This window comes from Arvicola amphibius, chromosome X (assembly GCF_903992535.2).
Source record: "Arvicola amphibius chromosome X, mArvAmp1.2, whole genome shotgun sequence".
Taxonomy (NCBI): Eukaryota; Metazoa; Chordata; class Mammalia; order Rodentia; family Cricetidae; genus Arvicola; species Arvicola amphibius.
The window spans coordinates 51,341,051-51,485,229 of NC_052065.1; the positions used below are offsets into that span (position 1 = coordinate 51,341,051).

The 144,179-nt window shown below is 41.5% G+C and overlaps 1 protein-coding gene across 1 annotated transcript; it reads right to left on the reverse strand.

Moving 5' to 3' along the window:
• Positions 1 to 15,172: 15,172 nt before the first annotated feature.
• Positions 15,173 to 87,088, reverse strand: Pdk3 (pyruvate dehydrogenase kinase 3). Its single transcript, XM_038317214.1, has 12 exons — positions 86,794 to 87,088; positions 57,879 to 58,020; positions 52,176 to 52,247; positions 45,846 to 46,030; positions 44,175 to 44,264; positions 32,736 to 32,813; positions 30,065 to 30,141; positions 28,562 to 28,663; positions 27,897 to 28,007; positions 23,568 to 23,681; positions 21,202 to 21,341; positions 15,173 to 15,847 (listed from the first exon to the last, which is right to left on the reverse strand). The coding sequence occupies exons 1-12, from the start codon at positions 86,897 to 86,899 to the stop codon at positions 15,817 to 15,819; spliced, it is 1,248 nt and encodes a 415-aa protein (XP_038173142.1). The 5' UTR covers positions 86,900 to 87,088; the 3' UTR covers positions 15,173 to 15,816.
• Positions 87,089 to 144,179: the final 57,091 nt, after the last annotated feature.

Genomic DNA, 144,179 nt, shown 5'->3' on the forward strand with positions numbered 1-144,179 from the left:
AATTGGAAGCACACAGATGGAGGCAGATACACTAAATCATGATTCCAAGTGTCAACACTGAAGAGAGATGTGGCTGTTCTAAGAGTTTTCTGCCATTGCCCCAACCGGTTCAGGAGCTTTGATTAAGTCCATTTGGAGCCGGGCAGCTCTGTGAAGTGAGTGCAGTCAACACTAGCGTATGCTCTCAAATAAGTAAAGCCACACAGGCAGCGAGGGAAGGAATTTAAAAATAGGCCATATTACTTGATTTACAACACAGATCAGGCACGTACTTATTTTTTTTTAAATCTGTCTTAGAAATATACAGATATAGATTTTTAAAAAGATTTATTTATTTATTATGTATATACAGTGTTCTGCCTGTATGCCAGAAGATGGCACCGGATTCCATTATAGACGGTTGTGAGCCACCACGATGTTGCTGGGAATCAAACTCAGGACCTCTGGAAGAGCAGCCAGTGCTCTTAACCTCTCCAGCCCCAATCAGATACACTCTTGACAGGCAGTATTTAAGTAAGTTCTTGGTTTCTACAATATGTCAGGTAAGTTCTTAAGGGAGAAACAATACATTCTATCCTATCATAAAACTCATGTACACCATCAAAACTATTTATGTACTATTTATATACACACACCTTTTGCACTGGAGTCCTCATTGGCTATTTAAGTTGAATGTTTAAGAGGCAACTCCAAGTATTTAGACAGTCATAGTGACACGGGCTTTTTTTGAAAGGAACTTATTTTTTCAATGTGTCTTTCACACAATGCATCTTGATCCCATTCCTTTCCTGTCTCTTTGTATCTGCCCTCTGCCTCCGCAACCCTCACCTCAAATAAAATAAAATGTAAGAGAAAAGAAAAAAGAAAAGAAAAATCTCATCGTGGAGACTGTATTGTGACACAGTGAGTCACACAAGTGTTCATTGCAAAGAGTCATTGATGTGGTTTGAGGCCTCTGGTTTCTGCTACACTATTGGTGCTGGGCCCTCACTGGGACTCCTCTTGGATATCCTGTTGTGCCCTGTGTCATGGAGGTCCTGCAGCTTTGGATCTGCAAGATCTGTTTCTTCACATACCCCAGCAGATAATAGATGTGGGTAGATGTTGGTCTGGGCCAACCCATAGCCCTGGTTCTGGGCCTGGTTGGTTGCTGTATTGGTCAGCCCTCCAACTATCCCCCATCCTCATCACCAAGGTGGGCTCTCCAGCATTGGCCTGGCTGGTTCACCCCATGAAGCAAGGAGCAAGGAGCGGGGTAGGTTCTCCTGCTCTCATGGCCCCAGGGTCATCTCACACACAGCTCTACTGTGCTGCTCAGGGGAGGTGCAGGACCTGCTCTCCTGAGTGCTACAGCTAATGAGGGGCTGGGCCAGCCCCCCACTTGCTGCAGGTGGCGAGGGGTGGGGGGAAGGGCATCTTTTCCTCACCCTTGCCACCCCATGGCAGACGAGGGGAGCGGGAGCATCTTGCCCATGCCCCCTGGAACAGGGTCAACTCCTTTGTGCTGCCCAGGCATGGTCCCTAATGCTGCAGCCAAGGAAGGGGTGGGACCAACTCTGTGCAGCCCTATCCTCTAGGTCTTCAGTGGTAAAAGGAGCCACAGACAATGACACAGACCATGGCTGCATCAGGACCATGGACCCAGAGAGCAGCCCAGGCCTGGGCATCACCATGGCCCTGGGTGGTGAGCAGACCACCAACCTCAGCCCACTCCTCACCACCTTCACCTCTTCAGATCTGCCTCTCTCCACAGGACAGAAACCCTTTCTCCTCTCTCCTCCCTACTCCCCTCTTGTCCCCCATACCCCACCATATATTTGCTCATTATAATAGTGTCCGACCACCCACCCGGCACCACAAGGTACCAGGAGAACCTGTGTTTTCTCCCAGGTAGGTCACCTGGGGCAGGCCTGTGGGTCTCCTTCTGCTCAATCATAATGGCGCTGGATAGGGTTGTGTGTTATCCTTGACACCTGGAGCAGGCCCTCTTTCTTTCTTTTCTCTTCTCTTCTCTTCTCTTCTCTCTCTCTCTCTCTCTCTCTCTCTCTCTCTCTCTCTCTCTTCTTTTTTTTTTGTTTTTTGAGACAGGATTTCTCTGTGTAGTCCTGGCTGTCCTGGAACTCACTCTGTAAACCAGGCTGACCTCAAACTCAAATATCTGCCTACCTCTGTTTCCCAAGTGCTGGGATAAAGGCATTCGATGCCACCACTCAGTGACACCTTTAAAACTATCTGACAATTCACATACATCAAAGTCTACCCAGGGAACAAATTCATTAAGAAACAACCAAATGTCCAGAAGTGGTGGCCTTGAACTTGCAATCTTCCCACGGCTGTCAGGAGTTGGTATTACAAACATACATCACTATGCCTGCTAACTCCTAAATCTTTTTGTTCTGGTTAGAAGCAATAAGCAGAGATTTTGAACACTCTTTGAATTTAACAGCTACCAGTGATGACCTCGCTTAAGTGTTTCTTGAATCTTGATGTCCACAGAGAAGATTGAAAGGGACAGGCACAATGGGAGCTGTCTTAGCCAAGGAAGAAGTTGTCAGTAAACATTTGAGGGGGTCACTAGGTGCTGGGGACACAAAAGTGCAAAGGCATATAATCTTCGCTTGTGGTTTGTCCACTTAAGTTCTGTCTCTCCTATCCGTCCTTACCTTTAATTCTTAATGAGCTCTTAAGGAAAAGTCCATGTTTGGAGTCACACAAGCTTCTGACTGATGCACTCCTGTAATCCCAACACTTAAGGGGCTGGCCGAAGGAGTGCCACAATCTGAGGCCGGGCTGGGCTCTAAAGCAAGTACCAGGCCCGCCTGAGCTGCCTGGCCAGAACCTGTCCGAAAACAAACATGAAGAGCTAATCTGATCCTATTGAGTAAAATTTTAGAATTACCTTACAAACTCACCAATTCTCCTAATCTCTTTGGGATAGAGTACTCTAAATGTAGAATGCGAAGATTTCCAATTCTCAACCAGAGTGGAGGAAAATAGAAAAACTAAAATCTGAAAACCCTTTCTATTGGAAATCATTCTCTGAGTGTGATGAAGAGACTGGCAACATCATCTCCCATCTAGACCATAAATAGCAGAGAGGATACAGAGATAAGCAGAAAGGCAGAGATGAGCTCCCGAAGTTACTGTTGACAAGTCTTTTTTGAGGGCCTTGGCAAGTAAGCCCAGGCACCTCCAAGAATAGACCAAAGTCTCTTCTTGGATAAAATGCCCGCCCTAGGTCTCACTCAATTTTTTTTTTAAAATCACAGACTGTCTGAAAGAATCCCTCAAGTGAAGAACAGGGCATTCATTTACCTTTACAATGATTGCATTACCAGTTTTAGGAAGAACAGTTTTCATATAGGAAGCTCCATTCCAATTACTGTGCTAAGGTAGCAATAATCAGAAAACTTTAGGAAACATGACACTAGCTTATCAAGCCATTAAAAGAATCGTTGAGGAGCTGGAGAGAGGGCTCACTACTTCGCTGCACTTGGTGCTCGTCCAAAGGACTGAAGCTTGGTTCCCAGCAATCGCATTAAGCGCTCACAGCTGCTTTAACTGCAGCTGAAGGGGATCCGATGCCCTCTTCTGGTCTCCATCGGAGCCTGCATATGTGTGGCATACGTTCATCGAGACACATAGTTTAAAAAGCAAATCTTAAAAACACACCGAAAGCTTTAACATCGAGTACAGTTGTTGAAATCACAAGTTTATTTTTCTTGAGGACCAACAGATTCTGCTTGGGCAAGATGCCAGGAAACAGGAAGTGAGTAATGCTAGCCTACCTTAGGGCTGTACACACAGAAGAAAGCAGCGAGGCCTGTAGTCCCAAACCCAACCTAACAAGGCCTTTTCTCCTTCTTAGTTGTCAATCACTTGTTAAACAGAGTACCAGTAACGCTGCTGTGCCAGAGAGGCGGGTGTCACCAACACTGTAGCCACACTGAAAGGCCACTCTCTGCCAGGCACTGCCAGCACTCTGTGACACTCGTCACCTAAGGGCCCCTGCAGTGAGTCTGGAGTGAAGGCCAGGCCTCAGGTCAAGAGCCCCTGGGCTGTAGGGGAAGCATGTGTGCCTGGGAGGGGCTAGTTTGCAGAGGTGCCTGATTTGTGGGTAGCAAAGATGAGGCTTGTTCTTGCTGCAGGGTGGCAGCAGGAAAAATTGACATATCATTTTGTTATTTTCTTATTCAAAAAGAGACTGTTATGCTGGTGGTGTCATCAGTGCTCAGGGAGGCCAAGGACAGAGCAACATTTGGAAATGATACCTGCCATCAAGTGCCTAGGCCGGTGAGTGGCGAAAATAGGGTGCTTAATGTTGCTTCTGAAAAATCCAACAGGGGAAATGGCAGTAGATGGATATTTATTACCACCAGCCACAGGTGGCTACATCTCCAAAATAATTCAAAGTCATTTTAAAATGCTTGCCACATTTTAACTGTTGAGGTGGCCAGTGTCAGCCGTCGCCGACAGCAGACACAGAACGAGAACATCAAGGCAGAATTTGAGTGGTAGAGGGTAGTCTCCAGGAACGGCTCCCGGAGGGCAATCTCTTCTACACAAAGCCTGATGATTTATTCATGTGATCAAAGTGTTAATCTCTGTGTTGTTGTGAAGTGAGCACTGGAAAACATCAGCAGATAATCACTTGCGAGCATGCATTATGAAGTCATTTGGGAAGGATTTGGAAGCGAAGGACAAGGAAATAAAAACACAACACACGGCAGCATAAATCTCTGCAGCAACTTCATGGAAGGACACGGTCTCGAGGGGAAGACTCTCTCGGTCAGTCTAAACTATGTGAATTCAAAACCAAGACAGGAGCAGTTGCCACAAGAATGTGGTTCCCAAGTCGTGAGCGACGCCTAGTATAATGGCTGACTATTGGTAAAACACAGATGTAAAAATTCTCAAACCAAAACTCACTTCTGCATTCTTAAGGCAAAATGGTAATCATGAAAGTAGCTGATTTTTATTTGGTGTTTTGAGATAGGATCCCACATAGATCAGGCTGCCCTTGAATTCACTATGTAGCTGAGGATGACCTTGAACTTTTGATCCTTTTGCCTTTACCCACCAAGTGTTGGGGTTACAGATGCGTGCTGCTATGTCTGGCCTAAGTAGCTGATTACTAATCACTTGGGGTTTTCTTTAAAGTACCCTAAAACATCAAACTTGGATAAGGGTCTAAGAAACCACGTAGTCCAACTTGGTAATTTTATAGAGGAAACAAAAGCTCATGTAATAGAACTAACTAGTAACAGATCATAACTTCCTGACATTAACCCCCTTAATAATCAATTGTAATTGATTTCTACTGATTAGTACATAATAGAGCAGCTGTGGCTTCCATATTAAATTTGAAACAACACCTCTTCACTACTGAGTCCTTAGCATGAATGACACACTGCTAAATATATGAAGAATCCATCTTTTTTTCTAGGAAGCACGTAATTGCACCTAAATATATTCGGGGGCAGTGGTATTGCTGCTGCCCCTTTCCCGAAAGACAGCACGAAAGAAATGGTCCTTTAACTGAAATCCTCATGATATCTTCAGAACGCTATTGCAGAAACTCCCAGATTTGCACTTCTAAAATCATTCTCCTGAAGCATTTATTAATATTTCTGAGTCACAACCCCAGAGAATCTGAGTTGCAAGAGTAAAGAGAAAATCTAGGCCTTCGCATTTAGTCATTTCAGATAATTCTGGTGTGGGTGGTTTGCTCAGAGCAAGCCAGTTTATACCTGTTTACAGTCTACAGCATAGTGTCCTCTCACGTAAGTGTACTGACTGGACATCACATGGTCCCCTCTCCCCCCACATGTGAACCATATTTAGGAAGACGCCACAGGGACATTTACCGCTTCACATTTCCTGTGTTTTATGCATAAGGTGGGTATCCCGTAAAAATGTGATTTCAGTGTCCTTTGCTGCAGAGAACACAAATGATTGATTTTTCACTCTGATCAATCAAAAGAACTTGTCAGTGTCCTTGTGCATCCCAGGCAACTTGCAAAGGAGCCTGCTGCTGCTTAGGTGTTACATTTCAGAAACAGAAGGCAAAGTTTATCTGCGCGAGAGTGATGGGAACACAGACCACAGAGAGCTCAGAAAACACACACTAATGAGCTGTGAAAAACAACTGCCATTTTATTGTTCTGGTTACCAGGGTACGGAATTGCCCGCGTGAGGCAGGACAGGTTTGGTTATGACAAACAACAGATTGCTCAGCAACTCACGAGGAGCACGGCCCAAGCCACACAGGTCTCTGGTTGTGTTTTTCCAGCAGTCACAACACACTTCTCTCTGTGTACCACAGAGTGACAAATGACCCCATCTAGTCATTCCTCATTCATGACAGCATAACTTATGGGGCTGAGCTTCATTCTACAAACCACAAGGTTGCTCGGGAACTGTGGACATGTGTGTACATTCATCACTAAGTCAACAGAGGCACAGAGTGAATCAGGGCAGACTTGAACTTATGGGTACAGACTGCAATGGACATTTATTACATGTGTAAGTTAATATTTGTCTCTTATCAAACCCACAATTACTCCATTTAGACAACACTAATAAGTCAAGGAGTTACAAAGAGAACCTGGCAAAGCACTGAACTTTCCCCTTACACCTCTTTTGCCTAGTTCCAGCATCTCCTAGGCATTCCAAAGTTGTGTTCTAAGGAAACAGATTCATTTCAAGCACTTGGGTGGGGACTTGGAACAGCAAATGCTCTGTTTATAAAACTTAAGCAGCAATTATGATTTCAAATAACATCAAAGCACGAACTCAGCAGAGAGTAGGGCTAGCTACCTCTTTCTTAAAGTGTCACTGTCCACGACTGCTCAAGTACAACGTGCGCTCCAGTCCTGAGCACAGTGCTTAGAGAGAAGCGTCTGGAGCGACTAACAAAAGGGAAACTGTGGGGACAACAGGACACAATTCCTGCAACATGCAGCATGATTCCTAGTAATTTGTTTCCTGTTTTCAAGGCTACGGGTGGAAGCCAGGCCTCCACACATGCCGTCGCTGCACTACACCCCCAGCCCAGCTCCTTTCAAATTTGAAATCACTTAAAGCTTCATACACTGTAGGTAAACTTGGCTTTTGCTGTCCACCTGAGTCAATATATTTAGTAGTCTCAAAAACATTTATTGGTCTACATCACGTGTCAGCTGTTAGATGTGGAAAGAAACCAAATGACGCTGCAAGGTTCCCCCGGGAAGTTACATAAACACTCAACAAGAAAGGGAGCAGATACAGGGCCTTCTACGCTGTACCTGCCATTTTCCTTTCCATGCTGGTTAAACAGCTGGGAAAATTCTCCCTCCTGAAAGGACTTGCCAAGTGAGGCCGCAAGATCCGGTACGGTCCCTCTTTAGTGGCAGGCAGTCTCACGTCTCCTCAGATCCCTACAGCTACCGGCTTCAGTTGTCAATAAACTCACATATCCTAAACGAACATGTGGGACCGTAAGTTCAGCATTGAAGTTAAAGGCATAAGCCAGTTCTTCCTAAAAATATTCAATGATTTTTAATTAAAAAATAAAGATTGAGGTTTTTAAAAATAGCTTCAATGACAAAAAGGAAATGGGAATGACGTGAAAGGGATGTCACGATGTAAACAGTATCACATTTGATGCTAGCCCTGAGTTCACAAGCTCTCCTGGACGGGACATTCGGCATGGTTGAATGACTGCCACTGACTTACTGCAGTTACCTTTCAGTTTGAGACTAGCCCGCATCAATATCCAAAACACAGTCCTAACTGAACATTAATTTTGTATTTTTTCTCTTCCAAGCATCTGAAGGGAAGATCATTTTAGACATGAAGCAGTTCTGTTCTGAGCATGCATTCTGTTGCAACTGTGCTATTTTCCATCAATTCGTGATGTCAGGTTGAGCTGCGGAGCAGTTAGACCAGTACCACCTGCCAGACTTTGGTATCTTTTTACTGAGCAAACTACAGGGCCAGCATTGCATAGTTACCACATATATGAGATCTCTGATGTTTGCAAAAGTTATCCAGAGCATTTAAATTAATAGGCCACTTTTAAAGGAAGTCAGAAATACTTAATGGGACTCTCTTTGAAGTGTAAGCTTATTATCTGCAAAAGAGCCAGTTCCAAAGGAAGATGGCACCTTCACAGAAAGCCGCTGAACAAATGGCCAAACAGAACCAACTGCAGGGGGTTTCTATGAAGATCTCAAAGGGTGTTAGACCCAGCTCTGTCCTACACAAAGGAAATCTGGGTGTCACTTCTTGTGAAAAGGACAACTTCAGGTTTCCTGGGTAAGCTCATATTGCTGAGCTGACAATACTTCTGAACCTCACTATGAAATTTAGACAAGTATCAAATGTGAACAGATCTTATCAGAGCCTGTTCCCTGACACAGGCAAGATGAGAGAAAAGCCTTTACTCAAAAAAGAAAGCATCTAAAACCAATCTGAGCCAGGTTTTATCGTTTAAGTGAGCACTTGCCATAAAGGCACGCCTGGGTTGAATGCTTTCATACACTCTCCCCTGATACTTCAGTTAAAGCCACCATTTGGTAAAGAAATAAAAACAGTTCTCATCATTTACACAAACGAGATGGAATCCTAAGAGAATTTGCTGGAAGGAAACTGTTATTCTTCATTTTTGCAAACTTTAATAGGAAAAAGAGCAAGACTAATGGAAGCCTGGAGTGATTAGAACTTTTAAAGAATGCCAAGTATAATTTGGTACTTTTGAAAAATAGACTGTGAAAAACAAATCCAAAATACCTCTCTATGTAAATTAAAGCTCAAGCCATGGTATTCAAAATTAAGATGATTTACATAATCTACTATCCTCTGTGTTTTTTAGTAATTAACCTTCCTGAGGCTGATTTTGTTCTCCTTACTGTTTGCTTAACTAAAATGCTTAATAAAATTTCTACAGAATATATTACCCTCTCCATAGATGAATATTATTTTGAACTACAATCTGACAAAAACCTAACTACATTTAATTATGCTTGATTAATCTAAATGTCACAGAGATTTCTAGAAGAGAGACATTTTTCAGGTTGAGTTCATACTCCTTTCCAGTGCAGACGTCCCGGGAACTCTTTCCACCTCAACTCTAGTGTTTCTAATGTCTCCCTCCGGAAAAATTCAATAGTCCTCACTTGGCCATGAGACTCCACACATCAAGCTTTATTTTTTTTTTTTTCATTTCCAAGGGACTTGGAAATCGAAGGCTGATGTCATCACTTTGAACTGATGGGTACTGAGCCTGTAGTCACCTACACTTAAGGAGCAAGCATGCTGATAACTAAGGTCAGCTCTGAAGTTTGGGTAAAGCTCTGCACAGCAGAGTGTGCATATGGGATATCTGGACTTAGTTAAACACTCAAACGCTACTGTGAGGTGAGGTGTGCTTTCCTTAAGACAGGTCCAGAGCTACCAAATGTTCGGAGACTTTCGGTCCTGATGCTCCAAGGTGATTCTGTCGATGGAAAATCAGGCAGTTTAAAGGGTGAGAAACTGGATCTACCAATGGACACTATTAAACACAACTCCATCGCCTTCTCCAATAGTTAAAGCTCTCACTGCCGGGTCACTCAGATCTGTCCCAAGGAGTCAGAAGGGTGGGCACGGAGAACAAATCCCCACGGTGGCTCTAGCAGTCCCTCTGAGGGAAAGGGAATTTTCTGCCAGGAGGCTGTGGTGCACACCAACTGACAGCCCATGTGCCGGCCACTTTAAACTCTACCACAGAGATAAGTAGACTTGTGTCCCTACTTCAGAGACAGAAATAAGCAAGTAGAGGCTTCTCCAGATTTCTGTGCCCGGAATACTGCCTTGATTTTGGCAAGTGGACACAGCTGATATCACCTGGTAGACTTCAGAGGGAAGCCTTCTTAGCCACCCTTCCTCCCACTCTGAGATGAGGTGAAGTGCTAAACAGAGTCCCCTCCTGACCAGCAGCAATTTTACCTCTAGCCTCATTATCCAGATACTTCTCAACTTTTGACTACAACATCACTACACTGGTTTAGTGGGTGGGCCTGCATGTGCCACCAGCACATGTGCAGAGGTCAGGGGACAACTTGCAGCAGCTGGCTCTTCCCTTCTACCACGTGGGACCTGGAGCTTGAACTCAGGTTGTCCGTTGCGATGACAAGCGCCTTTACTAGCTCAGCCATCTCACTGGTCCTTAAGTGATCATTTGTGAAACCCTAAAGAGAGCTAGCCATCCAAACCCATGGTGAGTTGTTGCTACAGAGAATCAAACGGCAGCCCTTCTTACTCCATGAGAACTGATTGTGAGAGCTGACCAGGGAGACAATGGCTGCAATGGGTGCAATCCCCTGCAATCTACTGAAGCTGTACTACACGGACCTCAGCAGGGACCCCGCAGGGGAGAGTGAAGAAGACCCAAGCATGGGAGACAGACTCACACTTCAGACTGATAGATTAAAAGGAGAAACTCACTTGGGAAATCAGGAATACTTCTTTCTCTGAAGAATACACCTGTCCTTTATGAAATTGAAGTCTTTCATCTTCCCCACGGTACTTGTATCCCAAGTGAACCAGGAAATTACTCTATCTTGTCCTTACTGGAACAGGAGTTCACTCTGCTTTGATCACTGGCACAGGCCCAGCACTGATAGTTTCTAGCATGTGATAGACACAATATATCACTGAAATCAATGACTAAACCTTCTCGCCCTCCCCATGCCTCCTGTCTGCTCCCTTCACTTCAGTCTCCCTTAGCTGAGGACACCTATGTTCAATCATCTGTTCCCCAGCAGCACGGCCCGAGGCCGACTGTCCTCAGGGGAATGTCTTGCCTCATGCACAGCTCGGTGGATACTGCGAGGCTATCATTTGTGGACCTTCACTGTTGCACGGGAGCTCTGAAGGAGATAAAGTTTGCTGTTGGCTGTCTACTACAATGTCTGGCTACTAAGGCAAGGAAGTTTCCGTCTTACAAGCATTCCAAACAAGCCCCATGATCTACCTGCAAATACACTTTCAAAACATTATCCCGTGTTCTTCAACAGTAAGCCCTAAACCTACAAACCATTTGAGTGTGTATTCACAAAGAACAAGAAGAAGCCATAACAAAGCCTTCATGCCTTTCCTTACACCTCCCCCCCTTTTCCTTCCTTGCCTCTTCTCTCCCACAGGTTCTCACGATGCAGCCAGGCTGGCCTTATACTTGTTCCTGCCTTCATCTCCTCCATGCTGGGATTCCAGGGGTACATCCGCAGGACCAACAGAGTTTCCTATTTCTAAAGGATCTACTTTTTAAGATGGCTGACTGGAAAGACAGAAAACATGTCATAGTGAAGCTCTTAGAATGGCCAACACCCTCAGTGAGGCTAATAGAACAAGTTTATACTTCTCTGGATAGCTCTGATTATGCCCTAGTTTGAAGTATTCAACCATATTTAATTAACAAATTAATCACTGTTGATGGCTGATAACATCTCAAGTTCATTAAAATTTCATATGTCCCCTCTATTTTCAAACCAGAAGGCACTGCTATCTCTAACCAGTGTGACAGGAACTGGAGTTAAAAGTTAGCTTTTCACCCAGAACAGCAAACAAAAATCCTTTATTGATTAAATCATTAATGGTGCTCTCCTGCTGGCCATATTGGTTCCTTCTGTTTCCTAACATATAGATTATGAAGGACATTATCTGTAAAGTCAATGTTTAAGCATCTGGACCACTGACAAAGACGACAGAATCAATACATGTTTGTGTAAGTGTCCTATCCCCCCTGGCCAGCACACACGTCCAAAAACTGAGCAAAAAATGATCTATGATGAAATTAATAAAGCCACAATCCCACAGCATGGTCTCCAGGAGACTGCCTGAGAGACTAAGCAAAAGATACACAAATACATTCTGGAAAAAGAATGATTTCAGAAATCCTGAAAAATTTAGACCAAAAGGTTTCATGCTCAAAGAAATAAGGCATGAAAGAGGAATAAAATAATGAGTTAAGAGAAGCAAATTAAAAAAAAAACATATGAGAATGATATACGTGAAAGCAAGTCACGAGGCTTACAGAAACAGTAGAGAAAACCGTGAAATGGAGGATAGGATTCAAGGGTGGAAAATCACACATGAAGAAAGACAAGAGATAAAAGCCATACAAAAGATATTTGTGAAAGATGGGTAACACAAAGCTGACAGAGAAACAAAGTTCTGAAGAACAGAACAGTACAAAATGATACAAAATATAATAAGGCCCAATATGTGACCTAGGTCACTGTGTAGCAGGCAAAGTCACCAGACAACTACCAACCCTGAGCTACACTGAAATGAAAGAACAAAATATCAAGGGCAAACATGCAACCATGCCAAACAAGCAGGCTGCCTACAAACCTGCGAGAAAAATCTATCTGGACTCACGAATCAGCGCACCAGCAGATAGAGACAATGAAGTAAGTCTCTAAAGAATGTGTTCCAAGGTTCTGATAGCCAGTCGAGCTATTACTCTAAGTACCGGTAATAGAAAGACTGGGCAAGAGCATCTAATTGAAGCTGTAATTGAGTCTATTAAAACACAAAACCATCAACTTCCAAATGTAAAATCTTTGTACAAAAAGGCTGGCAGCAAACGCTGCTCTCATTCAAACAGAAACTCTAGTCATGACCTATATTAGTCTAAAGTTGTCTGTTTTACAAGGCAAAAGCTGCCTAATCCACTTGTCTCCTCTAACTGTGCCAGAATGGAAACACACCAAAGAAACCTTTTCCTGAGTGGAGCTGCCTTGCATTACAGAAAACTGTTGACTTCCAAATCATCCTCAAGGATTAATATGCCTAGGGACAGGAACCCCCAAGCACTGACTTTGGTTCTGCTTCTCATTTTTCATGTCTCCTTGGCAAGCCACTTCACTGCTTTGGAATTCACACTAAAACTAAAAGCTACTTAGTCTACCTCCTGGCATTCTAAGGATCACTTGGGGTGCTGAATGTTAAATTCTTTGGAATCTCTAAGAAAGACTATAAAACCATGTCGCTAGACAGAAAGAAGCCCTTGTGCTATGAATCCACAACCAAATATTCAGAGACAAAGAATCAGATGGCTCACGTAGATCCATTTTTTAATCCCTGTCACTTCTCCGCATTTTCAAGCCATCTCTTAGCACTATAAAACGCCATTCAGCACAATGTCACAGTTCTTGACCTGAAATCATTACCAATTTGAAGTTAGATCTGAAGAACTTAGGAAGATGTTTCTACAGCCACCACCGCAAATGTCTATCAGTTTTCCTCTTTTGCTCAACAAAATAGACATTAAGTACCTACTGTGTGCCAGGTACAGTTTCAAACAGGATACATGGCTCCCAAATACTTAAAATAAGAATGTAAATTGGAGGGTATTACAGAGAAATGGGGAAGAATTCAGCTGCAAATGGGTCAATATCAATCTGTACTATATAAATTCATAGAGCCAGAGAGGCATGCTTAAGCTCAGAGGGTCAAGCACTAGCAGCAGAAAGGATACATCAATGCTCCAGAAACTCTTCTTCCGGCCGGCACAGAGCTGAGGGGAACTCACTGATGACACAGGACAGGAGCAGCTGGAGCGCACTAGGCTTAGATGGACAAGCGGGGAGTCTAAGAGTGTTAGGGGAGGACTGTGCATTAAATCCTCAAGACATTTCAACAAAACTGGAATTGCAGAAAAGAGTTTAAGAGAAAATGATACAGTTCTTCTATGCCATAACCAAGCCTGATGTGTTATTTGGTGTGGGAGTATGGCAAACAATGGGCAGCCTCCAACAATGAAAACAGTGCTGAAGCAAGGCAATCAATGCCACAATGACACTGTCACCTCCATTCGCCGACAGTCAAACTCGCAAGTATAAAGGAAGATGGCTGGAAACCGAGACTCAGTAAGATAGAGACATAGAGCTGGTGTTTCTAAGGCAGCCAGGATCTTGAAATATAAAAGACCATTATTTTCAGTCTTTCCTCACAAGAAAACAGTCATTTTGCTCAACCCCTCCCCAAGATACTGACTTAGCTCTGTGTGCAATAAGTCTCTCTCACCCGTCTCTTTGATATTTACCAACATTCTTTTTGCTTGACTATGTCAGCTCTGTAATGAGGTCTTTATAAAGACAAAAAGGAACTCACCAGAAACTCAGATAATACAAGGAATCGAAAGAAACAGATGCTGTGTGCCTCAAAGTTACAACTGAGCCAACTTCATCTAAGTCAGAGCAAATCTCTGAGGCAAAAGCCTTCAGTGTGGTAGCAGTGGGCACAACTACACTGCTACATCAGTAATGATACAGCAGGAGTCATACAAGTCAAAACTTTGAGAGGGACTCTTGGCACATAGCCCAGGCTATGATCATGATGCTCCTGCCTCGACATCTGGAGTACTGAGGTTTCAGGTATGGACCACCAAGCCTGGTTACAAACTAAAACTTCTACATCTGGATTCAGTACTGAGAAACTGGAAACATTTATATATACAGTAAATGAAAGCAGCAGTCATAGTGGATGACATACACATGAAAAAATATAATGAACAGAGAAACACCTAACAGGGACCTGTATAAGCTAGGTACCGGTTTGAGTCCAGACTCTCAAATAGCCTTATTACTAAGAACAAATATCACATCACTTGTCTTTCCTTACCACAGGTCCTCTGCTAATTCCTACTTCTAACTTTTAGCAAAAGGGATTACAAAATCAGATTGAAGACCAGGCGGTAGTGGCACAAGCCTTTTAGTCCCAGCACTCGGGAGGCAGGGACAGGCAGATCTCTGTGAGTCTGAGGCCAGTGTGGTCTACAGAGTGAGTTCCAGGACAGCCAGAGCTGTTACACAGGGAAACAAAAGTCAGATTGAGTGCAGTTCTAAAACTGGTAAAAAGTAATGACAATGAAATGATCCACTCTATAACATTTCTCAAAATAAGCTACTATACTCGCCTCTGACAATCTGTGTTATGGTGAGGCGAGTGCATCCTGAAGGCGCTTCTAGTTCCTAAGAGGACTACGAGAAGAATTTCATACGGCAAAGAAACAGGAATAGGGCAGGGCAGCTTTCAGAGAAACACACAACTGCACTTCCTACTCTTTACAGTCTGATGTTGGCTAGATGGTAGGTTTTCATTTAAGATCTTTCAAACCAAGGTGTTAAGTGAGAAATTCCAAAAACAACTTTTAGAGTACTTTAATCAATGGAAGAGAAGTATGCAAACGAACTTTAAAGTAAAAATAATACAGATGAGTAGGTTTTAATCCGAAAGTACCACACCTCACGATGAGAATACAGTCAGATGGAAGTCGGCACAACACTGATTCAGAGAGTGAAGGCGGTGCATATATGGAACAGGAAGAACCGTGGGGTTGAATTTGCAAGATGTACTCTACTGACACCTTCCCCTTCCAGACTCCCCAGGCCCTAGCTGGAGGTCACGAAGTCAACAGTAGGATCTGCTGTACCTGGAAAGAGGAAGGTGCTCAGAATCTTGGGAAGACTTAGATGCTAAATCCATGATAAGATACAGAGTACAGGGTACAAGAGTGCTAAGGAGGCTCCGTGCTCTACTGTGACGGAGGCAAGTGATGCCACAGAAAAACACCATGACAAACTGTTCAGGTTACAACTTTAGTGGAAGGTACGAGTGGATTCACTAGAGGAAGCGCTCTATGGGAAACACTGAGTCAATATAAAGGAAGCAACATAATAAAGCATTCAGAATAACAATAGTGCCATGATTAAGAGTTGGTAGAATAAGGTGTCTGGTTAACTTGCAGAAGATAATCCATCTTCAGAGATGACCACAGCACTCGGTTTTCTACAATGTTCTATTAGTCTTGATCTTGTCCCTTTAAAGAAAAGAATCCATAGAGAGCTCATGAGTACAACCTCCTCTATTTTAACAAAAACTTACTCAGAACATTTATAGTGATAATTCCAAAACCTTTGCCCTAACTCAGAATTATTTTCTATAGTTACTATAGAAAAAGTGGCATTTCATTACTTACATAAACTTTGCAACAGTTCTTTACTCACGACTGAAAGTCTGATCAGAAGCTGGACATGGAGGCACTGCCTTTAATCCCAGCAATCAGAAGGCAGAGGCAGGTAGATCTCTGTGAGTAGGAGGGGCAGCCTGGTCCAAATAGTGAGCTCTAGAACAGTCAGGGTTCTATAGAGAGACCCTGTCCCAGAAAACAAAACAAACAAAAACAAAATAAAACAACAAACAATTTGATTAGAACTATAAAATGACTGCTGCTAATGCATGTGAGGTTTCTTTTTGGCCTGAGGAAGCCTGAATTTAGAACAGTGGTGAAGGCTGTCAATTTTGAATCTACCCCAAACAACTCAACTGTACATGTCAAAAGAGCAAACTGTACGGTATGCAAATTATATCTCAATAAAACTGCTAGGGTTCGGGTTAGGGCTAGAGTTCTCAGGGTTAGGGTTAGAGTTGGGGTTACTCAGGGTTAGAATACAGTTTTAGACCTCTTTCTGTATAAGAACTGACTTTCCATTACCACTCCTCTCCTGAGAGCCTTCCCCATGCTTAACCATTATTCTATTTGTAGTACTTAACGATGTTTTGTTTTGTTTTGTTTTGTTTTTGAGACAGGGTTTCCCTGTAGCTTTGGAGCCTGTCCTGGAACTAGCTCTTGTAGATCAGGCTAGCCTTGAACTCACAGAGATCTACCTGCCTCTGCCTCCCTAGTGCCGGGATTAAAGGCGTGAGCCACCACCACCCGGCGAATTTAATTTTAAATTGCCAAGTTAACTACTTTAGTATTTCACTTTTGCTAAAATTTGTTTGAAAACAACATGTTGGAAATTAGGTCTGATCCTTAATTAGCATATAATGTTATTTACTGTGGGTCTCTATATGTAACTCTACTTGGCCTGGAATTTGCTCTGTAGACCAAGCTGGCCTCAAAGTCACAGAGATCCATCTGCCTCTGCCTCTCACATGCTGGGATTAAAGGCGTGCGCCACCACGCCCCGCTAAAGTATGGCCTCGAAAACAGCTTTCAGTCAAAACCACCAGTCCTCACTGCAAATGACTCTTATGAAAGATGGCTCTGGTACTACCCAAATTGCTCCATGTTGCTAAGTGCTAGTTTGAATTACCTGGCCACACTGATGCCCAACAAGGTTTCCATAGACTGAAAATGGGATGGATGGCACTAAACTGATCTGATAGACAAAGAGACACAGTCACAATGTAGCTGGTCAGGGCACAGCTCTTCCCTGGGAAAAAACACCCACTGTGGGGGCAGCAGGGATAACTTTCTGCTACTATCATATGATGGATGATGAATGACTTAATCCTTTTTAAATTTCCTGTTTTGAGATGAGCTGCATGGAGACCCACCACACATTTCTGCAGGAAAGATTGAAGAGCAGCACAGATGTGTTTCAGCCTTTACACTACTCATTAGAAAACACCAGCATAGCTCTTCACAGTTGATGGTTTCTGGTGGGGTTGGAGGATGAAAAAAACTCATCTTTAATGGGCTGGCCACTGGGAGTTTGGCCATGCTCCAATGACTATAGAGGCAACACAAACTGGACTTGATGTATTTTTTTTCTTTTAGGGGGTGGCCTCAAGGGTGGAGGGTAAACCTGGGAGGAATGGGATGTGAATGTGATCAAGGTACACAGTGTGAAATGCACAAATAATCAATAGGATATTTAGTATGTTGGGGAAAAGTAAAGAAAAAAGAAAATACCAGAATTTACTACATGGTACAATAGTGCAAAGCTATATAAATTATATTTGCCCACAAATGTTTCTGTTCTATTATGTTAAAGATGTTAAGAATCAAGGTTTGTATGGTAAGAAGTATATATAAGAAAAACACATTAGGGAGAAATAATGTTAAAAGAGATGAAACTATCAATAAGAACTTACGTGTGTGTGTGTGTCTGTGTGTGTGTTGAGAACCTCTGTCCAGAAAAAGAGCTTAGAAGAGGTATAATGAGCACCCTATCCTTCAAGATTAGACTCCAATATCTGTTAAAAAGAACTATAAAATGGTTGATTCCAGAAGAGGGGCATAGAGGGTAAAAGTTGAGATTTTAGGATATCACATTAGACAAGGAAGTAGGACAATGTTCAAAAATTAATGCTCTTTAGTCAACAGAAGACAAAAAAAATCAAGCTCAGAATAACTGCCATTATTCAAAAGTGTGCCAAGTGAAGCAGCAGAAATGACAATGACTGCGACATGCAATATCATGAATAGATTTCACAGGAAGCAAAGATGACAAGGGTGTATGCTTACATGTTTTTGTTTTATGTTTTAAAAATCCACCCTCAGTGATGGTCAGAAAGCATCTTCTATGGTAAAGAGAGAATAGTCTGGCTAGAAAGGAGTCTTACAGGGTGTTGAAAAGGGAGATGTAAATGTGTCAAGCCACAGACTTCACATTTGTAGACTTTTTTACTATATGTTATATGTCAATAAAAATAAGTGTTGGGTATAAAACAATAAAACACTATTAATCTACAATGCTAAAAAAGACAAGGCAAAAGCTGGGCAGTAGTGGCACACACCTTTAATCCCATTATTCACAAGGCAGAGGCAGGAGGATCTTCGAGTTCAAGGCCAGCCTGGTCTACAGGGTAAGTTCCAGCCAGGGCTGAATAGAGAAATACTGTCTTTTTTTTAAAGACAAAAAAAAAAGCCCAAAACAAAAAGACAGGCCAAAAAACTCATCATGTCGCAACCTTCAAGGCAGTGGTTCTCAACCTGTGGGTTGCAATTCATGGGTGGCAAACCAGCCTTTCATAGGAGTCACATAGCAGATAGTCTGCATATGAGATATTTGCATCACAATTCACAACATTAGCAAAATTAGTTACGAAGTAGCAATGAAAACAATTGTATGGCTGGGGTCACACACCATGAGGAACTGTATTAAAGGGTCCCAGCATTAGGACGGCTGAGAAGCACTGCTTTAGGATGACTTAATTCAACTGCTTACCTTAAAAAGAGGTAAGAGAGAATTGAATTTCCCTTTAAGTATAAAGGAAAAAGTTCAACACATACTAGAAGAACTGTATTTCATGGTATGGCCTTTGTTATTGAGAATGAGCTGTACTTTACAGAGGAACATCAGTCAATCGTTACCAAAGAATGATTTTTTTAAGACTATATCATTTTACAAAGACTAATAAAATATTGACTTAGGAACAATTCAACTTCTTTCCTTCCTTTCCAATTTGGGGGTCTTTTATTTATTTCCTTGCCTAAATGCTCTGGGTAGGACTTGCTATACTGTAAGAGTGGGTGTTCTTATCAGGCCCAAATGGTTAACTAGGATAAAAACCATTAGATAAATGGCTGATGGGTAAGTATACTTTTGTAACGTACTTCCTTCCAAAAACAAACAGCACCACAACAAAAAGACTCCATATGGATTACGTTCTAGTGGGAAAAAAGCTGAATTATATTACAGGGCAGTGGTTCTCAACCTATGGATTGCGACCCCTTTGAAAAACTTCTACCTTCAAAAAAAATCAACATTAGGACTCATAACAGTAGCAAAATTACTGCTATAGAATAGCAACAAAAATAATTTTATGGTTGGGGGTCACCACAATGTGAAAAGCCATATTAAAGGGTCACAGCATTAGGAAGGTTGAGAACCAACCACTGCCATAGATAGATCCGATAGCCATCACCTAAATTATGGTGTACCCTTAGCATCACCGATAATGGATCAACTGGAAATCATGCGTGTAAACATATAATTCTGTAGCAGTACTGATGGAGTATTCCAGCAGGAAAAAAATGAAAAAAGAACCTTTATAACACCTTTGATTTCCATCAAATATGGGAATAAGGAACAAATTAAATGATACCGCAGAGAAGAACTAAACACATCAAGGTAGGGATGTTTTGCTAACCTGGTCTTTCATCAACAGTACTTTCTAGATTAAAAACAACTGGAGACTATCCAGATATGCCATGTAGTTCTGGAATGGATCCCAGTTTGGAAAATTCAGGAAATGACTAATGAGATGAAAGCTACTGACATGGAAAAGTAGACATAGTTAAATGAAACAAATGCATATTGCCCAACGGTATGAAAAATGATCTCACTTGGAGAAAATACATACACATACAAATAGCAGATTATCTAAAATAATATACACAAAATTGTACCCATAGCAATGTCTGAGTTGTGGAAATACAATGATTTTCTTTCCTTTTTTCACTTAATATTGCCTAGATTTTTTTGTTGTTTTGTTTTTTATAACACACAATTTAATAAAAGAGTATTTTAAATTGAAAAATTGGAAGCCAAAGACTAGACTGTTTTATATACATAAACTAGCAACAGTTTATTAACATAAAGCAATGACAGCTGTTCTATGAGCAACAACTTTTCAGTTTTGATCATTTACAGTGATAAACTACACATAATATAGAACGAGCTGCCAGCTACTTTTAAGTGAACAGCTAGTTGCTTGGGCATATTCACACCACTGCACAACCATCACTACTCCCTACGCCGAGTGTTGTTCACCATCACACACAGAAAATCTGTACTCAGTAACAATTCCTCATTCCACTTCCCCGAAGTCGTGGCGTCCACACTTCTACCTTCAGACTCTCTGAAATGACTGCTCTAGGCATCTCATAAAAGTGGAATAGTACTATTTATGCTTTTGAGTATAGCCTGTTGCACAGCAAATAATGACTTTAAAATTCATCTATGTTGAAGCATGTATCAGAATTCCCGTCTTTTCAAGGACTAAAATAATGCTTCACTGTCTGGATAGAGTCCATTTTGATTCATTTCAGCTTCATTTTTTTTTTTCAGTTAAACCCACAACAATTCTGTAAACATCTTTCTGTCAATCTATAAGACTCACAACAAACTGAAAAGTTAATTGTTTGAAAACAACATCCACAGTAGAATAAGCCCCTGCTCACTGTCAATACCTCCAAAGTGCAAGGATTCCCAGGCTGGTGGGAATTTTCATTTAAATGATGACTCTAGCTACCCAATTCTTGTTTGTTCTCCTCAGCATAAAAGTTTTTCTCCAATCTTTTTTCTCTAAGGATCGCTTTGCTTTTCCAGTGATAAAACCACACAGAATGTACGGCATAAAATATTGTTCAACTGTCTGCTTGGTACTTTCTGAAGACAAATCAGTTACTTTCTAATGGGAATCAAAGTGGTTTCTTACAGTTTAGCCTTGTATTTTGATGCGTCCCTTGGTTCGCTGCTGGGATTGCTCCAGTCATCAGCTTCAGGAGTAGTCTTGTAATGGCGCCACGCGGACTTATTGAAAACTGGTAGTCTCTCAAAGGACTCACTTGAAAGGGCCTATTAGAAAAAGGACATACACCAAAGGTCTAGGATACTATTTTTCTCCCATGAAATTCACAGATTTTACTCTTTTTTTTACAACAAGTTTTTTTTTTAAATAAGAAATGGGCAAAGCCAGCTTTCTTTTCAGAATCAAAATGCAGAACAAATGGAAAATTTTATGGTATTTAATCTTCACAAGTTTGAGCCAGATTTTACTCTTTCAAACACAAGTAACCATTCTTGTTTTAGAAATATTAAAATTTATTTTACAGATGTACTTAGACTGGCTAGGAGGAAGATCCTGAGCCCTCTCTAAATCATTTGCTCACTCACTCGCTAAAAATCAGTACTGAAACACATATGACAGGAACAAAGTACATTGTAATTCAGTCAATACTGCTTTGCGAAACTCAATAGTACTGACAGTACAGCTTAGATCAAGCATTTTTATTTAATAGGCAACTGCTTCCCTAAAACGGCCCCAGAAGAAATAAAGTCTCATAAACATTTGCCAACAAGCGATATTAAACATCACATCATTTAGGGGCTGGGAATGTAGCTTAGCAATAGAAAGCATGGAGTGGCATGGTAGGAGGCTCTGGGCTCCATTCCTAGCATCAGAGCAAGCAGACAAAGCCCATGTTGAGATCCACTGACATCCAAATAATGAGTGAGACTGTGATAACTTGTCCAGTAATATACTAGGGCATGGCTAAAAAGAATGAGTCAGTTCTGCACAAACATGTGCAAAGTTCTGCAAGATACATTCCAAAGTTATGAGATAACACCAAGCTGCTGAAATGTCTTTAAGATTCATTTCTTAAATCTATTTCTAAATGCAGAACCAAGTCTATTATAGCTTCTTGATGTTGCTATTTTTTGAGCCAGGGTCTCACTGTGTACCCCTGGTTGGCCTGGAAGTTTTTACATAGACCAGGCTAGCCTGTCTCTGCCTTCCACATGCTGGGCTTAAAGTTGTGTGCTACCACACCCAGCTCCTCTATCAGATTTTTGTTTTACTTCTGTGATAATGGAATGAAACCCAGAGCCTTGTACATTCTAGGAAGGATCTACACCACTGAGCTACATCCCCCATCCCTAAAAATCCAAAAATCAACTCTAGGAGGATCCGTAAGAAACAAAAACACAGTACCTCTTGAGGACAAGTAGTGTGGCTTGTGCCAGCAGTGACACATTTCATTGCCCTCTTTGAAGCTTTTAAATGTTACTATATGCCTCTACCGCCTATTGAAATAATATACCAAAATTCTAGAATTCAGAAATAGAAGTCTAACGCCACCAATAAATGAGAAAAACTGTCTTATAGAGAACTTAGTTCATAGATAAACATTTTAAATGACCATTATTATGATTTTGTTAATTTAAAACACAATGTACAATGTAAAAGTTCCATTAGGGAATTTCTGTATGTAATTTGTTTTTGCTGAGTCTCTTGCCATCTCCCTTCTCTCTTCCAGCTCTAGTAATTTTCTGCTTTCATGTGCTGTTCTACTATCTTCCCAGCCATCCTCAAAATCTCTTTTCTCTCGTGGACCTCTTATAGTTTTGTGACCATACTGATGCTCATTTCCACAAATGTACAGATATACACATATACACAAAATAAAAGCTAAGACCTGCATGATAGCATACATTCACTATTTGTGTTTCTGAGTTACTTCGCTTGATATAAAGATCTACAGATCTTTTTATATAAACATATTATCATTACTGAATTCTTTTAGTTTGCTTTTGTGAAACAGGGCTCCACTATATAGTCCTGGCCGTCCTGGAACTTGTTCTGCAGACAAGGACGGCCTTGAACTCAGGAGATCTGTCTGCTTTATCTCTGATTCCCACGTTAGGATTAAAGGCATGCACCACTACCACCCGGCTTCATTATTGAATTCTTACAACTTGAGAAATTAAAGCAAAAGACTAGAAGACTTCAGATTACTGGAAATTAGTTTTCTTTTAAACTAGGTTTTTCAATGAACATATACTTTTGAAAAATTCTAATTTAGATCCATGGTTGTAAAAAAATCAAAAAAATTAAGGTTTATACCTCTACGATTCTCATTTTGTTGTATTTGGGCATAATATCAGCATGAGGCATAGCATGGTTTCATAAATCTGATCTCAAGGTAAGATATGATACAGTGCTCTTCTCAACTAGTTACTGGTACTTGCACCTTTAAAAAGTCAAGAGGCCTTTACACTAACAGAAACAAAACACAGTACCTTCAGATAAATGACAGCATCAGTACCCACTCCTTCCATGGAATACAGTTTTAGATCGCCCTGGAAATATCTGGCATACAGACGAGAGATTGGCAAGCCATAACCAAATCCAGCCTATTAAGAAAAGAAAATTAATAGAATGAGACTGTTACAAATGTTTCATAGGGGACCATTTACAGAAGATTAAAACGAATCCCTGATCTGAAGCCAAATCAAATGAATTAGTAACTCCATCTTTATAAATAACACTGTGTCTATAATCTGTGACCAAAAAATTCCCCATTTTATTAAAAAAATTGTCAAGTTTGGGTAACAGAAAAAAATTCATTTTTGATTGTTTTTTAAAAGCATTTTAAAGTAAATTTTAACCTATGTCTGAGCATAAGGTCAAGGTAACTTTTTCTGAAATAGGGCTTCACATATCCTAGGCTGGCCTTAAACTCGTTATGTATCTGAGGCTGACCCTGAGCTCATGTTCCTCTTACCTCTAACTCCTATGTACTAGGATTTTAGGCCCTGAACCACCATGCCTGGTTTCTGCAGTGCTGGGGATGGAAGCCAGAGCTCCATGCATGCTAGGCAAGGACTCTACCAACTGAACAACCCTGAGCTCCAAGGGTTACTTTTAAAAAGTGTACACTTACATCCACAGATTAGTGTAGCTCTCACCTCTCAACAAAGGAGCTTCTGTTTGCAGGAGACAGACACCATTATGGAAAGCTACAACTGGTAAAAATGCTGAGAGCTACTGACCATAGGGTGCTTGTCCAACATGACAAACCTATAACACAATTCCTATACTTAGGGCTCAGAGAGCATCTTGGAAAGGTGGCCAGAGGATTGTTATGATGACCAGGATATCTGCTGCACAATAATGCCTTCTTTAAAAAAAAAAGGTACAGGTGTGAAGTGGAGGGAGTAGGGATAGAAGGTAGACGTCGGCGGAGGGGTGCGAAGTGAATGTGATAAAAATACAAAATTCTTAAATAAAAAGTGAATGCCCAATCAAGTAGAATTTGTTCTGATGATAACACAAAACCACATTTACTTCCAAGTTTCTTTATCAGATTTCTCTGCTGTCTGAGAAGAGAACTAATAACACAAGAGTTGAATTTTTTTTCTCTCCTTTTTTGTGGTTTTTTAAGACAGACTCTCCTTTATAGCCCTGGCTGTCCTAGAACTCGCTCTGTACCCTAGGCTGGTTTCAAACTCAGAAATCCTCCTGCCTCTGCCACCCAGAGTGCTGGGATTAAAGGCATTCACTTCCAATGCCTGACAAGAGTTGAAATTTGCTAATAACAAGACTAAGCCACTGAAAAAATTCCTTAGAGGTTCCTTCTTAAGGATCTGGAAAAGCTACAGCATGTTAACACAGTGAATGTGTTTTTTAGAAATAAAAAAATTAGTGCCTTCCTATATTTTAAAGTCATCAAACTGACAGTCAATATATTTTTTAAACTAAAGGTCACAGATGTTGGCAAGAATAAAAACAATACTAAAGTCAGTGACTTTGTAGTGGGCCACAGGTGGGTATGGGGAGATGCTATTATGTAAGCTTTAACTCTGGAGTAAATCTGGATCAGGAACAGCACCTTAAGGAAATAGGGCTAGGGTCACACATGCTTCTGACTCTGACAGATCTAAGCTGAAATCTCTGTTTCTGTGTGACTGAGCAGTTCGTTCAACTTCTTTAAGACTTTTTTCACCTGAGATGAAAAGCTTGCCTCCGAGCGTGTAAAGATTCCATGGCATAATAAAGGCTACCTCTCTGTAGTATCTATCACACAGTAAAACTCAGTTTTGCTGACAAACCTGAGGACCTGAGTTCAACACCTGGGATCCACATAAAGATAGAAGCAGTGAATTGACTCCACAGAGTTGTCCTCTGACCTCCCGGAGTATCAAAGAATTAACAGGCAGAGTAGATATTCCCCAAACAGGAAATTTTGGACATGTGGGGGATCACGCTGTGTCATGGTCTAAGTTGTTTCATGCTGTGCCAAACAGCTTTCAGGCTGTGCCTTGTCAGGGACAAATCTGCTTCCCAAAGTATCATTTGGCTCCATTGCATAAATAGAGGCAGGACGGTTCAATACTTACAGCATACATAGGCATCACCCGCCCAGCACTATCAACAGGACACAGACTAGTACCATTCTAGTAATAAAAAGGTACCATCTATAAATTTATCTAAATAAGCAGGGAACCTATGAATACATTGGTGTTATTAAAATCATTTCAGTCCTGGGGCTGGAGCTCAGTGGGTAGAGTGCCAGCCTAGCACACCAAAGGCCCTGGATTCAATTTCCCAGCACCTCCTAAATGAGGTGGCACACAGGTCTGTCCTCCAAGCAGGAAGATCAAGAACTCAGGGTCATCCTAGCTTCAGCTAGATCTCAGCCCACCTGGATGACATCAGACTCCGCCTCAAAGCCACCATCACATAAAAAGACAGCTCTGTGCTGGGAAGGTGCAGTGGGTCAAAGCTGTGCAAACCTGACAGCCTGAGTTCAAACCCTGGAGTCAGCAAATAGGTAAGGGGAGGGAATTCCACTCAAGTAAACTGTGCCTTCCACACACATACAATAAATCAAATTTGAAAAGTCTGTATTCAGGGCTCCAGGGATGGCTCAGCAGTGATGTGCACTTGCTGCTCTTGCAGAAGACCCTTCCCAGCACCCTCGTGGTTGATCACAAGCATCCATAACTTCAGTCAGAGGATCCGATGCTCTCTGGTACTAGGCATGCATGAGGTACACATACATACAAATATGCAGCAAACACTTATACATGAAAACAGTTTAAAATTTGTTCAATTAAAAAACAGTGTATGAAGGAAGATACAGATGGGTAAAACTAAGCCATCTGGAAAGGAAACTCTTTTCTAGTACGACACAGTCATGTACCCACTTCAAAGGTGAGGACAGTTTATTAACTGGGAGAGATGCTGATGGAAGCACCTCTTCAAGAGCAGCCACAACAGTATGCTAGAAGTCCACAGACAGCCAGTACCAGCTCTAGCATTAATTTGCTTTGATCCTTTCCCACATTTACGTAATGGGAAGGTGGATTGGATAAATAATGGTCTGAGAGTCCTCTGTTTCCCAGAACAAACAAACAACTGTGGCATAAAGCTATCTACAGGATGCTATTTTAAAAACTGGGATAATCCGTATTATTTTTAAACAACTGGCAAAAATGCAAAATTTGTACCAGACCCTGGTCAAGGTAATACTATTTCAAATTGATCTTTTATGAATTTTCTTGAATTCTGTATAAATGACTTCCTCAGTTTTCCACATGCTGAGTTAACAAACTCTGCCTCAAATAACAATGCATAGTGTTTGATTTTATTCATACAAATAAAATATAATCTTATGTGCTTATCACTCAGGTAGGACTTTAAAATGAAACTTAATTTATACCCTGAGCCATTTTGCAGACTGATAGATACATTGCTGTGTTTAATGACAAAGGGTTCAATTGTTGTTTGTCAATTAGAAACACTCAGCAGGGGAAGAGAGTATGGCCCTACCAGGAATAAATGCTACCATGGTAACCAGAGGCTTTTCTCACTGACTGAATAAGGCTGAAGGTTATTTCTAGAGTGCTACACAGAGACCTCTGAAAATACATACATCACCTATATGTTTTATGCTTAGATTATGAAACTTTAATGTTATATAAATATTTTAATTATATAAACAAATTTGACAGTGGTGACCCAAAGGCTCTGGGTGACTTGGGCCTGTAAGGTATGCAGCACTAAAGTATCTTCTACTAAACTGCTACACTCTACCCAGTCGTCTCTGCTCACCCATGGGTAATGGCCACCTCCCCGAGGGTGGTGCATGATGACAAGCTGCCCTCCTGCAGCAATCTTATCACAGGGAAAAGCTTTTACACACTGTATTTGGAAGTGAAACACTCAGCTTGGAGTGTTTCTTTTTTTAACATTTATTTATTGTATATATAGTATTCTGCCTGCATGCAAGCCTACAGGCCAGAAGGGAGCACCAGATCTCATTATGGATGGTTGTAAGCCACCATGTAGTTGCTGGGAATTGAACTCAGGACCTTTAGGAAAGCAAGCAGCGCTCTTAACCACTGAGCCATCTCTCCAGCCTGGAGTGTTTCTTAGACAAATTAGAAAAGCACTTTGTCCAAAGAACTTACAAACTAAACAGTAAGGCAAAAAGGTGCCTCTGTTCCCACCCATACCAGAAACAGCCTCTTTTAAGTAAGGCTAGTACAACCACCTAAGGAGATGGGAAAGTCTCTATCCCTGTGTTAAAGACCTTTCTTTCTGCAGCAGTTTGTCATGCTTACCAAGGGAGCAGCTCTTGTAGGCTCCAGGCTGGGTCGAGGGGCAGTTGAATACATGTAGTTGAAAAGACGGTCTATTTTCCGAAGAGGGACTCCACCACCTAGGTCACTTATCTGCAGTGCACAAAATGTTAAAAATAAAAGGGGAGTCAAATCTGTGCTTAAGGAGGTGAGGAGAGTTCATTAGATAAAGCACACGTTATAAGGTTCTAAAGTGAGAAAGGGTTGTGAGCTGCCATTGAAAAGTAGCTCCTTTGGGGACAGTGTAAACAAAGGAGACAGAATAACGCAGCAAATCTGATAGGCTCGGGACTGAGGTCCTGCTCATGTACAGTCAGCGAGGTAACCAAAGTCAAGAATCCAGCACTAAATAGTCACATTTCCATAAATGACAGGGACACATTGAGAAATGTGCCATTAGTCAATGCCATCAGGCAAATATCTTAGAAGGCTTATACAGAATTACTACAATGTCACTAAACAATAGCAACTTATGGGACTACCACTATGTATGTGTTCAGTTCATTGATAAGAAAGCACTGATACATGACTTTACTCACAAATAGCACACTCAAGAAATGTCAATTTTCCTTCCTTCACTCTCATAATATTAAATACATACTATTAAATCAACTGATGATTAAAGTAAAACGGAAACAAAAGCTTACCTTAATGGACAAGTCTTCTTTACCCAGAGTGACAAGAGTTTTAACAGGTGGGTAGCCCTCTTTTCTGTTTTCATGTAGTTCAACTGTTGCTCTCATGGAGTTCTGAAACAATAAGCTCTTCTTGAAAAACCATGCTTCTGACTCACGAAGTATAATTAAGTTAAATGTATTCATTATTTTTGGTGCTGAGTAGAACCCAGAGCCATGCACAGGCTAAGCATGTACTCTACCACTGAGCTAGCCCTAGTCATGAAAAACCACAACTTCAAAAAAGAAATAAGCACACGATTATTTGTATGTGATGATTATTTTGTGGAGCTATTATTAATAAGATTTACATGGATTTTTTTCTATCAGAAAATTTTCCTGATGTTCCATTTTGCATTTAATTGTTAAACGTTCTTCTTGCCTTCTGTTTGGCTCTACAGATTTTTTGGGGGGAGGGGAGCAGCTGAGACTGGATCTCACTATGTAGACTAGCCTGGCCTTGAATTCATAGAGATACACCTGTCTTTATCTGTCCAGTAATGGAAGTAAAGGGACATGCTTCCAAGCCTGGTGGCTTTAGGGTTTTAAAATTATTCAGCTCAACCACAAAGCATGTTTGTATGACTGACATGTACTGAGGCTGCACTTGAAACCCTACCTATCACTTAGAAAGTGAAGAGAGTCATACTTCCCACAAAAATTAACCATTGGATTGAAAAAAAGGATAAAATATCCATTAAAAAGAAATTCTGAAAGGTCACAAATGAAGAGAACGCTCACAATCGAATGAGTACATTAGTGACGCACCAGCAGCAGTCTGGCTCTTGGGAAGACAACAGCACAACTGATCCTTTAGGTGTGCAGTTTAGTGTTTTATACATTAAAGGGGATGAAATGTTAGCTCAAATATCCTGTACACATAACACTACTACCACAAATAGCACTGGATACTTTGTAACCAAAAGCAACAGCTTAGGCCATAGAGTCTAAAAAATAAAAAAGGTTTTCTTTCCTTTTTTAGCCCAGGCTCCACACTCTTCCTCTCCTGTCTCTATCAGGTCTTCTGAACTTATTCAAATTATAAAACAGTTACAGGATCTCTCAGAACTGAAACAACTATGTATTAACACGGTTAATGCTTCAGAATCATAGATATATAGAAATGTGTTTTTATCTGGGTATGGTAATAAACAATAAAACCTTTGCCAGACCTGAAAACCCAAAAAGCATCTCTAATCTTTTAACTGAAAGAAAAACAGTATGGATTTGATGTGAAGTTACCAAAGTGCAATTAAGCTTCAAAATCAATATGAACTAATATTCACAAAACCATACTGTACACAGCAATTTTTATCTCACAGTTTACAGAGTATAAAGCCCACAGGATATCAGAAATAGACTTTTAAAATGGTTATGCAAAATCTTTTTCTTATGCTAATCTAATGAATCCATTATGCCCAGAATCAAAGCCATTTAAAACGAAGACTTCTTCCCATGCTTTAAAATCCCACTTACCTTGAACAACTCAAATAGCATGTGAAACAGATGTGAGGGCACATAAACTACCTGAATAGGTTTGTTTGGTGCTTTGGCTGAAACAGAGACAAACCATCAATGAATAAGGACCCAAGGTGAGAGAAAATAAAAAATGATGCTTATATTCTATTTTTCAAGTTCATAAAACAAACCTTCATTAAAAAGACTAATAATACAGAGTTCCATATTTAGTGACATAACTGAGCAAAAACACAGTCAACTTCATTCACTGTGGCTTAGTGACCTTGGAGCAAATCAGTCAAATTCTTTCCAACTTTGTTCAGCAAAATGGGAATACTATCATTTGTGTCATGGTATTCTGAAAATTACACATGAACATACAAACATTACTTGAAATTTTTCAAATTGGGGGGAAAAATCCACCATCAATTCCAGGAGGCATTTCTAAGAATATGAAGCAACTGAGAAGGGGTGGTAAACTAGACTCAACAGCACTGCCATGCTTTTAATCTCAACTATTCACTCAGACTCAGAGAAAGGCTTGACTAGCTGCCAGGTGAGAGGCTTTAGGGAAGAGAATGGATTTATCAAGAAGGCTCTGACGCAATGAATGCTTAATCCACTGACAGGTTCGTAATTTGATGACAGTACTGGAAGATGGTGGGAAACAGGAGGTGGGAGCTAGCTGGAAGTAGGCTCCTGGGGCATGCCCTGATAACCCTGCCTCAGTTGAAGGTTTACCTAGACATAGAATTTGGGGTTTAAAATAATTCTTTCTCAGAATTTGGTAAAGAGGGACATATTCTGGCAGTAAAAGTACATCAGAGAAACTCAACACTAGTCTGACATACCATGACATACCATGGTTGTGATTTTGTTTAGTTAAACTGAATTCATCACTTGAGGTAGCTAGTGTTACTTTCCCTTTGGAGATTGTCCATAGCGAGAAGTCTGACTTGGAGTTTTTAAAACCTAATCAAGATTTCACTGGTTTTAGAATAAGCTGTTAGTAAGGTATCCTATGACCAGGGAGGCCTTCAAATGCTAAAATGAAGGCTTTACTTTGGAGCAATATTATTCACATAACCTGACCTGTAAGTTGTTCTTAAACAGCATCCACTCATTTTGCTGTTGGTAGCAGAGCCTAGACAGAGTAAGCTATTTCTGTCACCTCTCCAGACTTCTCTTAGACCAGCTTTCAGCTAACTACTCTCTAGCCTTCGGCTTCCTTTCTGTTCTAGTTGTTTGCATCACTCAGCTCTGCTCCCACAGTCCCTCTTTGGGGTAACTGGAAAAACTGGTTGCCATCTGGGCAGCAGTCTACTGCTCTCTGGTTGGTCCTGCCCTGTCCTATCAGCTGGATTCTCCCAGGAGTTAACACTATGGGTTTCCGGGACTCAGTGTCTCTATCTCTCTCCATTCACAAATGAAAACTTAGTTCCTAAAGTGATGGTACTTAGAGGTGGGCCCTTTGGGAGTGGAATATTCATGAGTGGAACCTCACGAATGAGATTAGTGTTCTTCCAAAAAAGACCCCAGGGAGCTCTTTGCCCCTTCCTACATGTAAAGACCCAGCAAGAAATCATCTGCAAGTCAGAAAATAGGCCTTTGCCATATACCAAATCTGTTTGCACCACAATCTTGTACTTCCCAGGTTCTAGACCCATGGGAAACAAATGTGTTATTTAATCCACCCAGTCTCTGATGGTTTTGTTTAGTAGTCTGAAGGGACTAATACAGAGGTCCACTTATAAGCCTCCTTGGCTTCTTTTGCTGTTTTTATGAGATCCTTTTATTGTGGCTATAATGGGGCCTGAGAAGCAAGCTGAGTGCTTAGTCTATCTTGTGGCAACTGCATCATTAGTTATATAAACAGCCTCAGAATTCAATTCAACCTTTTCAGTCCAAGTCTCAAGGAAATGAAAAACATTTTACAGTTTGTTTTCTTTTAAGTTTAAACAACATTCTCTAGGAGTCATCTAAAGGCTTGCTCAATTATGTGTACTTTTCTTTGGGATTATTACAGCTGACATTTCTTTTCTCCCTTTTAAAACCACGTTAAATGTTTTGGCTATGAGTCTTCCCTTATCCTGGGCCTAGTGGCTGTAGTGGATGGTAATAGAGGTCTGTCGGCTTTCTAAAATAAGATGAACGGAATATGAGTACTCCCTCTAATAGTACACTTTTAAAAGTCACAGAAAAATGTGGTCTGAGGTTTTTATGCTTGAGACTCAAGAAATAAAGTCTGTTTTGCAGTCGTTGCCTGAAACACCATTAGTTGAAGCAGCACTTAATAAATGTCAACAGAACTCTATATGGACATCAAGAATTTTCCTTTGAGATAGCTTTCCTATAATAATGAAAAGCGGGAACTGGAGGCTAAGCGGAAAAAATTGAATATAAAAGGAGAGGTGGCAGCACAAGATTAAGCCCCAAAGTGAACGGAAAAGGCTTCTGAACACAAGCCATGCTGCACATTCCTATCCAAAGTGACTTACAGTAATATCCCAGCTGACTGAAGGGACATGAAGATGGAAACACACACCATTTTAGGATCTCTTGGAAAAACAGCTTGTATAAGATCAGCATTTAAGTCACCTTCTTTGTACTTAACATTAAAATACTTTTCTTGTCTATGCCATACCATCCTGACCCCGTCCGATCTCATCTAAAATGTTTTGTCTTTTACCATTGAATTCTTCTACTTCCAGCTCTGGGGCAACCAGGTAATACTGTTCACAGAGCAGCTTTGCTGTTTCATATGCATCTGGAAGAAAGAGCAATTTAATTGTTGAATTACATAGATATAAGCATGTGGGTGTATATACAGAAATAAGGTCAATTTGTCTAAACTGACTTTAAATGGGTCAAATACCAACTTTTAAAGCAGTCTTTTGGCTTCAACACATTACTACGACTAAAACATTTATCTTTACTAAGATTTAACAACCACAGCCATATCAAAATCATAGATTAGTAATAATAAAGCTAGGTTTACGCTAAACACACAAGTATTTAACTTTTAAACAGACTGCTAAAAGATTTCTCATGAAAATTTATAAACCTAGGACTATTCTTCTGAACATCACAGAATCTGAGTAAGTTGTAGTAAAATAATACTTTCTGTAATTTAAAAAACTGGCAACGGTCAGACCTGGAGAGACCCGTGAGCTGCTGCTGACCTGGCTCCACAGTTTAGAGCACTTTCTGCTCTTATGGAGGGCCCCAGTTCACTTTCTACCCACATGGTTGCTCATAGCCATCCATAACTCAAGTGCCAGGGGATCTGATGCCCTCTAAGGCCTCTGTAGGCACCAGGTATGTGTATGATACACATACATACATAAATGGAGGCAAAACATTCATACATATAAAATAAATCTTAAAAAATGCCAACAGCCATGATTTTCCAGTTATTGGCAAATGAAACATCAATAAGAAGTTATTGAGTGAACAGATTTTCATGAAACACAGAATTTCAGTTATCAGAACCACCTGCTGTCTTTAAAATGTTCCTTAATTGGTTAAGGATAATAGCTTAGAGCTGATATAAACCCTAAGGTGCAAGAGTTTGCTTTCCAAGAGGGGCAAAAATAGCTAGAAGATGGGCTGTAGAAAGTTTAAAAGGTAAGGAATAAATTAAAAAAGTAAAAGTGCCTTATGACATATTTATTAACCTCTCTTGAACTGTAAACCATTTTAAAAAACAAAAACCAATCTGAGAAGAAGATTTGGGTCTTCACTTCTTTACACTGTTACACAAAACTTAATCTAGTGCCTGTTTAGATGATCAATTTCTTTTTCTTGGCTCGGTACCACATCCTTTTGTTAACTCCCTTTCCTTAACTGACACATAATTCTCATACAATTCACCCATTTATAGTGAACATGCAGTTCAGTGGTATTTAGGGCTTTTTGTGAGTTATTACAGTGTTTATTCATTGTGGGTATTGTATTTGGGTCAAAATACACATTTTATTTTCTCTATTAGTTATTTTAAATTATTCAGAACCTAGGGAATGACATATTTTTTTCTCATTTTTTTATTAAAAATTTCCATCTCCTCCCCTCCTCCTCCTCCTTCCCTCCCCCTCCCTTCCACCCATACCCCCACTCCGCCCCTCTCCAAGCCAAAGAGCCATCAGGGTTCCCTTCACTATGTTAAGTCCAAGGTCCTCCCAGCTCCCCCTAAGTCCAGGAATGTGAGCAACCAAACTGACAAGGCTCACAGTGAGCCCGTCCATGCTGTAGAGTTCATGCTCATCGCTTGGGCAGCTGAGGAGAGGGTGCCAGAAATGTCCAGATCCTATTGCCATACTCATGAATATCTTGCATATCACCACAGAACCTTCACCTGGCATTGGACGGAGAAAATGACAGAGCCCCACATAGAAGCACCGGATTGAGCTACCAAGGTCCTGATGAGGAGCAAAAGGAGGGAGATCATGAGCAAGGAAGTCAGGACCGTGAGGAGTGTGTTTACCCATTGAGACGGTGGGACAGATCTAACGGGAGACCACCAAGTCCAGTTGGAATGGGACTGATGGAACAGGGGACCAAACCGGACTCTCTGAATGTGGCTGACGGTGGAGGAGGACTGAGAAACCAAGTGGTATTTAGTTTTATCGGACAAGTTGAGCACTCCTTATCACAATTAACATTTTTATCACTGCAAAAGATGCCCCACGCTGTCAGCGGTCATTCCTCTCTGCCCAGCCCTTAGCAACCACCTTCCTACTTCATCTGATTTACCATTCTGGACAGATCAAGTAACTGAATCCTGTGATATGGGTCTTTGGTGACTGGTTTCTCTCAGCATAGTGTTTGTGATGTTAGTTCTGTAAACTTGACATAATCTAGGATCCCCTGGAAAAAAGAGTCTCAATGAGGGACACTGGTCTATAGGAATGGCTTGGGGGGATCATCTTGATTATATTAACTAAGGCAGGAAGACCTGCCCAATGTGAGTAGCCCCATAGCCTAGGAGTAGAGAAAACAAGCTAAACATTAGCATGCAAGCATTAGTTCATTGTTCTTTGATGCTGATTGTGGATGTAATGTGACTAAGTTCTACTAAGCTCCTTTCACTATGAATCCCTTGTCATGATGGAATGTAACCTGAAATTTAGAGCCAAATAAACCCTTTCTCCCTTAAGTTGCTCTTGTAGCAAAAAGAAAAAGAAACTAAGACAATGTATTCAAGGGTCATCTATGCTATAACATGAACCAGTAGCACATTCCATGTATTTAAACTTCACAGCATAAAAATATTTTCAGTAATAGGCATTGTACAAATAAATCACATTTTCTTCATCCATTTGTCAGCCGACAGACAATTGAGTTGTTTACACTGTTTTGCTATTATGAATAAATACTGCTAGGAATATTCATGTTTATGCTTTTGGTTCTCATGTGCCTAGGAACAGGAAAGTGATGAACTCTATGACAACTCATTATAAACACGTGGGAACTGTCTGTCAGGCTAGCAGAACAAGACTTTTAGTTTTCCTCTACAATTTCCAAAAGTCAGATTGGTGCATTTACAATGTTCTCAGCTACATACCAACTTCTTGGAGACAAACCAACATTGTGCATAGAGAATATACTTGCTTTAGATTCAAGAGGTAAGAGAAAAAAAGAAAGAAAAGGAAGGGAGAGAAATAGGCTCTAGAGAATTTCAATGTTAAAATTTGACATTACCATCTTAAAATGATACAAAGATAAGAACAGGGTATGTTCAGACTATAAGTTCATTTACCTTGTGTTGCTACCAAATTAGAATTTTGTATTCTAATTATCTAATTTTATTTGTAGCCACATTAAAAATTCATATCTCATTAAACTTTTAGAATTAAGCACCAAAGACAGAGACATCAGATCAATTATGACAATATACAATTAAACAGAAAACAAAAATAGCAATAAGAACAGAAAATTTTTTTAAGAGAATTTGAAGTGTGAAAATAGATATTCAAGTGGGGTTGAATTTTTACCCTGAAAAAGGTTAGAATTTTAAACTACACTAAATTTGCAATTTTTCCCTAGGACATAACAAACCTCATCAATTACATGTAAAACGTTTCTGTTTTAAAAGGGGGGAACAGAGAGGGAGAACGGGAGGGAGGGAGAGAAATCAAGAAGCAGCTCTTTTGCTTTGGCTAGTCTACTAAACAATGCTACATCTCCACCTAGTGACGTGATAGCACAAAAGCTGACCATGAACTTTTAAGACCTCAAATACAGAAATTTACAATGCTTCACTATCTACAAAATCAATTCACCTCAACTCCTCTGGGCATATAATAATTTTAATACTGAACGACCTTTCACTATAAAATAGTAACAGAACCCAAACCTACTAAATGTTCTAATTATCCATGGCATTAGCTTTGCCATTACTATGAATATGATAACATTGGAAACATGCTAGGCATATACAATGTCTGGAAGACAGTGGAATCCAAATAAAAACAGCCAACTTCAAACTCAGTATGGTTCCTAAAACCACATGTAAATAAAAATATTTTTAGTTTCATTATACATTGTAGTGGATCAATGATAAACAATTAAGAATTACTTCATTATTCTTGAAAAATCTCAAAACATTACAATGTAGATTTTCACACACCAGCCAGTCAATAGAATGCTGAGAGTATTATTAACAAAAATTTACACTAATATTCTCATAGGATAATAAAATTCTTTGGATAAAACATAATAAGCATCTGATTAAGGGTTGGGGGTGTAGCTCTGTAGTAAGTACTAGCCTAGTTTATGAAAGGTTGGGTTTAATCCCAAACACTATAAAAGCAGAAAATAAAGCATTTGCTAAATAACTATCCTTTGGCCAATGATAAAGTTTTCACTATTCAATTACACTAACAAGTGTTCCTTTTAGTTAGATTGGAGGTGAGAGTCCCAGAGTAGTAACAAAAAAGTAGCAAATTTAAAGAGCGCAGATTATTACTTACTAATTAGCCTTTGGGGTAAAGGCGAGTGTAAAGAGTTCAGATTAGGAAATGGAATTTCTGAGGCACTATCTCTGTTTTGAAGCCTAAGGACTGATATTTTTAAAACAAAATCAGCAAGTAGGCAGAAGCAGGTAGAAATCTGAATTTGAGGCCAGTTTAGTCTACATAGAGAGTTCCAGGCTAGCCAAGTAGTTCTGGAGAGAATCTAGATTAAGTGACCACTTGCTTGAAAAGTCAAGGCAATGTCACACATTTTTGCATTGTCTCTCCCATGACATAAATGGTCACATGGATACTGGGTGTTCAGCAGCACTAAAACAACTAAAACAGGACATTCTTTTTTTTTTTTTTTTTGGTTTTTTGAGACAGGGTTTCTCTGTAGTTTTGGAGCCTGTCCTGGAACTAGCTCTTGTAGACCAGGCTGGCCTTGAACTCACAGAGATCCGCCTGCCTCTGCCTCCCAAGTGCTGGGATTAAAGGCGTGCGCCACCACCGCCTGGCCAGGGTATTTTTTACTTAAGTAATTTAACATAAAAATTAAAACCATTTTAAAAAATCTCAAGAACTAAAATTCAGCTACTGGTATGGAATTTTCCTTTATACCTACAGTTTTTATAAACTATCCTTACAATAAATTCTCTAAATAAAAATTACTATTTTAAAATTAGAACTCGAATTTTTTGAGAAAATATTGCCAAACTATTTTTACCTGTACTATATTTCAGCCAGAATTTACTACTAATCTTGAAAAGGAAACATGGGAAATTTTTATTATTGTCAGTAAATGTAAGCACCAGTCATTGCACTAATAATGCTTGCAGTGGTAGTATTTCCAGCAGATCCATCTTTAGCCATAAATCATTTTCAGAAATATCACATGGGAAACTTTAACAGATTATGAAGCTTATTTGATCATAATTCTACTCCAAATCTACCACCTACTATATGACTCTTCCATCAACTATGATATCTTATACTTAATCCACTGGATCACTTGTTTATGACATAAGGAGTGAGACTTTGAGTACTGAAAATTTTTAAATAAACATGTCATAGACAATAATTTTAAATCTAACAGAATAAAGAAAAATCTTATAAACTCAAGTTTAAAATTCCTGTCAGAACAAAGCATACATAAATAGCCATAAAATATTTCAAAGACACAACATCATTTTTATTTATCTTGAGAGTGCAAGCACACGCATACCTCGGCACACAGGCAAGTGTAAGGACAAGGACAGTCCTTGCCTTCTAGCTTGTCTGAGACAGAAGCTTTATGTAGGTTCTGGGAACCTGTACTCATGTCTTAATACTTGCATGGAAAGCACTTTCATCCACTGAGCAATCTCTCCAGCTCTGAGAATTTATTTTTTATTCTATGTGAATGGTGTTTTGCATATATGTCTTGCATCCTGTGTGCATGCAGTTCCCCCACAGACCAGAAGGGGGCACCAGATCCTCCTAGAGTTGGTAGCCCATGTGAGTACTGGGAATTGAACTCAGGTCCTCTGGAAGAGCAGTCAGTGCTTTAAACTGCTGAGCCATCTCTCCAGTCTCAAAATTCTTATATTTTTTATTATTTTTAATAAAACAGCACCACACCATTATTTTCATGTGGTAATAACATAAGGCTAAGCAAAACAACATAAACAGGTGCTTTCAAACTACCTTGCCAAATCAAGACACCTAAAACCTCCAATTCTTGCCTTCTTTAAACGCTCTGTTTTATCAGTTGTTTCCAGCTGGATATACTTGGTAGCAGAGCAATATTATCTCCTGTTAGCATAATGCAAATAGCTGTTTCCTTAACTGTTTTAAAATTAATCTTGGACTGGTAAGATGGCTTAGCAGTAGGCACCCTGGCTGTTCCTCCAGAGGATCCAGGTTCAATTTCCAGCACCCACATAGCAGCTCATCACCAACAGTACTTCCAGTTCCAGGACAAATCCCTTTTCTGGACTCTGCAGGCACCAGAGCAGTGCACAAGAATATATACAGACAAACACCCATGCACATAAAATGAAATAATAGTAATGTTACAGATTCAAAATGAATTTGTTCTGCATCATTCCATTTGAGCCTAACAGTCAGAGCTGGGAGTGGTAGAACACACCTGGAGTACTTCAAAAACGAAGGGAATCCCGAGTTCAATATTATCCCTGGCTATACCACGTTTGTGGCCAGTCTGGGCCACATGAGGACCTGTCTTGACAAACCTAAATAAAGAACAAACAAGAACACCTCCCCCCACCCACTGCATATGTACTTGCTCACTAAGCCACACCTGAGTTGAGTAACTATTTTCCAAGTATCTGAGGACAAGACTGATGGGTTATCCATACCTTCACCTTCTGCACTTTTTTGACCCTAGACACTTAAGGTGAATGTTTAACAAAGATCACACTGACCCATGTGCTCCCTTAGAGAGAAATTTCCAGAACCAATATGCCACTTTTTAGAAACCCCTTTAAGTTACAAAGAAATATAATGCAATATATATTATTAGCCTCCCTACCCAAAATCCATCCCAAGTGGAATCCACCAGTTTTCCAACCTCATAAAACATAGCCAACTGGGGAAGTGCACACAAAACATCTAACATAAAAACGAAGAATCTCCAGGCTAGGCACAGCCAGACTATTAAAATTTATAGTCACAGGTAAAAAGAAAAAGGAAATGAAGTGATACAATCTACCTCTTAGAAACTCAAGATAGACATTCAAGATGACCATGAATCAAAAAGAGTGCTGAGGAGTACCATGATGTAGCAAGGCCTGCAGTGCTTGGCATTGTCTTAAATGGGCATCAGTCAAGTTAACCAGAGAATACCAAAAAAGAAAAAAAAGGCAAGTAGAGAGGCCGTTACTTGGCAATTCCAGTTGCAAGACACCCAGAACACAAGCTGGTATTTTTGTTTGCCAACTCCAGTATCCATAGCTCTGACTGTAAACTGTTTCATGACTTAGGACCTACACAGTTATTTTAATAAATCTATTTCTGGAGCTAGAGTGAGTCTGTTACTTGCAACTTGATGAGACCAAATTGAAAGCATAAGATATTATTTCTGAGCACTCAGGAGGCCATTTGTATGCTATCATGCTAAGCAATAATAACATAAAAATGGCATGGAGAAGTTAGCATGGCTGAGGAAGTCAACTTTTGTAACAAAGCAAAGATTTAAGTTTGTATCTTTGAAACACTCTCATCACAGAATTTTCCATTTGATTGTCTGACTCCTTTTACAAAGAAAGGAGTGAAAGGGTCACCATGGAAGGCTCCTCCCAAGGATAATAGGACTCACTCTACAACACTAATTCTAGCATTCACTCCGGAGTCTATAATTCACAGATGTATAAAGGTAAAAACTAATGTGCAGAATAAGCCACAAGGAGGTGTGCTTAAGAGAGTTCTATATTCAGTTACTGCTATGCTGGATACACCCTATTTGTACACCTTTATACAGCTATCTAGTCAAAAATAAAAACAGCACTCTTACCCTCTATGTAAGTTTTCTGTAGTCTGTCTCTAAAAGCCTAAATATGCAATCAGTTTTAGTTCATTAAAACTTGTGAGGGCTATAAAACACATGTGTGCACACACCAGCACAGGAAAGCACATTACATACATATATGGTCATCTGGAGTAGACACTTAATTATGCTTAAACCATGTAAGCTCTTCACAGCTAAGGAAACAAAAAAAAAGTAGTTCCGGAGGTGCAGAACTATAGTAGCAGTGCTCTGGGGGATCATGTATAAGGACAAGTTCAAGGCCTGCCTGGGCTACAGAGTTGAGTTCAGAGAAAGCATGGCAACTTAATAAAATCCTGTCTCAAAATAAAAAAGGGGGGGTCAAAATACACTTCAGTTGCGCAGTGTTTCCTCAGCACGTGAGAGACCCTAGGTTTGAACACCAGTGTTAAAAAGGAAAGCTTTATAAACATAGCTACTTGTAAAGCACCTGGACATGAGAGAAGGTCGCCACAAAGTGGATCATGAGGATGTGGCTTTACAGCAGTGCATATCTGAAAGCACCCTCCAATTCTCCTGAACTTAAGGAAAGAGGCTACTGAGAGATGGAAACTACGAAAAGATTCACAGAGGAACAGAGAGTGATCAGTTCTCCCTCCTCACCTCATCAGGATGCTGGCAGGATGTGGACGTGTGCGTGTGTGTGTGTGTGTGTGTGTGTGTGTGTGTGTGTTGGGAGAAGTCAAATGGAGTATGGGGAGTGACAGTCATTGCTTCATTGCTTAGAGCTTCACCAAGAATCTAGGCTTTAGTTGTGTTCCCCCAAAATCACACAATAGAATATAGTAAACTATTTGCAACACACTAGGCAGAAGATTAAAAATGGCAAAAGACTAAAGATAAATCTGTGAGTGGGCCATGTCTGGTGATATAGGCCTATAATCCTAGCTACTAAGGCCACGACAGAAGGATCACAAGTTCAAAGCCTACATGGGCTACATAAAGCGAATTCAAGACCGGCCTGATAGACATGGCAAAAGCCTGTTTCATGATGTAGGAGAGTCTTCTGTTTGTGTTGATTTCATTCGTTAATAAAGAAACTGCCTTGGCCCATTTAATAGGCCAGCCCTTAGGTGGGTGGAGTAGACAGAACAGGAAGAAGGAAGTGAGGTAGATGGCTCAAACAGTCGCCATGCCTCTCCTCTCTGAGATGGATGCAGGTTAAGATCTCTCCTGGTAAGCGACCACCTTGTGGTGCTACACGGATTACTAAATGTGGGTTAATTAGCCAATAAGAGGCTGAAACTAATGGGCCAGGCAGTGTTTAAAAGAATACAGTTTCCGTGTAATTATTTCGGGTGTAAAGCTAGCCGGGTGGTGGGACACAGCCCCGCTGTTCCATCTACAGTCTCAAAATAAAAAGAGAAGGCTAGGAATCAAGCCCAATGGTAAAGTGCTTGCCCACCATGTCTAAAGACCAAGGTTCTGTCCCAGCACAGCAACAATAAGCTGTGAGTATTGGAAGCATGAGGAGAAAGGACGAGACTGGAACTGTGAGTAAAATGAACAAAGAAACTGATGCTTTATGCTTTGTGCTTAAGTCCCTTAAAGGCCATGTGCTGAATGGCCTCCAGCTTGTGGTGTTACTGCAAGATGACAGAGCCTTGGGGGATGGGGTATAAGGGTGAGGAAGTCAGATCACTGATCTTGAAGGGGATTCTGGGACTCTGGCTCCTTTCTCTTTTTGTCATCAAATGAGTAGCTTTCTCTTTTTGTCGTCAAATGAGTAGCTTTGCTCTGGCACACACTCACTGCCACAATATTCTACATTGTCACAGGCCCACAATGATGGGCCAGTGACAGTGCACTGTACCAACATACATATTTTCTCATCTAAGTTGATTTCCTCAGGTATCCTGTCACAACAATAGAGAGCTGACTGACACTTTCTGGCTTATTTTCTTTCAAATATGTGTTGAACTATTCTAAATAATCTGCACTTAGCTTTTGGCATAAAATTCACCACAAAAACAATGCAAGTTTCTGGCAAACCTTGAAATTTTTATGCACAGGTTAGAGACCAACATAACAACAATATCAGTAGTTAATACAGACTAAATAACAGAATAATGCTGGCAGTACCTGTCATAAAACTTAAATTCTTTCAACCTTAAGAGCCAAGTCACTGGGGAATTCCTCCTTGAATTCAAAGGATGTACTGTAGCATTCCCTAACCTCTTTGTACTATAAAAGCTGTTAACTTTCATCAAATTCCACAGATTCTTAGCTATAACCTCCCTAAAAATTAGTCAGACTTGATTTTGTAAAGAAACAGTGAGCTAATAAAAATGAATGTTTTCCCAACTTTACCACAAAGAATTTCAAACATGTGCCAAAGTGTAAAGCACAGTATTATGAAACCCATGTACTCACCAAAGCCTCAACTATTCTGCACAGAGGCCTAGTCGTTTTTCATTCCCCATTATCTCTCTAATTTTGAAGCAAATCCCTTATTTCAAACCACGTACAGACATTTACTATCTCCTGAAGCTTTAGCTCTAAAGCTACGATTAAAAACATCCCCACCATATCAGCATCACACCTAAAAACTAGACTTTGGGACTAGTTAATTCCAGTGTGTGCTATTTATTTATTTGTAGTTTCTTAAAAATTGTTATTTTATGTGTATGAGTGTTTTGCAAGTATGTATGCTTATGTACCTGGTGCCCCCCGAGGTCAGAAGAGGATGCTGAAGCTGGAGTTACGGACAGCTGTGAGCCACACAGCTCTGGGACGCTGTGTGAGTGCTGGGAAGAGAATGTGGGACCTCTTCAAACAACTTAAGTCAGTGCTCTTAACAGCTGAGCCATCTTTCCAGAGCACATTTTTTAGTAATAAAATTTATTTAACAATTTTAAGTGCCTAAAATTTATCAAACCACAGAATATTTATAGAGCATCTATCTCTATAGGCACTCTAAGGTTCTCTATAACTTATCGAACAAGTACAGAAGCATTCCTTGGCCTTTCATCAAGTACAGTTCAAGAGAATAGGCAGAAGTGTCTTGTGCTGGCTGGAGCTAGTCAATTTAGAACTGAAATAATGTGAGCAAATGTCTTCTGACCCAAGAGTGACCTAGGTGACCCCAGGAAAACATACTGTACAGGGCGTCCTCAGCAGTGGCTGCTGAAGAGCATCCAGAGCCCTTGATGGAAACCAGGAAGAGGTGGAGTCATGTAAACTTATCAGCTGAATGTTCCCAGTGAGATGAGAAGCAGAACAGGAAATGCAATCTGGGGAAGGAGACGGGTTGGGAACATGAATCTGCCCAAAGTAAAAACTGGAACCTGGTGGGTTACAGCCAGTTGAGCTTTCCTGATAAAGCATTTATTTTAAATGAATAATGGGGAACCTGTTGCTCAAACTCAAAGTCCTCAGTTCATCGGGATTTATGAGTACCTGGCCTGTTCTACGCTGAGCAATAAAGTAGAAACTGGTATTTGAGCATTGGAAATTATTTGTCCTTTTCTGATCTAGAAATATTTCATGTTTGGACTAAGTGATTTAGATCTAACATGGCCTGATGAATCACAGACTTCACAGCAACATAACCCTACAACTGAGCTGCCTCAGATAAACCACAGTGCTATTTCTGCCGTGGCCAGTGACACTGGGTTGGTATCCTTACCTTTCACCACATCAGCGACATTACAGGTGGGATCAATACTTCCTATGTGTTTAGGATGAGCAGGATTAGTGTCACCACCAAACAGAAGTGCTAAATGAACACAAAAGAGAAGTAAGGGGATTGAAGCACAGCAAGCTGGGGTGCTCAGGCACAGAAAGAAATTCCAATTCTCTAAAAGGATCTTTAATTTTAAGAATCATTTTAGCATCCACAATGACTTAGAGCAATGCAAAACAGCTGATGGGTGAGCAAATACATCAGCCAAAAAGGGGGAAGGAAGTGCTTCAAGTCCCATCAGTCGCAGTCAGTAGACCGACCCTAAAGCAGCAGCACATGTCCGGTGCCTAGTCCTTTCTCCGTCAGCTGAGGGAAACTAGATCAAGACACTTCTATGCTCGGCAGGTAATCTCCCTGCTCAAGACTACTGCAGCCATTTATCCAAATCATTAAATATTCACAACATGCAGTCTGGGCCATTTGTGAAGAACCTTCACTGGCAACACTGCAAATGCCACCATCCTGGAGGTTCTTTTTCAATTCTGTGTACACAAACAACATTTTTAGAAAAATACTTTATTTTACTCTACACAATAGTTGCAAACTTTTATTCCTAAATAAAAACCTAAAGAACCTGAAAACAAAAAAAGGAACTCAAGCCAAATTTTTATAGGTATACTTTATATTAAATCATTCAACACTTGGAAAATTGCTACTGACTCAGTACATTAGCTGGCTAGTATTTAGGTTCCTTTTTTTCTATAAATTGTCATACAGTTTGTTTCTAAAAATGCATACATACTTAAGAGTTCCATTAAATTTGTCTATCTAAATAAATCAAATGAGTTTTAAAAACCAAAGAAAAAATGAGTAAAACAAACAAAACATGCTTTGTCCATGCTCTGATTCAGCGAGGATGCTTTTTCCTTAGAATTAAAAAAAAATGAACCAAGGTGACAACACTAGAAATCAGTCAACAATTTCTTTGTGTTGAGAAGAATTATAGATTATAGCCCTGTCTATTAGCATGGGGAACAGACTAAAGCTCTTAATGTGGCATCACGGACTGATAATCATGCTTCCTCGGATTTTTCCTACCACTGCAGAAAAAAAGGGAGTTGTTTATATAATCAACATGCCATTCAACAGTCACAGTTTTGATGGTTTTAAAACTAAAAAAAGAAAAGACATGTATGGATTAAGAAAAAATACTAACTTTGTTAATAATTTTTTAATAATCTTTGGTGTATGGTAAATATTCTTTAGTATTTATTCTAACTATTCAGTGCCTAGCAATAAAGAGCAACTTTAAAAATTCAAATAAAAGAAAAAATACTAGCAGGTACATCAAATTATGGAGAAATGAACATGGCTGTCATTAAAACCAGTCCTTTGCCTCCACAGCAAAGCAGCAGCAGAGCCCAAGAGAGAGGCAGTGCTCCTGCCTCTAATGTAAGCATCACAGATGTCTTCCAAGGACAGCTTTGAATTAAGAACATTGATTAACATATTTTTACAATAGGAAGGATTCACTTATGAAATACTGAACTAGAAATGAGATTTCTACAGTCAAAAGTCTAAGTCAGTAGATTAAAAGTGAAGCAAAACCCAGACTTTTCAGAAAAATCAATTTGGTTACCTTCGTAAAACTGGACCCAACATAACCCAACTTACTGTGTTGGTTAATAAGCATGCGGAAAGAAATGCGGTTGGTATAAAAACGATCCAGGAAATATTGGATGTTACTGCTAATAAATGGATCAAATCCAAACTTTTCCTTGTACTCAATCACGCCTTGAGCCATTGTAGGAACAACATCGTTGTGTCTGTTTCTGATGTTAATCAGAACATGGAGAAAGCTGTGTGGGAAGAAAACAAAATGTGATAAGTCTGGATTTCCCAGGCCGGAACACACTTCCCATCTCTGTCTAGTTACCTTCTGGTATTCCTTGTAACTATAAACATTACATTTACTATATAGTAAAGGAAGTTGTCAAAATATTAAAACCTAACCTAAGCTTTGGTTTGAAACTTACTACCAAAATTCCTTCAGAGCTACACAAAGTAGTCTAGTCAAGTTTTAAAATAAGTTGAAATAATTTCTTAGGAATGCACTTACATTTTAGAGTTCTATAAATATTTTTTGACTAAAGAATTACAGAACATATCAATGTTTCTTCTGACAACATAAGAATAATCCTGCCAAAGTCTCTAAGGACTTAGAAATGGAGTCTTAAAGCAAGAGTTTCTTCTCTGAATAAAGAATGCCAAACATTTTATGAGCAAAAATTTGAAATAATCTCCTTCCAGTAGTAAAACATGTTAAAATGTAGATATAAAAACTCAATGATAATAAACTTATTTGCTGGAAGCAGTAGCACATACCCCTCATTCCAGATACTCAGGAGGCGGAAGCAAGAGGGTTTAAAACTAGCCTGGACAACATAGGAAGACACCCATCTCAAAAATCAAATACACCAATCATTTTCAAGTATTCTGGCACATTATTGTCAAGATGTATAGGGAAGGGGCTGAAGAGATGGCTCGGTAGTCAAGAGCACTGGCTGCTTTTCCAGAGGAACTGGTTTACATATTGTGGTGGCTTGAATAAAAATGGCCCCCAAAGACTCATATTTCAATGCTTAGGGAGTAGCACTATTAGAAGATGTGGCCTTGCTGGAGAAGTATGTCACTGGGGGTTTTAGGGTTTCAGATGCTCATGTCAGGCCCAGTGTCTCTCTTTTCCTGCTGCTGCCTGTAGACCCAGATGAAGAACTTTCAGTTCCTTCTCCAGCACCATGTCTGCCTGCATGCAGTCATGCTTCCTCCTGTGATAATAATGGACTAGACCTCTGAAACTCTAAGCAAATGACAACTAAATATTTTCCTCTCGAAGAGTTGCTGCGGTAACGGTGCCTATTCACAGCAGACACACATTGGCTCACAACCATTTTTAAGTCCAGTCCCAGGGGAGTGACACCCTGTTCTGGACTCCATGGGCACCAGACACTCATGTGGTACACGTTTCATAAACAAAATACCCATACACATAAAATAAAAACTTTAAAAACATGTATAAAATATGAAATACCATGACTTTAAGGACAGGAAAATAAGTCAAGCAATGACATCAGGCTCTAAGGCTGAGTGAGTAGCTGTGCACCAAAATTTAGCTTATTAAGAATATAACGATGTGGGGTCTAGAGAGATAGCTCAGCAGTTAAAGAGTATTGATGGCTCTTCCAGAGGATCCAAGTTCGATTCCCAGCACCCACATGGCAGCTCACAACTGTGTGTGGTTCCAGCTCCAGGGGATCTGACACCCTCACACAGATATGCATGCAGAGAAAAACATCAATGCACAAGGAATAAGAATAATTTTTTAAAAAGAATGTAACAATGTAACTCAGTAAGAAAATGACTAAACTGATTAGGTCAGAGGGCTACTCATATACCAATTTCAAGTCATAAACTTAAGAGTTAGACTGGGGAGATGGCTTAGGAACAATGTGATGAGGACCTGTACCCACATGAAAGCCAGGTATGGCAGCACATCTCAGTAACCCAACAGCCAGAGGAGTAGAGAAAGGTGGATTCCAGGGGATTGCTGGCCAGCTAGTCTAGTCAAAACATCAAATTCCTGTTCAGTGAGAGAGTCTGTCTGGAAAAATTAGGTAAGCATGATCAAGAAAGACACTTGATGCCAGCCTCTGATCGCCACATGAAAATGCACACATACACATGTATATGCATAAACCATACACAAAAATTAATTTTTTAAAAGATAAAAATGTTGAGTGAAATCACAAACAATAAAGAACATCCGCTGAATCAGGTATGCAGCTGAAATGAAGAGGGCTGTTCTAAGCTTATTAGCAACAGGAGAAACACATGACACCAAGAAAAGAAATGACTGAATGTCAGAAGCACATGGATGAATGAAAGAACCACAAGAGTCCTTAGACTTGGTGAAGATGAACATCTTACTGAGAAACTAGGAAAAGGATCTGTATTAGTGGGGAAATCTAGGAAAAAGCAAGCACAAATGCCAATCAATTTACCAGCACAAAAGCAAAGTAAAATAACACAATGTGAAACTGTTCTTTATTAGGATGGCAAATAATAAGCAGTGTAGGTTGCGTGTGGGTGCTAAATGGAACTTTTTCTAAGGGCAACTTAACCAAATATAGCTGAAGTCCAAAGATGCTAATTCCACTTCCGGGATCAAGGCTGGAGAAACAGCTGAACAACGTGAATAGTTGTTTTCAAAAACTGCTTTCACACACACACATGCATACTCATACATAAGAGAACAGGAGTGGGGGAGACATGAGAGAAAGAAAACAAAAGCTGTTTGGAGAGATGCTGTTCGAGCCAGCAAGATGACTCAGGGGATAATTGCACTTGCTGTGTAAGCCTAGTGACCTGAGTTTGGATCCCTAGAACCCATAGAAAAGAAAGGCAAAGACTAACAACACCCAAGCCTATCCTCTGATCTATACACATAAGATGACAAACACCTATGCACATGTATGATATACTCATACATACAAACAAATAATTTTTTAAAACTACAAACCAGTCTAAAATTCAATACTAGTGGGGCAAATTACATGACCTATCAGTAGAAGAATAATATATGCTGGGCAGTGGTGGCGCATGCCTTTAATCCCAGCACTCAGGAGGCAGAGGCAGGTGGATCTCTGAGTTCTGAGACCAGTCTGGTGTGAGTTCCAGGATAGCCAGGGCTGCTACACAGAAAAAAAAACCTGTCTCAAAATGCCAAGTGTGTGTGTATAAGTGACAACTAACTGTTACACCATAACAATGACAGACTCTGTACACAGCAGTGTCCCCAAAAGATTATGTCCCCTGGTAAGACTGTAGTCATCTTAAGTTTGTACAAGGATACTCCACAGTGCTCACACAAATTTCTCATGATGCATTTCTCTAAAGGTATCGGTCATTAAGAGATGCATGATTATATTGTGAAACTATTAATAATGGCCAAGAACTATTACAGATACTTATTTTTATAAAACTTGTCAAGTGGTGGTGGCACATGATTTTATCCCAGCACTCAGGAGACAGAGGCAGGTATAACTCTGTGAGTTGGAGGCCAGCCTGGTCTACAGAGTGAATTCCAGGACAGCTAGGGCTACACAGAGAAATCTCATCTTCAAAAACCAAAACAAATAAACAAACAAACAAAAACAAAAAACCCTACACTCATGCAATATTAATATTTAGGGTAAATAAGGGTATAAGAAAATGTTAGCTGTGGTTGTCCACTAGTAATGGAAATTTGGGATAAGTTTTTTACTTAAGTCTTACTTTTATCTCAATGAAATATTTCTGTAACAAATATATACATACAATGACAGCAAAGATGAAAAACTCTAAAATTAAAAGTTCACAATTAGCCAGGCTTGGTGGCACACATCTTTTGTCCCAGAACTCAGGGGGCATAAAAAAGGCAAATCTCTGAGTGCAAAACCAACCTGATCACTGCAACAGTGAGACCCTGTCTCAAAAACAAAACAAAAAAGCCCAAGTTCACAATTATTCACAAGAAATTTTACAATGGATAATTTTTTCTTAGGTACCTCCTTCCAATGTATTTATAAGTATCTGTAAAATGAAATAATGCTTTAGAGTGCAGAAACGTCTTTACTTGCAGAGGCTTACTTTAGCGGATTCTCAGAATACCTCCCTACCCACCTCATGCTGATCAATGTGATTTACATAGATGACCCCCCAGCTGAACAGAAAGGCTGTTACCAGGACACTAGCTCACTGTTCACCTCTTCCTTTACTAACGCACGGGGCTTCTCAAGTCTCAACTTTCCAAACTAGTTGCATAAAGCTGTAAGTTCTCAAAACTCACTGAGTGAAAACTACTGCCATGAAGATCTAGCACATGCTGGATTCAGTATAATCCATTTCCATAAATTGTCACTGACGGGAATTTTGTTACAGAGACAGGACTCCAGAAAAACCATAGCAATGAATTGTGTACTTCTCCAAATCTGTATCTTCAAATATAGAGCTAAAGGCCAGCTTCACTTTGAGGATTTCAAAATCTCCCCAACTAATGATTTAAGGAAACAAAGCTCCTGGATTCAATCCATTTAATGTCAATGCCTTCAGAGACAATAGTGACTAGTATCAAGAAAGCAACTGTGGCTCTCACCCAATGCTTGCACTTTTCATATCTCCCAGATCCACTAGAGAAAATACAACTGAACCTGAGCTCCTCCTGGCTGGAAGCAGCCACTTTGGCAGTATGGTACAATGCAAAGAACCAGCACACTAACGAAAAGGAACCATGCCTCACAGGTGCTCTGCTATGCAGTGTCACAACCTTGACAACATTCTTCCCGCTTCTGACCTCCATAGTTCCTCGTTTGTGAATTCACGTCTGGTTGGGAAAATGCTCCAAGGTTGTTTGTGTAGTATCATACTTCCCTAATTCTTTCATGGAACATTCTGAGTCAAGTGTTTATCTCACAATTATATGGATTAAGTCTATACTTACAATTAAAGAAAGTTCTCAGTACAACAGACTACCATGAGCGGTCTTTTTTTTTATATCCAAAACAGGGAGAAATTAGGGTGGAGAGAATTTTCTTGGGGAAACACCCCCACTCACAGCTATGTTTTGCTGGAGAACAAAAATGGAAAACAGAAATACTTTCCAGTAACATGAGAATTCAGTAGTCTTTCTGCATTTTGGCAGCAAATAATTTGAGTTTTGTATAAACACCACACACACACACACACACACACACACACACACACACACACACACACACATACATTTATGCTTCTCTAAAAGAAAATCACTATGGTTTTCTAAGATCAACTGTAATACTCCATTGGAAAGTATGCTTTAAGTCGATGCACTAGGTAGATAATTCATGTATATTTATTTCATGTATATATGGAGGCTACTGCATTCTTAAAACTACCACTAGATGGAACATTCACTACAATGCTTATATTAAGCTGGTGTCCAGTTCAACCTGACTAAATATATTAAGAATTATGTCATGCAGAATTAAATGAAGTTTCATTATTCTTTGTGTACTGTACTAAATTCTTAAATTAAAAAAATTCAATAATGTCACTGTCCACAAAAAAAATTAAAACTTTGGTCTGAATTCTAGTTTTTTTGTGTTCTTGTGGTGTAGGAAGTCCTTCTGTCTATCTGTTGCTTTTATTGGTTAATGAAGAAAGATGCTACTTTCGGCCAGTGGTTTAACAGAACATAGCCAGGCTGGAAGAGATATATAGAGAGGAGTAGGTGGAGTCAGAGAGAAGCCTTGTAGCCACCAGAAGGAAAGACACAAGCTGCCAGTTGGAACCTTGCTGGTAGGCCACGAGCCTCGTGGAAAATATAAAATAATGGAAATGGGTTAATTCTAGATGTAAGAGCTAGCCAGCAACACCATTAAGTGATTGGCCAAGAATGATTTAAATAATACGACTTCTGAGTAATTATTTCTAGTCAGGGAGGTCGGGAAATGAACGAATGGCCTCCTACAACATTCTCAGATGTGTGTGTAGTATGTGTGCATGTTACATGAGTACATAATTCTCATGCACATACATATGGAGGCCAGGTTGTCTTCCTTATTCGCTCTCTTCCCTTATTTGTCAAAACAGGGTCTCTCTGAACCTAGAACTCGCTTATTTGGGTAGTTTAGCTAGGCAGCTAAACTTAAGAGCTCACATTTTGTGGCAGTTTAGCTCCCAGCTTCCCCGGGAATTCCCGAGTACTAGGATTATAGGCAGGTTGCCATACCTGCCCAATGTCCATTTGACTACTGCAGATCCAAATTCAGGTCCTCACTTATGCAGGTTATATTAAGCAGTTTAACAAATGAGCCATCTCCCCAGCTGTGAGTTACAACTCTTGAGACCCAATAGCATGGGTTCCATTTATGAAAATATTCTTTTGCCTAGATATTTTTACTTTCACGTAAATTGTATCATACTTACCTATCTAAAATCCGTGGGTCTTCTGGGCTCTTGTTTTCATATTCTAAAAGTTCAAGGAAGCTCTGCATGTACCTAAAAAAGGAAAAGCACCACATTAGCTGCCTGCCTAACATCCTTTCCCTTTTATAAGAGTATCCCAAGTTTTCATTCAGGTTTTACCCATTCCCTTACACAGCTCAAGTACTTCAGGCTAACTTGAGTCCCCCCAAAGCACGCAGGTAGCTCCATCTTTCTCTGGGAGTTCCGTTTTCTCTTGTCAGGAATTAATCAGTCCCATGGTCCTATGAATTGGGTGCATCCCTGAACACATGGACTGAGTTAGGAATAGACCTAAAGCTTCCAGTCAGGCTGAAAGAAGTACACAGAAGGCTTGCTGGAGGTCTCTGAGAAAGAAACTGACTTCTCTGCTCCTGTACAGTATGCTGTATGAACAGGAAATCTGCAACTGCTGAAGGCAGTATGCCACCTAGAAGGAAGCTCATCTGAAAACAAAAGCCAACACTATAAAAACAGATTTCATGGCTTCATGGTTTCTAATTCAACTAACAAGAAAAGCTCATCCTCTGACTGGCCCTTGTAGCTGTACAAGCCAGGTTCAGCAGTATTATCTGCTATTATAAATGCATCCTAACTAGTACTCCAAGTGTACAGTTTGGTTACTCAAAAAGTACATACAGTTTTCAAAATTTACTTATTTTTATTTTATGAGAATTGGTGTTTTGCCTGCATGGATATCTGTGTGAGGGTGTCAGATCTTGGAGTTACAGACAGTTGTGAGCTGCCATGTGGGTGCTGGAAATTGAATTCAGTCCTTTGGAAGAGCAGTCAGTGTTCTTAACTGCTGAGCCATCTCTCTAGGGCCTCGAAAATTTTTTTTTAAGACAGGGTCTCACTATGTAGCCTTGGCTGACCTAGAACTTGATATTTAGACAAGATTGACCTTGACCTCATAGAAATACACCTGCTAACTGCCTCCTGGATTCAGGAATTAAAGGCATGCACCACCACACCTGGCAAAAAGAACATGAAATTTTAGTAAGTGCCTCAGTCTGATCCTGAAGTGTAGACCAAGAATAAAGAAGGCTCCTTCTCTGAGTAAAATTAACTTCATCAATATGTATTAGAGAAATGCATGTTAGGCCCTCAGGAAAAGATTCTGGATTGATCTTGGTATTTCTCAATAAGAGCCAATACAAAAAAGTGTACAACGTTATAATTCTTGAGTCTTAATAACATGTGCCACACATGAGCAAAGCTAGGCAAGCTCTAGTCCTTTCCAAAGGGAACAATCCTTCAGAGAGGAAAGTTAAAAATGCAAAAGGAGCCAAGATTCCAGTAAAAGTTACAGCATGAAAGGAAGTGGGAAGACTACAGGGTAGCCGAGGGGACAGTGGCAGACTCGCAGCTCCACATAAAGCCAATGCCAGAAACACACAAATACATGATCCTAAACTGGATTCTTAAATCAAGACTGGATTTAAAAAACAGGAGCATTATTAAGATAACTACTAAAATAATTACAAGTGTTACCTATTAGGAAATATTGCTATATCAATGATAAACTTCTAAATGCGACAATTATATCACGGTTTTCTATGAGTTACGACCAGAGATACATGTTTAAGTATTTGGGGGCAAAGGAACATAATGGCAATGTCAATCCAAATGTTCCAGGAACAGTAATGAATGTTTGTGTGATGTCAATCTAAAAATGGGACAATCTGAAAGAATTTCACAAAAACACTGATATTTGGGAAGAGCATTACAATGAGAAATGACACACTACAGGAGTCATGGGTATGTTCAAATGGCACCTCCTTGGAGACTCCTTCCTTGACTATACTTCTAAAATCCCTCCTATGTTGACCTGCTTCTTTTTCCACTCTCTTTCCCAGCTTTCACTTTCTTCTATAATGGCACACTGTTAAACACGGATGTTATTTTATTCATCTTGCTTCCTCTTTAATACCTAAGACACAGTAATACATAATAGAAGAAAGAAAAATTGTCCAGACAAGGGGACTTTTAAAGAAAAAACGATCACATCAGATATTTGGAAACAGTAACTGCTAGTTCTAATGATTAATAAGAAGGACTGAATGTACTGGAAGCTGAACAGTTGCTGCCCAGATGGCCTTCAGAAGAACTTTCTTTATAAGGCTGCAGGGGCCTCTGTACAAGAGTGTAGAGCCAGACTCTTGTGCTAGTTGTGCAGGCAACCATGCAAAAGAAATCTTCCTTAGTAACTCTCTAGTTCTAGCAACTGCATTTTCATCCTCACAACTTTCACATTTCTTTCATGCATGTGTGTGTCATATAATACACACATACACATGCACAAATATAATCATATCTCTCTTCCCATTCAAGGTAGGAAAGAGAACATAAACATGAATTATGAAAGAGAAAATATAACCAAATGTTATCAGTGTAGCTGGATAAAGGTATATGGCAATTCTTTCTACTATTCTTGCAATTCTTAAGTAGGAAATTATTTTTCAAAAAAGAATATGTAAAAACAAAAAGAAATGGCATGCAAATAGTCTTAAGTAGACATGGCAATAGGGTACTAAGATTTAACATAGAAATCTGAGTCCTATTTCACTTTGCCAGTATGTGTGTGTATCTATGTATGTATCCTTTTGATATAAATATCAAATATATATATAAAATATATAACATATATGATATTATATATATGATATTTATATCAAAAGGAAATTTGGTATTTACTCCTGGCTCTTGATACAGTTCCTAAACCTTCAAACTTACAGAATGACAGGAGTATCTTTTGTTACTCATAAGAAGCATCTATTGCTCACATTTGAGTTATTCTAATGATTTTGCTTAGGGTGGGGTCTTTAGACAGTGTCAACACAATCTGAGCAATGCTGCAAGTGACTGGGGAGATGTAACTTTTGCTCTAATCCCCAAACTCTGTGGAGGTATGAGGTCTGGAAATGAAACGCTATAAAAACTCCTAAATTAGGAGATTCTGAGAGCTTTGTGTTGAACACGTGGAGGCGCCAACAGAGCACACTCAAAGAGGGCATGGATGCTATATAGCTACAGCAGCATTTTGTCTGATATATTTCTACCATAGTTGCTGTTTCTGAATTGTATCTTTAAAAATCTACCTTTAAATATAAACAAAGTGACTTCCTGAGTTCTGTAATCCACTTGAGCAAATTATGAACTTCAGAAGAGGGGCGTGGAAACTTAATGTCCAGCCAGTGAGTCTAAAGCATAGACAGGGCATCTGAGGTGTAGTATCAGTCTTGGGGAACATAGCCCTTAAACTTCGGGCTCTGTGCTGACTTCACTTACCTAGTATTGGGATTGAACAGAGTTGCTGGTGTCTGGAAAATTGGTTAATGTTGGAAAACAACTTAGAGACAATAATTCACTTGAAAGTTCCTGAAGTAACTGCTATATAAGCAATGGAAATTATTTAATTGCTATCACTTACTGGACTTACTGGATCAAAGGACTCGACCCTGCCTACCTAGAATCCTCAAATAGAATCTTCAACACCTTGCCTACCTAGAATCCTCAACATTGCCCCTGACAATGACTTATACTTTCTACAGCAATATTTCCAATGATGGTCTTGAAGCAGTAAAAAAATCTCACACAAACAAGTATTTGTTGCTCCTTCCTTCTAAAACAAGCCATGAGTTCAGAGCACAATGTAACTATGGTATCAAATGCATAGTCGTTGTTTCTCTAATCTTTCCCACAACCTAAGGACTATGCACCTCATAGGAGTTTCTGCTTTTCTGGAAAGGAGGCTAGACAGTGAACCTGAAAGATCATCTAAAATTGTGGGTAGTGGAGGAAGTTCCCAGTGAACATATAAGTATCAGATGAAGTCCTGAGTGAATGCATGGTGTTGACATGAGCACAGCCATGTCGAGGACACCAATGCCTCAGACTCATGGGAATGGCAGAGCCATCCCCTGGTCCATGTATGGATGTTGACAGTGTGTACAGAAAATGTCCACTGAAGTTTCTTCCTCCCAGATATTTACACCTCAAGACTGCTCCCCTACAGAGATCCCCTACCTAGAACAGCTAAACTTGAGCTAAACTCCTTATTTGGCTCTATACAAGAACTCCACCTCTTCAATTCAGGGATGATGTTGATGCAACTCCATCAGAATGTGTGACTCAACTCTGGCTTTTCTGTATGTGTCTATCATTTTCTTCATTCCCCATCACCTGAGTTAGGTTGATCCCTAGACCATGCATGGTCATAGCATAAAATAGTGCTTCTCAGAAGAACTTCACATTCTTGGGAATGCTGTTGAATGTCCATTCTCTATCAGAAGCCAGGCCACCACAAACTCTCTGAATTCAAGCTACTTTTCCAGCTCACGGTGTTTTCTTATGATGTTCTCCTGCTCCTCTGTACCAGTCAGTTCCACCCACCCATCAAGGAACAGTACAAGACCAAAGCCAGCATTTTTTGCCCCTTTTGTTATTACAACACTGTTCCTGATTAGCAATGTGTATGCCACCTAGTCCCTACTGTCCTCCTGCTTTCTCCAGACGCTCCCATAATGCTTCTAGCAGAGTAGAGCAAACATGCAAACCTGTCTAAAAACACACCACCTTTTCTTAAAGCCTCCCACTCAGTGATCTCACCTAGGGAGGAAAGTCATCACAAACTCCATTCCCTCTGTGAGGGAATGCATGCTTTACAATCAGCAGTACAACTGACTTAAGTTGGTTTGAAAATTTTTCGTATGTGCAGATACAGCATGGCATGGAACCGATACTATTTCCATGTGAGGTTCCCCTGCAATGATTTGACTGTCCAATCATTTCCTTCACGGAAGATGTGTAAAATAAAAACAAAAGAGGCAAGGCTGAAACTTACTAAAAGTAAAAAACGTCTCCCTATCCAAAGGAGAGCAAATGGGTTAGGCATGTAGCTCAACTGATGGAGGACTTGCCTAGAGCTCTAATTTGTCAAAGCTGTGCTTCAATCCCTAGTAACTGGGCATGGTAGCACATGTGTGTAATCCCAGTACTCAGGAGGGAAGAGGATCAGAAATGCAAGGTCACCTAAGCAACATATTGAATTCAAGGCCAGTCTGGGATACACAAGACATTGCCTCACTTTTTAAAATGAAAATAGGTCCACTGATGCCTGGCCACTGCACTGCCATTCCTTTATATTATTCTCTATTTTTTTGGTTTTTAAAACAGCGTTTCTCTATGTAACCACCCTGGCTGGCCTTAAACTCACAGAGATCCACCTGCCCATGCCTCCCGAGTGCTGGGATTAAAGGTGTGCATCACCACCACCTGGCTATTCTTTATTTTTTTTTCAATGAAGCAACCATGTGTATAACAAGAGAAAAAAATGAAAAGTTAAGAAATTATCTTTTTTTCAAAGATACTTTATTAAACAGTTTTAAGATGAAACTTTTTTATTTATTTATTTATTTTAAAACAGAGCTTCTCTGTGTAACAGCTCTGGCTTTCCTGGAACTTGTTTTGTAGCCCAGGCTGGCCTCTGCCTCCCAAGTATGAGATTGTAGGTATGCGCCACCACAGCCCAGCCAGTAAATGCAAGGAAAACCCAGCTATCCTGAATGACTCTCTCCCAGAAAGACAGCATGTACACTTCTGTGGAAAATGGTGCCAATGCCAAACTGTTTCAAGCATTGTAGGGTGATCAGAACATTTACTTACCAACTCTGAACTAATCCCACTGAAGGGCGGTTCAACAAGTTATCCGGCAAAAGATTAACCTCTCTCATTGTGTTAGCCAGTCGAACAGGAAGCTCCTTACGCAGAAACATATATGAAGTTTTTTCACATGCATTATCTCTACCTATTAAGAGATGAAAACAATTCCATAAAATTAACATCCAGAGACATAAAATGCTCTCATGTTAGCAGAATTATTACTGGTCAGGAAAAGAAAGTTAAGTAATATAACAATGTCTAGCTAAAATTTTCTTCTCTGAAATAGCAAGTTTAAGGAAACCACTTAATTAGAAGAGAAAAAGAACATTTATTCCAAGAGGCAACTTGGAAAGCGATTTTTTCTTAACACAAATATGTATCTAGCACAAAATCCCACAGCTCAGCCTGTTTGGGCTCTGGGGACCTGGAATTGAGTGCACCCAGGCCGGTGGGAGGTCCCCTCCTTCATTTGACTGCCCGGAGCAAGGTAGGCCTTTGTCTGAGAGCTGCTTGGCCTGCAAGGGGACCTGAAAATCTGCAGGAGGATCCATCGTTCTTTGGGGTGAGTGAGGAGTGAGTGCCCGAACCTCGGCAGCTGCCCGGAGAGGGACCACCGACTCTCCACAACCCCCCCTGCCACCAGCACACTTCCTGCTCTTCCTGCAGGGGATACTCTCCCCGGATACCGCCTCTCTCTCCCTGTCCCTTCCCAGCTTGCACCCAGAATCCTCCCCCCCCTCCCCCTTCCTCATCCTCCCGTCTTTGGGGCCACAAAATCCCACAGCTCAGCCTGTTTGGGCTCTGGGGACCTGGAATTGAGTGCACCCAGGCCGGTGGGAGGTCCCCTCCTTCATTTGACTGCCCGGAGCAAGGTAGGCCTTTGTCTGAGAGCTGCTTGGCCTGCAAGGGGACCTGAAAGTCTGCAGGAGGATCCATCGTTCTTTGGGGTGAGTGAGGAGTGAGTGCCCGAACCACGGCAGCTGCCCGGTGAGGGACCACCGACTCTCCACAACTCCCCCTGCCACCAGCACACTTCCTGCTCTTCCTGCAGGGGTTATTCTCCCCGGATACTGCCTCTCTCTTCCTGTCCCTTCCCAGCTCGCACCCAGAATCCTCCCCCCCTCCCCCTGCCTCATCCTCCCGTCTTTGGGGCCACAAAATCCCACAGCTCAGCCTGTTTGGGCTCTGGGGACCTGGAATTGAGTGCACCCAGGCCGGTGGGAGGTCCCCTCCTTCATTTGACTGCCCGGAGCAAGGTAGGCCTTTGTCCGAGAGCTGCTTGGCCTGCAAGGGGACCTGAAAATCTGCAGGAGGATCCATCGTTCTTTGGGGTGAGTGAGGAGTGAGTGCCCGAACCGCGGCAGCTGCCCGGAGAGGGACCACCGACTCTCCACAACCCCCCCTGCCACCAGCACACTTCCTGCTCTTCCTGCAGGGGTTATTCTCCCCGGATACTGCCTCTCTCTCCCTGTCCCTTCCCAGCTTGCACCCAGAATCCTCCCCCCCTCCCCCTTCCTCATCCTCCCGTCTTTGGGGCCACAAAATCCCACAGCTCAGCCTGTTTGGGCTCTGGGGACCTGGAATTGAGTGCACCCAGGCCGGTGGGAGGTCCCCTCCTTCATTTGACTGCCCGGAGCAAGGTAGGCCTTTGTCTGAGAGCTGCTTGGCCTGCAAGGGGACCTGAAAGTCTGCAGGAGGATCCATCGTTCTTTGGGGTGAGTGAGGAGTGAGTGCCCGAACCTCGGCAGCTGCCCGGTGAGGGACCACCGACTCTCCACAACTCCCCCTGCCACCAGCACACTTCCTGCTCTTCCTGCAGGGGTTATTCTCCCCGGATACTGCCTCTCTCTCCCTGTCCCTTCCCAGCTTGCACCCAGAATCCTCCCCCCCTCCCCCTGCTTCATCCTCCCGTCTTTGGGGCCACAAAATCCCACAGCTCAGCCTGTTTGGGCTCTGGGGACCTGGAATTGAGTGCACCCAGGCCGGTGGGAGGTCCCCTCCTGCATTTGACTGCCCGGAGCAAGGTAGGCCTTTGTCTGAGAGCTGCTTGGCCTGCAAGGGGACCTGACAGTCTGCAGGAGGATCCATCATTCTTTGGGGAGGATCCATCATTCTTTGGGGACACCAAACACCTCCGCGCTCCTTTTGAAGGAAGAGATGGGCAGGCGCCAATGCAGGAGCTCCTCCAACAACATGAAAGGCAACATGACATCACCACAAGCCAGACATCCCGAAACAACAAGAATTGAACACCCTACCCCAGAAGATATAGAAGAAACCGACCTTAAACAGTACTTTATAAAAATAATAGAGGACCTTAAACAGGAGGTAAAAAACTGCCATAAAGAAATGGAGATGACAAACAAAAAGGTAGACGAAATAAATAAATCTCTCAAAGATACCCAAGAAAAACAAGAAAAACAAGAAAAAGCAATCAAACAGGTAAGGGAAACAGTACAAGACCTGATAAATGAAATGGAGGTATTGAAGAAAACACAATCTGAGGGACGACTGGAAATGGAAACTCTGAGTAAACGAACAGAAACTTCAGAGACAAGTATTTCCAACCGAATACAAGAGATGGAAGAAAGAATCTCGGACTCTGAAGATACTATAGAAGAAATAAACTCACAGATTAAAGAACTAAACAAATCTAACAAATTCTTAACACAAAACATTCAGGAAATCTGGGACACCATGAAAAGACCAAACCTAAGAATAATTGGGGTAGAAGAAGGAGAAGAATTACAACTCAAAGGCCCAGAAAACATATTCAACAAAATTATAGAAGAAAACTTCCCCAACCTAAAGAAGGATGTTCCTATGAAGGTACAAGAAGCCTACAGAACACCAAATAGACTGGATCAAAAGAAAGCATCCCCACGCCATATAATAATCAAAACACAAAACATACAGAATAAAGAACAGATATTAAGAGCTGCAAAGGAAAAAGGTCAAGTAACATATAAAGGGAAACCTATCAGAATTACACCTGATTTCTCAATGGAAACCATGAAAGCCAGAAGAGCTTGGATAGATGTGCTACAGACACTTAGGGAACATGGATGCAAGCCTAGACTATTATACCCAGCAAAGCTTGCATTCACCATTGATGGAGAAAACAAGATATTCCAGGACAAAAACAGATTTAAACAATACGCAGCCACAAATCCAGCCTTGCAGAAAGTAATAGAAGGAAAATCACAAACCAAGGAGTCCAACAACGCCGACAATAACTCAGGCATCTAGCGACCCTTCACCAGCACAACTAGAAGAAGGGAAACACACAAACTCTACTACTAAAAATGACTGAAGTTAACAACCACTGGTCATTAATATCACTTAATATCAATGGACTCAATTCACCTATAAAAAGGCACAGGCTAAGAGACTGGATACGAAAACAGAATCCAACATTTTGCTGTTTACAAGAAACACACCTCAACCACAAAGACAGGCACCTACTCAGAGTAAAGGGTTGGGAAAAGGTTTATCAAGCAAATGGCCCTAAGAAACAAGCGGGTGTGGCCATACTAATTTCCAACAAAGTTGACTTCAAACTAAAATCAATCAGAAGAGATGGAAAGGGACACTTTATACTCATAACAGGAAAAATCCTTCAGAATGAAGTCTCAATCCTGAATATCTATGCCCCTAATATAAAAGCTCCCACTTATGTAAAAGAAACACTTCTAGAACTCAAGGCAGCCATCAAACCACACACACTAATAGTTGGAGACTTCAACACTCCTCTCTCACCAATGGACAGGTCAATCAGACAGAAACCTAACAGAGAATTGAAAGACTTAATGGAGGTAATGAACCAAATGGACTTAACAGACATCTATAGAACATTCCACCCAAATAGGAAAGAATATACCTTCTTCTCTGCGGCTCATGGAACCTTTTCGAAAATTGACCATATACTTGGTAACAAAGCAAACTTCCACAGTTACAAAAAAATATTAGTAACCACCTGTGTCTTATCAGATCACCATGGATTAAAATTAGAATTCAACAACAATGCTACCCCCAGAAGGCCCACAAACTCATGGAAACTGAACAGTCAACTACTGACCCACACCTGGGTCAAGGAAGAAATAAAGAAAGAAATTAAAGTCTTTCTTGAATTTAATGAAAACAAAGACACAACATACTCAAACCTATGGGACACAATGAAAGCAGTGCTAAGAGGAAAGTTCATAGCACTAAGTGCCCACTTAAAGAAAACGGAGAAAGCACTCATTGGTGACTTAACAGCACACCTGAAAGCTCTGGAAAAAAAAGAAGCAGACTCACCTAGGAGAAGTAGAAGACTGGAAATAATCAAACTGAGGGCAGAAATCAACAAAATAGAAACACAGAAAACAATCCAAAGAATCAATGAAACAAGAAGCTGGTTCTTGGAGAAAATCAACAAGATTGACAAACCCTTAGCCAATCTAATCAAACGGCAGAGGGAGAACACGCAAATTAACAAGATCAGAAATGAAAAGGGGGACATAACCACAGACACAGAGGAAATTCAGAAAATCATTAGATCTTACTACAAAAGCCTGTATGCCACAAAATTGGAAAATGTAAAAGAAATGGACAGTTTTTTAGATAAATACCATATACCAAAGTTAAACCAGGACCAGGTAAATGCTCTAAATCGTCCTGTTAGTCGCGAAGAATTAGAAACTGTTATCAGAAACCTCCCTACCAAAAAGAGCCCAGGACCAGATGGTTTCAATGCGGAATTCTACCAGAACTTCCAAGAAGACCTAATACCTATACTCCTTAAGGTATTTCATAATATAGAAACACAAGAGTCACTGCCAAATTCCTTCTATGAAGCTACAGTTACCCTGATACCTAAACCACACAAAGACTCAACCAAGAAAGAGAATTACAGGCCAATCTCACTCATGAACATGGACGCAAAAATTCTCAATAAAATACTGGCAAACCGAATCCAAGAACACATTAGAAAAATTATCCATTACGATCAAGTAGGCTTCATCCCAGAGATGCAGGGCTGGTTCAACATACGAAAATCTATTAATGTAATCCATCATATAAACAAACTGAAGGAAAAAAACCATATGGTCATCTCATTAGATGCTGAAAAAGCATTTGACAAAATTCAGCACCCTTTTATGATAAAGGTCTTGGAGAGATTAGGGATACAAGGGTCATTCCTAAATATAATAAAAGCTATTTACAGCAAACCGACAGCTAACATCAAATTAAACGGAGAGAAACTCAAGGCTATCCCACTAAATTCAGGAACACGACAAGGCTGTCCACTCTCTCCTTATCTCTTCAATATAGTGCTTGAAGTTCTAGCAATAGCAATAAGACAACATAAGGGAATCAAGGGGATCCAATTTGGAAAGGAAGAAGTTAAACTTTCATTATTTGCAGATGATATGATAGTATACATAAGCGACCCCAAAAACTCCACCAAAGAACTCCTACAGCTGATAAACTCCTTCAGTAACGTGGCAGGATACAAGATCAACTCCAAAAAATCAGTCGCCCTCCTATACACAAAGGATAAGGAAGCAGAGAGGGAAATCAGAGAAGTATCACCTTTCACAATAGCCACAAATAGCATAAGATATCTGGGAGTATCGCTAACCAAGGAAGTGAAGGATTTATATGACAAGAACTTTAAGTCTTTGAAGAAAGAAATTGAAGAGGATACCAGAAAATGGAAGGATCTCCCCTGCTCGTGGATTGGGAGGATCAACATAGTAAAAATGGCAATTCTACCAAAAGCAATCTATAGATTCAATGCAATCCCAATCAAGGTCCCATTAAAATTCTTCACAGAGATTGAGAAGACAATAATCAACTTTATATGGAAAAACAAGAAACCCAGGATAGCCAAAAAAATCTTATACAATAAAGGTACTTCTGGAGGCATTACCATCCCTGACTTCAAACTCTATTACAGAGCTACAGTATTGAAAACGGCTTGGTATTGGCATAAGAACAGAGAAGTTGACCAATGGAATCGTATAGAAGACCCGGATCTTAAACCACAAACCTATGAACACCTGATTTTTGATAAAGGAGCCAAAAGTACACAATGGAAGAAAGAGGGCATCTTCAACAAATGGTGCTGGCATAACTGGATGTCAACCTGTAGAAGAATGAAAGTAGATCCATATCTATCACCATGCACAAAACTCAAGTCCAAATGGATTAAAGACCTCAATATTAATTTGAACACATTGAGATTGATAGAGGAGAAAGTGGGAAGTACTCTACAACAAATGGGCACAGGGAACCGTTTCCTATGCATAACCCCAGCTGCACAGACTTTAAGGGCAACATTGAATAAATGGGACCTCCTGAAGTTGAGCAGCTTCTGTAAAGCAAAGGACATTGTCACTAAGACACAAAGGCAGCCTACTGACTGGGAAAAGATCTTCACCAACCCTGCAACTGACAAAGGTCTGATCTCTAAAATATATAAGGAACTCAAGAGACTAGACGGTAAAATGCCAATTAACCCAATTAAAAAATGGGGCGATGAACTGAACAGAGAATTCTCAACAGAAGAAGTTCGAATGGCCAAAAGACACTTAAGGTCATGCTCAACCTCCCTAGCTATCAGGGAAATGCAAATCAAAACAACTTTGAGATATCATCTCACACCTGTCAGATTGGCTAAAATCCAAAACACCAATAATAACCTTTGCTGGAGAGGTTGTGGGGTAAGGGGCACACTCATCCATTGCTGGTGGGAATGCAAACTTGTGCAACCACTTTGGAAAGCAGTGTGGCGGTTTCTCAGGAAATTCGGGATCAACCTACCCCAGGACCCAGCAATTCCACTATTGGGAATCTACCCAAGAGATGCCCAATCATACAACAAAAGCATATGCTCATCTATGTTCATAGCAGCATTATTTGTAATAGCCAGATCCTGGAGACAGCCTAGATGCCCTTCAGTGGAAGAATGGATGAAGAAACTGTGGAATATATACATGCTAGAATACTACTCAGCGGTAAAAAACAATGACATCTTGAATTTTGCAGGCAAATGGATGGAAATAGAAAACACTATTCTGAGTGAGGTAACCCAGACCCATAAAGATGAACATGGGATGTACTCACTCATATTCGGTTTCTAGCCATGATTATAGGACATCGAGCCTATAAGTTTGGGATCCTTGAGAAGATAATAAGAAGGTGAACTCCCAAAAAAGATATAGTAATCCTCCTGGATATTGGAAGTAGACACGATCGCCAGGCAAAATTGGGAACTTGAGGGTTGGGCAAGACTGGGCCAAGGGAAGATGGGGAGAGAAAAATGTGAAGGGGAGAGCGGGGGGAGCTCGGAGGAATGGGGTGCTTGGGATATAGGAAGGGTGGATATGAGAGCAGTGAAGCATATATCTGAATTTAAGGAGCTACCTGAGGGTTGTCAAGAGACTTGACCCTAGAGGGGTTCCCAGGTTTCCAGGGAGACGCCCCCAGTTAGTTCCTTGGGCAGCTGAGGAGAGGGAGCCTGAAAAGGCCAGTTCCTATAGCCATACTGATGAATTTCTTGCATATCACCATAGAACCTCCACCTGACGATAGATGAAGAAAATGACAGAGCCCCACCTTGGAGCACCGGACTGAGCTCCCAAGGTCCTGATGAGGAGCAGAAGGAGAGAGAACATGAGAAAGAAAGTCAGGACCGTGAGGGAACCTCCAGCTGGCGACAGATGGGGAAGGTGACTGAGCCCCACATTGGAGCACTGGACTGAGCTCCCAAGGTCCCGATGAGGAGCAGAAGGAGCGAGAACATGAGGGAGAAAGTCAGGAACGAGAGGGGTGCGTTCACTCATGGAGACGGTGGGACAGAACTAATGGGAGATCACCAACTCCAGTTGGAATGGGACTGATGGATCATGCGACCAAACCCGTCTCTCTGAGTGTGGCCAACAGCGGGGGCTGACTGAGAAGCAAAGGACAATGGCTCTGGGCTCTGATTGTTCTTCATGGACGGGCTCTGTGGGAGCCTTCTCAGCTTGGTCGATCACCTTCCTGGACCTGGGGGGAGTTGGGAGGACCTTGGTCTTAGCATAGAGTGGGGAACCCTGATGGCTCCTTGGCCTTGAGAGGGAGGGAGGGGAGGTATGGGTGGAGGGGAGGGGAGGGAAGGGGGAGAAGGAGGGGAGAGAAAGGGGAGAAGGAGGGGAGGGAGGGGGGAGGAGGAGGGAAGGAGATGGAAATTTTTAAATATAAAAAAAAAATAAACCATGAGAAAAAAAAAAAAAAAAAACAAATATGTATCTAGTGTTACCAGCCACAATATAAAAGTGACCTGGGATATAATTTGAGTTTGTTTTCAAATAAACACTGTGGGGAAATTGCCAAGTACGGAAACAGTACAACATGTATATCCACTCCTGCTCATAGTGGTTTGCTGGGCGGCAACATGATCTGTTCATTCTGCAAAAATTCCTAATGTATGCCAACTATTTGTTAAGATTTTTCTTCCAATGTTTCTTTAGGAAACACTCCTCTACCGCCCTGGAAGCAGACACTCTGTGATCTCAAGTAAAGGCTCTATGCCACAGGACTATTATGTCCCAAAGAAATAGTTTACAATGTACTCCCAGGTCAATGATCCACTATGACAAGTTCAAGAAGGCAAAACACATCATACAGAAGGTCAGTGAGGCAAGGCAGGCATGGCAGTCAAGTAACATGTGACTCCTCCCATGTAGAATAGCAGAGATTGAGACTAGAACGAGGGCTCCTAGAGGTTGGGGATAGCAGGGATGGAGTGGGATTCCATCAATAGCTACTAAGCTCATGTTAGAAGAAGTAAGTTCTGGTGTAACGCCACACAATATGGCTAACAATTATGCACCACACATTTAAAAAAACTAGAAGGATTTTGAAAGTTTGTCAGGAGAAAAGACCAGATGTTTAAGGAGACAAATACATTTAAGCTGATGTTAACAATATGCACACTGAACATTATATGCTACTCCATTAATATGATCAATATAAACAGATTATTACATATCAAATAAAAATAAAAAAGTAACAGGAAAGACATGGTCAGGGAATCTTCAGGAGCTGGTTGTGCATTCACATAAACAGGGTAGGGTGAAAGAAAAGGCGTTTGGCCACCTAAAAGAGGAAACCTGTCTTTTCCCTACTGTCTTGTGGCCAGAGCAGTCCCCTAAAGCTGTTACAAACTTATGGCTGGGGGACAGGTGTGAAATAAAGATTATGAGTTTGGGGGACACAAATACCCTCTGGCCCTAAGTCAGCCATCTTGTGGTTGTGAAACATTTGCTAAGCTTTACCATGCTGCTGAACATCAGCTGTCCTAATCTGTAAAGCAGGGGTCAGACTTTGTAAAGGGGCAACATATAATAACACATAACCCTGGTCTTTCACTCCGTGATACGAGTCTATCCCATATCCCTGGCACTGCTGGGCCTCCTCGATGCTCTGCACTCCGTGAAAGCTGTTCTGGAATGAAACAGGTTGATTTTCCCTATATAAAAAGGCAGCATCCGAGGGGCTCCACAAACAATATTTTCTTTTCTTTTTTGTGGTTTTTTTGAAACAGGGCTTCTCTGTGTAACAGTCCTGGCTGTCCTGGAATATGCTCTGTAGACCAGACTGGCCTCGAACTTAGAGGTCCACCTGCCTCTGCCTCCCAAGTGCTGAGTGTGAATCACAACTGCCCGGCCACAAAATATTTTCTAATCCTTTCCCTCACTTTCTAGTTTCTCCCTTTCCTTTCTACAAAATAAAGCTTGAAACAAACATACCCAACTCTTGAAAGTCATCTGTGGATCTTTTCTTCCTCACCAATCTGAATCCCACTTCCATATTTAAACAGGTTAGAATGAAGATTGGTCTTAAATCATTATTTCCTTCCTTCTAAGTGCCAATATTGAAGGTCCTTGGTAGGTAAATCTTTAATTCTGTCACTTTCTCCTTAGTGCTCTGATGCATATGTTAGTCCTAAATACCACCCCCACCCCCAAATAAGAGGGGAAGGGGTATAATACTCCAGAAATGAGCATCCAAACAACTATTTTCTAGAGGTGAATCTGGCAGTTTTGCTTCAAATATATATTTATAATTATATATATATATATATATAATTCCTATTGATCCATATAATTTTAAATGTACTAAAATGCTGATATTTCCATAGTTAATCTCATTGGAGCTATTATCTAAGTTAAAATATAAATCTGGATCTTTACAGCCCAAAAGAAATTAAGTCTAGATTCTGGTGAAAAATACATTGAGAAAAGCACTTGTTAAAGCACACAGAAAATGTGACTGTGGGCTGACAAAGACCAGCTTCAATCAAGCTTCTTCTGAAACCTATTTCTCAACAGCCCAGACTCTACACTTTATGCTGACCTGCTTAGAACAGTTGAAACAAGAACCTTGCTATGCCATTTTAGCAAAAAGTCCTCTGACCTTGGTATCTGGCCTTCCTTGGTAATGACCAGATTCCTCACTCCCATTTTAGGTATCTAAATATTCCAGACAGTTCTGCACATGATTCTAGTTGACCTAGTAAGAATCTCCCAAAACACTGATCCCTGTAGTGATATTTCGATATTTCATTTGGATTTTAATAAATAAAGCTTGCCTGAAGATCAGAGAATAAAACAGCTGCCCTGGTCAGCCTTACAGACCAGGCAGTGGTCACACACACCTTTAATCCCAGTAGCCATGCTAGTTTGCCACAGAAACCAGACAGTAGTGGTGCACGCCTTTAATCCCAGCACTAGAGAGGAATATAGAACAGGAGGTGGCAGGTCACACACAGTCTCCTTCTGAGATTCCTAGGGACAGGATCGCCATTTCGGAGTGAGGTAGAGTGTTGGCTGGCTGTTTTGCTTTTCTCACTTTCCGGTTGAACTTCAATTTCTGTCTCTGGGTTTTTATTAATTGTGCTACAAATCACTCTTAGTGATTTTCTGACCCTTTGCCCACACATACATCCATACATTGTTCCTGAGCTAGAACTCTCCACTTGTCCATGGTGCCGAGAGCTGAGCCCTATCTTCCCCCTCTACTATAAAACCACTACAATGAAGACTCTTGACTAATGTTTCCCCTACCATATCTTACTTTTCTACCGCTGTGATAATAAATGCCATGACCAAGACAACTTGTTAAAGAAAGTATTTTATGTGGGGCTTATGGTGTAAAGGGGTTAGAGTCCATGACAGTGAGTATGACAGCAGGCGGGTAGGCAGATGTGCTCTGGGGCAATAGCTGAGAGCTCACATCTTGATCCATAAACCTGAAGCAGTATGAGAGAGCCACTGGGACTAGCATGGGCTTTTAAAACGTCAAAGCCCGCCCCCAGTAACACACCACCTCCAACAAAAGTCATTCTTATTCAAACCACCACACCATCTTTAACAAAGATTACTAAGGATTTCTTAACAGGGAAAAGAAAGTTCTGGAATGGAGAAGCAAAAGACCCCAATAAGCTGGAACTGGGCGTATCAGTATGAAATAAAAACTTCAAAAACCTAAGGGTTTTGGCGGGGGTAGCTAATAAAAGTTTACAAGCATAAACTTCCCAGTCTATAACTGGTTAGAAGCAAGAGATCAGAAGTACGGGGTTAGGATGAGGAAATGGCTATAATAATCAAGAGCTAACCAGTAAGTCCATGTCTCTCCTCTGAAACCCATTGGACTAGATGGTTCCAGAATCAAAAGTTCTCCCCATTTTTCAAAAGAGCATATGCTATACTTACGCAATAGACATCAAATACTATACAGATACAATACAGCTACAGTGAAATATATGAACATTTACATTAAGTAGAATAAAGTCTATTGTTTCAAGTCAGCTCAAACCATATTCTGCCAAATAAGCTGGGTGCCAAAACTTAAATCTACTTTCAGAAGTTTTGAACCTCGTGATTCAGATAAAAGTATATGACTCGACAGGACAGCAGTAAGAAGATCTGGTGCTGCAGCCAGATTTGGGTCTGGATCTTTAAGCACTCACCGACTTTTTCACCCTTCTATATCTTATTTTAACCATCCATAAAATAATAGCACCTCCTTCACAGAGGTTTACTGGAGACTAGTGTTCAACACTGAGCATAGATATAGTCTTAATCTTAGAAGTACGCTTCATTAAATAGCATTCAGTAATGCTGGGTGATGATCAAGCAGAACATTTTAAAGCCATGGCCAGCAACATTAAATTGTCTGTTATTTGTACCATCAGTTCTCAGAGCACGACTGTATTCTAGGCTGCTGTGAGCCTCAGTCCATCAGACAACTCCACATCACTTTCAAAACCATAAGGATGTGCTCAGTATTCCTACCATTTAAAAGTTTAAATTCAAAGTCCTAAATGCTTTACCAGTCAAATCTGTACTATATAGAAGATTTGACCTTTAGGCACGATCTAAGAGAATCAGTTTCAGCAAGTGTTTGACTCTGGTGGAACTGGGCTATCAGACTGTTACAAACCCGTAGAGAGACTTGTCTTGACATCCCCCATAGCACCTAGCACAGCACCCATTATAGCTTCTCAATGACGCTTTAGAAGATGTAATCATGCTTTGAGAAGTTTATATTTTTAATGCAGAATAGCTTAAAAATTCCAAGTTTTCCCTCCTACATTCTAATTTAGCTTCAAGAACAAATTCTTTGTACTTAGCTACCTTAATTATATATCAGCTTAAATAGGAGCACAAGTCTTTTTCGTTAGTTCACTAATTAGTGAACCTAAAAATAAATGTCTGATTTTTACAACTTTTCTGTGGCTTTCCTCATATACGTTAAAGGTATCTTATCCTAGATGTTGAATACTTAGCTTAAATCAAGGGTTCTAGCAACCATTTTTGTAATAAATGTATCAAAACCCTTAGTTTTTAATAAGTCTTCTCAAAAGTGTTGTTTTTACATATATTTTCCAGCTATTCTTTCCAATTATTTGACTCCATACCTCCCTCTCCTACTTCCTTGACTTCTCTACATTCCTTAATTCTTATTTTCTATTTTATTCTGCTTTTATCTATATGCTTCCTCTTGTTTGATATTACCAGTTAAAATTTTTCCTAACATCTATTTAGAAGACAACAAAGAGGAAACAGTGAGGAGGCTTGGAAAATTCTAACTCCACAAACACAAGTGAGTCACTAGCTAGAATACATTCACAGGGCTTGTTTTCCTCCCTGGCTTCAGGATCCTTTGATTCTCTTGTTTCTGTCTGCTTTCAGTGCTGGGGATTTAAATGTAGGCTTCTGCATGCACTCTCCCACTCAGTTCTTCCCTGTCTCTTTGCTTTTTATACTCTGTTCTTTCACTGAAAGTTGGAGATAACTATTCATGTCCAGAGCCCCACGGTTTGCCTGGTTCTACACAGCTTTATATTCACCAAGACATGTGAAGACTAGGCAGAGAAATTACAATGACTTTCAATTTAATTTGGGGAGTCCTCCTCGTGGAGGAATCAAGAGGCAACCAGAAGTATTTGTCTAGTCACCTGAGAGCAAGAGTTCACACACATGATTTTTCCATAGTAGCTGTTATCTTGAACCCTCTTTTCAATTGATTTATAGGAGATAGAAAAATAACTATTGCTGGGCGGTGGTGGCGCACGCCTTTAATCCCAGCACTCGGGAGGCAGAGGCAGGCTGATCTCTGTGAGTTCGAGACCAGCCTGGTCTACAAGAGCTAGTTCCAAGACAGGCTCCAAAGCCACAGAGAAACCCTGTCTTGAAAAAACAAAAAAAAAAGAGAGAAAAAAGAAAAGAAAAATAATAATTGTGTCTGTTAATGAAGTGGCCTAGTAATGTTTTATAATAAAAACAGTTGAGGACATCTTCCATGATCTGTCTCGTTGTGAATAGAGTTCACTGTGTGGATTACGTGATGGTTGTCTTCATCCCCACTGTCAGCCATAACACTTGGTGTGGTTGATTAGAAACTAGCAGTGGGAGGGAGTGGTGGAAAAGGAGAACAATGAAGGGGAAAAACACTTACAAGGAACGAAATTGTCAACAAAATGGTCCTGCTCATGCAGATGCTGCTTTTTAAAAACACTGGCAAGTAATGTTGGAGTTTGGAATGTATATTTTCCATTAATCATGTTAAATTGAATAAAGTTTAACAGAACATAATTTAGAGTAGCTCTTTGACTTTTCTCTAGCTGTATTTATAAGACTTTAAATCAAACATAGTAACACATACTTTCAATCTAAGCAATAGAGAGGCAGGGGCATCAAAAGGTGTCTTCTGGCTTTCTGGCCTCCACATCCATGGACACATATGCACAAACACAAAATTATCACATGACCTAGTAACCCCACTTCTGAATAACACGGTAGAAATAAGGCAACATGGTGCATCAGATCAGAGAGTAGGAAGAAATACAGATGTATACAGACCTTAACAGAGCTGTGATCACCTAGACTCTAGTGGTTCTCAACCTTCCTAACACTGTGACCTTTAATACAGTTCCTCATGTTGTGATAACTCCAACCATAAAATTATTTTTGTTGCTACTTCATACCTGTAATTTTGTTACTGCTATAAATCATCATGTAAATATCTACTTTTCAATGATCTTAGGTGGACCCCTGTAAAAGGGTCATTCAACCCTCCCAAGGCGTAGTGACCCACAACAGGTTGAGAACCATTGTGCTAGAGTCATGTAACAATCATTAGGTAGCCAATGTCACCACATACACACATAAATCTAATTCTAATAGATCTATAATCTAATAAATCTAATAGATCTATAGTCCTAAGAGCAAATTGGTGAGTATTGTTGTCATGGAAGCAGGAATAGTTAGGTAAAAGCTACATGATACCCATTTCTGAGGTTCACTGAGGAAAAATGTTTAGTGAATGACCATAGTGAATAAAGGGAGCTCAAAGCCATAATTGATAGCACAAATAACGTGAACATGCTACCTGTTCCTTGGGAAATGATCAGTTGGTACAGCAGAGACTGTCAGTTCACAAACTTGAAACAAAATAACATTCAAGGTTAAGAGCCTCCTATGTACCTCTTATTCTTAGGTAGAAACTAGCTTCATGTAGACAATGTTGTGCTGCTAATTTATGATAAACCCATAAGCAATGCCTGCTGAGTACCTACCATATGTCATTCTTTGTGTGGCACACTCGAGATCGTCAATAAAGCAATCTAATGATTATATGCTATCATTTCTATTTTGTAGAAAAGGGCATTAAATGTGATAAGATTAAGGAGTTCTCCCAAGTCTACACTGCTGACAGATACCAAAAATTAAGGCCTCGGTGTAAATCTACATATTGTTCCTCCTATTTCCATAGACAACCCAACAAATTAGCAAGTAATAGTCTTTGGGATCAGAATAGCTATTTCAATATAAGAAAATGGAGTAGGTACTAAGCTGACAGTCCTGAAATGATAAAACAAAAAACTTTCAAAATTATTCCATTTTATGATTATTTATGAGAATAAATTCAGAGAAAACTAAATTATCTATAGAGACAATGTTTGCTATAATTGCCCTGGGAGAAATGGTACATTATGTTCAACTAAAAAAAAACAGGTTTGTTGTTGTTGTTGTTGTTGTTTTGTTGGGTTTTTTTCAAGTCAAGGTTTCTATGTGTAGCCTTGGTTGTTCTGGAACTCACTCTGTAGATCTACCTGCCTCTGGGTGTGCATCACTACTGCCTGGCATAAAAAAGCAGAAGTTCAAAAGTTCAATCTATCTCCATTTTATCCATGGATTTGCCCCTAAGTTTGCCTAGGTAAGAGATATAAACCATCTAGGCTTCATACAGGAATGGGAGTATCTACTTCATATGATGGTGACAATATAAGTTCACTTTGCCTCCCAGAAAAAAAAAAACATTTCTGATTTCCTTTGATAGAGGTGGCCAAGACGCTATGTCAATCACTGGTTGAAGATGGGGACAATCCCTTCATTACCCAGGGCTTCTACCGTCTCATGCATAACACAGGAGAGGCTATAGGTCAGTGTTTCTCAACCTGTGGGTCACAACTCCTTTGGACTCAATCAACCCTTTCACTGGGGCCATCTAAGACCATCAGAAAACACAGATATTTACATTACGATTCATTAACAGTAGTAAAATTACAGTTATGAAGTAGCACTGAAAATAATTTTATGGTTGGGGTCACCAGAGTATGAGGAGCTGTACTGAAGGGTTACAGCCATCGGAAGGTTGAGAAGCACTGCTATAAATGGTAGTTCAGCTCAAGTTTCCACTGACTCTAAAAGGGGAAGATTTAAGTTTGTTTCCTTACAGTTTCCAATTATAGCACACACTCAGCTTGCCTAGTAATGGAAATTCTGAGACAAGCCCGGAAAGAAAGTAAACAGTCAAAGAAAGAAGGTGTTGAGGGCTGAAAGCACACACTTCCATATGTGCTCTTCTGTGTCTTCTCCATCCAGAACATTCCTGATGACTTTAAATAAAAGGCAATTGGATTAATACCTCACACATTCCTAGATAACTTCTCATTTATATATGAACACCTCAAAGGACATGACTATCCTTAGCAGTTTTCTACTGCTTTCCAATTCCTGTTTTATTCCAAATCCCAAATAATCAACTATGCTGACAAGACCCCACAGAGACTTAAGTGGTAACCTTCAGCATCCCATGGGCTCTGTCCCTATAGTTAATTTTTAAAATCCTGGGCTTGAGCAAAAACTTACTGGATGTGACACTGTGGTTTTTACCTCCTGAAGCACAATGTAATCACCCATGTATGAGCACCTAGACACTACTCTCAGAGACTGGTTTAGGTGCCTTAGGCTTATAGTTTATAGGCATTCCCAGGTTGATTCTTCTGAGCAGCTGTGACTAATAACCATGAACTATAGAGTAGCATCTAATCATATACAACTAAACAAGGAAAAGCAAATCAAAGAATTCCTCAGGATCAAATGGCGGCCATTAAGCATTAAAACTTATCCTAACTACCTATACATTTTAGTCTTTATGTTCATGTTTGAGCTTTTTGTCCAGCCTCATAGAAAACTAATCACAGAAACCTTCAGTCTGCATGCCTCTCTTTTCTCCCTTCTCTTTCAGATGATCCCAAATATAGAGGATACAAGCTGAACAAATCCGTTAAGAAAATTAGCCGTACTTTACAATGAGTCCGGCTGATGTTCTTAATGTGTGACAAGTGATGACAAAGCATTTGTTGAGGTTTGCCTCCACTTTCACGCATGCCCAGTCCAGCAGCACCATTCTAAGCTAGGAAGAAATGGGAGGAGGACTAGAAAGAGAAGCCAGCTCTGCCCCACTGCACATGATAGTCTTGCCTGCTCAGAACTGCAGTTTCCTGATTTGTAAAGTGGGTACAGCTGTGCTGATAATCAAACTACCACATTTTACACCAAGTTTGGGTACGGATTCTCTATAAATGCTAGTGGCAGTGGCATCTAGTGAATCTTTTCCAGCGGCCATATAAAGTCTAATTTTCTCCTGGAATAGTTTCAGTGAAGCCAAGCTCAGACTTAAAACAGAAAGACAATTGAGTACGTCAGCTAGAGACAGCTAGCTACAATTTGTAAACAGCACTAGCCAAAGATGGATAGCGTCAGGGAAGCACAATTTCTAGAGAAGGGATTCAGCGTGCAGTAAGCAGCATTCTCCAGAAGGGGTTACTCCAAAAGGGTATCTCCTTCAGCACATTGTGTGACAAGTACAGGAACAGTAGCAGAACAATGACCACTTAACTTTCTATTTAAGTGGCAGAATCAGGAAAAAAGTAACTCAGTCAGTATAAAATCAGTCGGGTTATCAAGAAATAACTGCTAAAAAACTTGAGGAAACATTTTCTGTTATTAGAGCATATCCAAGAAAAAATTCAGATAGAAGCCTGGGGGTATGGTGGCACACGCCTGTAATTCCTACACTCACACAGAAGCTCGCACATGCTCAGATCTACCAAAATATAACATTGGAGTATGGCACAAATTTCAAAGGGCCTTACTGTCTTCTGACAAGCACCACATGAGACAGTATCAAACTTCATGGTGTGGGAAATGGGAAAATGTAGAAGAGTTGGTCATTTATTCCCAGCAGTGAGACTACTGTATACCAACCTCCGAGCAGGAGTAACAAACAAGACATCACAGGTGAAAAGCAAATGTTAGGACAGAATCCCAGATCAAGCCTAAGAATGAAAATAAAATCACTGCTGCCAAAAATAGAGAACCACTGGATTAGAATCCAAAGTGTTCAATTAGAGAGAGCATATATCAATATCCACATACATAACATAATTTTATGTCTAATACAATTTTATGTCATTCATTATGGCACAAGGTACACCTTAGAAGATGAACCAATGATCAGGACCAGGGTTTTCAATAAGGCATATTAAAGCCTGGCGTGGTGGCACAAACACCTTTAATCCCAGCACTCAGAAGGCAGGGGCAGGAAAATTTCTATGAGTTTGAAGCCAGCCTGGTCTATAGAGTGAGTTCCAGGACAGCCAGGGCTGTTACACAGAGAAACCCTGTCTTGGAAAAACAAGAGATATGAAAGATACTTAACCTAAAATGGGCCATGACCAAACTCAGTTCTGCCAGGAAAAGAAATACCAAGGGAAATTAGCCCTAAAAGCATATACTATAAAAAGGATACTTCAATGCTAGTTTCAATGCCAATTTACATGTCAAAGATGGAAAACTTGTGAATACCAGGTAAGCCACCCATAGTCTCATTGCATATTTTGCTACTGTGCTAGTCAACATGTTCTTCACTGACTACCAACACAAAAACAAGGAAGTCATGCAAATGATTGAAAACCCAGATTCCAGTTACCACATACTTTAGGCAGAACAAAAATGCAGGTAATACAGCAATCAGGCAAAAAAAAAAAAAACAAACAAACTTGTAGTTCCTATGTTAGGCAGTTAGGCATTACAAATTTAAAAAAAAAACTCATTTCAGCAATCCTGCAGAGAAACAATTATACTTAAATTTTTCTGACAGTTTTGTAAATTAAACCTATAAAATCTTTCAAAGCCATTCATATGGAAATCCTATTCAGAAATGACACTCCAAAAGTAAACTACCAGATTATCTGGAAAAGTCTGGGTCACCCCAAAACTCACATTCCAGATAAGGAAGGCTGAGTGTTAGCAGGATACAGGACAAACAGCTTTATCACTTAAATGCAGCTTAAGAGAAATACTGCTTACTCTTTAAAGAAAGAACTGAATTGCCTTAGACCAGGGGCTCTCAAACTTGTTTTAAAGGACCAGACAATAAGCACTTTCGGCTTTGTAAACCATAATACAGTCTCTGGCAACAACTCAACTCTGCTGTTGTGGAGGAAATCAAAGGTACAGAATTTAACGAATGAGCATATCTATGCTCCAGTAAAGCTTTATTTAGAAAAACAGGAGGTGTCAAAGCTCAGAGTAAACACAAAGAACAATTTCTAGTGTAAACAACTGGCTTTTGGTGATGATGATTGTTTATTAGTTGTAACAATGGCTATTGGCAGCTCCTTCAGGTCCCACACTGCTACAGAATTTTGAAAGCAGCAGAGGCTGTGCATTTGGGAGGTACAAGAGAACTCTTGACTTTCTGTATTTGCAGAATTTTGCTGTGAATTTAAAGATACTCTTAAACATCTACTAATAAAAAACAATGAGAAAAAACAGGTTCTGATCAGAGACATTCTTAGACAAATATATTCCAAAAAAGATTTACCCAACTCTTGAGACAGAATTCTCACCAAAGCAAAATAATTTAATGCAATACAATATAAGAAAAATGGAAAGTGGTTATATTTTGTAATTGCATCCAGCAACAAAGGTAAGGTTTCCTAAATCTTGCCAACAGTCTGATCAATTTCCTAAAAGCTTAATAGGAGGAAACGACCCAGACATCAACAAGGTCAGTAAGTGAAGCTATGTCCTCTTCAAAGAACCCTAACTCACTGCTAGTGGGAGTTCAAAGGCGAGCAACCACTATGATAATCAGTACAAAAGTGCCTCAAAAAGTGAATAAACACACAACCTAGCTAGTTCACTCCTGGGTAGTCAAAGAACCTCAAGTCCACAGAGATCTCTGCACAAACACATATACTGCTGCATTGTTAACAATGGCAAAAAAGAATGAAAACAGCTATCAATAAATGAATGGATAAATGTACACATACTCAAATGAATTTTAATCAGCCATAAAGAAAAATGAGATCATGATATTTGTAGGAAATGGGACAGAACTGGAAATTATATTAAACAAAAAGTAATGTTTTCTCTGTATGCAGATGCTAGGGGTGTGTGTAAGTCATGAAACTAGAAGGAAAGACAGATTAATGGAGTGGAGAGAAAACATGGGTGACGAACACATGTGACATGAAAGCAGACAGGGAGAGGAGGTAGGCTAACAGCAGCAGGACAGTGGGAAGAGGAAGATCAACACAGCAGGATACATATGAAAACAAGAAATGAAATTTGCTACTTCTATGATAATAATAAAAAGCTAATCAAGTACATGAAAGATACTCAAATGCTGTAAAAGGAACAAAGTCAGAACTTCAAATTTAGATGCTTTAAGGTGTCCCACAGTCTAATAAATGAGGTTCCATGGAAAACCAGCCCTATTAAATCAGAAAGGCCTAAAGACTAACTTTTTTGTTGTTGTTAAATTTTTTTTGAGACAGGGTTTTTCTGTATAGCTTTAGTGGCTGTCCTGGAACTCGCTCTGTAGACCAGGCTGGCCTCGATCTCACGGAGATCCACCTGCCTCTGCCTCCTGAGTGTTGGGATTAAAGGCATGCACCACTACTGCCTGGCTAGGGCTAGTTTTTTAAACAATGACCAAGGTGCAACAAGCTAAGTAAGTACAATATCCAGACCCTAAAATGCTCCCTTCCCTTTTAATTCTAAATAGTTGGTTTCTGTCTCTAAACAGGTTGGTCTAATTCTTGGCAGTCCCTCACAGCATCAGACCTTTTCCACTTACAGGAAAGATCTGTTGGACACATGTAAAGAAGCAAAATAAACACATTCAGAAAGAAGGATGAGATGGCTTCCCCCTTTCCTAACACAATTTTTGAATACACCCTTTCAATTTTTTCCAGGAATGAAATTGTTGTTCTGTGCACTGGTAACCAAGCTTCGAAGAGCAAGATGACTTAAAAACCTGAGACTTTACAGAGAGCAGGCATTTGGCACCGAAGTCAACATCTCTGTGGGTAACAGAGTCTTAAAATACTTTCAAAAGCAAAGCCAAAGGCAGCTGGGTTCTTAAACCTCAAGAATAGCAAGAACAAGGGAACTGGCTCCGCCTTCTAGCAGCTAAAGCCTATAGGATTCACAGAGCTGGTGTTTAGGGTAGATAGCAAAGCATGTAGGCCTGTGAAAAGCTAGAGGAGGTTTGTCCAACAGTCTGCTTCTGGTGGTTTTACTTGGGAGACGCTGTATTGTTATGTGGAGAGGCTATAGGCAAGTGATGTAATGACTCCCATGTCATTCATGGAGTTCCAGCACTCGCTGTGCAGAGAAACCTGAGCTGAGGAAGCCGAGAAGCTACAAAGGAGCAGGCATCCACACACTGGAAAGGGGGGAGTTAAGACAAAATCCAGAGCCAAGAACAGGAATATCTTCATTACAAGTGAGGCTGTGTAAACATAACTGAAAAATAAACGAATGGGAAGGAAGTGTGCAGGGAGGAGACAAAAGTTGCTAACGAGAGGACCTGAAACAGTGAGGTGTAAACTGTTTCCTACCAACTCACTCCACATTCACAACAATGTTTCTTTAATTACTGCATAATAGTCCAAGTTGGCCTTTTCTTAATCAGAAGACAAAAAAACATAAGGCAAAATAATAAAGAGAATTATTGACTCAAACAATACTTAAGGGACAGAACTGAAGGGTTGTACAAATGGTATAAGAACCACCATTATGGGGCTGGAGAGATGGCTCAGAGGTTAAGAGCACTGCCTGCTCTTCCAAAGGTCCTGAGTTCAATTCCCAGCAACGACATGGTGGCTCACAGCCATCTGTAATGAGGTCTGGTGCCCTCTCCTGGCCTATAGGCAGTGTACTGAGAATACTGTATATATAATAAATCTTTAAAAAAAGAACCACCATTATATTAAGGGCCATTCAAACAATACATTAGTCCAAAATACAGAGACTTTACAAAAAAAAAAAAAAAAAAAGGAAAACAGAACAAAACATGTAAGAGCTATAGTAACACACGCCTTTAATCCCAGCATTTGGGAGGCAGAGGCAGGGGAATCTTTGTGCATTCAAGCCCAGCCTGGTCTATAAAGTAAGTTCCAGGACAGCCAGACCTGTGACAAAGAGAAACCCTGTCTCAGGACTCCCCCTTCCCCAAAGAAATCTATATTAAAAAGTAAAACGAATAGAAGTTTGTTTTGTATATAAAATGTGGTATTATAGTGTTCCCATTAAGAAATTAACATACTATTTGAAACCACACTGTCCAACAGAATATGAACTACACATACAATTTGAAATTTCTTAGCTATATTAACATAGATTGTATTTTTAATATTTTGTTTAATATTTTGTTTATTAAAACATGTAAAATATTTTAATACATAATCAATATGGGAGATGTAGAATATAGATTTAATCCTCAGCACATCAATAAAGTTAAGAGATATCTTACTGGTTTTATATTAATTACCTGCTTTCTGTTATGTATCATACATAACATCACAATTTAGAAGCTATATTTCTTTCACAAAGAACTGTCCTATAATTAGATTCCATAGAGTTTATACTTGTTAAGGTAAATTCTTCTTTCCAAATTATTCTTAACATGAAATTAACTGAGGACTGAAGAGGTAAGTCAGTCAGTAAAAAACTTGCCTCACAAATATGAGAACCTGAGTTCCGTCCCCAGGAAGACACCTAAAAATGTCAGGCAGCTGGGCAGTTGGTGGCACATGCCTTAATCCCAGCACTTGGGAGGTAGGAGCAGGCCCTGTGAGTTTGAGGCCAGCCTGGTCTACAGAGCAAGCTCAAGGACACCCAGGGCTACACAGAGAAGCTCTGTCTTGATAAACAAAACAAAAACAACAAAGTCAAGCATGGTGGCTTAGACTTAAAATTCTCATGCTGTAGGTCAGAGATGTAAGATCACTGGCTCTCTGGAGAACCTGGTGAGCTGCTGGCAAGTGAGAGACCGTGTCTCAAAAACAAAGTAGGTAATTCCCAAGGAAGGAGAGCAAGATTGTCCTTAGGCCTCCACACCATATACACACGTGTATCTGAACACCCACACACACATCGGAACTTTAAAGTGAATGCAATCAAGTTTGTTTTAAATTTCAACTAAATTTTCTCAGCCACTCTAACCACATTTCAACTGCTCAAGAAGGCCATGTGGCTAGAGGCAGTGATCATAACTGGACAAAAGGAGATTTAGTCTAAAGAAATGAAGTGGGGGCTGGATGACTTAGCAGTTAAGAACACTTTTTGCTCTTGCAAAGGACCCAGGTTCTATTTCCAGCACCCACATAGAAGCTTAAAACCATCCTTAACTCCAGTTTCAGAGGATCTGACACCCTCATCTGACCTCTGAGGGCATCAAGCAGAGTACATGCAAGCAAAATACTTTCATAAAGTAATCTTTAAAAATTATGGAAATGAAATAATTATAAAAAATGAAATCAAAACTCAAACTTGAGTTTTAATAAAAATAAGGTAAAATAAAAATAATGTGACAGGGAAAAGAATTAAGGTATTAAAAACAAAAGGGAAAATTTGCAGATGCTGACCATTATGTATGACCAATACACTGATTTCTACCAATATGTATATTCAGGCTAAAACTGCTATATAAATAAAAACAATTGTTACAAAGTAAAGCCAACTTTACATTTAGAAAAATATTTAAAGCAAAATAATTCAGAAAAACTGAAAATAATAATGACAACAAGAAGATCTCAACATCAAACAAGGCTGAAACCAGACCAAAAAGCATGAAACAGTAATGCTAAAAGCTACAACTCACCACAAGGACATGACAGATAACAAGCATCAAGGATCATATTAACAACCATATGACAGAAACTAAGAGATATACAGAAAAATAGAATCAAACTAGAAGACCAACTTTTCGCCAGGCAATGGTAGCACACACCTCTAATCCCAGCACTTGGAAGGCAGAGGCAGGCGGATCTCTGTGAGTTCGAGGCCAGCCTGTCTACTAGAGCTAGTTCCAGGACAGGCTCAAAAAAAAAACTACAGAGAAACCCTGTCTTGAAAAACAAAACAAGCAAAAAAAAACAAAAATAAAACAAACAAAAACAAAACAAAAAATAAGACTAACTTTTCTCACTTGGTCAACAATAAATCAAGTGATTTTTTAACAAGGTATAAAAAGCCTAAATAACAATATGGTATATATAATTATGTAACCTGAGAAGAGAGAGTAGCCTTCATTCTGCTGTTCAAGGAATACTCACACAAAATGACACATACAACAACAAACATCAATAAGTCAAAGAACCTAGAGAACATTCTGCAATCATTCAATATAACTCAAGAATATATAAGTAATAAACCTACAATGGAAGTTTCAACACTTTCAAGCTAACCTTAACTCATAAAAGAATAAACATCTTCCAGGATACAGAAAAGACTGGGGTAAGAGTCAAATACACATATCAGCAGCTAAAGCACTGATCAACCAGTCTTAAGCCTTAGGAACTGAAATAAAGATAGGTCAGAGTTAAGAGCACTGACTGCTCTTCCAGAGAGCCTGGGGTCAATTCCCAGTACCTACATGGTGACTCACAACAGTCTGTAACAGTCTGTCCAGGTGATCTGGCTTCTTCTGGTCTCTACATGCACCAGGCAAGCAAGGGGTAAACAAGCATGTATGCAGGCCAAGCACCTATACACACACACACACACACACACACACACACACACACATATATGTGTGTGTGTGTATATATATATATATATATAATTAATATAAAATTTAAAACAATTGAAATAAAAGGCAATGATAAAAACGAAAATCGTATTCTGCTTGTTTTTAAAAGAAAAAAAATTGATCTAAGAATGTCAGAGAGACTTAATAAGTTGAAGGTAAACATGAACTGAAAGATCAAAGCCATAAAACTAAGAAATAAACTTGACCAAATAAACTGCTAACTGAATCAAGAAGAGGGTGGAAGTCAGGTCTGGTGCCTCATGCCTGTAACTCCAGCACTCAAAAAGTTGAAACAGAGGAATCACTAAGAGTTCAAGGCCAGTTTGTTCTACATGGTAAGTTCTAACGAAATGAAATTCTACCTAAAATAGAGGTTGGGAGAAGGATAGAGAATAAAGATGAAAACCAAGAAAGAAAGGGAAACCGTTAAGAAACTACTATCAAAGCTGCATATAGTGGTGCACTGCTGTAACCCCAGCACTCAGAAGACCATCGAGAGGGACTCTGAGTTCATGATTGGCCTGGACTAGAAAAGTAAGACTGCTAGGCATGGTGGCGCGTATCTTTACTCACAGCACTCAGGAGGCAAATCTGAATTTGAAGACTGGTCTACACAGGGATTTTCAGACCATGCCTCAATAAATAAAGATGGCCCTACCAAGTTCCAACCCAATGGTCACACAGACAGCTCTGGTTCAATTAAATGGATCATGAACCTAGGAAAGGGACTGTGGGATGGGGATTGACAGGGACGGGAGAAAGTAATAAGAATATTATATACACTTATAAACTTGCCAAAATACAAACTGAAATTTTTTTAAAGCACAAAATTAAAAATGGGCTTTTAAATGGAAAGGGAATGAAGGGAGCTGTGCTTATCTCATCTATCCAAACTGGCCAAAATATATTGATGCGAATTATTTTCTACAAAAATCTATCCAAAGAGATTCCACATGACACAGAAAACCTATACAGACCAATGCCACAGATTCCCGTAGAAGGTTTCACAGGAATATACCAAATCTTTACAGAAAAGTTAACTCAAAAGAAAAAATTAGAGTACTGGGTAAAAATTGTCTTTCTGAAATAAACCTAACTTTGATAAGAAACCCTAACAGTCTGCATATGCAAACATATTCAAATAGCACAGTATACTATCCCTTCCATATGTTACAATCGTCCACAATGAAAAGTCAAGATCACTTGAAGAAAAACCATTTCTGTGTAAACATGACTTTTCACCTATCAAAAGTACAGGAAAACAGGTACTCTGTCCGGGAAACTTCCAGTAGATAAACAGACAACTCCTATGGAAAGGAATTTGTTCACAATTATCAGAACTACAAATGTGCATACTTCCTGATACAGCAAGGTCACCTTTAGGAATTTGTATTCTATATATGCCTAGCCATGCGTGAAATTACAATGTACACAATAATTCACTGTAGTACTTGTCTTAGCAAAGACTAGAAACATCTCACAAGCCATCAATTATGGGCTGTCTAACTACACTACACCCATATGAACTCTCAAAAGGCACAGAAATGAAAAGGAAGCTTACAGGTACATATAAAGAAAGTTCTTTTGTGTTAAGTTTAAAAAGCAAGATGCAAATAAATGTATAAGTGAAACTTATGCAAAAATTGCAAGACTAGTAGAAGTAGAAAAAAGACCTTTTCTTCCCAGTTCCTTTGGCATCTTTTGAATTTAGAACCATGGAACTGTCACTTTGAGCCAAAAAAAACCATATAATTACATTGATTTTTTTTTCTTAATCTTGCCCTTGGAAATGATACTCCATTTAGAATACTTGTTATTCTTACAGACCAAATTTCTAGTAAAGATATAATTCAAGAAATTCTTATTTTAAAGGCTTAAACAAATATTCCACATAGATGTAAGAGGAACAGCAGATCAGCCAGAAGTGCATCTAGTTAATGTTTTTTAACCCTGATGATACTTTTGAATGACCCTGGGGGCTTCTAAAAATACCAGTGCCCTATATTCCACCCCTACACTAACACCAGAAATTCAGAACATGAAGCCCTGCCCCAAACCACTGATCTCAATGCTTTTAAAATAGCGAGCATTTGTTTCTAGATACTTGCCCCATAAATTATCCACCACCATACTATCTATTCCCTACTGCAACTTTCCTACTCAAATAACGTCCTTGCCAAGATGCCTATTAACACCAAAGATACTAGCTGCCAGAAAAGTAAATTAACAGAAATTTCAAGTACACTACTAGAATGATCACAAATTTTGAATGTGGGAGTGACCAAGATTCCCTTTGTTCTCAATCTGTCTCAGTTTCTTTAACAAAAGTTTTCTATGTTCAAATAAGTTAGAAAAGCATGCCTACTTATAGCAATAGCAAGGTTTTCATTATAAGCTGTGAGATCAGGACCCGCCTCAAACCTCTAAAATTCTGCAAGTAAGGTGGGGCAAGAAAGTGCGGTGAGTAAAGGCATTTGGTGCCAAGCCTGGCCACCAGAGTTTGATCTCTGGGACCCACGTGATAGAAGGAAAGAACTCCCATAAGGGGTCCTCCGACCTCTAGAGAGGCACCAGGCACCACGACACATGTGCCCAAACCACCACAAAAACATACATAAATAAAATGTTTAAAATAAATTTTACAAGTGGCAAGCGAGAGGGAGAGAGGGAGAGAAGGAGAGAAGGAGGGAAGGAGGGAGGGAGGGAGGGAGGGAGGGAGGGAGGGAGGGAGGGAGGGAGGGGGAGGGGGAGGGAGGGAGGGAGGGAGGGAGGGAGAGAGAGAGAGAGAGAGAGAGAGAGAGAGAGAGAGAGAGAGAGAATGAATAGGGTCCAACTACGGAAAAAGCTTTTGAAAATGAAACTTAAGATGAAAAGGCCAGTTGCTCACTTGTCTTAGATTTTTATCATCTGTCTTTCGCAGCTTGATTTCTAAAACAGTTTGGCATCAGCTTAAACCTTTAACCTATACACCCTCTTTCCATCCTATATGCTCTCCCCCCCCCCCCAAGTACAGACAACATCACATTTTGCATATCTGGTCTTCCCAGAAGTTTCTATCACTTTTGCACTTTATACCCAACTGACACCATCGCATGACCATTTTTAAATCAAAAGAATTAAACAGCTCTAGGCTTGGAGAGCCTATGTCATCTTGATTTTCCTTCGGCAATGCTGAATTCCATTTTTGTTTTGTTTTCAGGTGTTTCACAACCGCATTCTGCCTGCTGGAGTTAGAATGACATCCTCTGGGGGAACACGATTGATCAGTTAATGGAAGATGGTAGAATCTATTCCCATCTAAATTAGGCCAAAGGCTTTATTGGGGTCCTCTCCCTTCCCACCCCAATCCATGTAAACCAAGTACTAACTCAGCTGCCAACAGAGTGCAAGGGACACCAAGTAAAGGTGCTTGCTCAGACTCAGGCTGGAGCAATCCTAGAACCCCTGCTCTGTAGCCAGGAGCCCACAAGTTAACTCTTGCCCAACATCTAAGGCATTTGCAGCCCACGATTGTGACTGTACTAAGGTATCATAATGAAGACGTTCAGGTCAGGCCAACAGGCTACCTTAACAGTAGAAAAGGAACAAAATGCCACTGCAGGATTTACTCAACCTCAAGGTGTTTCTAAACACGTCTTACCCAACCATTAAAAACTCTAAAAATAAAAACGTTTAAGAGATCTTTCTCAAGTTTTAAGGACAGAGCGGTCTGAGTCAAGTAGATCTGAAGTAAGGGTTGGGAGTTCCGACTGGGATGAGGGTCCCTGGACGTAGCTGAGCGTGGGGTCCCTGCCCCTCCACCTCCTGAAACCTGAAACCTCAGCCCCAGGAGAGCCCCAGGCTTGTTTCCCCCATCACCCCGCCCAGGCAGTTCCCACGGACTTTGCCTTGAGGCTGAAGAGCCCCTGCAGCAAGCGGGGCCAGGGATGGCCGCTCCCTCACTCCCTTGGGGCCTTGGGGAGTGGCCCCACGTCGTCGCACTCACCAAAGTCCAGGAACTGTTTGATAGAGAGCGGTGACGGAGAGAAGCGGGAGTAGCGCTCGATCTGCTGGGGCACCGACTGCTTGAGCAGCCGGTAGAAGAGCCGCATCCTCACTCGGGCACTGCGCACATCCGCCGAGACGTCCCGGATAGCCGCAGGGGCCGCCGACGCCGAGCCGCCACACGGAGGCGGCGCCGGCGGGGCTTTACCTCCACCTGGGGCTCGGCCTTGGCGCCACCAGAGCCGTGGCTGCAGCAGCACCTAAACAAGCACCGATGGCAGTGAAGGCAGCCGTGGCCCGCTGCCCGCGAGTTCGTAAACCCCGCCCAGAATAGGCGGGGTCTGCCGCCGCACGTACGCGGCGCGCGTGGAATGTGAGGGGCGCGAGGGGCACGCGGCGGCACGCGCGCGCCGCTGATTGGCTGCCGCCGCCGCCAAAGCTTTCTTAAAGCCCCGGTAACACATACAAACTCCCGCCTTCGCTCCCCTCGCTCGTGGCTCTCACCCTGGTCCCCAGGAGCCTGGCTGTGGCCGGTCCCTCCCCAGATCAGGTCTTCCAAGACCAAAAAGTGCTTGGAGACCTGGAGGACGCCGGGAGACCACGTCCTGAAACACGATCTTTAGCGCTGCCCTAAACCTTTCCAACCCCGGGCCCCTCTTCCGGAAGGCCCTCCTCAGATCAGCTGACTGCTCCGCTTTAAATTGTTCCTCGCAGTCCTATGCTTTTTCAAATTCTTTGCCCCTTAACTATGTGGTTTGTTTCATCCCCTCCAACAATACTAGTACCTTAGCACAGAATTACATAAAAGCTACTGGCTTTCCCACCTCTCCCCCCACCCCCGGCCAGTTAACCTAACCTAAGGAGCTCCGCTGCCCGTCTGCCGGCCTTCAGCCTTCACTCTGGTGAATACCTTTGGACCGATTGTTACAAAAAAGGGATTGTTACATCACCGGCCCTAGACCTCCAGTTACCACCTGAGCCAATCACTGCCCAAGATCCTTAGATCACTCACTATTTCACTGCTACCTCTCACTGCTACCACCATTGGAGGAGTCCATTACAAATAAAGGTCATTAACACTTGCTATCCATGCGTCCTAGATCCCCGCGTCCCAAAACAGTTGGATGGGATTCATCATAGATATCTCCTTGCCCTCCTCACACCCTCACATACACATCCATTGGAAAGGCTCAAATTAAAGCCAGTGACCATTATCTCACAACACCTCACCACCATAGAACCCTGCCAGACTCAGTTTCACCACTATTTGAGAGCAGGTATCCATCTATGTTTACACTGTACTGAATTTTCTTTGAATACATGGCTCAGTATATAAAATCGGTATTTCCAAATGTGGCTATATGAAATACTGCTTACTTTAGCCAATACCGCCATACACTGACTTAATTTCTGTTAATGTGCAAACATCAACTACAAAGAAAGGTAAAACCGTTCTTCTTAACCCGATTATTAGGGTAAAGCTTTTATGCCTTTATTTGGGTCCTTACGTACCCACTTCTTTGCTTTATAAAATTGTTGTTGCAACTCTACCTGAATTTAAAGAAAAAATAGCATATGCATGCAGAAACATCCTATGGTCTTCCCGTATTTCTGCATTTCCAAGTACAACTATGATTGATAACTGAACTACGCTGTCTTCTCCATTCAAAGGAAAGCCTAAGGGGACTTAGTGCCAACCTTTCTAAAGGGCAGTTTACCAACAGAGCAGAGCGCTGACTGCGGTTGGAGCGCATGGGCAGTCAAAAAGAAGGCATGGCCCGTGCTTGTCCACTCACTTTCATGGGTGCTGCCTGCAGATGGAGTTTTACTGGTAGCAGTTATGGATGAAGATCACCATAACTGGGTGTTGGTGGGGAGAGAGGTTGTCCACCTATGTGGCATCGTTCTGAACTCACCCATCAGCTTTTTCATAATTTCCTCTTCTGTCGCACTAACTGCTACTTTAAAAAGATTTATTCTCATGTTTTAATTACTCAAAATCAAGGTGCCTAATTTAATACTTCTCTAAAGAGTGTCGCGGTCCTAAAAGTTGAGAAAATGTGAAAGAGGCCTGGATACTGGAAACTTGGGCTGGTCCATGGCTCACACGACTCAACCCTAAACTTGCTCCCATCATTAGCATGCTGTGTGACCTAAGACTAGGCTCCTAGCCTTTCTGTGTCTCAGTTATTTTAGTAGCAGGTGGAGATGGACAACTTCTCTCCCTTACATTTGTGACAATTAAATAAAATAAATCTTATCTAATGCAACTATAAGACGCTTTTGGTCCTCTTTAGTACATGATAGCAGTTCACCTAGAAACTCAAACCAGTTTGATTCCGGTGGTAATTATCATTAGATTTCTTGAGCTCAAACCACCACAAGAATTTCCCAGCTTGTCGTGCACTGTAAGGTGTTGCACAGGCCTCTCTGGGAAATTCCAAGCCCGTTCACAGCAGCAGCACCTGGAAGCTTGTTAGAAATGCAAATCCTTGGACTCAGTCACAGTCCCACAAAAGGAACAACTTGGAGGTGAGGCCCAAGGACTTAACCACAAATTCTTCTATATTCCTATCTTCAAGAGGTACAGCTTAATCCTTCCCCCACCCCGAATGTGGGTGCTAGGTTTGGCAGTAGCTTTTAACAAATAGATTATGGTCAGACATGATGAGATTACACTCAGCAATTAGGTTAGAAAACTACTGGGTCCCATAAAATACCTGACCATCATGCTTCAAAACTATCAACGTCATTAAAAGCAAGGAAAATTGGGGAAGGTGGCATGGCAGAAAGGAACCCAAGGAGATTATGACAACTAAATGCAATGTACTCTCCTGGATGGAATTCTGGGGTGGGAGGAGGAGGAGGAGGAGAAGGAGGACGGGGAGGGGGAGGGGAGGGGGAGGAGGGGGAGAAGGAGGAGAGGGAGAAGGAGGAGGAGGAGGAGGAGGAAGAAGAAGAAGAAGAAGAAGAAGAAGAAGAAGAAGAAGAAGAAGAAGAAGAAGAAGAAGAAGAAGAAGAAGAAGAATTAGGTTTAAAAACTAAGGTCCTGGACTTTGGACCAAATGTGTTTAATAATCATATATATTGGTTCATGAGTTGTAATAAATGCACCAGCATGCCTAGCATCTATTTCCCTCCCCTCCTATTTTTCTCCCCCCTCCCTCTCCTCCCCTTTCCCTTCTCTCTTTCTTTTTCTCTCATTTTCTTCCTCTCATGCCCCTTCTTTCTCCTTCACAGTTTGGAAGCAGATGCTCCCACTGAATAACCTGGAGACAGCATAGCTCTGGCCCGAGGCCTTGATTCACACCCTAATACAATCTCTGAATCTGTGTCAAAACCCTTAGCCAAGGGAGATACCCTGGGACACTTAAAACCCAAATTTCCAGAGTTTGTGGCCATAAATGCTTGTTGTTTCCAGTTGCTAAGCTGGTGATGATTTGTGATACAAAAAGAATGAACTCATATGCAAGCCCCCAGGATTCTGATGTGTGAGCCACTCTCCACCCTAAATCTATGTCTCTCCTATCAAATGCCTCAGATTGCAGTTAATCACTTAAACAGGAAGGGAAGCCTTCCCTATCTGAGAAGTCCATCCCTCCCCCCTCTACATAGTTTCCTAATAAATAATACTTCCCATTCTAACCTCCCCAACAATGTGCTATGCCATTATTAATGCTCCCTTTCATACTAGTGTTCTGTGTAAGTACCTGTCATTATTTAAAGTCACAAAAAATATTCATCAAATGTTGTAAGAGGCCCCTTGTTTGTCCCCGGCTGCTCAGCCCCAAAATAATCATACAGAAACCGTATTATCTGCAAAAGTGTTTGGCCAATAGCTTAAGCGTATTTCTGGCTAACTCATATCTTAAATTAACCCATCTCTATTAATCTGTGTATTGCCATGAGGTTGTGGCTTACTGGGTAAAGTTCTGGCATCTGTCTCCAGCAGGGCTACACGGCTTCTCTGACTCTGCCTTCCTTCTCCCAGTATTCAGGTTAGTTCTCCCTGCCTACCTCTATTCTGCTCTGTGCAGGCCCAAGACAGTTTCTTTAACAAATGGTATTCACAGCATAGAGGGGAATCCCACATCAATCAAATAAAAATGCATAAAACTGGATCTGGATACATTGCACTTTTTGATCTTCCCAAGGACCCAGGTTCTGGTCCCAGTACCCACATCATATGGCCCACCTGTAACTCCAGCTCTAAAAGATCAGATGCCCTCTTCTGACCTCTGTTAGTAGCTGCAGACACATTTTAATAATCTCTATAAAACTCATCATCTCTTTCATTGGTAACTACTCTCACTCTTGTTCACATCTCCATGAATTGTATTTATGCTTTGGATAAAAAAATAGACCGTGTTAGGTGCAATAATGAGAAATATGGGCTAACCTGAAAAACTAATGAGCTTAATTCTTATTTGTAGCTATAGTTCTTGGTTCACAACAAGATGCTGTTATGAGATGCCCATAAGAGATGAACATACAGACAGAGTCTTAACAATTGTGTTTTTATTTTATCTTGTTTTGTTTTGGGGTTTTGTTTTGTTTGTTTATTTTTTAAGACCAGGTTTCTCTGTATATCCCTGGCTGTCTTGGAACTCACTGTGTAGGTCAAGCTGTCCTTGAACTCAGAAATCCACCTGCCTTTGCCTCTTGACTGCTGGGACGAAGGCTTGCCACCACACCCAGCTAGAGTAAGGGCTAGATAAAGGCAAAAAACTTTTCCTAGTATCTTGCTTGGCAGTTGCAGGGGAGGTTTTGTGCAAGCAAGCAGATTAACAGAAGCTAAGATAAGCAGTTAGGTGGAGAGAGTGGGGTTTCTGCACAAACAAGTGATTTAACAGAAGCTAACCTAAGTTAACTGGGGCATCTTGAGCTCAGGTTGAATAATTTTTCACAGGGCTTCCCAATCAAGGGGATTAAATTCTAGTCAAACCAAACATGCCTTTAGCAAGAACAGAAGTGGCAGAGGAAACGTTGTACTACCTGTCACAACACCTGATAAAAGTTAAGCCAATGGGAAAGGAGGAAACATTTTGTAGGGCCTTGAAGCTTCTGAAACAGTCCTCTTAACCTCCGTTTTCCTTCTCTCTACCTTCTCCTTATCTCTGGGTGCATGCAAAGAAGAAAGTAGTAACAGTTTGAAACATCTTGAGAGTAGGAGGAAGCTGGCATTGCAGAATGTAGAGCAGAAACAGGAAGAAAATAGGTCATCAATGGTGGTATTAAGCTATTATCAAAGCAACCCCTATGCCTTCTCTGAACTTCAGGCTATATGGGCCAGTACATATCCTTAGGATTTAGACAATCTTGAGTAGATTTATATTACTTCAAAACTGTACTGGCCTTCATGCCAAGAAGTCTAGAGATGTTGGAAGTCTTTCACTAATGGTTAATATTAGATTGTAGTTTTATTTGTAACTCTTTGGGGGTCTCACCACCCAAATAAATACATAGAGAATTATTCTTACTTATGAATACCTGGCCTTAGTTTGGCTTATTTCTAGCTAGCTTTTCTAACTTAAATTATGTCTATCTGTAACTACATTTTGCCTCTGGACTTTTTACCTTTCTACCTTTCTTTCTTTTTTTCAAGACAGGGTTTCTCTGTAGCTTTGGAGCTGTCCTAGAACTAGCTCTTATAGACCAGGCTGGCCTCGAACTCACAGAGATCCACCTGCCTCTGCCTTCCAAGTGCTGGAATTAAAGGCCTGCACCACCACTGCCCAGTTTTCCCTTTCTTTATTTTATTTATCTTTCTTTCCTTCTTACTTCATGGCTGGCCCCTGGCACTCTCCTCTCCTTCTCCTTTGTCACTCCTCCTCTTCTTCTCCTATTTATTCTCTCTGCCTGTCAGCCCCACGTATACATCTCCTACCTAGCTATAGGCTGTTCAGCTCTTTGTTAGACCAATCAGGTATTTTAGGCAGGCAAAGTAACATAGCCTCACAAAGTTAAGCAAATGCAACATAAAAGAATGTAGCACATCCTTGCATCATTAAACAAATGTTCCACAGCATAAACAAATAGAACACATCTTCAGCTAGTGTTCCACAATATTTCCCCCTTCTTGTCTAAATAAAAATGAAAGATTTTTAATTTAATACAGTAAAACTATATACAACAAAAAGTTATCAAGTAAGAATTACATTTACAATATTCAGCCCATTTCCAATTCAGAGAAAATAATCCATTATCTATCTTATCTTAGTAATTCCAGCATTTTATACCTTATTTACTTTCTATCATAACTAAAGAGAATTATAATTCTAAGTATTTAGTCTTTAACTCCATCAAAGACCCCAGAAGTAATTAATACTAACAAAAGAGACATCTGGTTGCCTGTGACTACCCCAAAATTCTTTTGCAATATTGGGGTATCCATCTTCGGCCTACAATGAAGCAGAAAATTTAAAGTGTTATCCAGCCTTGTATTGGCAAAGGTCATCAGTTGCTTTCCTCTGTGTCCTGAAGGAACACTGAAGGACCATCCCACCTTGTTTTAGCAAAGCTTAGAAGTTACTTTCCTGTTAGTCCTGCATGTCCAGTTTATACAAATGGTCAAACAGTCAAGGCAAAAACAGTTTCTTGCTCAAATGGCTAACCTAGCCACAACAAAAGCAAATTTCCTATGGAGTTTCTTTGATGCCCATCATTCTTTTATGAAGTAAATTGGTGCTGCCAGGAAAAGATGTGTCTCATTATTATGAAAAGCCCCAAATTAACAAAACATTTTAAATGCCATATTCTATAGGTCTTTGAAGTGTTTGAAAATCATCTGTCAAAAATGTATCTTGAAAACATATCTAATGTGACTATAAGTCACATTATATGTGATTACAACTATAATTTATGTATATTATAATAACAATCTATAATTATAATAATCTATGATTATTATAAGCCAACTACTCACCTCATTTCTTAATGATACATTGCATTTTTAAATGAACTTCACAAACACAATACCTCAAACAAGAGTAAAAACATATATATATATATATATATATATAGTATAAAAAATTACTTTAAATTTGTATCAATATACCAAGATCCTTGCCAATGCAACAAAATATCTGAGACTAATAGTTGTCTTTTTATCCTATTTTCCCCTAAATGACAAAAAAATCCATAACCCACAAAATAACCAACAATCACCCACTCCATCTCTTGGGATGGTAGGTGTCTTCTTCTCTAGACTGCTTCCTGCTGTCTATGGGTGAAGGCACTTTAGGGGTCCATGAGAAAACTGAGATAATGGCCAAGTCCTGGGAATACCTTTCTTGATATACATCACCTGTCAAGATTCAGAAGGTCTCCCCTGATCAAACCAGATCCATATGAATTCTGAAATAACCCACAGCCTTTTGTTTCCTGTGGAAACAAAAGCATAAAGTCTTCCCCCAAAGCATTTTTGATTTCCATTTGACAAGTAGATTCTTTTACTTCCATTTTAAAGTTAAAACATTCTTAAAATATCTAGACTGGTTTATTTCAGCAGTCACTCTTTCAATCCCATGTTTCCCAGCAACTGCCTTTTGCTTATCATCATTCAAAAAATTAAAAGAACAACACAATGACATACAGGATCCAGATTCCCTGTGTATTTCCCATCTCTATGTGACTTATTCTTTTTTATATTACTTTATTTTTCTCTTTAAAGACTTTATTATTTTAAACTCTTTCTATGACTGTCTATACCCATTTTCTTTATTAAACTTTTGCACATTGTTAAACACACTATAGCTTAGAGTTTTTTTTCTTTCTGGATCTATCTTTAGTGCATATCTCTAGTCTTTTTTGTCTGCATGAGCAAAGAACTGCTAAGTGGGGTGGCTAGGACCTCCACTGCAGCTTTAGTGGCTGGTTCCACCCACCTGGTTCCACCCACATCTTTGAGAGCCGGTCAGAGATGCATTTGAGCAGGAACTGCATTCAATCCCCTCTCCCCTATGATGGCACTGCAACAGGCATTTTTAGTTGGCTCTTTTTTTCTACTTAACATACTGGTTGCTCAAGGGCTTACTGTGAGGCCGAGACTCTTAAAGAAGCTGTATCTGTTTTGTTTTGTTTTGTTTTCTCAGCTTTCTCAGACCCTATGTGGAAATTAGGGCTTCACGTTGGATCACCAAAATATAGGTTTTCTTTTTTCCTCTTTGAGAGCCCACCACCCAGCTACAAAATAAACACATGAAGAGTTAGTCTTACTTATGAATGCCCACCCTTATATTGGCTTGTTTCTAGCCAGTTTTTCTAACTTAAATTATCCTATCTCTCTATAGCTATGTTTTGTCTCTGGGTTTTTTCTTTTCTTTATTGTATATATTTTTCTTTCCTTCTTACTCCATGGCTGGCCCCTGGTGACCTCTTCTTCTCCATTTCTCGTTCCTCCCTCTCCTTCTCCTATTTGTTCTCTCTGCCTGGCAGCCCCACCTATCCCTCTCCTGCCTAGCTGTTGGCAATTCAGCTCTTCATTAGACCAATGAGGTGTTTTAGGCAGGCAAAGTAACATATCTTTACAGAATTAAACAAATGCAATAAATGATTGCAGCACGTTTTAAACTAATATTCAACAACATTTGATATCTTGCTAGCTCAGCACATGAGAATTTAAGAGTTTGATTTAAAATAAAGTATTATAATGCTTCTTGTGCCCAAGATATAGAACAAAATCATATCATATAATATCCATGAAAAGAAAAACAATAAGGGGAGGGGGCCGAAGAGATTGCTCAGTGGTCAAGCTGCTCACTGCTTGCTCTTGCAGTGGACCCTGGTTTAACTCCCAGCCTTCATATAAGGACTCGCAACAACCTGTAACTCCATTTTCAGGGGATCCTCCACCCTATTCTGGCCTCTGCAAATACTGCACACAAGTGGTACTCTTACATACATAAAGGCAAAACACTCATACACATAAAATAAAAATAAACAAATAATTTTAAAAGAGATTGGTTAAATAAATTATGACACATACATTCAATGGTCAGTTATCTTGTTACTAAGGATTTGTTGTAAGAGCTGGAGAGGTGGTGTCACAGTTAAAACTACATACTGATCTTGTAGAGAACCATGTTAGGTTCACAAGCATCTGTAAGGCCAACTCCAGGGGATTCTACACCCTCTTCTGGCCTCCACGGACACCACACTAGTGTGTACATACTTATATTCACATACACATATATACATAATTTTTAAAATATCTTAAAAATTCATTATATGAAAATCCACATGGGAACATTAAAAATTCATCTACTTTAAGAAAGGAAAAGCAAGATATAAAATTATGCATTAATTTTCATTTGAACTCATGTATGAAGAAAGCACATAAGCTTTGCATAAAATATGGTGTAGGAAAGATACAAAGCAAAATGCCAATGACTCAAGTCCTTAACTTGTTGAGACTGTTTTCTTACTGGTAAATAGGTGCTTCTGTCACCTGATACTTGGAAAACTTGGCATTTCTTACACTAGCAAGGCTAATGATATCTTTATCCACCTAATTTGTTTGATAAGGTGCTGCCTCCCCTCCTATCTCCGACCAATATTGAAACTGAATTTGGCACTGGGGCAGGATGTGGGAGAGGCACATCTTTGATCCCAGCACTTGGGAGGCACAGGCAGGCAGATCTCTGAGTGTAATGATTATATAAATTATTATATTATTAATAAAAACTGAGGAGTTGGATATGGGGTTAAAACCTGATAGCTCAGAGAAACGCCAAAGAATCAAGCAGTGACCTCCTCTCTCTCTCTCCTTCTTTGATCCAAATACCACAAATCTTTCGAACCCCTTCCTACTACTTCCTGTGTCTCTCTATATATCGTGGGTCCTCCAAAACCTCTATGACTGATTCTGGTCAACTAGTAGTAGCTCTATCCTCTGGTTGAAAGTAAACTTTATTGACAGTCTCAGGAGTGTCAGAGTATGATCAAAATATCCCACAACATCTGAGTTTGAGACCAACCTGGTCTACAGAGGGAGTTCCAGGACAGCCAGGGATACACAGAGAAACTCTGTCTCATAAAAAAAGAAAGAAAGAGAGAGAGAAATTGAACTTGACCTAGATGAATTTCCAAGTTGTTAAGATTTCCATCGGGGTCAAGGTCTCATTCAGTTGCCAAGGCTTTTCTCTCTGCCATGATTGATCTGAAGTAAGGATAGGAGATGATGCCGAACCAAGTAGAGAGTGGGCATGTTCTATAAAATTAAAATTTCTTTGCACAGATGAGCCTCATGGAAAAATCATAAGTACAGCCTCCTCATCCTTGGTGCTAAGTTTACAAGCACATGACTGGTGGCAAGTGACAAAGTGTGTGTGTGTGTGTGTGTGTGTGTGTGTGTGTGTGTGTGTGTGCGCGCACGCGCGCGCGTGTGTGGTTTCTGGTGGGTTTGGCTGGGGTGTGGCTATCAGTTTAGGATCCCTATATAAGCTGCCCCTGGACACAATAAAGGGGGCTTTCTTGGGGCATTCTTGTTTCAAGGATGACCCGTCTCTCTGTCTGTCTTTGTGTGTTTCAATCTCCAGCCCCTTGCCCGGTTCACGAACTGGATGGCGGTGCCTAGAGCGCAGACGGGCGTGGTGCGCTGCAGCATAGGAAGAGAAGGAGACAAAGATAGTGTTTGTTTTTGATTTTGGTTTTGGTTCTGGTTTTGGTTTTTTGAGACGGGGTTTCTTTGCGTAGTCTTGGCTTTTCTGCAATGTCAGCACAGTCAGATTGATAATTTTGGTTGGATGGACCTTCAGCCATGCCATAGGCCACCAGGAAACTATCACCTGTCCCAACTAGGGAGTAGGACCAGCTCTAGATACACAGAGCCCTACGTGGTCCTCCTGCAAGATTAGGAAGTTCTACCATTATCTGATGCTGTAGTAAGAGATAAGTTGTCTAACTTCTTGGAGCCTTGACTTTCTGATCTGAAAATGAGAGACTGGAGTAATGAAGCTATTCTTGTGAGTTTAGCGTGAGAACTGAAGAGAGTCCTCTCCAGCTGTCAATCATATTCCAGTTGTTTGAGGGGGGGTCACTGCTGCTGTTTCACATCCAAACAGCTGCCATAGTGTAGGCAAACATCTGACCTTGAAGTGTCCCTGTCAGATCTTCCATACTGGTTGAGTGTGGGACAGTTGCTTCGTCTCTCCTCACCTGTAAAGTAAGGAGGTTGGACTTGAGCTGACCCGGGAAAAGGAGACTGTGGGTCTATTCGAGGAGCATTGGCTGCTATAATAAATTATGTACTGATGCCAGCAGCGTCACCTGAGGCTAATGTGCTGTAGGCACTCACTAACTTATTCAGCAAATCCTAATGGAAGAGTTAGGACAAGTAACGTCCCAGGGAATAAGAAATCATTTTATTTTATTTGAGGGACTAATTTTCAAAGACAAAGGAGAAAAAAAAATAGTAAGGAAAGGGTTAGGTGCCTGCGGCAAAATGTTCAAATACAAGCGATGTCTGTATTGAAGATGCTTTTGGAACAGAAAGCAGTCTTTTTTGTTTGTTTGTTTTGTGTTTTGGTTTTTTTGAGACAGGGTTTCTCCGTACCTTTGGATGCTGTCCTAGAACTAGCTCTTGTCGACCAGGCTGGTCTCGAACTCACAGAGATCCACCTGCCTCTGCCTCCCAAGTGTTGGAATTAAAGGTATGCGCCACCACCGCCTCGCCAGAAAAGCAGTCTTAGGATGCAAGTCAGGCTTGGAGTCTGCTTCTCCTTGCACAGCCTGTCGTACACACCCTTTCTCTTTTTCCCTAAGATGGCTTCATTTCGCTCACTGTATTTTGTTGTTGTTTTGTTTTGTTTTGTTTGTTTTTTCTTCTAAGCACTTCCACTGTCACTGGTTCCAGTGAGGAAAGTCACTTCTTTCTCAGGTAAGTTTGGTTTGGCAGCACAACCCAGACTGTACCTGCTCCCATTCTGACGTCATGCCACCTCCAGCATAGAAGTTTCACTCCCGTGTGTATTTCATAGGTATAGGCAAGAAATTCCTTTTGGACCAAGCACAAGCTGAATTTCAGTAGGAAAAAAAAAGCAACGCTGTCTATTTCCCTTAAACTTTAACCCAGTGTTTTTTCTGGCAGCCTTTCCTGGCTTCTCCCAGGCAGAAGACTTACCTGTTACCTTTATTACACTTCTCTGTGAATGTGCCTGCCGAACTCTCATCCTGTTGTCCTTTATCTGCACAGGTGTGGCCATGTCCCTAGCGAATGGCTGCTGTGTTCTCAGCGAACAGGAATGGCAGTGAACTTTTTCTTAACTCAAACTCCCTAGAGATCCAAAGTTTCTGCACCAATACCAAGAGGATGAGAAGAGGCCGGCAAGAGACCAAGTGAATTCACAATTCAAGTTAGAATAATCAGGACCTGGTGGCCATGGTAGCAAGCAAGGAGTAGAGAGCTCAGTAAAAGCAGCAATGGGATGGTCCGGAAAAGCCAAGTATACAGCGAGACGCTCTGCTGTGGTCTGAATGTTTGCGCACTGCCCCCGGACATATGCTGATTTATCCACCTGCAGTGCGCAGCAGCGAGTCTGGATTCTCGTGACTGGGATTAGTACTCGTGTAATAGAGATTCCAGACAGCTATGATTTTCCTTTCACTATGAGTGAACCCTGCAAGAAGATTCTGTCTGTGAAAAAGCAGGACCTCCTAAAACACCACATCTGCTTGGCACCTTGATCTTGGCCTTGTAACCGCCAGATCTATAAGAAGTGAATTTTTGTTGTTTGTAAGTCATGCCGTCAATAGTATCCCGTTAGAGTAGCCCAAAAGGAGTGTGTGTGTGTGTGTGTGTGTGTGTGTGTACATGTTCTTAACGGGGTTAGTGCACATGTGCACACTTCCCCAGCTGTGCTGCTTTTCCTGAAGACACCATCGTCGCTAGTGTCTGCCAGATGTGCTGAAGATGGTAGTTTTGCTCCTGTTGTATTTACTTTTCCCACTGCTGTGACAATCCCTGACAAAATCAACATAAAGGAAGAAAGGTTTATTTTGACTCACAGTCTGAGGCAGCCGTTCTCAACCTGGAGGTCAAATGACCTTTTCACAGAGGTCAACCAAGACCGTAGGAAAACATAGATATTTATTTACATTACAACTCATAACTATCACAATTACAGTTTACAAAGAAACAACAAAAATAACTTTATGGTTGGGGTCACCACAACACGAGGAACTGTACTAAAGGGTCACAACATTAGGAAGGTTGAGCAGCACAGGTATGAGGGCATACGATCAACCCAGTATGGCAGGAATTTAGCACAGCTGGTCCCATTGCTCCCACAGTCAAGAAACAAGAGTAAATGAATGCTAGCACCCAACTGCTTTCTCCTTTTTTTTTCCCTTTTATTTAGTGTTGGGCTCTAGGCTGTGGAATAGTGTCACTTGGTTTCAGAGCTGGTCTCAGTTCAACTTCTCTGGAAATGTCCTCACAGGTATGCACCGAGTTGTATCTCCTAGGTGATTCCAAACTTGACAGTGCAAATGAACCCTCACAGCTCCTATTATCCAGCATGGCAGATTTCTGCTAAGCTGCCACTCATTGTACGGCCAAGAGATTCTTTTGAGCCCTATGACGTCTGTCCTCATCATCAGCCCTCCCATCTGAAAAGCCTTCCTCTCCTCTGAGTTCAGGTCCACCCTTTTTTCTCCTACTGTCTTCTGGTCACAGTCAGGTCTCTGAATGGTTGCTGCTCTTCTGCTGTTTCTAGAAGTGCCTTGGAGCTCGATCCATGGCCCCTTTCTTGTTTCTCTCTACTAGACAAGCCCCACTAGCCTTCTGACTTCATTTGGCCACTTCAGTGCTGATCCTTACACTTCCACTTCCATGCCAGTGTCTCAGTGATTCCCTCAAGCCCTACATGCCAATGCTATGTCCTCTCCATCTCTTGAGTTCTCTGCTTCGCTTCATCCCTAATGTCATTATCCTGCTCATGGCTACAATTACTTCTCATCTGGTTACTCCAATTATACTTGGCTCCCCCTACATCCTCTCTTGCTTCCAACCTATTCTTTCGTCCATTGTGGCCTGAGTGATTTTTATAAAAGTTTCTGCATCTCTATCACCATAGAACCTTCATCTGGCGATGGATGGAGATAGAGACAGAGCCACACATTGGTGCACCAGACGGAGCACCTAAGGTCCAAATGAGGAGCAGAAGGAGGGAGAACTTGAGCAAGGAAATCAGGACTGCGAGGGGTGCTCCCACCCACTGAGATAGTGGGGCTGATCTAATCGGAGCTCACCAAGGCCAGCTGGACTGGGACTGAAAAAGCACGGGCTAAAACCAGACTCCCTGAACATGGCGGACAATGAGGGCTGCTGAGAAACCAAGGACAATGGCACTGGATTTGGCTCCAACTACACATTCTGGCTTGGGGGGGGGGGACTAGCCTGATTGGATGCTCACCTTCCTAGACCTGGATGGAGGGGGAAGGAACTTAGACTTCCCTCAGGGCAGGGAGCCCTTACTGCTCTTCAAACAGGAGAGGAAGGGAGAGTGGAGGGGGGAGGGAGAGGTAAATGGGAGGCGGGGAGGAGGCGGAAATTTTTAATAATATAAAAAAATAAAGCTATCGGGCTGGAGAGATGGCTCAGAGGTTAAGAGCATTGCCTCCTATTCCAAAGGTCCTGAGTTCAATTCCCAGCAACCACATGGTGGCTCACAACCATCTATAGTGGGGTCTGGTGCCCTCTTCTGGCCTGCAGGCATATACACAGACAGAATATTGTATACATAATAAATAAATAAATAAATAAATAAATAAATAAAAAGCTATCAAACATGAAAATAAAGTTTCTGCATCTCATCATGTCACTCTCCTTTGGGGGACCACAAGACCTTGCTTGGTCTAGTCACTGTGTTCCACTTCCTCTTTGTACATTAATACTTTAAAATTTAATGTCTTTTCCCACCTGCAACCTTTGACCATGATCCTTACTCTGTCCGATATATTCTTTCCACCTTCAACCACAAAATAGCTAATCCATACTCATCCTTAGAATTCCCATTCTCCCTTGGAAACTCCTTTTAGTTCCTTCCATAGCACTATACATTCCTCCTTGCTGGCACATTGAGCCCTTCAAGGGAAGATAATTTGGAGTTAATGCCAGTCTTCCTCTCTGCCTAGAAATTTCATATTAGAAGAGCCCATGCCCGTTTGCTCACCACTGAGTCTCCATGTCTAGGATTGCTTCCAGCTGATAGCAGGAATGTCTTTAAGGTGACTGCCTCTTCGAGCACATCTACCAGTCATTATCCACCCGGGTTCACCAAGCCATGCCTATTGGGTTGGAGTCACTCTTCCTGTGTTAGTTTCTGACAACTGCTGTACTACATTACCACAAATGTTGTGGCTTAAAGCAAGACATGTACTGTCTCATAGTTCGGAAGTCAGAAGACCTAGAATCAAAGTCCATGAACAAGCGAAGGGCAAATGGTCAATTGGTATAAAGGGTCAATTACATAGTACAGCTATATTCTGCTGTTCTACTGCATGGCACAGCAGGTAAAGCTAAAAATAATGCATTTTACATTTCAAACAAATTAAAGGGGACAGGTATAGTGGTACATGCCTGCAATCCCAGCTACTTGGGAAGCTGAGACAAGAGGATCACTTGAGTCCAAAAGTTCTAGGCTGCAGCGCATTCTGTTGATCAAATGTTTGGCATCCCTATAGTGACCTCCTGGGAGTGGGAGACCGCCAGCTTTTCTAAAGAGGTTGTAAATTAGCCCAGGTCAGAAATGGAGCAGGTCAAAATAGCTAAAAGAGAAGATTTTGAATGCTTGAACTAGAAAAAAAATGTCAAATTTCTGGTTTGATCATTTCATGATGTATACATATATCAAAATATCATGCTATACCTATAGTGCACACAATTGCTGTTAAGTAAAAGCAAAATAAACCTTCAAAATAGATCAAGGAATAGAAAGGATGGTATTCATTCTAGACGCTCTGGGGTCTTGTGGGCCTCACAGATGTCTGTTCCACCTTGACTAAAGGTCAGAGAGTTTGAGCTTGTTCTTGTTCTCAAAGTTGTTGACAACAGGTGTGGCTACAAACAAGAGATCCTGACCTAGGGTCTGGTTAATTAGTATTTTGAGTATAGAGATGGATCTGCTCCACCTGGACCAAAGGTCGGAGAATTCAACTCTATTCCTTATACCATGTCAGTGAAGTCTGTTGCCTCCCCACTTCCCTTTGGGAGTGAAGTATAATAAGCATGTGGAAAATGAACGTGTGCAGTTCAGTAGTCATTGAATTTCCCTCCCGATGGCGTTCTGTGTTTCTGCCTATTATTTCTCTCATATCTCTGGTCCTTTGGCTTAAAAATTCTAATCCTCATGTCCCTACCCTGGAATGCGTGAATTTCGTTCAGGCTGGACCCCAACAGGGACTGACTTGCTAGGGTTTCTATTGCTGTGATAAACACCACGACCAAAAGCAACCTGGGAAGGGAAGGATTGATTTCATCTTACAATTCTCAGGTCACCCCGCCCCCCATCACTGAAGGAAGTCAGGGCAGGACCTCAAACAGGACAGGAACCTGAAGGATGGAACTGACACAGAAGCCATGGAGGAGTGTTGCTTACTGACCTGCTCCCTTTGGCTTGCCCAGCCTGCTTTCTTATAGACCCCAGGACCACGTACCCAAGGATGGTATCACCCACAGTGGGCCAGGCCCTTCTGCATCACTACTCAATCTAGAAAGTGTCTCACAGGCTTGCCTGTAGGCCAATTTGATGGAGGCATTTTGCTCAGCTTAGATTGTCTCCTCTCAGATGGTTCTAGCTTGTGTCAAGTCAAAAAATGAACCAGCACAGGGAGAGTTCACCTCATGACTGCAGTCTTCTTTTGTTTGTTTTTGTTTCTACTTTAAAAACTTTATTTCTACATAATATCCATAAGAAATAGTCTCAGATAATAATAGAATGCAGTTACGTTTAACTAATTCTACATAATTTCGGCCAGAAACTTGGTACTTGGTTTGCAGTTTAAATAAGCAAGCTGAGCTGGGTGGTGGGGGCACAGAAGCAGGCAGATCTCTGTGAGTTTGAGGCCAGCCTGCTCTACAAAGTGAGTTCCAGGACAACTAGGGCTACACAGAGAAACCTTGTCTCAAAATAAAGTCTGGTTTACCTGATTTATTTCTATCTATTATAAATGTATAAAAGTTCCTCCATCAAATGTTGCTAAAGAAGGCAGCAGAACCCAAAAACTGCCGGCTTCTCGACTTCCAGACCTACATCCCTCCAGCGGCTACCTCCACGGTCACCTGTCCCCTCATCCTTACTATCCTGTCTCCCTCTTGTAAGGGATTTCAACCCATCCACATAAACCAGGAAAAATCTTCCCATCTCAAGATCATCAACTTAATAATATCTGCAAGGTCTCTTATCATCTTTTGGAGGAGAGGGGGTTTGAGACAGGGTTTCTCTGTATAATAGCCCTGGCTGTTCTAAACTCTGTAAACCAGGCTGGCCTCGAACTCATGGAGATCCACCAGTGTCTGCCTCCCAAGTGCTGGGGTTAAAGGCATGCGCCACCACCACTCGGCTTCTAGCATCTTAAGAGAATACATTTACAGGTTTGTGGCATCAAAAGATGGGTATCTGGGAGAATTGCTACAGTCTGAATGTCCCCCCACACTCTACACACCAGATCATGGGTTGGAAACTTAATCTTCGGTACATACTGCAAAGTATGGGCTCTTGGGGGTTCTTTCCTCCAGTCTTGTAAATGGACTAATGATGTCATCATAAAAGTGGAAGTGGATGTCCTTTCTTCTGCTCTTCTTCCACATTAGTACACTGTTTCTTTGACCCCTTTGACCTTCTATCGTGTGAGGATGCAGCAAGAAGGCTATTGTAGCTTGCATAAGAGCTGTCTCCCCAAAGACTCAGATGTTGAAGACATGGTTCCTAGGTTGATAAGCCCAGTCATTGGCACCACCATAGACTCTGCCTTCATCAGTGGATCAATCGATAGATGAATTCATAACTTGATGGCATTGCTGGGAGAGCATGGAAACCAGGAGGTGAGCCCTGGATGGAAGATACAGACCACTGGGGGAGTGTCTTAGGAGCTATATCTCATCTCAGGTACCTCATTCGTGTTCTCTGCTGCCTAAATGCCACGATGTGAGCAGCTGTCTCTGTGATGATGTTTCAACCTTGTCTCGGGTCCACAGCAGTGAAGGCTTGATGTAAAGGCTTTCACCAAGAACCAGATGCCAGGACTTTAATCTTGGACTTTTCAGTCTTCAGGAACTATATGGAATACATTTCCATTCTTTTTACATATCTAGCTGTGGTGGTTTGAACAGGTATGACCCCCATAGACTCATGTGTTTGACTACGTGGTCCATAGGGAGGGCACTATTAGGAGGTGTGGCCTTGTTGGAGGCAGTGTGTCACTGTGGGGGTAGACTTTGAGGTCTCACACATGCTCTTTCCCTGCTGCCTGCCTATCCAAATACAGAACTCTCAGCTTCTTCTCCAGCACCATGTCTTCTAGAGCTGGTGTTTATTTTACTATTTTGGCCTTTTGGTCTCTGGTGGCCCACCAACCAGCTCCCAAATAAATATACAGAGGCTTATTCTTTTTTTTTTCTTTATCAATGCCTGGCCTTAGCTTGGCTTGTTTCTAGCCAGTTTTTCTTAACTAATTATCCCATCTATTTTTTGCCTCTGGGCTTTTATCTTTCTCTACTCTATATAATCTTCTTTACTTCTTACTTCATGACTTGCTGTGTGGCTGGCTGGCCCCTGGAGTCCTCCTCTCCTTCTTCTCTCACTCCTCCCTCTCTTCTCATTTTTTTCTATTTATTCTTTCTGCCTGACAGCCCTGCCTGTCCTTCCTCCTGCCTAGCTATTGGCCATTCAGCTTTTTATTAGACCAATCAGCATCACAGCTTCACAGAGTTAAACAAATGCAACATAAAAGAATGCAGCACATCTTTGCATTGTCGAACAAATGTTCCACAGCACAAACAAATGTAATCATCTTCAACTGATAGTCCACGACAATCTGCTTGCATGCTGCCATGCTCCCTGCCATGATGGTAATGGACTAAATCCCCCAATTAAATGTTTTCCTTTAAAAGAGTTGCTGTGGTCATGGTGTCTCTTCACAGCAACAGAGACCCTAACCCAGCCCCACATATTTTATTACAACACCACAAAATAGATTAAGATGGAGAAGGGACATTATTCAGTCTATGACATCCCCCATACTCCAGAAGATATATTCTTTTCAGTTTTCTGAATTTAGCTACCATGCGCACTTCATATGCTTGGTGATACTGATTTATAACTGTATCTCAGGCTCTCTTGTACATTGTTTCCATTAGTCCTTCCATATAAATCCACATATATGTATATATGTATATATCAACCTACCACCTCTCAGCACTTGTTACACTGGGGACCACATTTCAGCATGAGTTTTGAAGCTGTTGAATATATACATATGTATATATATTGTGTATGTACATATATTTATATATATTTCACAATGGCCACATAAATACAGCCTTTGATTATATTTAGAATATCCTTCTAGACCTTGCCCTCTTGCCAAGGGAGTGCTATAGATTTGCTGTGGCCTGTCCACTTCAAAACTCATGCTGAAATGTGGTCCCCAGTGTAACATAACAAGTGCTGAGAGGTGGTAGGTTGATTGTTTTTACTGATTCTTTGGGAATTTTATATCATTCACCCCAATCCCGTCCACCTTCCAGTTCCTCCACACCCACTGCTCACCCTTGTAGTGTCCCCCTCAAAGGAAAACTAACAAATAATAAAAAAATATTATTTATTAACAATAAATAAATAACAAATAATAAAATAAGATAAGGAAGAAATGAAGAAAAAAGAAGAAAATAAAAATGCAAATGATATCGATTTCAATTAACAAACAAACCCTTCGCTCCTCCATCTTCATTCATCTTAGTGCCATTAGGAGCTGCTGTGTGTCATGCAGTAGACCCTTTCGTCCAAGCAGCTTTCTTCATGAATGTTCCTGTGTGATGTGTTGTTGGTCATATTCAAGGCTTCTGGCCTCCGGTACACCATCAACTCTAGACCCCCAAGAAACTCCCCGAACTTTCCATTGTTGCCCCAAGTCATATGTGGCCATGGCTCTGCAGGACCAGTCCCTTCACACACTCTAGCAGGTGGTGGATGTTGAGGTGTGCCAGCTCAAAGTCCTGGATATGTACCTGAGTTGCTGCTGAGTTGGTCAGTTGGGGTCACTAGAACCACTCCCCTCAGAAGAAGGGCAGAGTCAGCTCTCCCACACTCAGGGTGAGGAGAGGGACTGTCTTTCCCATGTGTGGGAGGGCCAACTCTCCTATTAGGGAAAGGGCCAACTTTCTTAGGCTAGGGTCATAGGGGTCCATTATATCAGGGCTGCCGAGGAATGGGGTCAGCTCTCTGGTGAAGAGGGGGTGACTCTCCACAGGCTAGTGAGTGCCAGGCCAGGTCACCAAGGCCCCTATTCTTCAACTCATGGTTCAACAATGGTTCACAGGGGCCCCTGTGGTAACACAAACAACCTGAGCCATGAACATCTCATGTGCCCTAGCGTGGTGGGGCCATAGACCCAGGCATGGCCCTCAGCAGCAGCCCGGGCTCGGGATGGCCCTGGCAACTACATGTCCCTCAGACCCCAACATGGTCACAGGTGGCAACTGGAAGTAAGGCATCTTTATGGCCTTTGGTGGAAACTTAGGTCAAAGATGTCAGCTGTAGTAGGACTATGAACCCAGACATGGCTCTCGGCAAGAGACCAGGTCCAGATGTCGCCATGGCCCCGGGTGCAGGCCTCTCAGATCAGCATGGCCCCAGCTGCAAGATGTCCCTTGAATAATAGCATGGCCCCAGGTGACATACCAGATCCCGCGCATCTGCTTGGCCTTCAGTGGTACCAGAAGCCGTGGATATCAGCCCAGCCCCTGGCTGCAGTAGGACCAAGGACCCAGACATTTGTTTAACAGTGTAAAGATATGTGGCTTTTGTTTGGGCTGCATTTGTTTAATTCTGTGAGGCTGTGATTCTTTGCCTGTCTAAAACACCCGAGGGTCTAAGAAAGAGATGAATGGCCAACAGCGAGGCGGGAGAAAGGATAGACGGGACTGGCAGGCAGAGAGTGTAAGTAGAAAGAGAAATCTGGAAGGAGGAAAAGAGAAGCAAGTGAACAAGGAGAGCAGGATGCTAGGGGCCAGCTGGCCAGCCACAGAGTAAGAGTGAAAGTAAGATACACAGAAGTAAGGAAAGGAAAAGGCCCAGAGGCCAAAGGTGAACAGGATAATAATATAAGGAAAGCCGGCTAGAAATAAGCCAAACTAAGGCCGGGCATTTATAAGTAATATTAAGCCTCCGTGTGTGATTTATTTGGGAGTTGGGTGTCAGGCCCCCCAAAAGACCTAAAGAGCAAACAGTATTAAGAGTTAATGACAACCAACAACAGATTTGCCTCTCTGCACAGAACATGATCCACTCTGCCTCTCTTTCTCCCTCTCTCCCATAGCCTTTCAGACATTTGCTCACCATAATGGCGCCTGAATGCCAGGTGCCACAAGGTGCCAATGCTGGCCCTTAGCTTCTTCCTAAGCATTCAGGGCAAACTACTCCAGGTGGCTTGTGAGTCCATACCTGCCGCTTGGCCCTCTGGCTGCCTTGGTTCTTACGGGAGTGAGTCCTCATTTTGGAAGAGCTAGATTAATGTCCTGGAGTGTGAGTTCTTGTGGACCAAGGCTATCCTCCATGTTTTGCTTCTTCTGCAGGTACACATGCCCACTTGTTCTTCCACCTTCCATAGTCTTCGGACAGCACGCCAGATGCGGAACAGATGCCAGCACCATGTTCTCAGACTTCCCAGCCTCCAGAACTGTAGACGGATGAGACTTCCATTCTTCCTCATTTACCTAGCCTTGGGGATCTGGTCACAGCGACAGAAAATGCACTGCGACAGAAAAGCAGAGTCACAGAAAGGGAATGAGACCCAGTCAAGCAGCTGAAGTGCCCTCCCTGTGGACCTGTGGAGCTCCAAGTCTCCTGTCAGAGCTGCCACTCTCTGGAGGAGCTGCTAGGGGAGTAGTCACAGAGTGTCCTAGGCTGGAGAGTTTTTATCTAGAAACTGTAGTTGAACTATTTTGGAGGACGCATTTATAATTTGTTGGGCAATGTCCAGAAAGCACTCCTACCTCTTTAGCCAAAGGGAGTTCACTGTGAGAATAATTTGCAGTTGAAAAACTTCATTTCATGCGCCTATTAAAGCACTCTGGTCCCCAAAGTGCTACCAATGGGCCACAATGCACATCCACCTAAATTAGCATGAATGGAAAGAGTCAGCCCTAGGAATGCTCTCATTTCATGTTACAATCACCATTATAAGCGTCCCTGACAGCTATCACTTCTGATAGCACTGAATAGAGTAACTGGGAATGATTCTTGTTCCCACAGACACAACCTAGATACCTGTGGAGACAGAGACAAATGTGGCCTTCACTGCATATGCGCTGCCTTCAGTAACTAACTCTCAATTCTTTAAACTTTGCTCTCCCCCAGGAGGCTGTGAGTTGACGGATATTCTGGGCTTTATCTACCTGGTGAATATTTACCCACAGAAAATTCATAAGGAGAAAACAAAAAATTGAAACCCTTTCTACACCCTTCCTAGCTCTAATTATTAAAGTAAAAACTTTACTCTCAAGGAAAACTCTAGGTAGGTTGAGTCCTCTAATACAGAGTGAGGGGCGCACCTATAATATAAGCTACTTTTGGCATCTTAGACCTTGGAAGGAGATCAGCTGGTCTGCCTTCACACTTTGTTCATGATGACATAGAAGCCTCTGCTGCTGCGTGCACAAAGGATTTCCTGTCAGCCTAGGAGGATCAGAGACAGTATTAATTAATTAATCCTAGTGGGGGGGGAGGGGAACTGTGGCTGGTATGCAAACTGAAAAAAAAAACTTATAAATAAAAATTTTTAAGAAAGAGTCTGCCTATTCAGCCAGTAACAATTTTCCATGTTACTCTCTAACCAGAACAATTAACAAGTTTGCACAGCATAAACTTACTCTTCACTGTTTTAAGGTTTTGTGACTATTTGGCCTGAGCTAACTAAAGTTTATTTGAAACCCTCCATGAAAGAAAAGCTGTTGTGAAAAGAAACTTTAGGCTCAAGGACCACATGATTGAATTACAAAAAAATAAAACAAGGGACTAGAAAGTTGGTTTGGTGGTTAAGAGCTCTTCCATGGAAGCCAGGCTTGATCCCCAGCACCCACATGGAGGCCCTGTAATTCCACTCACTCCCAGGGATTCTGCCCCCCCTTCTCGCCCCCTTGGGCACTGCACAGACAATGTACCAGGCATCTCCTGTTCCTGCCATAGTAGACCGTATCCCTTGCTCTGCCAATCAAAAGAAAGCTTTCTTGCCTTGGGTTGCGCTTGTCAGGAATTTTGCCACAAATAACACAGAGATAAATAATTGGTACAATTTCTCCATGTTTTATTTTAAATCTGTTCCAAAAGGAAAATGTTTAGAGGTCTTTTGCCTTTAAATGCAACCATTCTGATTCTTCTTGTGGTGGGACCTTGCTATGTAGCCTAGGGAGGCCTGTGGTTCCCTATGTAGCCCACACTCAGCACAAACACTCAGCAATCACCCTGCCTCGCCCTTGTGGAGACGAAGATTATAGGCATGCCCACCACAGCTGCCATTCTTCTTCTGATTTTGAAATGAGCTCTTAAAACAGATATTATCAAGGCTAATCTAGAACCATCTTGCTAATTACTTAATCCTCATATACTTTCAGTTAAATTTGTTATTTAAAAAATAACCTCAGACTTTTCATTGTTCTGAACTGATCATGCCTTCTAGCAACTCAGAATTAACTGGAGGGCTCCCAGAATAGTCTGTAATCGTGTGATGAGGGTGACTGCCAGAGCCCTCTGCGGCCTCTCATGAATCTTGGGGATTTTTGCTTTGATTAAGAAGAAAGGCAAGTGGTTTAGAACTTTGTTTCCACAAACAAGAACTCATGTTGGAGTTTTTGTTTTATGTAGTGTGCGTGAGTGCGTGTGTGTGTGCGTGTGCATGTGCGTGTGTGTGTGTGTGTCTGTCTGTCTGTCTATGATGTTTGTGTGGAAACTTTTCAGGAGTCGGTTATCTCCTACTTGTTTGGGAGGGAGGCTCTCATTTCTGAAGCTGTGTAGTATAGGCTTGCTGCCCTGCAAGCTTCTAGGCCATTCTCCTATCTCTGCCTCTCATCTTGAAACTGCTTGCTAATTCTGTGTTGACTGAGGGCTGCTGGCTTGCAGCTGTGAGGGGTAAAAGGCCACCAGGGAAAGATGGAAGTGCTAGGAACAAACACCAGCTACTTTGCAGTGTTGCCAAAGGTCAGCCTTGCTGCATGTTTATTACAGCTTTTCTCACTGATGACACATTTTTTTTTCTTTTTGACTGTGTTGACAACATGATCTGTAGGTTTATGTTTGAATCCAGCCCAAACTATATATTTATTTCTTGTTCCTGTATGCCTCTCGCTAACTGCTTATTTTCCTACTGAGGTGTTTATTGCCAGTGTGTTGTATAGCATAAGACTAAGTAGGTGTGCTTGTTAATGCTTGCTTCCAAGTTCCTCTAGGGAAAATTCTAAACTCAAGGCAACATGGACGCACTTCATTGTGAAGTTCCCTTCGAGATTTGATTCACTGGCCCTTTTGATTATGTTCTTTTCTATAAGGGCATAAAATATTTCAGAGAACAAACAACCAAGCTGTCAGCATTGTTATCAAGAAAGTGGATGAAATTGTTATTGTAGACCACAGATGGTCGAGACTAAAGCAGGGCTGAACGACCTTTTTAGTCTTGAAGCCACGTGAACATACTAATCACTCTTGTGCCACATAGTAGGCAGACAAAGTGCCTTGGGACAGGGAAAGGTATTATCATATGCTAGGGATTGGTGATTTAGAACAGCAATCTCAGACCCGACAATCTCCTTACAATACATTTAGTAGCCTCCTCTACTAGGCTGAAATGAAATGTACAGGTGATACCATATACCTCTGCACATAGTTGTAATAAATGGCATAATGCTTAGCTGAAAGGAGAAATAAAAGAAATGTCTAATAAAATCACATGCCTTTCACAGTGCAAACCTGCGGGCACGGCGATCCCAGAAACCATAATAAAGTATTCTGATGTTGTTAAGTGACGGCTAAAGATGCAGACTGATGCAGGTGGCCCGCGGTGGCAAATCTGATAACAAAAACACTACTGCCCATGTTCCTGAGATTTCTTGACATGCTGAGCAACGCTTGAAAAACCCTAACCAAGGAAGTACAAGCCCCCTTCAATTTATGTGCTGCCTGTGTTGGTAGGAACACTGGCTGCTTATTGTCACCTGTATGGAGGGTTAGTAGGACAGTTGGAGGTCATTCAGAACACAGGGGGATGTCCAGTTCGAGACCTCACACTTCAAATGCCAAAATCTTTCCATTCTTTTTAATGCCTTCATAGATTTCTAAAATTCTCTCAACTGTGAATGGCATCACCTCTCATTTTGAATCTACGATTTAAAGTTAAAAAAAGAGATCGCAGCCAGATGGGGTGACCCAGGTCTATAAGTCCAGCATTTGGGAGATAGAAGCCAGCCTGACCTACATAGGAAGTTCTTGTCTCTCATTTGAGGATACATAAAGTGTACAGACGATGTGCAAACGCGTGGGGGAACAAAAAAATAAGGGAGGAGGAAAGGGAGAAAAGGGGGAAGATGGCAGGGAGTGGGCGGGGCGGTGCTCAAAATAAATTACTTGCATAAAAATGGCCCTATGTAACCCAGCAATGAAAGCAAGAATTGAAAGGATTTTTGCCTTGTTTTTGTTTTGTTCGAGACAGGGTCTCTTTGTGTAGCTCTGTCTGTCTTGGAACTCACTCTAGAACAGGATGACCTCGAACTTCCACCTGCTTCTGCTGGGATTAAAGGTGTGTGCCACCACCGCCTGGCTGCAGCAATTTTTTAAAGATTCATTTCATTTTTAACTATGTGTATGTGGGGGGAGGCATGTCCACATGAATGAGAGGTGGCAGAGGTCAGAGGGTTCAAATCTCCTTGGAGCAGGAATTATGGGAAGTTATTAAGCCTTCCTGATGCATGCGTCTCTCCCTCTCTGACTCTGCTGTACCATTGGGTCCTCTGCCAGAGCAACAATGTGTTTAACCATTGAGCCATCTTTCCAAAACCATTCTTTACATTTAAAAGAATCTTTGATGCTATTGTCACACAAAGAAGGAATTCCCCACTATCCAATTCAGTAAAATCATGTGAACAATAAACAAAATTATGTAACACTTTTTCATGATAATAATTCTTAATATTTTGAACATTAAGAGTTTAGATTGACAAAAGGAGAGAACAAAACCCTGCCTGTTTTATCAAGAAAAGTAATTTAATGAAAGGAGGTGTCACACAGAGATAGATGCTCTCACTATCGGTTTGTTTCAAATTTGCACTTACTCTGTTTAGTTGTATTTTTCAAGCATGTTTAATGATCGGGAACTTTTTGTTCTAATGTGCATTATGGTTATGGGACCTGGAGCTTGCACATGCTAAGCAATTGCTCTATGACTGACTACCTTTCTCCTATTGCTGTAACGTTGCATCCTCAGCTCCCCACATTGCACAGGGCAAGCATCAATACGTATGCTGATCAATTATGTGTGTAATATATATACACATACAGTAAATCTCTCTCTCCACAAATAAACATGCAGGCAAAACAGTCATACATATAATAAAATAAGTAAATCTAAAATATTTTTAAGATATCATGATATCTAGTTGGGCATAGTGGTATATACCTGTAATCCCAACACTCAGCAGGCTGAAGCAGGCAGATTTCAAGTCTCGTCTATATACTGAGACTTTGCCTCAAAAGCAAAAAGATAATGATGTCTAACAGGAGTGAATATAGATGACAGTGAAAATATAAACCTTTATACATCAGAAAATAAAATAAAGTTACATGTTTATACATTGATTTATACTGGAATGAACGCTGGTATTTCATTTCTTTAAAGTGTACGTAACTGCATTCCTTCTTTATCTCATAAACTTTATTTATTTATTTATTTATTTTGACAGGGTTTCTCTGTGTAACTTTGGAGACTGTCCTGGAACTCACTCTGTAGACAAGGCTGACCTAGAACTCACTTAAATTCATCTGCTTCTGCCTCCCGAGTGCTGGGATTAAAGACATGCGCCACCACCACCCAGCCATAAACTTCAAATATTAACAAGGTTTTGTAGGCTGTATAACTACCAATATTGCACTTCAGTGCAATAGTTCTGTATCAGGTCTTTGGTAATACAAGCTAAAATGACAGTAGTAGAAATAGTATTTAAAGTGGAGGGTTACAGGTGACATCTCATTTAAATATGAAGTTTAACAATAAAATAGCAATATGAGTATAGTACAATTTAAGAAAGCAAAGTACAGCCAAGCACATACCTATAATCCTATCACTTGTGAGGCTGAGGCAGGAGAATTTTCATAAGTTTGAAGACAGCCTGGGCTACATACTACATACCAGGCCTGCCAGATTACATAGCAAGATACTGTCTCAAAAGAAAACATAGGGGGGAAATGAGGGAAGAGGGACAGGAGGGGCAAGAGAGAAGAAGGAAGGAAGAAAATTACAGCTGGTCATGCTATACCCCTGTAATTCCAGTACTTAGGAGGATGGGACAGGGAAACACAGATCTGAGACCACCCTGATCTGTAGGCACATATCATAAAAGATCACCAGGGTCCAAATTAAAATCTCTCCTAATATGTTTAAACTATCTCCCTACTGATACTTAACTTGTCAGAAAATACATTTACCAAACAAAAGCCTGCTGGATGTGTGTGTGTGTGGGGGGGGGGGTGATGAGAAACATCTCCATAGTCTTGGGCATTTGAGCAGTTGGTCTTCAGTTGGTAGCCGTGTCTGGGGGGAGGGGCACAGACTTGCTCAAGGAAGGGGACAGGCTTTGAGGTCAAAAGCCTCAAGCCATCTACACCTCCTTTTCTCTGCTCTGTGCTGGCAGTTCAGTGTGTGAGCTTTCCGTGCCTGCTCTGACCACCTGCAGTAGTCACCTGCAGTCATGCTTCCAGACCATGATAGACCTTAGCCCTCTGGAACTGCAAGCCCAAATAAACGCTTCCTCCTATAAGTTGCCTTGGTCATACTGTTCTATCCTAGCAACAGAAAAGTGATGGCGACGCTTGCCATGACCCGGGTATGATGCCAGTAGCAGGGCAAATATCTCATATGATAAATTCAAAGATCCAGAAGGATTCTCAAAACTTAAATAACTTTGTATCAAATGCCTTGGGTATATGGAAGGGTCTAGCGGGCATGTCTGATGTTTTTTTTTTTTTTTTTTTTTTTTTTTTTTTTTTTTTTTTTTTTTTTGGTTTTTCGAGACAGGGTTTCTCTGAAGCTTTTTTTTTTAGAGCCTGTCCTGGAACTAGCTCTTGTAGACCAGGCTGGCCTCGAACTCACAGAGATCCGCCTGCCTCTGCCTCCCGAGTGCTGGGATTAAAGGCGTGCGCCACCACCGCCCGGCTTATGTCTGATGTTTTTGCTAACATGATGTAATGCTGATGTCTACAAAGTTTACACTTATGAACCATATAATCGAGCTACAAAAAAAATCTTACAGTGTTTAAGTACATTTATACAACTTTTGTGCTGGGCTATCCTTGGTAGCTAGACCCACCTGACTGGAAAGTTAGATCCATTCAGCAAGGGAAGAGAACAGGTTTTACTAAAATGGATAAATATTGGAAGATGTCTTAGCTCGAGTTCTCCTGGAAGTAGGAGGTGAAAGAGTAGTTTATTTGAGAGATTTTTGGAAATATTGGCAGGGCAGTAAGAAAGAGAGGCAAGGAAGAGAAGAGAAAGAAGGCACTTAGGGGTATGTTGCCTTGCAAACTATTACTGTGGTCAAGTGCAGTCACTCCTGCCGGGAAGCTTCAGGTGACAAGCTAGAGACTTACATACGAAGAAAGGTACCATATGAGGCCTGATATATAGCATCTACAGTACCTTAAGGCCAAAAAGTGTGGTTCATTCACTGTTGAAGCATGACCTAGGCTGCACCAACATGGTACTACAGGTTTTAGTTTGAGGGTGCAGGCTTGAGTTTCTTTTGGTGCCCTACTTTTTTCTTCCTTCCTTCCTGGACTTCAAAGTGACACCCTGTCTCAAAAAAGCAAACTAAACCCAAAGTTGTCTTTTTACCTCCCGTCTCTTCTTAGGTGTATATTCACTGTTCTTGCCTCAGTACACACAGAGGCTAGGCCTGTGTTATTGGTGACACAGGCTCCTCTTCCCCTCTCTCCTGTAGGTTATGTACAGTCAGTAGCAGGGTGAGAGGCCTGCAGTGCCCAAGAAGCTGCTTCTGACTTGACATGTTAGCTGTTGTTTGCAGGTCTGTTTATGTATTTGTTGAGGTGGAATCTTACATGGCTTAAACTAACTTTGAACACTATATAACAGAAGTTGATCTTGAACTTTTTTCCTCCTGCCTTCACCTCCTGAATGCTGGGATTCTGGCCTGTATCACTGCCTCTTGTTTTAATGGTATCTGTTCGTTGGGGGTGGTGATCAGGAAAAAAGAAAACATAAGCCAGGCTGTTATTACAGTAGCAGGAGGACCTGGAGCCTTGGGAACATTTCGACAAACAACCTGGTCCAGTTTTAAACTTGTTCAACACGTTTCTAGGGCAAGGGTCAAAAGGCTAACTGCTGTTAGTCACTCTGGAAGGGAGACTCGTGGTTTGTTTTCCCACAGGACTTTGTCTCCTCCTTTTGTCCCCCTCCTCTTCTCACCCCACATCCTCTTTTGAGATGAGGTATTCTTTCCTAAGCAGCTTTCAAAGTCCAAAAGATAATTGCAGAGTTCGTTTCGCACAGTTCGCAGCATGCAGATGCTTGGCTGCGGCCATCTTTGCCTTTCTGTGTGGGCTGGTAATAAGAAGTCAGACGGCTTTCTCATGCTGAGCTGGGAGAGCTTGGGCCAGCAGCTCTACACTCATCTGTGCCCTCTGTGGCTTGGAGGCAGTTGGAAGGCACACCCATCTGGGAGTCAGACTTTGACACTGGCTGCTTTCCAACCTCTTGCCTCTGTCCCATCACAAAGTAGGTCTTTCCTGGGGATTCTTAATGAGGACTTGTCCTTCTTGTAAAAACAAAAACAAAAACAAAATAGCGATTTTGTAAAAAAAAAAAAAAGTCACTGGGCACTGGGCAGTCTAGGTTAGCCTCAGCTCCGTGATCCTCCTGTCTCGACTTCTCCAGGCATATACCACCATGCTTGGCCTTATAGAGGATTTTCAAAGGTACCCCACCCCCCCAGGAACATACACATAGATCCCAGTGCCATGGCACCTAGGCTGGCAAATAGACATAAGATGGATTTCTAGTGTCTGTGTGCAGGTCACAGCTATATACAGAGACATCTGGGGAAGTAAATTCTCCAGATAAATAAAGGAGAGGGCTGGAGAAAGGCTCAGCGGTAAGCACACATACTGCCCTTCCAGAGGACCTGGGTTCAATTCCCAGCACGCACATCAGGCTGCTCACAACTACCTGTAACCCCAGGGATCCCACACTTCTGCCTTCTGCAGACAAATTGCACTCACATGCACATGCCAGCCCCCTACCCTACTACATACATACACATAACTAAAAATAAAACTTAAAGGCAGAAGGGTGGTCAGATCTTCAGAAGTACAGAGGGGCTACAGCGATTGCATGGAAAGCCCAGGTGCCTTCTGAGAAGAAGGTAAGACAGAATCCTAGTCTGCAATTCAGTTCAGGAATTCAGCTAACTAATAGAGAGCTATAGTCGAGGTGAAAAGCCTCAGGGAAAGCGAGGATGACCCCTGTGCTAGGTAGGGCTGTTGAGAAAAAGCCAGCCCATCTGGGCCTAGCATACAGCATATACCACACATATGTCAACTCCTAATAGCAAATCTCCTCCCTCGGGTAGGAGTTGTGTAAGCAAATAAGGAAGGTGCCCTGTCGTCATCTGGTTCCAGCATTACTGCCTGCAGATGTAATCTGGGGACAGGGAAGAAACTGCTGTAACCACTGGCTTTGGACCCGTTGCAACCTGTACCTACACATGGAAGCTTCTTACGATGACTCTTTGCCCACTTCAATAATTTGTCTCACATGACCATATTTAATTGGTGGAATGTAAATTACACAGCTGCAAGGGAGTCTGGGAAATATAGTTTTTCTATTTCTGGACTCCACTAAATACATCAAAACACAAGTAAAGGGGTAGGAATAGGTACTGAATGGCCATTTTTATCAGGGTACCAGTTAGAAATCTGTAGGTGACTGTCCCTCTGGAGAGCACTGCTGAAGGAAAGGTCTGAATCAGGGAAATCTCTCTCAAAGGAGCTGCAGCAAGCTGCCAGCAAGCAGCAAGAAGCTGTGTAAAATTCTGTATTTTTTTTTTTTGGTCTAGAATTCCTTTTCAAGGCTTGGAAGAGAGAAGTAAAAGAGTGTAGAGAGTCATAAAATAAAGTTAATGCTTTTAAAAAAGGTAAAGTCTTTAAAGAAACAGAGTACAGATAGTCATAGATTAAAAGAAGTAAAGAAAAATAAGACATGTAAATATGGAAAATTCACAGAGAGTTTGGATTAAGAATATTATTGTGTTTTCTTTGAATTTTTTAACTGTGAAGGAGCTAAGTACAAAGAGACATTTTATTGTATGGGCTGCTAAGCTAAACCAGCATGTATATTGTAAAGGTATCTTGGGTCTAAGGATATGGTGTTTTGGAAAAGAGGTTCTTTTTTGTTTTCACAGAAGATGAGAACCTGTGGATTGCTCTAGACCAATATGGTTTCATGGAACAAGACCCCCTGAAAGGTGGCTGTGAACACCCCCATAAAGAAAATACTTCACCCAACTTATGACTGAGATGAACCTAGCACACAGAATACACCATGAAAGACCTGATTAACAGCGCCACCAAACAGCGGGAAGTAGTATAAACAGAACTATGCCCATATTCCCAAATATTGTTTATAAATGTTCTTTCACATTTAAAGGGGGATATGCTATAGAGATTTGTATTGGTATGGATCTTGGTTTGTTAATACAAATTTAAGGTCAATTTTGTCATACTGTGTATATATATTTCTGCTCTTGATTAGGGTATTGTTATTGTCTAGCTCATTTGAAAATGTAATGTATAATTAAGAAATATAGCTTAATAGATTGTCATCTATAATAGTCAACATTGTAGTCATGTTAGTTAGATTTTCTAGATTATATAGAGATATATTTCAGTTAGGTATTCTTCAAATCTTTCAGAGACCTTCAGAATATGGCATTTAAAATGTTTTAAGAAGTTAGGACTTTTCATGACAGTGAGATACATCTGCTCCTGGCAGCACCAATCTACTTCAAGAGGATTCTTCAAGCATCAAAGAGTCTCCTTATGGAGTTTGTTAAATGAACTGGACATGCAGGATCCACAGAGAAATGACTGGTGAACTTGCCTAAAGGCAAGATGATCCTTCAGGGTTCCTGCTTAATAATTAAAAGAGTCTGTGAGACATTCTACAGGACACAGAAGAAAGTGACTGAACTGTCTTTGAAATTTCCTGCTTCATGGAAAAGTCTACTGGATACAAGGGCCTGTAGGCTGAAGATGGATGCCCCAATGGTACAGCAGAGTCAAAGAGGGAGAGACGCCATAGAGCCGCCAGAGACAGACATGCCGAAACTTTCCTGCTAAGCCCATGTGGCGATATACAGATTAATAGAAATGGGTTAAATTAAAATGTAAGACTTAGCCAATAAGAAGCTAGAGCTAATGGGCCAAGCAGAGATTTAATTAATACAGTTTCTGTGTGGTTATTTTGGTTCTGGGCAACTGGGACAAACAAGCAGGCCCTCCTCCTACAATAGACTGTGTCTGATAACTTACTCCCTAATGAAATCAACCTCTGACTGTGTAGAGATACACATGACATTTCGGTTGGCTCCAAAGATTAAAACATGACAAACTGTTGTCTTTTCCCTTAAGTGTTAATCCTTCTGAGACTGTCAATTGTCTGGGCACTAGAGTACCTCAGGAAGGCTGCCATGCTAAGGAGACAGGAGGAATAATTATGTCTTTAGTGAGGTATTATACATCTCCCCCAGAAGCCCCACCCTTGGTGCAGGCACTTTGGAGCTCCCATCGTGTAGCCCTGAAGCACCTGCCTGCTTTCCTCAAAAGAGTAGAACATTTCGTTTATTTTCTCTTCATTTCTTGTTTTGTTTTTGTCGTTTTTTTACATCCTGACCAAAGTTTCCCCTCCTTCCTCTCCTCCCAGTTTCACTTCCAACCTCCCCTTTTCCTCCCACCACCCACTCCTCTGTTTGCCTTCAGAAAAGGGCAGTCTTCCTTGGATATAGACAAATCACCCTATATCAAGTTGTAGATAGACTAGGCACTTCCGCTCATATTAAGGCGGGGCTACCTCATATGAGGAATAGGGTCCCACCTCGTATGAGAAGTAGGGCCCCAAAAGCAGGCAACAGAATTAGAGACAAGGCCCTGCTCCCACTGTTAAGTGTCCCACAAGAGGACCAAGCTACACAACTGTCACACATATGCACAGGGCCCAGGTCAGTCCCATCCAGGGTCCCTGGTTGTCAGTTCAGTCTCTGTGAGCTCCCTGAGCCCAGGTTAGTTGATTCTGTGGGTTTTCTTGTGGTGCCCTTGCCCACTGGTTCTTATAATCCTCTCTCCCCCTCTCCCACAGGATTCTCCAAGCTCCACCTAGTTGGGACACCAACCCAGCCACAAACCCTTAGACCTACAATTTGTCCTGCCTACAAGATGTGTGGGGCAAAGAAGGTGCAGGAATTGTGGGAGTAACCAAGCAGTAACTGGTCCAGCTTGAGACCCATACCATGAGCTGGAGCTTACCCCCAGCTTACCCCTGCGGACCAGGACCTAGAGACCTAGGATAGCCCAAATGTGACTTCCAAAAAAAAAAAGTCAATGAAATGATTCCTAAGGACATTCTGCTGTACACATTAATCGGTGCCTCGCCCAGCTGTCATCAGAAAGTCTTCACCAAGCAAATTGATGGAAACAGATGCAGAGATATATTCATTTCTTGTGTTTTCTTTGTTTGTTTGTTTGAGACAGGGTTTCTCTGTAGCTTTGGAGCCTGTCCTGGAACTAGCTCTTGTAGACCAGGCTGGTCTCGAACTCACAGAGATCCGCCTGCCTCTGCCTCCCGAGTGCTGGGATTAAAGGCGTGCGCCACCACCTCCTGGCCATACTCTTAGTTTCCTCACTTTTCCTCTGAAGGTGCCCCTCCTTCTGAACACGTGGCTGCTTACAAAGGGGCTTGGGCAGTGGTGGTACGCGCCTTTAATCCCAGCACTTGGGAGGCAGAGGTAAGCATATCTTTATGAGTTTGAGGCCAGCCTGGTCTACAAGAGCTAGTTCCAGGACAGCCCCCAAATGTACAGAGAAACCCTGTCTTGAAGCATCAAAAACAAACAAACAAACAAAAAAACCAAAGGGGCTTGGCTTCCTCTCTTCCGAGATCTACAGCTTGCCGGCCCTGTTGTTTTTCTACTAAACTAAGAAAAATGCCCTCGACCTTCCTTTGGAGTCTGCTTTTACATTCTTTTATTTATGAGACTGAGATTCAAAAGAGGAAACTCCAACTTTCCTGTTACCGTATTGCACCCAATGTGGGGCTCCCTAAGTTTCCTGGTAACACCCAAACATTCATGCTCCGGAAGCGTGTTCCTGAAGGTGGTAGCGTTGAAGTGGTGGAAGCTCTAGAGATAAGGGCTGCTGGAAGTGATTAGATCATTGGGGCACTGCTCCTAGAAGGAACTAATGCTGGTCTTATGGAGTAAGTTAGCTTGGGGAAAGTTAGTTTTATTTTAAACGAAAAGCAGGAAAGCCTGGATCACTCTCTGGCTTCCTGTGATCCCTCCTTCACACATGTTCCCTCTGTGATACTATCCACTGTGCTATGATACAGCCTGGGGGAGTCTTAGAGCACACCAAAAGGTCTTAGACCTCTAAAAGTGTGAGCCATAGCAACTTCTTTGCTTTATAAATTATCCAGTGTCAAATATTTTGTTATGCCAACCGAAAGCAGCCCAATACACTTTCCCAACTGTGATCTCTCCTTTCTTCTCACCTTGTTACCACACTGCTTGTCGCTCTATCCGTTCATCCGTCTATCCACCTGTTGATATATATTTTAATGGTGTATCTGCTGCTTTCCATAAATAACCAATAACTTTGTATGATGCTAAGATGAAAAAAAATCAAAGGCTTTTCTTCCTACCCAACACACTGAGAATTCTGGGACCAGGGCCCAAACTGTTTGATTTTTCCTTCTCTCGTCCTCTACTGTCTGTTAATACAGGGATGGATGATTTTCTCCTTCCACAGAGAATACCAGACTAAATTACAGAGCAGGCTAAGAAATTGCTACTCTCGGCTCCCTTCTTTGCCTGTTTTCTCTAAACTAGGATCTTTCTGTTGGTTATATAAATATAAGACAGAACCCACCACTGCTTTGATAGCACATGGGAAAATGTATCATCAGCTCTGAACTCTGCAGGAGCGCACCCACTGGCCAGGATCCACTGGCCTGCCTTGGGGAAAATGGGGTTTCTGGAAACACCAGTCCACGCATCAGAATTCCCATGAGAACGTGTGGGAGAACAACACTGGGGGATACGAGCTAATTTCCTGGTAATCGAGAAGTAATGCCTCATGTCTCAGTATTCAGTGTTTATTACTCTATCTATCACGTATTTCCCATGTCTCGGTGCCCAAAGAGGCTCTATTTATGCGTGCTAACTGCCACACAGGTATAGTAACTGACTAGTTTCTCTTTTGGGTGTTATCCCCACATCCTGGACAGGTCAGGCATGGTGGCTCTGTAAATCTCTCATGTAACTGCTGCATCTGAAACCATCCTTATACACCACATTTGATCAAGGCATGTTATCTGCGGGAGTTAGAAAAGCACCTCAAATATGCTTAATAAGTGACTTTCATGACTCACTATTGTTCTAAGATACCTTAATTCTTAGTAAGCCAAGTGACTCACTGTGTCCACAGTCATCTTAGAGATTGTCATCTCAATCTATGGAAGGACTGGGATGTGGTCACAACAGTGCTATGCAAGCCTTCAAAGGAAAACAAAATAAATGCATGGGCCATACAGACATTATGGAGGCACTGAGACATGGCATTTAACACTCAGCTAATGTTGACACTGAGCAACATCCTCACAAAAACCAAGGAGGAGTTTAATTTGGAATCACTTAGGTACTTAAAAAAAATCTTCATGCCCATTGTCATATCCAAGGGCAAATAAATTAAAATGTATAGAGTTGGATCCCAGGCATCCCTACATTTTCAGGGACCTCTGGATTTCAACATGCCACTAAACTTAGGATGACCGTTTAGAACACCTGGCCCTTGTTCGTATCTGCATAGGTAGGCCCTCCATGCCAACCTCTGTCAGATGTGTAGGGCCAGAAAGACCACCACACGCCCGAAGCTACCTCTCAACCAGTCCAACTCAATCCTGCCTTTACACTGTCTCTCAGTTATGGAAACTGTGTACGACATAGGCTTGACACTCAGGTGAAGGGTCAGATTACCACGTATCAGAGCACGGAAAGCAGGAGGGTCCAGGCACAGGGAGCAGAGAGATCTCAGTTCACATTAAATGGTAAGCTGTGTCATCTCCACTGGCCCTGCTCCGAAGATGGCAGATGGTAGGTTCACCACCTGGATACACTGTCAACTGATCAAATGAAAAAGAAAAAAAATCCTGGTAAGCAGGGGGCGCCTGAACTGCTAGGGCTGCTGCTCCAGGAGCTGGCTGCTGGTTACATGGTATGGCTACTCTATGAGGTGTGGCCACCCACACATTTAGGAAGAACGCAGTTTCCCACATGTTTTAGTTAAAAGATTTTTCCCTTTTAGTGTGTGTGTGTGTGTGTGTTTGCATTTATGTCTGTGTTCCATGTGCATGTAGTGCTCATGGAGACCAGAAGAGGGCGGTGGTCTTCTGGAACTGAAGTTACAGATGACAGTGAACTGCTCTATGGATGCTGGGAATAGAATCTCTGAAAGAGGGTAAATATGGTCAGGATGTAATGCATGTAAAGAATTTATTTTTAGAAAAAAAAAGAATCTCTGAAAGAGCAGTCAATACTATTAACCACTGAACCATCTCACTAGTCCCTTTAGTAAAGTTTTTAAAAGAGAGACTTCACATTGACAGTTGTGGAATATTAGCTTAAGAAGAGTAACATTTGTTTATGCTGTGAAATATTTGTTTAATGATGCAAAGATGTGTTGCGTTCTTTTATGTCGCATTTGTTTAACTCCATGAAGCTGTGTTACTTTGCCTGTTTAAAACACCTGATTGGTCTAATAAAGAGCTGAATGGCCAGTAGCAAGGCAGGAGAGGGATAGATGGGGCTGGCAGGCAGAGAAAATAAATAGAAGGAGAAAAAGGAAAGAAGGAGGAGCAAGAAAAGGAGGAGAGGAGAATGCTAGGGGCCAGCCACCCAAGTCACCCAGTCAGCTGTGGAGTAAGAAGGAAAGAAAGGTATATGGAATCGAGAAAGGTAAAAGCCCAGAGGCAAAAGGTAGATCAGATAATTTAAGAAAAGCCCACTAGAAACAAATCAAGCTAAGACCAGGCAGTCATAAGTAAGAATAAGTCTCTGTGTATTTATTTGGGAGCTGGGTGGTGGGCCCCCAAGAGTGATTACTACAATTGACCTCTATAAGAGGGCCACAGAATGCAGTTGCTGTTAAAAACAAGAAGGGCACTGGCCTATTTAACAATGAGATTGATATTAGGTCCATGCTAGATCATCCAAATGAAGACAGCTCAATTAAATAAATACAGGTTCAGACACACAATGCAATGCAAAATATCTTTAAACTTTTTATGTTGTTGAAGCCTGTGCTATAACATGGAAGGTTGCTTACAATTCGGTTTCAAACTTTAAAATACTATAGCTGTGTATACCCTAATACATTGTTTTTTGAAATAAGTATACTAATCATTTTAGGTGGAAAATAAACAGAGTGGCAAATCAGACCTCAAGTATTTGTTAATACTTGTTTGCCCATGGCTAATAGGCCAAAAATAGTCAAAATAGTTTTGCTGAGGTGTATCATAAGTCACACCATTTACCTCCTGAAAGTACACAACTTGTTCTTTTTTTAATGTCATCATAGAGTTGAGCCACCATCAATCACCACAATCAAGTTTTAGAACATTTTCATCACTCCAAAGACAATCTCTGTGTTTATTATTAGTCACCCCATTCTCCCAACATTCCAGCCCCTGGTGACCACTAATTTACTTTCTGTATCTGTTTAATCTGGACACTCCTTTAAGAAAATTCTCTGACAATTTCGTTACATGCACATAACCTATTATACTTTTTTTTTCAAGACAGGGTTTCTCCGTGTAGCCCTGGCTGTCCTGGAACTCCCGCTGTAGACCAGGCTGGCCTCGAATTTACAGAGATCCACCTGCCTCTGCCTCCAGAGTGCTGGGATTAAAGGCATGTGCCACCACTGTCTGGCTACCTGTTGTAATCTTCATTTACTCCCATTGTGGTTCTCTTATTCCACTTCCTCCCCTACTGAAATCCTTTCCAAGATGTTACCCTCCTACTTTGACATCTTTGTGCTCCACTAATTGAATTACAGCTTCTCACATGAGTATGAGTGAGGGACTATTGACTGGAACATGAGATACTCATGCCCCAGTTGATACATCTACAACACAGCTCCTACACCCACAGCTCAAGGAACATTGCAGAAGAGGAGACAAAAAGATTATAAGAGCCAGAAGTCTTCTGTGAGACTGCCTAATTGGTTATCCAGCAGCAAGATGTCATCCCTGAAAACAAACAATGCTAAACTGACTCAGCACATTGTATTGATGAAGGATTCCCCTTTGTATGCTGTGAATATTATTGGTTAATAAGGATACTGTCTTGGGCCTGTGCAGGGAATAGAGGTGGGTGGGGGAAACTAAGCTGAATGCTGGGAGAAAGAAAGGGGAGTGAGAGAGAAGCCATGAAGCACTGCTGGAGACAGACACTAGAACTTTACCTGGTAAGCCACTGCCACGTGGTGATACACAGATTAATGGATATGGGTTGAATTAATATATAAGTGTTAGCCAATAAGAAGCTAGAGCTAAGGGGCCAAGAAGTGATTTTATTAGTACAGTTTCTGTGTGATTACTTCAGGTCTGGGTGGCCAGGAGGAATAACGAATAAGCAGCTCCTTACTACATTGTATTTATATATTCATGCATATGTGTGTGTGTGTGTGTGTGTGTGTTTTTAAAAAGAGGTTATGAAATTGAAAGGAAGTGGGAAGGATGTGGGAGCAGTGGGAGGTAAGAGGGGTAAGGGGAAATGGTATAATTACATATTTGTTTTTTAAAGTTGTGGGGCTAGAGAGATGGCTCAGTGGTTAAGAACACTGAATATTATTCTAATGGACCCAAGTTCTAACACCATCACCCACATGATGGCTCATAACTGTCTATAACTCCAGTTCCAGGGTATCTGACCCCCTCTTCTGACCTCTAAGAGGATTTCGTGAACATGGTATATGGACATTCATGCAGACAAAACACCCATACATATAAGCTCATGAGTCAAATATTTTAAAAAAGAAAAATAACACATTCTCCCCTACCAACCTTTGACAGTTGTTCCACAAGGAGGGGTGTGGCCTCAGAATCATCCCCCCCCACTGCATCTTCCTGGACAGAAACTTGATAGGTCCAAAGTTGTGCAGGTCTTATGCAGGTAACCGGTAACCACAGCTGTAGGGAGTTCATGAGAACAATGGCTATGTCATCTAGATAGTTCTTATAAATACAATATTGTTTTACGTGTCTAAAGTCTTTCACTTAGCATAAAGTTTTCAAAGTCACTCACACCGTAGCATGTATTAACAACAAGTAATACATGCTTGTGTGCATGAAGAACATTTTGCTTATCCATGCAAATGTTAATGGACATTTGGGTTGTCCCCACTTTGAGGCCCTTATGAAAAATGCTAGTATCAACATTCACACATGAATTTTTGCACAGATGCCTATTTTGGTGCATCTTTGGTATATACATAAGAGCAGAATGACTGGATCATGTAATAACTATGTTTGACTTTTTGATGAATGGTCAGGCTGTTTCCCAAAGCAGCTGTACTATTTTTACATCCACTCTCCTTGAGTTCCACTTTCTCCCCACCCTCAACAGTATGTGCCACTCTTTGTGTTTTATTATTGTTATTCTAATTGGTGTAAAATGACTCACTGTGGTTTTTATTTTGAAATTTATTTCTCTTTTCTATACATGATCTTATTTATTGCCTATATTTAAGGTATACAACAATATGTTGCTTTTGAAGTGGCTGTGACACAATTTAATTTGAACTGTTCTTTGACTCATATGGTATTTCTTTTCAAATTTCTTTTTATTGTTTTTAATTGGACTGGGACATGTGCACAGAAGTGCAGGTGATGTGGGAGGGTCTTCTGTTTGTGTTGATTTCATTCGTTAATAAAGAAACTACCTTGGCCCATTTAATGGGCCAGCCCTTAGGTGGGTGGAGTAGACAGAACAGGAAGAAGGAAGTGAGGTAGATGGCTCAGTGAGATGCCACACCTCTCCTAAGTGAGACAGATGCCATGCCTCTCCTCTCTGAGACAGATGAGATGGAGCCAGCCACCAGGTCAGACATGCTGAATCTTTCCAGGTAAGACGCAATGAAGCTCCGGCCCAAGATGGATGTACACTAGAATCTTCCCGGTAAGGCACCACTTCATGGTGCTACACAGATTATTAGATATGGGTTAATCAGGATGTGAGTAAGAGGCTGAAACTAATGGGCCAGGCAGTGTTTAAAAGAATATAGTTTGTGTGTTGTTATTTCAGGGCATAAGCTAGCAGGCAGCTGGGAGCCCGGCGGGAATGTAGCCCGCCGCTCCCATCACTACATGCAGGTGCCCACAGAGGCCAAAAGTGTAAGATTCCCTGGAGCTGGAATTACAGGTGGTTATGAATCACATGATGTGGGTGCTGGGAATTGAACTTGAGTCTTTTGTAGGAGCATGGTATTGCCTAGTTTTATGTCAACTTGACACCAGCTAGAGTCATCAGAGAGGAGGGAACCTCAATTGAGAAAATGCCTTCATAAGATCCACTGTAATGCATTTTCTTAATGAACAATTGGGAAAAGTCAAGCCCATTGTAGGTAGGGCCACCCATGGGCAGGTGGTCCTGGGCTCTGTAAGAAAGCAGGCTGAGCAAGCCATGGGAAGCAAGCCAGTAAGCAGCACCCCTCCATGGCCTCTGCATCAGCTCCTGCCTTCAGATTCCTGCCCTGTTTGAGTTCCTGTCCTGACTTCCTTCAATGATGAACTGTGATGTGGAAATGTACGACAAATAAACCCTTTTCTCTCCAACTTGATTTTGGTCATGGTGTTTCATAACAGCAATAGAAACCTGACCTAAGAGAAGTAATAAGTGCTCTTAACTACTAAGCCGTCTCTCTGCCTCCCCCTTTTTTCAGACAGGGTCTCACTATGTAGTCTAGGCTGGTCTGGGATGCATTATGTAGAACAGACCTGCCTCTGCCACCTGAGTACTAGGATTAAAGGTGTGTGTCACTACATCAGGCCTACAATAATGTTACAACATGTGCATACATAGTGAAATTAGTATAGTCAATGAAATCAACATATCCATCACATACTTACTGTATGTGTGGTAAGAATACTTCAAATCTTGGCAAATTCAATACACAATACAATCTGTCTTTAAGTCCTCAAGTTTTGATTTGCGTTTTCCTGGTAACTAATGATATGAGTATATTTTCATGTTTTTATTGGCCATTTCTGTATTTTTTAGAAATAACTATACAGATCCACTATCTATTTTAGTTGGGTTATTCATCTTTTTATTATTGTTACAAAATTCTTTATATATGCTAGACATAAATCTGTTCTATGACTTGTAAATGTGTTCTCCTAACTGTGACTTATCCTTCATATTCTTGATAAGGTTCTTTGCAGAAGGATTTTTTTGGTTGTTTGAGATAGGGTTTCTCTGTAGCTTTGGGGCCTGGCCTGATACTGCTCTGTAGACCAGCTGGCCTCAAACTCACAGAGATCCACCTGCCTTTGCCTCCTGAGTGCTGGGATTAAAGGTGTGTGCCACCACCATCTGGCTTGAAGGAGGATTTTTTAAAATTTGTATATAGTACTATAAATTGAACTCTGAGTATGTGCATGCTGGACAAGTGCTCTTCCTACTGAGCTATGGCCCTAGCCCTAAGTTTTCAAGTATGATGCTATTCAATTTATCTAGTTGGTTGTCCAAAGACTAGACATGCTGTAGGGATTTGGTGATGGGTAAGATATTTAGTAATGGAGTAGCCTGAAAATGACCCCTGAGAAAGGAAGTATGAACAAAATATGGATGAAAATGAAATGGGAACATATATCAGGATTGGGGATCAAAGGGTTAGACAGGGGAAGAATATGGACTGCCTTCAGCAGGGTGGCCTGAGAGCTGGGTGAGCAAGTACTAGAAGGATGTTGTAGGGAGAGGCTGCTTGTTCATCCCTGCTTCCCAGCTAGCTTAGCCCCGAAGTAACCACACAGAAATTGTATTAATTAAAACACTGCTTGGCCCATTTGCTCTAGCCTCTTATTGGCTAACTCTCACATTTTGATTTAACCCATTTCTATTAATCTCATATTGCCACATGGCAGTGGCTTACCAGGAAAGATTCAGCATGTCTGTCTCTGGAAGCTCCATGGAGGCTCTCTCCCACTCTGCCTTTCTTCCTCCCAGCATTCAGTTCTGTCTTCCCTGCCTACCTAAATTCTGCCCTATCAACTAGGCCAAGGCAGTTTCTTTATTAACCAATGAGAGCAACACAAAGACAGAAGGACCTCCTACACCAGAAGAGGAGAGGTAAAACAGGAAAGAAAAGCAGTATAGGGCATGTCATTCAGCAGGCTGCCACTGTGGGCCTACTAGGATAACTAAAAAAAAATGGTTTGGGTGCCAAAAGGCAGCACCATTTCCTGATTTACTTAATGTCTTCCCTTGTCTGAATGCCTTATGGGTTAATTTTCAGAGGACCTACATCAAAACTCTGCTGGCATTAGTATATTAACACTGGCTAATAGACAAGAATGGGGGGGGGTCTAACTAATTAATGCCTTGGTACTTGAAGAGAGCAGATACAGAATATTTCAAGAGAGACAGTATTAGTGGGAAGGAAAAAGAGTAGGCAATGTGGAAGTAAAAGATGGAAAATAATGACAGCTTATGTGTGACCAGGGCTAGACATTTTTTCTGAAGTTATTTGCATTGATTTTCACTGCAATTAAAACAGATTACCATAGCCCCATTTTACAAGTGAGGATCCTGGGTCACACAGAATTTAAGAGGCTGGCTGTGCTAATTCATCAGAATCCCCCCATGAAGCAAAGACTGGAAGGATATTCAGCGGAAAGGTCCTTGGAGGGCTCAGAGCCTTTAACAAGGGGCAGAGGAATGCAGGGAAAGCCTATAGATAGTGCTGCCATCTGATGTGGAATGCCAATCACCCCCGTGAAGAAGACAAGGAAGGAAATGGGGCCAGGAAGAGAGCATCTCAGGATGTGACCAGCAATGTCTCAGTTATCCTCAACCAAACGAGCTCACAGGAGTACTCTTAACAAGAGGTCTGAGTAACACGCTATCAAGGCTGTCATAAGCGACTGAAATCACAAGAATAACAAAGGAAGTTGGAGTAGAATTTGAACTTGGCTCTTCCTGATTCTAAATCCCAGTTTGTTACTGAACTATGGATCTATGGTTTGGAGACGACAAGCTTTACAAATTTCGTACTTCTTGCCAAGAAGTACAGTCTTGACGAAAATTTTGAACTTTCTCTATAGACTGTGCAGACTTCCACAACATGGATTTCTAAAATCAAAAGTCAAAATTAGGCTGGCAAGACAGCGGCAGAGGTAAGAGCATGCTAAGAGAAGCCCAAATTAAGTTAATAATCATGAAAACTTATGGAACAATGTATAAGGAAAAGTATCAAAATAGCCAAAGCAACAAGTATCCCAAGGAGGGTGGCACTGGAGTTATAGAGCAAAAGCATGGCGCTGCTGACAACAGGCCCCTCTCTGGACTTACCTTGCAAAAGCAGTGTTCATGTACTCCAGCGGCCTTAGCAGAAGGAGTATCGACTGCCATCTTTATAGTGTTTGCATTCTTAATCCCTTGCAGTCGGTTTGGAAACATAAAAATAAAATAACCACACTGCATGGTTCTAAGGTCACCTGCTCCCCCAGGAACAAACTGGGTCTAATCTTCCTATCAGCTGGCCCTTCCAGCTGTGGCAGGTACAGTGATTAAAACCCACCTGTTTGTGCTGCCGGCAGGGAAGATGGCTCAAAGATTACACTGTTTAGAGGCTATAAAGCTCCCCTATCTCCTGGTTACAAAATGTTTGCTTTTTGGTTGACTAACTGATTTTGAGGCTCACTTGATGTACTGCTTATTCAGGTTGGAAATCATTAAACAAAATAATAGCTCTTCATTGAAGAGATCACCATCTAAAAACAAAATGCTTCTTGCTCCTGAGGGCTCCTCAGTTTCTCACTCCTATTAAAAGTCCTTCTTTTCCCGCATGGGAGCCTGTGAGACAAAGCTTTTTATTAGACAGATTCCAAACCCTTAGCAGTCACCGCCTTCTTCATTCTCCCACTCTATTAAGCAGGGACAAGTGTCATTACACCACACTGGGCCCAAACCAGACAGAATGCAGTTCAGTGGGCAATTATAGGTCTTGCCGGAGCACATGGGCACTCAATTCCCCCTGAAGTGTCAAGGTTGGATCACGGATTAATATAACGTATTCACACTGGAATGTTCTGTCAAGGCGGGCTTTCAGAGCAAGTGCTGCGGAGTTGGAAAGGGCTCTGCTCAGATGGGAGGCATGATTTGTATGCCCATTGGGCATGGAACTGAAGTCCTTAGGCCCAGTTTCCTCAGCTACAAAACAGAACTTATACGGATCGGAGGTGGCAGGGGAGAACTGGGATTGGCTTATAAAAATATTTTTTTAAAATAAGAGTTAATAATGGTATCTGCTTGACCTAGCTAGTTCACAAGAAGCCCTTAAAGGGACATTGAATACAGCTGTCCTTCAGTACCTGCAGGGGATTGAACCCAGCACCCACTGGGGTACCAACATCTGAGGCTTCTCAACTATCTTATATAAAATGGAAAGAAGGCTCAGCAGGTAAGGAGACCTGCGTTCAATCCCAAGACCCACTTAGTGGAAGAAGAGAGCTGACTCCCACAAGCTGTTCTCTGACCTGCAAGCGCATATATGCACATAAATAAGTGGAGTTAGAATAATTAGACAGAATTGGGTGGCATAGAATTTCCATTGAAGCTGTATAACCCTCTTGTATATTTGAAATCATCTTTAGATAACTTAGAACGCCTAAAAGAATTAGAAATGCTATGTAAATAATGTGCTGTATTACAGGGCATAAGGACAAGTAAAGGGAGGCTGTATGTGTTCACTGAAGGTACATTTAAAAAATATTTTCTACCCACTTGATTGAATCCACATATGCAGACCCTGCAGACACAGAGGACCATCTGTGCATTTGTTATTATACTCAAGCTCATTTCCCTGGGGATTTTAGAAACAAGGCCAGCTGATGCCATGGAGGCCTTACAGTTTGTCCCCGGTTCCCAAGTGAGTGAGGGTCGGGTGAAGGTAGGGGAGACAAGGTAAACTTCATCCTTCCGGTGACAAATTAGCAAAGAAACTCAGCAATGCTATTCATGCCATCTGACAATACCTTTCTCCTTCTACTCGCCTTGGTCCACTGGAGCATCCCTTCTTTCCCACACTCCTCCACACTGAGCCTGAAGCTGAAAGCCATCACCTCAGCCATCCCATCCTAAGAGCTCTTGACTCTCCCTCCCCGCAATGACAGCTTGGCTTGTCTAGAATGTGGCCTGTTAAGCGTGGGGTCTGTGGCTTTCATTATGTGTTCCCAAACCCAAAGGAAGTCAAAATTACTAAAAAAGTAATAATAAAACCTCTCAGATCTCTGTGGTTGTGAAATTCTGTGACTGTAAAAACAAAGGAAAAATTAAAAAGGAGAAGAAGCTGAACCATGAAGAGAGAACCTCGGACCACCATGGAGCTCTGATGTCTGTCAACGGAAATGTGGGCGTGGGATATGAAAAGCAGGACCAGGCAAGGAGAGCTTCAAACTGTGATGCTTCTCCATCACAGTTACAGGCAGCGCCCCAGGAGCATGGGAGCAAGGATTGCCCAAGACAAGAACTCTATGTTGGGCATGGATGTCTCTACTGCCACAAACCAACTTCCGCCAGCAAGGCTCCACCTCCTAAGGATTCTACATTATTCCCAAACAGCTGTCAACTGTGGACCACCTTTTCAAACACAGGGGCCCATGGGGACACATTTTGCATTCAAACCACGACAATATCTTAAGAAACTCTAATGGATTCAGGAGAGGATACATTTATCCAATAATGTTGCCACAATTCCCCAAAGACTGAGTGAGAATCAGTCTCAGAATATTTTTTCAAAGTTTAACTCAAAATAAGAAAAATAAGAATGCCATAGGTTCTTTCACACGTGCACTTACCTCCAGAAACGCCAGCGATCTCCAAGCTAAAGAATACAGGGGCCAGTTTGAGCCCATGTTCTTTCAGTCCCAGTCTAGCTGGCCTTGGTGAGCTCCCATTAGATCAGGCACACTGTCTCAGTGGGTGGGCGCACCCCTCACAGTCCTGACTTCCTTGCTCATCTTCTCCCTCCTTCTGCTCTTCAGCTGGACCTTGGGAGCTCAGTCCAGTGCTCTGATGTGGGTCTCTGTCTCTCTGAATGTGGCTGACAATGGGGGCTGACTGTGAAGCCATTGATAAAGGCACTGGGACTTGTTTCTACTGCATGTACTGGCTTTTGGGGACCCTAGTCTATTTGGATGCACACCTTCCTAGGCCTGGATGGAGGGGGGAGGGCCTTGGACTTCCCACAGGGCAGGATACCTTGCCCTCTCTTAAGACTGGAGGAGGAGGGAGGAGGGTGAGTGGGGAAGCGGGAGGGGGATGGAAGGAGGGGAGGAAGTGGAAATTTTTGAATGGAAAAATAAAAATATATTTAAAAAAGAATACAGGGGCAAGAAATGGGCTGAAATAGATTCCTAGTTTGCAATGCTATTTTGCAAAGACATTTCCAGCTGTTTCTTCTATGTGTTTCCGTAGTTCATTAGATGTCTGGCATTGATCTGTGAGAGGAACCTTAAGGTTGTTCCCTCTCTTGTCCTGTGTCATCCTCTCTTACTGTGAACTTAGTAATTGTGAGACTGGAACACCGTGTATGGTCTGCCCACTGCAGGCAGAAATCCTGACGTGGTAGATCATATCCCTAAGCAGAATGGGGAAGACTACGTATGGTTACCAGAAATCTTCCTAGAAGGTTAAAGGAATAGAAATGTCACTGAAAGCAAAAATGTCTCATGCATGAGTATCACAACAAAATTGACTGGCAAGGTTTGCCTGCTTCCTTCTATTATACAATAGACAACGGAAGCTCTTATACATCATCACTTCCTTTTTAATTTAAAGGGGAAAAGAGATGATACCATGAATTTCAGGGTTCCTGAAACTTATACAAATTCCCTCTTAATCAAGTTTTGGCCTACTTTTCCAAGTATTCCTTAGAGACTCCTAATTCCAGTCAACATTGCTCTTCCATTGAAGCTGTCTTTTTAATAAATCTGTGCCTCCCAACGCTGAGTTGCACACCAAAAAATCCTTATCATAAATATTAATTCAGCAAGTTTGTAGGATAAAAAGTAAATATTCAAGTTTTGTTGCATTCATATACACTAACAATAAAGTACCTGAAAAGGAAACAAAGAGAACAATTCTATTTGTAATGGAATTATGAAAAAAATACTTAGGCATCAACCCAATCAAAGAGATGAAAGACTTTTAGACCGAAAACACAAGCCACTGAAGAAAGAAAGTCAGAAAGATATAAATAAATGGAAAGACATATTATTCTTCTGTTTATGGATTAAAGCATTCAGTGCTGGTAAAATGTCAGTGCTGCTCAGTTCAATGCAATCCTTAACAAAACCCCAGTGGCATTTTTTTGAAGAAATAGAAAAATATCATCAAATTTGTATGAAATCCCAGGGAACCTTAGGTAGCCAAAATAAATTTGAAAAATAACAAATATGCATGATTCCCTCACTTCGTGGTTTCAAAGCAATTACACAGCTACAATCCAGACAATGGTACCAGCATACAGACATGTGGACAAATAAAATCGAGAGCCTAGGAATAGACTCATGCATACAGAAGCGAATGACTTTCGAAAAGAATGCTAAGACAAACTCAACTGGCAAAGAATATTCTCATCAATAAATGGTGCGCTGGGAAGTTCGGGGTCTCCATGGAAAGGAAGAAAGTTGGAAGATTATTTTATGTCATTAAAAATGAGCTCAACATTTAGGACCAGCCAAGAGGCTGTTCCTTCTTAGCTGCTTGGAGCCGTTAGTTCCCTGCATGGAACAAGAGCCATCAGGCACCGAGGCCTTCCAATGCACCAGTCTTGTGCTCAGCATGGGCTACATTTTTCCTTCGTTTCACCCTCACATCATCCATGAGAAGGTTTCTTAGCGTCTCTGTGAAGCCTGAGAGTGCTTTGGTTGTAAGGCCTCTCCTCCTTGCACGGGTCTCCTTCAGTGCGTCCCCCTGCCCCTCATCTCTAGTTACTGCAGGGGAAGCATTGATGGTGAATTGGGGACTAAAATAATGCCCAAAACTCCTCAGATACTGTTAAGAATAAAATACATGCAACTAAAGCAAAAAGAACTCAAAAAGGTCCCAGTCTGTAAAACTCCTAGACAGTAGACAGACATCGTGACATTGAATGTGTTAATTATTTAGCTATAACACCAAGAATACAGGCAATAGCACCAAAATAAACAAAGGGGGCATCTTTATTTTTGTTTTTTGGAGACAGGGTTTCTCTGTGTAACAGCCTTGACTGTCCTAGAATTCCCTCTGTGGACCAGGCTGGCCTCGAACTCACAGAGATCTGCTCACCTCTGCCTCCTGAGTGCTGGGATTAAAGGTGTGCGCCACCACTGCCCAGTTGGGGCATCATATTTTTAAATTGTCTAAACATTAAAGGAGATAAACATAATTAAACAGTAATGTAAAGAATGGGAGTATCTGTACCATGATAACCACTATGGAAATGTTTGCTTTGTTAACATTGTTATGACTGATGCCAAAAAAGGATACATTTTCCTCTTTAGACTTACACTTGCTTTTATAATGAGGGCAAAAAACTAAAAATGCTTATTTTAGAAAATTTACAAAGAAAAGTCTTTTAAAATACACACACACACACACACACACCACCACCACCACCACCACCACCAACAACAACAACAACAACATCCAGCCAGTTACTTACATTTCCAGGACAAAAGATAATTTGACTTCCCTCAAGAAGCATTTGAACACATTTTGGATTACTGCAGCCATGAGCAGCCCTGGCAGGCTAGACTTGGATTTTTATTGTGTTCTTAATACTCAACCATAATTCCAGGCACGACACTGGGCCTCTGCTGTCTGTGGTATGTCTTTCTCTCTGCATCAGACGTTCCCAGAGGAGAGAAACCATCGCTCCTATTTGGGCATCGTCAGGAGGCAACAGCACTAAGCCAGACCACGCCAGACGCTCTGAGCAGCTATAGGCCTGGCTTGCTGCAATTAAGCAGTTTGTGACTCTGTTTCAACATCCTCTGCTCACAAATGACAGTTTCTAGCAGGACCACCCTTGAAATAAATATAAGGAGACAAGAATTGTCCAGCGGAGTTTGGTAAGATTAGTCTTGGTTGGTTTTTGTTTTTTTTTTTGTTTTTTGGTTTTTTTTTTTGTTTTGTTTTTTTGGCTGCTTTTATCTGTTCAGCAACTTCAAATATTTTTACCATGGAGTACATGGCTCATTAAAGCAGTGATTTTCCACTCACAGGTACAAAAATGAAGAAGGCTGGCCAGAGTTGCACCCCATGGAAATGTGGCATCTGTTCGCAGTTTATTAATTTTGGTAACTGCCTGCCAAAACCCACGAGCCAATGGAGGATTCTTTTTCAACACACACAGCAGTACCCTAATTGACACGAGCTCCTCTCTCTTTTTCAGGGAAGCATATACCAAGTGATAGTCAAATAAACTAAAATGAAAAATGGCAACGTGGGGCTTCCTGTCACATGAAATGCCATTTCTAAATTGTATTTTTAAGAAAAGGAAAAGCGGAGGGGAGCAAGAGAGAAGACTGACCAGACACGTCCACTTCCGTAGCTAAGCCCGCTTCCAGCCTAGCTACTCTGCTGCCCTGCCTTTCCCTTTGATCTCCTTTCCAGTTGGCCTGAGGTTCACAGCAGTGAGCCCCGGGCCAGTCAAACTCTTCCCTTTCTAGAAAGGCAGTTTGCACTCCCTCCCTGCCAACCCAGGACGCTTACTGGAAGTGAGGCAGGGGACAGAAGCAACGCAGGAATGAGTGTGCACACTCATAGCCCAAAAGGACAGGCTCCTCCTCCAAATCAGGAGCAGCTTCTAAATCACACGGAACATCAGCAAAGGCAGAAAATGGATGTGCGTGTATGAAAAATGTGCTGACGTATTATGCAGAGCTATGCGTCTGCCTCCAAAAGCCGATAATTAAGAAGTGGAAGAAAGCAATCAAGGCTTGACTCTGTGTACCAAAGCACAGGAAAGAGCCGGGGCTGTATTGTCACTGCTGTTTCTCCTCCCCCATAATAGAGCCTCTTCTCTCTTCCTCAAGCAGTTTACAAGGCTATGTTTAGAATAGACGTCAGAGCCCCGAAACCAAGTTGCAGAAGCAAGACTTTCCCAAGGGTGTCACCTTGTGGTGGTTTTGTGTATTGCAGCATAGCTTGGCCTTGTTGCAGATTTAAAGAAACCACGAAAAGCAAGTAACTAGGGGTCAAGTCCCTTCATGATTTACAAAGCTGAACCTTTGGGACTCGGCATTGGAATGGTGTGTGGTGTGTGTCAAACACAGGTGTCAAGAGATTAAAATGTTAAGATGAGTTTACAGGGCAGAAACCACACATTGGGAAACCAGTCTTTAAGGTCGGCTTGAACACTTGGCTGGTTTTATGAAGTAACATATCCAGGCCTTTTCCCTTTATTCATTTTCTTCTGTATCAAGCCATGAAAAGATTTACAAAAGACTACCAAGTGAAAAGACTACCAAGTGTAATGTCTATGGAAAGGACTTAGAATCTGTGTGCGAGCACACGCATGCACACACACACACACACACATACACACACACACACACACAGAGAGAGAGAGAGAGAGAGAGAGAGCAATAAAAATATTTTAAAATGGTGTACTATTTAAAATAGTGTACTAACACAATTTACATACCAATACGGGCATTTTCTATGTAGAGAATCTTAGTTAGGCTAAGATCCTGTTCAAGAACTCTGTCTCTAGTTGCCTTGGCAGATTCGGTTCCTCTGAGTCTGGCCTTTTCTTTAGTGAAGGCACCAACCACACTGAAGCAGTTTGTCAGTCTAACTGTTTCTAAGCATACAGAAGTTCCGACTGAATTGGACTGGGCTTCTCCAGAATGTCTACGCTTCCCCCAAGCACACCACGACTTATCTTCTTCCACTGGTCTTCCTTGTTATCTTCCGCACTAGCTCAATGCCCCTCTTCCACACCTCCCGCTTGCGGCACAAGGGCACAAGCTTATCTGGCTCCTACAGCTTTCGTTTGTCTTAGTGTTTAGAACCTTTGTTCCCAGGTTCCCCTCCCACCCCTTGAGACAATGCTTCTTTGAAAACCTGACGTACAAAACCGAATGCACTTTCTCCGTGACAGCCCCTTCCACCTACAGATTGCCTCACTTGAACTTGTTCAAAACACACAGACACATGTCTGCCTCTCTCTAGTTTAACTGAGACTCAACTTTCCTAGTTTAAAGCGCAACAGCCAACTAATAAGATAAGGGAGCAGGCACAATTGGAACTGTATAAGCCCCCTCCCACCCCGTCCTTCATACCACTTGGTTCATCTTCAAGCACAAGCCTTTTGCATTTCTGATTCAAATGTAACACAAATGACTTCTCATGGCTAAATTGAGTTTGCCATAAGCCCAAGCCTTTTCTAGCCTTCTGGCTTCCCTTCTGGTCGTGTGGGACATGCTTGTGTCTAGCCTTTACTGACCCTGGGTTTCTGCTTTTTGCATGCGGCCCTTTGAAAGCAGAGCCATTGAAGAGCTTTGGGCTTTGTGGTGCCTTAGCCCCACCCTTTCCTCTCGTCCCCAGCTTCCTCTCAAAGCCACCATTTTGTTTTGCTTATATCTACTTTTTGAATTCCGTGGCTCTTGCCTGTATTGCTTGTGCATTTTTGAAATCTTTACTAAACTCCACACACATTCCTGGGGATTCTTTTCTTAGCCATGTCCAATAATGCCTGTCGTTTTTCTCCTGTTTCTCCCCAGCCCTGCCTGTCACCTCGTGGATGATAATTAGGACTGGTCTATCAGCTCGCCTCTGGGCTTTAACAACACCGCAAAGTAATGAGAGATAAACACAAGAGAAGAAGCAGATGATTAAAGCCAGAGATGAGGCTAGGGAGAAATTTGTAAAGCAGATGCAAGGAGCACCCCAGGAGGTCTGACGGTGGTTCATAATTTTTCTCTTGGGCTCAGGCCAAGTCCAAAAGAGTGAACAGAAACTTATGAGGTAAGACTGGGTAGAAAGTCTTGCCTGGCTCTTAACCTTGCGTATACTAATTCCTGGGCCAGCGACACTTTCCTCTCGTCCCCAGCTTCCTCTCAAAGCCACCATTTTGTTTTGCTTATATCTACTTTTTTAATTCCGTGGCTCTTGCCTGTACTGCTTGTGCATTTTTGAAATCTTTACTAAACTGGGACTTCATAAACTGGACCTTGCACAATTCCTTGGCCATGACTGTTGAGGAAATGAACCAGGCTGAACATGGAGACTGAAGGCATCTGCTGAAGGCCTGAGCAGAGCTGCAGCCAAGCAGCCCCGCCTAACACAAGCCCCTCCATCAGCACTGCCCTTATTTGCCAAATGAACAACTCCACTCACCTGGCAAGCACTGCTGACGCCCTGGCCACACTTTACCCCGCCCCCACCCCAATGCTGACAGCTGTTTGCAGACAACTGCAGCTCGGCCTAGGACTTACTGTGGACCCAGGGAAGGAAAGTAGCCTTGGGCCACTAGTGAAAGTGATTGGATGCCAAAATATCCCCAAGGGGAACGACTTGGAGGCATGGGCTCTGCATTCTCCCAAAGGAGCTCATCAGGACTGAGCCCCTGCTGCCCCATGTGCTAAGCCATTCACAGATGCCAGCAGCACTCTGTATGGTTGACATCTGGCATGATCATGCCTCCCCTGCATCCATGCTTGCTGCGTGCATGACCACTAATAATCTGCTTGCACTCAGGGCCATGGGGAGATGGGGAAGGCGGCTTGGTGTAAAGTACTCTTGTGACTATAACGTTAGGTTCTGTTCCTTGCACGTTCTTCCCTGGAAGATGGCCACACAGCGACCACTCCGGGGAAGCTGTCATTCTGTACTCTCCCCAAACTGACCAGCTATCTCACTTTGTGCCTTTCCAGGCAGCATGACACCTTTCCATTTTTCTACATTGTCTCAGGAATAGACTCCTGACTGCACAAAGCATTTGTAGGGCCCTACCTCCAAAGTACCCCGACTCCTCAGTTCCACCACCTCCCTGCCAGCTTCCACAAGCTCCTTGGTTCTCAGGATATGGTCCAAGGGTCACCACATTCCAAGTTACCTGGGATGTGTGTTGACAATAAGATCACTTCGGACTTGCCAACTGGTCCTGATGTTCCAGAAATTAAGCCAAGGGGTGCAAATTTTTAATTTTACTTTCAATGCTGGGAGTCAACTCCCAGGCATGCTGGACATGAGGAATAGATATTTTAAACAGTTTCTCAGGGGATCTTACTCAGTCTGACATTTGTGGTGCACTGTTGAGAGTTTGGACAGTCAGCAAGCAGCAGCATCAATTGAGCTGGTTAGTTACCTGACCAAATACATTTTGGCTAACTCACAAAATTCAGCGCTGGGTGTTTCATCCAATGGTTCCCTTTTTCTGTTTCTATATTGCCTTCCTTTAGTTTGGGGAATTCACTGTCTTCTCCAACCTCTGACACCGATTTCTTTAACTGTACAGAGGGCATGAATGCCTGGGGCTAGGAATGGAATTTAGCCAATGAGAGACAGGTAGGAGCATCTGAAAAAACAACTTTCTTGTCTGGAATGGGTCTGATCCTTAAGAGCGAGCTCCCACCACTTGGGAGATGTAAGCAGTACGATCAAGAGTTCAAGGCCAGCCTGGACTACATAGTGAGTTCTAGGTCACCCCGAGTTGCTTGAGATCCAGCCTCATAAACAAACAAAGCCTCCCTTGCAGGATCAAGCTGAAGAAGGGAGTTTGCCTGGCTTCCTCCTCTCTCTGTTCTGCAGCTCCATTCCTTCCCTCGTCTCTTCTGGGACCGCATCCTTTAAAACCATTTGCACAATGGCCCTCATCTCAGGGCCTGCTTCTAGGAAAATTCATCTAAAAATTAGTTCGCTTCATTTTTCTTGACTTTTGCTGACTTGAAAGTAGTTAATTACACTGTAAATAACAACTCAGTATCAAATTCTTCACAAAGAACAAGAGTCTGTAGCTCCGTGCTTGTCCTACCCTCTACATAGGCTGATTCAGTCCCCGGTACAGGGAGGAGGAGCACACGTGGTACAGGGAGGAGGAGCCCACGTCGTGTTTAAGGAGTGCATCAGAGCTCACACTTTCCATACTCGAACATTTTCCTCCTTTCTTTCCACAACAACTAATATTTAGTTAGCACTGCTATTTAGCAATTAGTATCTAGGTACTGTGTGTGTGTGTGTGTGTGTGTGTGTGTGTGTGTGTGTAGCATTGACACTGCTTTTTCTTTTTTCTTTTTGTTTCCTTTTGAGACAGGGTTTCTCTGTGTGACCCAGGCTGTCCTGGAACTCACTCTGGTGACCAGGCTGATCTCGAACTCACAGAGATCCTCCTGCCTCTGCCCCCTACATGCTGGGATTAAAGGCGTGTGACATGTGCCACCGTGCTTGACAAGTTATTTATGTGTTTTAAATGTTTGTCACCTCTCTGAAGTATCTTGGCATTGGCACTTTTATTGTGTCATTTTGTGTTGAGGAAACGGAGAGTAAGAGACTTGTTCAAGCTCATAACTCGTGTATGGCAGAATCGGCCATTAAGACAGGTGATTTGGTTCTTACAGTAGAGGCTGACATGGATCACTCCCTTCTGGGAGCCACAGCGCATTTACTTACTTGGCCTAACTTTGACATTGTGACCTGTCTTATGTACCATGCATTTTAGATGGTTATTGTGTCTCACCCCAAAGACAGTAAGGCCTTTGGCAGCAGACTCAACTCTACACTATTTATAGCTTTTCTGGGGGCAAGATGAGTCCTTTATGTAGTTAGATGCCTATTTATCAGTTTCCCCTGCCGGCCTTGTTCTTTCTTCAGTCACCTCCTCTAGGTACAGATCTTGACATCTTCCTATTCCTTCTTGTTTATCACCATCTCGTGCCATGGCCATAGATTGTATAAATTTTTAGGTACTGTATAGTCAGTATGGGTCTCCATGGGCCCATTAGGAGTGACACTATTAGGAGATGTGGCATTTTTGGAGTAGGTGTGGCTTTGTTGGAGGAGGTGTGTTCCTGAGGGGGTGGACCTTGATGTCTCAGATGTTCAAGCCAGGCCCAGTGTGGTATTCTCTTCCTGCTGCCTGCCAATCTGGATGTAGAACTCTTAGATCCTTCTCCAGCACCATGTATGCCTGCATGCCACCAGCCTGCCCCCATGATAATGGACTAAACCTCTGAACTATAAGCAATCCCCAATTAAATTTTTGCCTTTATAAGAGTTGTCATGGTTATGGTGTCTCTTCACAGCAACAAAACCCAAACTAAGACACATGGGTAGCAAAATTTATGAATAATAGTAAAACTTAAACCTATATAAATCTTCTAGTCTTAAGACCCAAATCGATACATGCTTTGAATACTTGTGTTTTCCAGTCTGCTAGCTACCAACAACATGTGGCTATTTCATATTTAAATTAACCTAAAATACAGTCCTTCAGCCACATTGACCATATTTACATACACAGTAGCTACACATGGCTAGTAGACACAGTACAGAATACAGAATAGAAGACTTCCACCATGCCAAGTCCTCTTAGGGATATTTCAGAGACCAGTCACAGCCTAGTTTTCTCTTAAAGACTAAATGAAACTATCGCTTTCTGGTTTCTGTGGACTTCTACCAATTACCACTAACATCACAACCATATCCTCTCTCCTACACTGAGGCCTCATTCTTGTCCTCCTTCCTATACAAGGATGGTAATATGTGATTGGGATGCAGATGGAAGATGATCTTGAAGACAATCCCTTTCCCCACCCCACTAGTCCCAGAGGATGTTGGAGTTCTGCCGGTTGCCCAGCTTCTTTATTTTTGAAAAATTTCTAGACCATTGGTTGTCAACCTTCCTAATGCTTCAATACTTTAATACAGTTCCTCATGTTGTGCTGACCCCCAACCATAACATTATTTTCATTGCTACTTCACAACTGTAATTTTACTACTGTTAAGAATCATAATGCAAATATCTGCGTTTTCTGATGGTCTTAGGTGGGCCCCAAAAGGGCTGTGACCCAGAGGTTAAGAATCACTGTTCTAGAACATGAAGGACACTCCCTCATTTGCTAGCACACATGTTCTCTTGGAATCCCCAGTTCTTAAAGGACATGGGAATTACGCTAGATTTTGCCACAAAAGTAAATGATGCAGGTTTTCTCTCTTGGTGTTGCTCTTACTAGTTAAAATAGAGCAGTTCGACCATTAAAAAATCAAGCAAGCTAATAAAAAAATAGCCGAAGGACTTAAATAGACATTTTCCAAATCATAGATTATCAGAAAATGAAAACCAAAACCATAACAAGGTTAAACATGATGGCACTTATGCTTAGTCCAGCACTTGGGAGGCAGAGGCAGGCAGA

Excerpts from the sequence above, each read along its gene's own strand:
- Pdk3 (XM_038317214.1), bottom strand. The coding sequence starts at position 86,899 with ATGCGGCTCTTCTACCGGCTGCTCAAGCAGTCGGTGCCCCAGCAGATC. Across the intron at positions 58,021-86,793 it reads CAAACAGTTCCTGGACTTTG|GTAGAGATAATGCATGTGAA; the intron begins GTGAGTGCGACG and ends ATCTCTTAATAG. Across the intron at positions 28,008-28,561 it reads AAGAAGACTTGTCCATTAAG|ATAAGTGACCTAGGTGGTGG; the intron begins GTAAGCTTTTGT and ends TGTGCACTGCAG.